Below are 144179 nucleotides of genomic sequence, written 5' to 3'. Positions count from 1 at the left end.
GAATGACTATATTAAGAACAGGCAAAATATCTTTGAGGACAAGGAGTACATCAGAGTTAAAAATTAGTATCTTATAATGATAGAAAGGTAATTCATCAGAGAGACATATCAGTTGTAAATACATATGTACCTAATACCAGAGTTAAAAATATATTAAGCAAAAATTAACAGAAATAATGGGTGAAGTAGAAAATTCAATAATCTTGTTTGGAACCTTCTAATATTATTCTCTCATCAGATGATAGACAAACTAGAAAATAACTTGTAAGAATGTGGAAAATCTGAACAACACTATCAAATGTCAAGATTATGTTACTATAGAATTCCATAATCTTACTTTTCTTTCAAATGAACATAGACTCTTCATCAAGTTAGTACATTAGTTTACCCATTCAATAAGTCTCAACAAATATCAAATAATTGAAATCATACAGAATATGTACTCTAATGTTTGACAAATTTTGGTACCAAAATAAATACTGATAGCAAGAGATAATAGCCAACAAAATAAAATAAAGATCCATAAATTATATACCAAATGTATGAAGGAGATGGAGGGAAAGCTCCTTCTTACACTATTATGCCAATTTATATTACATTGAAGATACAAAATTATCAGTGGATTCCAAAACTAGTGTAAGAGACTTTCATGAAGAACAGGATATTAAGACAGTGGAGTCTCAAACTATATGCCCACATGTTACCTACTAATTATAAGGAGAAAAAAAATAAGTTTATATGAAAAGTCCTAGCATATACTACTTTATTCAAAATGATCATTTAATGCTACCAATATTGGGATAACCTCACCAATGTGTACTTACTTATATGATGCACTAAGAAATATACATCGATTTTGTAACATTCCGGCCAAAAATGTAAGGCCTTAAATCTAACCATGAAGAAACATCAGATAAAGCCAAACTTAAAGACAGTTCCACAAAAAAAAAACTGGTTATAGTCTTTGTAAGGCTCGTGGAATATAGTCTTTAAAATACATGAAAGAAAAACGTTCCAAATTAAAGGAGAAAAAAGACAAATAATCACTAAACATAATATTTTTTCCTAGAGTGAATTTGGGGCAAGAATTTTAAAAATGTAAAAATGTTTTTGTCACAGTTGATAATTGATAGCTCATTTGAATTAGTATTAATAGATAACAGAAATCTATAAATGTTACATTTTAAAATTTTAATATTTTAACATGGTTATATATGAAAATCTGCTTGTGAAATGTGCATGAGGTTTTTAGTGTCTAAGAAAATTAATATTTTTAATGCTCAAGTAGTTCATAATTGATTTCTGTATGTTACAATTATAACAAAATAAAGTGTTACAAAATAGTATAGGGATCATGAAATATGTTATTGAATTACTTTCAGCCCTTAAGTTAAAGGTTTATATTTATATATCCAGAACGTACTTGATCTTAGTGAAGTCTACAAACAAATGAAAATACATTAACATTCGTTTCTACTGACTTAAAGTGTTAGCAGTTTATAAGTTTTTTTGGTATTTTTTGAATCAGGTCAAGTTATATGTGTCAGTCTTTCTCTTATTTGAATCTCTATGTTAACAATCCAGAAACAGTGTGCTTTTAAAGCCAGAAGAATCTAATCTATCATATTTAAAGTTTTTCATTTAATTGCTTAGAGCACTTAAAATTAATTAATTTCATTTTTAATGCAGTGGTATAGGTCTTCTATTTTTAGATTCTTCTATATTTTTCCCCCTATGTTTTACTAGCTGTCTGGCTTTGGATTGCTCCTTGTCCTCTCACTGTGTCAGTTTCATTGATACAGTAATAGTTTCAGTATTATATGTATATTGTGATTAGCCAGAACATAATCAAGCACATAATAAGTCATCACCAATTGTTATTAAACTGAGGCAGTATATTTGGTTTCCCAGAGACTAAAGCCATACTGCCTAAATTCAAGCCCAGCTTTGTTACTTCTTACTGAGTAACTTAACTTTTCTTTCCAGCAGTTTCCCTACCTGTAAAATGCAAATAGTGATAATATCAACTTCCTGAGGTTACTATGTAAATAAAATCAATTAATGTTTATAAAATACTTAGAGCATTACATGGAAAATAGTATGCAGTTCTTGCATTAAACAATAATTATTATCATTATTATTATTATTATTATTATTAATCTATCACAGTCTAATATATGTTACTTTTGTATTTCTTTCCTTACCTTTGGCTAGCTCAGCTAGCTGTATTAAGTACCTCAGCAGAACCCGTATTATTTTAGAGTAATCTATCTAAGTGTAGTCCTTTTAAATTGACATAAAGCACAAGTAAAGTCCCTTGATGCTATAGAAATCTGTATTACTATGGTTTCACAACCCAAGAAAAAGAACGACTTCATTTGATTCTCTTTACTAGAGACAGTTTCTTACTTTAAACAACTCTTTACAATTGCTAATACATTAATTTGCTGAAAAGCTCCTGTACTGAATTTATATTGAGTGTAAATTTCACCCAATGTATTTACTTTCATTTCAATAACTGTCTCAATAATAAAGTAACATTATTTTAATGTCTATGAAGGATATACAAACGAAGTCTGAAAGAAAATTGACAAATTTAATATGTACTATTGTAGACAGCTTTCAGAGATGGCCCTCAGTGATCCCCATTTCTTGACATGCCCCAACTTGGGAGTTACTTCTAACCAATAGACTACCAGTGTGGTTATAAGCCATAACTTCTATGATTAGGTTAAGAAAGACTATGAGTTTTATATCCTGCTAACAGACTCACTTTATTGCCTTCTTGGCTTTCATACTTTAATGATAAGTTGCCATGTTGGAGAGACCCACCTGGCAGAGAACTGAGAATAGAATCAGTCCAACAAACGTCTAGAAACTGATTTCTGCTAAAAATCCTGTCCAGTTAAGCACTGAAATGACTTTAGCCCAGTGGACACTTTGCAGACGATGAGATACTCTGAAGTAGAGAACCCAGTTAGGGTCCAGAAATACGAAATTATACATGCATGTTAAGACACTAAATTTGGGGGCAATTCATTATGCAGAAGTAGAAAATGACTAGTGTTTTAACCAAAATGCAACTAAAGAGCCATGTTAGGCTGCATTGGACTATTTTAGGATAAAATATCTTTCCAAGATTAATTAATATGTACGCTTGTTTTTGCTAGGAGAAATGATTTCTCAAAAAGAGATCCCTTTAATACAGCACAGCAACTCCTAGGTAATTTTAAATCAGTTTGACTTCTATGTCATTAGATAATCTCCTCTCAGAGAGTCCAAAGTAAAAGAACAAAAATTTAGTTTTATACTGACATTTTTATACTCCATATAAACAAAATCTTAGCTGAAGGGCTCAATTAGTTTTTAATCGTAATCTGTATTTTTCAAGACTATAAATAGAATTTTCTAAATGTATAAGCTAACACCTAAAATAAGTAACTTGGTCTTTCTAAAGAATTAAAAGCCCTTTGAAACTGGATCAGTTATGAACCTGAAACTGCCTTTGGAAGTTGCTGGACCACTGAGTACTAGTGTATTTGTACTTTTTGGGCCATCAAAGTTATAGTGTATTACTAGATAAATCCTGGTTATATAACTATATAACATTGCTTTTAATGTCCTTTCACATTAACCCGATCTATACTGAGTATTAACAAAATTATTCCAAAAAGTGAAGTATGAAACTATAGAGCCCACATTGTGTATATATTATTCCTAATTTTCTAAATTGTTCTTACACATTTTTCACTCTTGTTTCCCTTATATTGCTGCCATTGAGAAGGGAAATTCATTTTGTCAAATTTATTTTGTTTACCTCTTAATGAATTGCTTTCATGCCTACTATATTTCCTGCAAGTTATCCCAACTAAGTCAACCACACAGCTAAACATATTTAATTTGTGCATTATTTTAGAAGAACATTTCTTCCTTGATGCTGAAATATTTTAATGTAAAAATAAAATTTCTCTAATTATTTGTAAATAGAACTTTAAGTTATATTTACAGGTTAAATTAAATGGCATTATGTCATTGATGCTGTATTTCAATGTGAGTTTCAGAGAGAAACTATATTTTGAAATTTTCCTTTAAAGATCTTAATATGAGGAGAAGCTGAGTTATAAGTACATATAAACTCTATAAAGAAATTGAGAATATCATTTTATATTTTAATATTCATTCTGACATTTAACTTTGAGCCTAATCTTTGCTCAGTTATAACATAAAATTATTGTATGCAAGTGTGTATGTGCATGTTTAATGATTTAAGTTAGTTCTTTTATTAGTTCTCTGGTGTAAATAATCAGTAAACACTTGGAGGAGTCATTGTTCTAATGTGAGATAGCAAGTGAGTTCTTAATTGAATACATGACTGTCTTAATTATTACTCCATAGGACCCTTTTTCTTAGTTTGCTCGGGCTACCATAAAATATACCATAGACTTGTGGCTTAAACAACAGAAATCTCACAGTTCTGAAGCCTAGAAGTCAGATATCAGGTGCCATCACGGTGTACTTTCATCCCAAACTCTCATGTATTAGTAAATGCTACTTGGGAAACACTTAAAATGGTTATTATTGATCTAGATTTAGGTAGGCAGCATACAACCCTTAATGTTTCTCTGAGCTCTTCAGTATGATTCAATGCATTTCATTTTAATGACATCTTCAAGTATATTATAAGAATAGAAAGTTTCTACTGACACTTTTCTAGGTAAATGAATGTATAACAAAGACTGTTCTGCCCTAACTCAAGATGGCTTCTTGACAAGAATGTGATTAAGGGAGAAATTGATTATGGAATACAAGGATAATAATAAAATTATCAACAGCGGAAAAGAGCTGCCCTGCTTTTCATTCCAGGAAAATTGTGTTTGAAAGTACTACCTTTATGTAATGCAATATTTTAGAACCAATTAATGTGGATTTTTTAATTGAAGTATAGTACTGTGGTAGACAGCATGTAAATACTTAAATTACTGATTTTAATAGTAGTTAATTTAACAGTACTAAATATAGATGTGAAATTACTTTTGTGAAATTATTTAATATATGTTTTTAATAAAAATTGTATTCTTATAAGTTTTCAACTAATATTATAGTAAGGAAATATATTGCTAACTCTGTTCTTACAGCCACATATTATCATATATCTGAAAATTTCTAAGATTAATAAGTAGAATATTTATCTTTTGCTGTATGTGTACATGCATGTACATGTCTATTAATTTGTTGTTATAATAAAAATTAAACTAAACAAAAAATATGCTTCCATTAAAAAAATATGAAGGTTATATGAAAGTTAGATAATTTTCTAATTAAATATATCTCCAGATAGTATATGTAGTTTTAACTTATTTATATGTATTTGTTTATATATGTTTACATATATTTATATATGCATATGTATACTGTATCAGATTGTTTGATATAGATCAAATACTACTTTCAAAAAATTAATACTTCATATTTTATTTTCATAAAAAGTGCTGAATCATAGGCATTAAACAATCTTTATGAAAACTTTCATTATTCTGGGTGTCACTAGTCCAGTTTTCAACACAGTTGCAATTTTTTCCCTGTTTTGGTATGCTCAATGTTAAATAAAATGTATTGAATACAATATGTTCTTTTATACATGAAAGGTGGATATTGAATAATGTTAGTAGACACCTACAAGATTGTTAATGATATTGCAAAATGATATTGTTATCATTGCAAATTGCAGACAGAAGGAAAAGAAAGGAACTAATTGTATGTAGCATGATGTATACCAATGAAAAATAAAAATCCAGTTAAAATATTTTCTGTTAGAGTTTTATATGTGTTGGTTATTGTTTTATAAGGCAATCTCACCACTAAAATAAATTATTTATTAAAAAAATAAGTATTCTTGATATGGAGGCACTGCAACTAATACTTTCGAGAGAGTATTACTATCTATTCAGTCTATAATGGATTTTTGCCTTTAAGGTTTCAAAGAATTAATACCATCCTTCAATTAAAGAGCAGAGAGAGTTTCAGCATCATCAACTTTATCAGAGTATAGTCTGACATTAAATTATTTTTCTTGTTCTTTTGTTGTTATTTGTTTTATTATTGAGCTGCAGGGTCACAATATTTTCTTCTGAATTATCAGAGTACAGCTTCATTTATAGTGAATGAGCAATCAATAACAACTCTTTGAACTGGTACAATACTCAAACAGTTTCACATCTTGTATTTTTTTCTGAATGTATACACTTTAAAAATCTTTATTGAAATTAGATGAAATCACCCTTAAAAAAATAAAGAAAAATTATTAAAGCCATTCTCACACTGTTTCCAAATTCCAATACAGAATTCCACTTTTAGATGTTAGCCCTCTCATGCTCTATACCCCTTTACTTTGTGGAAGTAGTTTGCAAACTGTGCCCTGGCTGTTCCAAAGACCTAGCTCCCCCAGGGTTCCTCCTGGTAGAAAGAGTGTAAGGGAGGGACCAACGAGATGACATTGGATCGCACCATCTTTTTGAATGTGAGCGGCTCTGTTTTCATCTGTTTTAAATATTAGATTACTAAGTAACTTTTCTTTAAATAAAGCAGTCTCTGATTAAAACATTTTAAAAGAGTAGGAAAATAACTCCATTCTGACATATTTTTATACTTATACGAAAAGTGGCTTTTGTCTTATTGTACAGTTACTTGATAGTTTCAAGAATTCTCTTAAAATCACAGGAAGTACAATGTCTTAGATGTTGGGAAATTAGGGTTTGGCCTATAGTTTTATGGTATCACACACACACCAGCTGAGAAAAGAAGTCCGATCATAGAGACACAGTATGAATCTTCCCTGAGAAGGTCAAGGGATCTTCCAACTTCCTTTACAATTTCATTCCCTCAGAGAGCTTATAACTGATACTATCTCCCTTACATAAAAAACTATATTAATATAAACACTCTTTTAAAATATAAATTCAGACATCTCTGCTACATAGCTTAATTTTTCTACAATAATATTCTTAGAAGATTATCTGGGTAATTTTTCTGATTGCCCATTTACTTTATTTTCACAGGATATTTGACATACTTTTATGACTAAATAACTTGTGACATGAGGAAAAAAGAAAAAGAAAAGGAAAATAAAACTGATTAAGCACTAGGGTAAGCTACATATCTCTATTTCATCAAATCCATCAATTGAAAGACACATTATTCGTTTATGTACCCCTAAGAAAGAAAAATAAATACTACCAATTAAACTATGACATGCTATCTATGTAGGACTGATTCCAATTTTATAAATGTCATAATGTTAAGTATATGTACTTAGAAGAAATGAAATGCAGAAATCATTCATTTGATTTTTTTATAAAAACATCACATTGGATGGATTATTAGCCCTGCTTCTAAGATGAAGAAAATTAGTATCAAACTATAAGTAACAAACACAAGAGTACAAAATAATATATAGCACAGTCAGAATTCAGAATCAAAGTTGTCTGTACAGACCATCTTCTCCCTAGAGATTTCTACTCCTTATGCATTCACTGTTGATGTTCCACTGCAGTTTGACTTCTGGAAATGCCTCTCTTGACTCTTATTTAATAGTCTCATATGCTATATGAGAGTTGCATTTTATGATATTTATGCCAAATATAGTGAATTGTACTTAATAGGCTTACGATGCTTTGACCATTTGGACAAACTGTCAAAGGAACTATGGGGCTGAACAACCAAAGCTTTTTTAACCAATAAACCACATAACCCACATGTAATAGGTGTGAATTAGTTATTTTTTCCTTTTGCTATAAGAAATAAATTGAACATGGAATCCCTTTTATGAATTTTAACATTAAGGCATAATGAAATATAATTAATATCTTATATACTTAAACAGGTAATAATGTGTGCAAATAATTATCAGATGCTTATTGTGAACCAAGAACTAAGGTATGTAACCTAAGGGTTCAACAAATAACTCCTTAGAACAGTTAAAACTGGAATGCAGGATTTATACCAGTCCCACACCAGAGGCTTTTAACCCATCTAAATGTTTTCCATCCGAGGAAGAAAGATAAATGGGCTGGAACTCTAGAGACCACCATTAAAGTTCAGGTTACAAAGAAAGTGAGTCCTGGAGCCTAATCAAATCACTTTGCTTGACTCAAAGTGACTTTGTAAAATATCTGTCTTTCCCAGTTTATTCCAAGTTCTCCTATGCCTTAACATGGGTTTTCCTTTCTTTTGTCCAGTTTAGTCCAGTTGGCTTAACTTGCCCTACTGACTCTGCATGAACATGCTTCTTTGAGCTCCCAAATCTCCAAATCCCATTCTTCATACAGAGGGTGCTCTTTCTTCTCTGCTTCCAGAGCACTGTGTGCATGCATCTACTGGTGCATTTAATTCACAATACTCCTCAAAGTCTCTGAACTTGTTTAAAGCAGAAATGGTATCTCATTCTCCATGTGTAAACAGAGGGCCTAGCTCACATGAGGCATTTAGTAAATAAATATTAGACGAAAGAAGGAAGAAATAAGTTAACGGACATCAATTTACTCATTTTATTATAAGGAATTGGGTCTAGCTGAAAGCTAAGACTCTCCCTAGCTCTAAAAACCAGTCACTTCTGTCTCTATTGACATATTAGAGTGCTTAATAAACAACATTAATCTTTTCAACCTCAATCTTCATTACACATTTTTGTTGCTTTCTTACTTGCCAAAACTAGAAGCTATGGCAGTGATGATTATTGAAACTTAGTATGTGCTCCTTTCCATTTGCCAGCTTCTATTGCAAATAATTAGGTTCTGTGACTAAAATCTTGCCAAGAGAATGTTGGGAAAAACATTATTTTACCTCTAGGCCTGGCATCCCAAAGATCCTGAAGAGTCTAATGTGTCTCTTGGGCTCCTCAGTCACCCTGATGGAGGGTATCTTCCAGGATATTCCATGGAGCCCCTAGGGGATAATGGAACAAACAAATGAAAGACCTCTAGGTTGGTGAGTCATTGTGTACATGAGAGTGACCCAGAGAAGCCATATGACCTGTGTCAGCTATATAAGACTAGGTATGTGTAAGCCACTGAATTTTTTTTCATGGAAATGAACTTTAACACAGAAGAAAAAAAATCTTCAATTCTGAGAAGACTAATTTTATTTATTATTTATTTATTTATTTTTGTTTTAGCCTGAAAATAACAATCTACAATAAATTAATGGAATCTTCATCTGAGTTTTCCTATCAGACTTTCTGAGTCTGAGTTATAAATTTGTTTAGTCTTTGATACATGGAGCCATTATTAATGGGAGAGTAGAAACAGTCAATAAAGTTTCAAACTGACAACAAATCCTTTAATAATCAATCCATGCCCAAATATATGGTAGCCATTTTGTAGATATATCAAATAAGCAAAAACTTTAGAATTTAGGATGTTTATCTCTTGTTGAGTGGTATATAAATGTATATCCAAATGTTTTTCTTCTCTCCCTGCTACTTCAGTTTTGCTTTGTTAAGAATAGGTGATGTAAAACCAAGAATATAGAATATGTGGGAAGGATATCACACTATAAGAACTTCATTTATGATAATTTATTACCTCCAAGATCAAATATTCTACAAAGCTTGAAATACTTTATCATCTTGTAGCTTAACATTTAACCTTATGAAATCTAATAAGAGATATCTTATACATAGAGAAAAAAATATATGGTTGATTATTATAACTCCTCAAAAATCTCTCTAAAACCAGGGTTACTTTAGGTCACTTATTTTTTAAATCATTTGCTAAAGTACTTAATGTTGACTCTCAAGTATTTAAAATATTAGATTGAATAGCTTTACAGGAATGTTCCTTTCAAAGGTTTCTTTCAAATGGAACTTATGACAAAGAAGTTATCCCATATTATAATCTCAATAAGTAATGATATTAACATCTAATTTCTTGTCTTAAACGTTTTTATTCCCTTTTCTGCCTTCTAACATTTCAGAGGCCTCTTGATTGTCCATTAGAATGTATACAGATGGTCCTCAAGTTAGTGATTTTATTTATGAATTTTTGACTTTGTGATGGTGTGAAAGTGATATTTATTCAGTAGAAACTGTGCTTCAAATGTTAAATGATGATCTTCTCCCAGGCTAGCAATACACAGTACAATACTCTCTCCCTATGATGCTGGACAGCAGCAGTAAGCTGCAGCTCTCAGTCAGTCACACCATGACAAGCATAAACAACAGATATACTCACAGTCATTCTGTACCAACACACCTATTCTGCTTTTCATTTTCAGTATAGTATTCAATATATTACATGAGATATTCAACATTTTATTATAAAATTGGTTTTGTGTTAAGATGATTTTCCCCAGCTGTAGGCTAGTCTAAGTATTCTGAGTATGTTCAAGGTAGGCTAGGCTAAGCCATGATGTTTGGTAGTTTAGGTGTATTAAATGCATTTTCAACTGATATTTTCAACTTACAATGGGTTTCTGGGGACTTAATCCCATTTTAAATTGAGGAAGATTATGTAGAGACAGAGAAAAGAAAGACAAGAAAGAGAGAGTAAGGGAGAGAAGGAGGGAGGGAAAAGAAAGAGTAAAGAGAAAGAGAGAGAGAGAAACAAGAGTGGGAGGGAGGGAGAGAAAGGGGGTGAGAGGAAGGTAGGAAAGAAGAATGGAGGAAGGGAGAGAAAATCTATTATTTTTTTGACGTGTGTATGGAAAAGATCTGGAAACTCAAGTTTTCCATTCAGAAAAAGAATGAGAGAGAAAAACCCATAGGTTTCATGAGTGGTTAAATTTGAAAATATGCCAAATCTTGGGGGAAAAAATCAGAATGACAGAGAGTTAGACATATGTTGTACGATGAGACATTTTTGGTCAGCCCTAGAGATCACCGTCTGAGTAAAAACTGATTCAGTTACACATTTAAAACATTAGATTCAGAAAATGGGTAATAAATGAGACACAGTTCAAAGAGAAAAAAATCTTTATTACTCTAGGGAAAAAGGGAAAAACCTGAAACAACATTATTTTACTTTGTGTTTATTTCGTTTGTTTAAAAAATTTCAACCACAGGCTTCCCTGGTGGTGTAGTGTTTGAGAATCTGCCTGCTAATGCAGGGGACATGGGTTCGAGCCCTGGTCTGGGAGGATCCCACATGCCGCGGAGCAACTAGGCCTGTGAGCCACAACTACTGAGCCTGCGCGTCTGGAACCTGTGCTCTGCAACAAGAGAGGCTGCAATAGTGAGAGGCCCGTGCACTGCAATGAAGAGTGGCCCCCTCTTGCCACAACTAGAGGAAGCCCTCACACAGAAATGAAGACCCAACACAGCAAAAATACATAAAATAAATTAATAAACTCCTACCCCCAACATCTTCTTTAAAAAAAAATATTGCAACCACTAATTTTATTATTCAGAAATCTTTGGAAACTAGGAAAAATTACATTAATAATCTTTGAAAACAATTACCAGCGGTGTAAACAGCCTGTCTCAAGGGAGACATTTAAGTAATTCCCTAATATTAAGACATTTTTTCCAGTAGATAATACACAAAAATGTCTGTGCTCTAATAAGAAAGCACCTCCCCCAAAGTTTCTAAGTCACTTTTTTTTTTTTTTTTTTTTTTTTTGCTGTACGCGGGCCTCTCACTGCTGTGGCCTCTCCCGTTGCGGAGCACAGTCTCCGGACACACAGGCTCCGCGGCCATGGCTCGCGGGCCCAGCCGCTCCACGGCACGTGGGATCCTCCGGGATCGGGGCACGAACCCGTGTCCCCTGCATCGGCAGGCGGACTCTCAACCACTGCGCCACCAGGGAGGCCCTCTAAATCACTTTTAATGGCATTCATTTATACTATAGAAAAATCTGATTATCATTACATGAATCAGCACAAATCTGCTAATTAGTTATAGAATTTTGACTAAAACATATTCTGAATCCCAATCTCAACACCATCATGGCTCTTCACTGCTCTGATATTTAGGATATATATCTTTGTCTTAATCTCAGCTTGTTTATTATTAAACAAAAAGGATCATCCTTTTAAATTTTGTGACATCTTAGGAGGGGGAGTGGGAAGCATTGAGTTGAGAGTTTGGGACTAGCAGATGCAAACTATTATGTATAGAATGGATAAACAACAAGGTCTTACTGTATAGCACAGGGAACTATATTCAATATCCTGTAATCAACCATAATGGAAAAGAAACTCAACCAGAAACTATCACAATATTGTAAATCAAATATATGTCAATAAAAAAAAATAAAAACAATTATAAATAAATGAATGTATAAATAAATGAATAAGTAAATAATTAAATATCCCAACATCTTAAATCCATTTTGTTACATCCTTTCATGGAATGAATTGTGTCCCCCCTCCACATTGATGTGTTGAGTGAAATCCTAACCCCCAATACCTCCGAATGTAATTATATTTAGAAATAGGTCTTTAAAGAGGCGATTAAGTTCAAATGAATTTTTTTTTGTTTTAGGGTGGACTCCAATCCAATATGACTGGTATCTTTATAAAAAGAGGCAGTTTGGACACACACACAGACACCAGTAACGTGCACTCAGAGAGATAACCATCTGCAAGTCAAAGACAGAGGCCTCAGAAGAAACCAACTCTGCCAACTCTTTAGTCTTGGACTTTCAACCTCTAGAACTGTAAGAAAACAAATATTTTTTGGTTAAGCCACCTAGTCTATTGTATTTTTACATGGCAGCCTGAGCAGACTAATATAGATCCTATGTTTTCTTTCCCAATATTTATTAAATATTATAAAGAAAAAGTATACAACTTTACCTCACTTTCCTGGAAGGACTGATGTAAACATGTATGAGATAATGATTGTAAAAAATTAGGGATCCATAAAGATTCAAGTAATAGTATTAGTTACACACACATTTTTTAAATGTTCAAAATTTTATGGATCTATTATATAGTTTTTAAATTAAGAGAGTATAGTAGATTAGAACATTGTTCAAAGATATTAACTGCCCTCCTTAGCTTCATAAAAGTGTAGTTCCCTGCCCCCTTATATTGGGCTTGTCAACATGCTTGCTTTAGCCGGTGGGATATTAACAAATGTGATACAAACAAAAGTTTGAGATGTGTTTGTTCAGTGAGGCACTTGTGACTGTTTGGCCCCTTTCATCTTGGGCCACAGAATATATTCACATTGAGCAGGCCTAAGACCAACTTACAGTGAAGAGCCATGGCCAGTTGACACCCAGCATAAAGCAGGGCTGCCCAGATGAATCCAAGTAAGATGAGCTGATGCACAGGTGAACAGCAGGTGAGAGAGAATAAATGACAGCTGTTTTAAGTCACTCAATTTTGAGGAGTTATGCTGTGCAGCATTATTGAGGCCATAGTTGATAACAGACAGCAGGGTTACAATCAATAAAATAAAGAAGATTGATTACAATGTAGGTAGAACTTTTCAGTAATTTCCAACAGACTATTTAGGAAATTAGTATTCTTGTTGAAAATTTAAAGTATTGTCATATATTTTCAATACCAGAAATGACAGAAGCTAATGCTAAAATCTACTATTTCTTGAGCACTTATGTTCTGCACACAGTGATAACCTCTGATAATTTTGTTTCATCTCAACAAAAACCCTAAGGTTAAATATAATGATTATCACATTTTACAGGTATTTGGTGATTTTTGCAGGATTATAAAGTTAATATGTTGTGGAGCTGGAATTTAAACTAAGGCAATCTGGCTCCTATGTCTGGGTTCTTAATTTTAAAGCACATTCAAATATCACAGATTATTTATTTATTTATTTATTTATTTATTTATTTATTTATTTATTTATTTATTTTTGGCTGTGTTGTGTCTTCGTTTCTGTGCGAGGGCTTTCTCCAGCTGTGGCAAGCGGGGGCCACTCTCATTGCGGTGCACGAGCCTCTCACTGTCATGGCCTCTCTTGTTGCAGAGCACAGGCTCCAGACGTGCAGGCTCAGTAGCTGTGGCTCACGGGCCCAGCCGCTACGCGGCATGTGGGAACTTCCCGGACTGGGGCACGAACACGTGTCCCCTGCATTGGCAGGTGGACTCTCAACCACTGCACCACCAGGGAAGCCCCGATTATATATATATATATATATTTTTTTGTGGTACGCGGGCCTCTCACTGTTGTGGCCTCCCCCGTTGCGGAGCACAGGCTCCGGAAGCACAGGCTCAGCGGCCATGGCTCACGGGCCCAGCCGCTCCGCGGCATGTGGGATCTTCCCAGACCGGGGCACGAACCCGTTTCCCCTGCATCGGCAGGCGGACTCTCAACCACTGCGCCACCAGGGAAGCCCCGATTATATATTTTTTGAAGGTGATTTTATACATTTAATTTCTACTCTAATAATGTTTTGTATATAAAGATGTCTTCTCCACACTATACACTCTAAAGATTATCTTTTAATGTATATTCTATCATATATGAAGAATCTTACCTATTTAAAAATATCTCATTTTATGCCTAAGTAGAAAAAATATTATAAATATACTCTCAGACTGTTATCCTTAAACATATTCCTTGTATCTTAACATAATAGGAAACAGAACTAATAGGGAATTGCCAGGATAAACAGCTGTACTAAAACCAATTGGATTACCAGAGTTTTGCTTTTATGCTGATACCAAACTGATGAAAATTGAGTAAAAATATTATTCTCTGTAACCTCCATATCTCTCAGGTAGCCTATTAAGAGGTATTACTGGACAAAGAAAGATGTGAGGCATTCATGTTAATGGGAATTATCAGAGCACTGAAGTTACTTTCAGAAAAACTGGGTGCTTAAAGAATATTTAAAACATTTGAGAGGTCTTTGTAACTGGTCTAAAAGAATTCCAAATCCTCTCAGATCATCAGAAAGCATTCTAGGAAGCCCTGAAATAGAATAGTCCTTTTGGAATCTAAAAATTCCTCCTAACATCCTATCCCTACTTCCCACCACCTCCAAATGTCCAGGTCCAGGTCAACAAAATGCAGTTTCTAGAGAATTTGCAGCGTGAACCATGACATACATAGAGACCTGAAAACATGAACATGAGAAAAAAGTTCTCATACAGAATGCCAACCAAACATTAGCCAATCCCAAGGCAGTCCTGAAGTCAAAGTTGATGCTAAAAGCAGCCAAATCAAATTAGCTACCCTAACAGACCAGACGTGTATATTCAAAATGAAAGAATTTTATTTATTTTTATTGATCAGGAGTATGCACTGGAATCTGGAAATCAAATATTGGTTTGGTGTGGATATTAAGGCACCATCGAGTTGAGGGAGTTCAATAATTTTCATTTCACTCTATCACTTAACTTGCATTATACAAATTCATGTTATCTTTAAGATACTGCTCAAAGGAATATAATTTTTTTACAGTTGTATTTTTCAACTATGTAACATTATTGTCTCTCAGGAATAATTGATTTCTAGAAGTATTCAGATAAACTGGATGGTTTGAGGCTGTCTCCAAAGCTCCTTACAAAACATGTCCATACAAATATCGAGTCTAGTCATTTACTTTCATATTGGTCAGCTGGCGGTCTTCTCAGATCATTTAGAATTCCTATACTATTAACTTTAAATGACTATTGATTTCAAACTCCTATAGACAAGATGACTTTTTAACTCAGTGACACTAAAGCAGTGTCAGTACACATAGTAGGTATATAAGTAAGGAACTGCCTAAGGCTAAAAATAATATGCAACATTAAACAGGATTCATTGATATTAAAATTGATAAGGTTTTGTATTTGATTTTAATGGAGTAAACAGCAACACCTTATATGATAAGTGTAGTTATTACCACATTATGGAACAATCTATCTTTTTACTTTTTAATTTGACTCTCTTGAAATAATTACATATTAAACCCCTTAACACTATACCATTTAGGATTATGTAAAAGAAAAAAGAAACAACATGCATTATTTTGCCACATTAAAGGAACAGAGATACTACTTGGATGCCTGGAATTTCTCCAAAACATATAGCTTAACATTAGAAGCAGCAACAGTTAAAGCATATCTAAAAGGTGCATTTTCTGCTAATCATCTGACATCCTCTCAAGCTGGCACAAACTGCCCCTGTGGATGTTGAGTCAACAGCTACCCTTGTGTGTCAGAGTTCAACAGGCCACTCTTCCCTTCTTTTCACATGAACACCAGCACATTCATGCATATTCATTGGCTCTAATGCACTTCTCATTCTCTTTACCATTCCTGGTGTCTGGGATTATTATTTTTTTTTTTAATATCTAAAAGGAATAGCATGACCCCATCTTAAAAACTGAAATATTCACTGATCTATGGTTATTCCTGTAATATCACTAGTGTTGGTGAATAATTGAAATTAAATAGTTTCCTATATATTCCATTTTAAAGGAACTTCATTTACTTTCTTTCAATGGTTTCCTCCTGTACTATTCTCACCCTGCATTATTCATATGCAACCTCACAAATTGCTTTGAGATCGAGCGGTACTGATATAAATCATAGGGCTATTTTCTCTGGAGGACTTTAGCCCTAAGCTCTACAACTTGCTTTAAAATGAAAACTGTGTTCAATTAAAGTGATTTGTTTGCTTCAAAAATTAACTATCTTATATTCCCATTTGTAGGGAGAGAAGACTAAAGTTACATTCCAAGCTGTTGAATAACTTTAGAAGTAATTTACTTTCACACTTTCTGGCTGTATCCTTGAATTTGGCTTATCCTGTACATTTATCTGTGCCTAGGTCATATTCCTCAAAATATAAATACAGCTCTCAAAGATTTCTTTCCCAATTGTTTTACATTTTGACTTTTGAATAGTTCCTTTGTAAATGAACTAAAATAATGTGTTATTTGCTTTCTAGATCCATAACTGAATGAAAGAAACAGAGAGAAGGAGAGAGAGGGAGAGGGAGAGAGAGGGGAGACAAGTCAGTGGAAATCAAGCAAACTGAGAACTTAGATTCAATATTGAGAACTGCTATAAAAGTAGCATTTTAAGAGTGATGTCACTGAAAACAGCAGAGGAGCAAATCCCACTCCTCCCTCCCCAAATGCAACTAATGAGATGAAAAGGCAACTTTTGAAATGGGATAAAATATTTGCAAATCATATATCTGATGAGGGGTTAATAGCCAAGATATATAAGGAACTCCTCATACAACTCAATAACCAAAATAAATAAATAAATAAATATATAAATAAACTGATTAAAAATGGGTTAAAGACCTGAATAGACATTTTTCCAAAGAAGACATACATAGAGATGGCTAATAGGTATGAAGAGGTGCTCAACATCACTAACCATCAGGAATATGCAAACCAAAACCACAATGAGAAATCACACATGTTATAGAATGACTATCATCAAAAAGGCAAGAGATAACAAGTGTTGGCAAAGATGTAGAAAAAAGGGAACTCTTATGTACTGTTGGTAAACTGGTAAGGCCCCTATGGAAAACAATATGGAGGTTCCTCAAAACTTAAACATCAGCAGCTGCACTTCAAATGCAGATTTGGTAGAACCAGAGAAAGCAGTATGAACCTTATTCTCAGAGGAATGTTGTTGTGGGTCTCCATACATCTGGCATCTCCCTCAAGGACAAGTATATAACATTTATTTCACCTGACTTGAATCACTCCCTGGGCTGGGATAACTTCCCCTGTGGCTTTTGCCAGAAGCATTTAAACTTAACAGATATTAATTACAGCAGTCTTAGGCAAGGAGTAACACTTCGAACAAGCTTGGGATACACCTGGTTCACAATCTTAAACAGCCAATGGGTCAAAGAAGAAATTACAAGGGAGATTAGAAAATACATTAGTACAAATAAAAATAAAAATGCAACACAAAAACTTTTAGGATGCAGTGAAAGCAGAGTTCATTTTGAATTTAGAGCTATAAATGCTTATATTTAAAAAAAACTAGGAGGAGCTTCAAGATGGCAGAAGAGTAAGACGTGGAGATCACCTTCCTCCCCACAAACACATCAGAAATACATCTACATGTGGAACAACTCCTACAGAACACCTACTGAACGCTGGCAGAAGACCTCAGACCTCCCAAAAGGCAAGAAACTCCCCGCGTACCTGGGTAGGGCAAAAGAGAACAGGAAAAACAGAGACAAAAGAATAGGGAGGGGACCTGCACCAGTGGGAGGGAATCGTGAAGGAGGAAAGGTTTCCACACACTAGGAAGCCCCTTCACCGGAGGAGCCCATGGGTGGCAGAGGGGGGAAGCTTTGGAGCCACGGAGGAGAGTGCAGCAACAGGGGTGCAGAAGGAAAAGAGGAGACATTCCCGCACAGAGGATCAGTGCCAAGCAGGACTCGCCAGATGGAGAGGCTTGTCTGCTCACCTGCCAGGACAGGTCGGGGCTGAGGGCTGAGGCTCGGGCTTCGGTCAGATCCCAGGGAGAGGACTGGTGGTGTGAACACAGCCTGAAGGGGCTAGTGAGCCACAGCTAGCCGGGAGGGAGTCCAGGAAAAGGTCTGGAGCTGCTGAAGAGGCAAGAGACTTTTTCTTGCCTCTTTGTTTCCTGGTGCATGAGGAGAAGGGTTTAAGAAAGCTGCTTAAAGGAGCTCCAGAGATGGGCGCGAGCTGCGGCTAAGAGCGCACACACCAGAGACGCGCATGAGACGCTAAGGCTGCTGCCACTGCCACCAAGAAGCCTGTGTGCAAGCAGAGGTCACTTTCCACACCCCTCTTCCGGGGAGCCTGTGCAGCCCGCCACTACCAGGGTCCCGGGATCCAGGGACAACTTCCCCGGGAGAACGCACGGCGCGCCTCAGGCTGGTTCAACGTCACGCTGACATCTGTTGCGCAGGCTCACTCCACACTCCGCGCCTCTCCCTCCCACTGGCCTTAGTGAGCCAGAGCCCCCGAATCAGTGGCTCCTTTAACCCCACCCTGTCTGAACGAAGAACAGACGCCCTCAGGCGACCTACAAGCAAAGGCGGCACCAAATCCAAAGCTGATCCCCGGCAGCTGTGTGAACAAAGAAGAGAAAGGGAAATCTCTCCCAGCAGCCTCAGGAGCAGTGGATTAAATCTCCACAATCAACATGATGTACCCTGCATCTGTGGAATACATGAATACACAACGAATCATCCCAAATTGAGGGGGTGAAATTTGGGAGCAATTATATATATTTTTTTGCCCCTTTTTCTATTTTTGTGAGTGTGTATGTGTATGCTTCTGTGTGTGACTTTGTCTGTATAGCTTTGCTTTTACCATTTGCCATAGGGTTCTGTCTGTCCATTTTTTGTTGTTGTTGTTTTTTGGGGTTTTTTTTACTTTAAAAAATTTTGCTTAATACTTTTTATTTTAGTAAATTTAATTTATTTTATTTTATTTTATCTTCTCCTTTCTTTCCTTCATTATTTCTCCCTTTTATTCTGAGCCGTGTGGATGACAGGCACTTGATGCTCCAGCGAGGCATCAGGGCTGTGCCTCTGAGGTGGGAGAGCCAAGTTCAGGACACTGCTCCACAAGAGACCGCCCAGCTCCACATACTATCAAATGGCAAAAATCCCCCAGAAGTCTCCATCTCAACACCAAGAACCAGCTCCACTCAACGAACAGCAAGCTACAGTTCTGGATACCCTTTGCCAAACAACTAGCAAGGCAGGAACACAATCCCATCCATTAGCACAGAGGCTGCCTAAAATCATAAGTTCACAGACACCCCAAAACACACCACCAGACGTAGATCTGCCCACCAGAAAGACAAGGTCCAGCCTCATCCCACAGAACACAGGCACTAGTCCCCTCCACCAGGAAGCCTACACAATGCACTGAACCAACCTTAGCCACTGAGGACAGACACCAAAAACAATGGAAACTAGGAACCTGCAGCCTGTGAAAACGAGACCCCAAACACAATAAGATAAGCAAAATGAGAAGACAGAGAAGCACACAGCAGATGAAGGAGTGAGGCAAAAACCCATCAGACCTAACAAATGAAAAGGAAATAGGCAAGATACCTGAAAATGAATTCAGAATAATGATAGTAAAGATGATCCAAAATCTTGGAAAAAGAATGGAGAAAATACAAGAAACGTTTAACAAAAATCTAGAAGAATGAAAGAGCAAACAAACAAGATGAACAACACAATAAATGAAATTAAAAATTCTCGAGAAGGGATCAATAGCAGAATAATTGAGTCAGTAGAAGAGATAAGTGACCTGGAAGATAAAAAATTGGAAATAACTACTGTAGAGCAGAATAAAGAAAAAAGAGTGAAAAGAAATGAGGACACTCTCAGAGACATCTGAGACACATTAAATGCACCAACATTCGAATTATAGGGGTTCCAGAAGAAGAAGAGAAAAAGAAAGGTACTGAGAAAATATTTGAAGAGATTATAGTTGAAAACTTCCCTAATATGGGAAAAGAAATAGTTAATCAAGTCCAGGAAACACGGACAGCCCCATACAGCATAAACCCAAGGAGAAACATGTAAAGACACATATTAATCAAACTATCAGAAATTAAATACAAAGAAAAAACATTGAATGCAACAAGGGAAAAACAACAAATAACACACAACGGAATCCACATAAGGTTAACTGCTGAACTTTCAGCAGAAACTCTGCAAGGCAGAAGAGTGTACAGGACATACTTAAAGTGATGAAGGAGAAAAATCTACAACCAAGACTACTCTACTCAGGTAGGATCTCATTCAGATTTGACAGAGAAATTAAAACCTTTACAGACAAGCAAAATCTAAGAGAATTCAGCAGCACAAAACCAGCTTTACAGCAAATGCTAAAGGAACTTCTCTTGGCAGGAAGCAGAAGAGAAGGAAAAGACCTACAATAACAAACCCCAAACAATTAAGAAAATGGTAATAGGAACATACATATCAATAATTAAGTTAAATGTAAATAGATTAAATGCTCCAACAAAAGACATAGATTGGCTCAGTGGATGCAAAAACAAGATCCATATATATGCTGTCTACAAGAGACCCACTTCACATGTGGGGACACATACAAACTGAAAGTGAGGGGATGGAAAAAGATATTCCATGCAAATGGAAAGCCAAAGAAAGCTGCAGTAACAATTCTCATATCAGAAAAAAGTAGACTTTAAAATAAAGTCTACTACAAGAGACAAAGAAGGAAACTACATAATGATCAAGGGAACAATCCAAGAATATATAACAATTGTAAATATTTATAGACCCAACATAAGAGCACCTCAATACATAAGGCAAATACTAACAGCCATAAAAGGGGAAATAGGCAGTAACACAATCATAGTAGGGGACTTTAACACCCCACTTTCACCAATGGAGAGATCTCCCAAAATGAAAATAAATAAGGAAACACAGGCTTTAAATAATACATTAAACAAGATGGACATAATTCATATTTATAGGACATTCCATCCAAAAACAAAGGAATACATATTCTTCTCAAGTGCTCATGGAACATTCTCCAGGATAGATCATATCTTGGGTCACAAATCAAGCCTTGGTGAATTTAAGAAAACTGAAATCGTATCAAGTATCTTTTCCAAGCACACACTATGAGACTACCTATCAATTACAGGAAAAAAATTTGTAAAAAATACAAACACATGGAGGCTAAACAACTCATTACTAAATAACCAAGAGATCACTGGAGAAATCAAAGAGGAAATAAAAAAATACCTAGAAACAAATGACAATGAAAGACGATGACCCAAAACCTATGAAATGCAGCAAAAGCAGTTTTAAGAAGCAAGTTTATAGCAATACAATCCTACCTAAAGAAACAAGAAACATCTCAAATAAACAACCTAACCTTACACCTAAAACAATTAGAGAAAGAGAACAACAACAGCAAAAAAAAAAACCCAAAGTTAGCAGAAGGAAAGAAATCATAAAGATCAGATCAGAAATAAATGAAAAAGAAATGAAGGAAACAATAGCAAAGATCAATAAAATGAAAAGCTGATTCTTTGAAAAGATAAACAAAATTGATGAACCATTAGCCAGACTAATCAAGAAAAAAAGGGAGAAGTCTCAAATCAATAGAAATAGAAGTCAAAAAGGAGAAGTAGCAACTGACACTGCAGAAATACAAAGGATTATGAGAGATTACTACAAGCAAGTATATGCCAAAAAATTGGACAACCTGGAAGAAATGGACAAATTCTTAGAAATGCACAACCTTCCAAGACTGAACCATGAAGAAATAGAAAATATGAAAAGGCCAATCACAAGCACGGAAATTGAAACTGTGATAAAAAATCTTCCAACAAACAAAAGCCCAGGACCAGATGGCTTCACAGGTGAATTCTATCAAACATTTAGAGAAGAGCTAACACCTATCCTTCTCAAACTCTTCCAAAATATAGCAGAGGGAGGAACACTCCCAAACTCATTCTACGAGGCCACAATCACCCTGATACCAAAACCAGACCAAGATGTCACAAAGAAAGAACATTACAGTCCAATATCACTAATGAAAATAGATGCAAAAATCCTCAACATAATCCTAGCAAACAGAATCCAACAGCACATTAAAAGGATCATACAACATGATCAAGTGAGGTTTATCCCAGGAATGCAAGGATTCTTCAATATATGCAAATTGATCAACATGATACATCATATTAACAAATTGAAGAAGAAAAACCATATGATCATCTCAATAGATGCAGAGAAAGCTTTCCACAAAATTCAGCACCCATTTATGATAAAAAAAAAAGCCTCCAGAAAGTAGGCATAGAGGGAAATTTCCTCAACATAATAAAAGATATATATGACAAACCCACAGCCAACATCATCCTCAATGGTTAAAACCTGAAACCATTTCCACTAAGATCTGGATCAAGGCAAGGTTGTCCATGCTCACCAGTATTATTCAACATAGTTTTGGAAGTTTTAGCCATAGCAATCAGAGAAGAAAAATAAATTAAAAAATCCAAATTGGAAAAGAAGAAGTAAAGCTGTCACTGTTTGCAGATGACATGATACTATACATAGAGAATCCTAAAGATGCTACCAGAAAACTACTAGAGTTAATCAACGAATTTGGTAAAGTAGCAGGATACAAAATTAATGTACAAAAATCTCTTGCATTCCTATGCACTCATGATGAAAAATCAGAAAGTGAAATGAAGAAAACACTCCCATTTACCACTGCAACAAAAAGAATAAAATATCTAGGAATAAACCTACCTAAGGAGACAAAAGACCTGTATGCAGAAAGTTATAAGACACTGTTGAAAGAAATTAAAGATGATACAAACTGACAGAGACATATACTATGTTCCCTGGAATACTCAACATTGTGAAAATGACTGTACTACCCAAGGCAATCTACAGATTCAATGCAATCCCTGTCAAACTACCACCAGCAGTTTTCACAGAACTAGAACAAAAAATTGCACAATTTGTATGGCAACACAATAGACCCTGAATAGCCGAAGCAATCTTGAGAAAGAAAAACGGAGCTGGAGGAATCAGGCTCCCTGACTTCAGATTATACTACAAAGATACAGTAATCAAGACAGTATGGTACTGACACAAAAACAGAAACATAGATCAATGGAACAGGATAGAAAGCCCAGAGATAAACCCATGCACATATGGTCACCTTATCTTTGCTAAAGGAGACAAGAATATACAGTGGAGAAAAGACAGTCTCTTCAATAAGTGATGCTGGGAAAACTGGACAGCTACACGTAAGTGAATGAAATTAGAACACTCCCTAAGTCCATACAGAAAAATAACTCAAAATGGATTAAAGACCTAAATGTAAGGCCAGACACAATCAAACTCTTAGAGGAAAACATAGGCAGAACACTATGACATAAATCACAGTAAGATCCTTTTTGATCCATCTCCTAGAGAATTGGAAATAAAACCAAAATAAACATATGGGACCTAATGAATCTTAAAAGATTTTGCACAGCAAAGGAATCCATAAGCAAAATGAAAACACAACCCACAGAATGGGAGATAATATTTGCAAATGAAGCAACTGACAAAGGATAATCTCCAAAAATTTACAAGCAGCTCAATATCAAAAAAACAAACAACCCAATCCAAAAGTTGGCAGAAGAAATAAATAGACATTTCTCCAAAGAAGATATACAGATTTCCAACAAACACATGAAACGATGCTCAACATCATTAATCATTAGCTAAATGCACATCAAAACTACAGTGAGATATCTTCTCACACCGATCAGAATGGCCATCATCAAAAAATCTACAAACCATAAATGCTGGAGAGGGTGTTGAGAAAAGGGAACCCTCTTGCAGTGTTGGTGGGAATGTAAATTGATACTGCCACTATGGAGAACAGTATGGAGGTTCCTTAAAAAAACTAAAAATAGAAGTACCATACGACCCAGCAATCCCACTACTGGACATATACCCTGAGAAAACCATAATTCAAAAAGAGTCATGTACCAAAATGTTCATTGCAGCTCTATTTACAATAGCCAAGACATGGAAGCAACCTAAGTGTCCATCAACAGATGAATGGATAAAGAAGATGTGGCACATATATACAATGGAATATTACTCAGCCATAAAAAGGAGCGAAATTGAGTTATTTGTAGTGAGGTGGATGGACCTAGAGTCTGTCATACAGAGTGAAGTAAGTCAGAAAGAGAAAACTAAATACTGTATGCTAACACATATATAAATGGAATCTAAAAAAAAAAAGAAAAAGAAAAGAAAAAAGAAATGGTCATGAAGAACCTAGGGGCAAGATGGGAATAAAGACACAGACCTACTAGAAAATGGACTTGAGGATATGGAGAGGGGGAAGTGTAAGCTGGGACAAAGTGAGAGTGTGACATGGATATATATACCCTACCAAACGTAAAATAGATAGTTAGTGGGAAGCAGCCACATAGCACAGGGAGATATGCTCAGTGCTTTGTGACCAACTAGAGTGGTGGGATAGGGAGGGTGGGAGGGAGGAAGACACAAGAGAGAAGAGATATGGGGACATATGTATATGTATAACTGATTCACTTTTTTATAAAGCAGAAAGTAACACACCATTGTAAAGCAATTATACTCCAATAAAGATGTTAAAAAATAAAAAAAAAACCAAATAAACCTAAATCAATAACTAAATGTACACCGTAAGGAACTATAAAAAGTAAAGCAAGTTAAATCCGAAACTTAAAAAGAATAGAGTCAGTCCCCTACCTTATACTGCACACAAAAATTAATTAAAAATTGATCAAAGACATAAATGTGAGAACTAAAAAACAGTAAAGTCCTTAATGGAAAGGTGTATCTTCATGATCTAGAATTTAGCAAAATATTCTTAGACAAAACACCAAAGTGCACACAGCAAGAGAAAAAATAGACAAATTGGACTTCGTAAAAATGGAAAGTAAAGTTGTGTTTTAAATGACACTGTTAAGAAAGTAAAAAGACAACCAAAAGAATGAAAATATCAGCCAGTCACAAATCTGATAATAATCTAATACACAAAACATATCAATAACTCTTATCACAGCAAAACAAACAACCCAGTTAAAAACAGGTATAGGACTTGAATCGACAGCACCCCAAAGAAGATGTATAAGGTGCAAACGGGCACATGAAAGATGTTCAACACCATTAGCGCTTAGGAAAATGCAACCAAATCCTCACTGACATTCCATTTCACACTGGCTAGGATGGCTATAATTTTTTTTTTTTTTTTTTTTTTTTTTTTTTTTTTTTGCGGTATGCGGGCCTTTCACTGATGTGGCCTCTCCCATTGCGGAACACAGGCTCTGGACGCGCAGGCCTAGTGGCCATGACTCACAGGCCTATCCACTTCGTGGCATGTGGGATCTTCCCGGACCAGGGCACAAACCCGTGTCCCCTGCATCAGCAAGCAGACTCTCAATCACTGCGCCACCAGGGAAGCCCAGATGGCTATAATTTAAAAACAAAACAAAAATGGAAAATAAATATTAGGATGTAGAGAAATTGGAACCTTTGTACACTGCTCTTGGGTATATAAAATGGTGTAATTACAGTAGAAAACATTTTGGCAGCTTTTCAAAAAGTTAAACATAGAATTACCATAGGAGTCAACAATTCTACTCCTGTTTATATACAAGGGGATTGAAAACACTTATTCAAACTAATATCATACACAAGTGTTTATAGCAGCACTATTTACAATAGACAAAAAGTGTAAAAAACATAAATGTCCATCAACAGATGAATAGATAAACAAAATGTTGTATATCCATGCAATGGAATATTATTCAGCCATAAAATAGAATTAAATACAGACATATGCTGCAATTTCAGCAAACCCTGAAAACCTTAAAGTCAGTGAAAGAAGCAAGACACAAAAGTTCACATATTGTATGGTTTTATTTATATAAGATATCTAGAATAGGTAAATTGATGGAGATAGAAAGCCAACTAGTGGTTACCAGAGGCTGAAGGGAGAGAACAATGGCAATTGCTGCTCAACAGATACAGGGTTTCCTCATGGAGTGATAAAAATATCTTGGAGCTCTAAAGAGGTAGGGGTTACAAACATTGTGACTGTACTAAACAACACTGAAACATATACTTTAAAATGTTTAGTGACTAATTTTGTTATATTAATTTTACTCAGTAAAAGATAAATAAGTAAAAGCTGCATTTTATCAATACCAAACTAAACTTTTGTCCTGGAAGATGGATGCACTAGATGTTTGGTGAGTTCAAATTATGTTTGGGTAGAGGAAATTTGAACACTCTTTACCAATTTATTATTATAAGGCTAGATGCAGAAAAAGGCAATAAAGTTGGATGTGAAGAGAAGGCTCATTTTTCCAGTAGGCAAGGGAGATTTTTAAGCAGAATGCTTAGGATATGTTGACTTGGATTCTGGAAATAAAATGAATAAGATAATAAAATTGATCTAAACTCTAACAGAAAATTGAAAGTAAAATCAAATAGTCTCACACACTTGTTTGACTGAATCAGTAAAGAGAGAGCCAGCTTGAGAGAGCAAATTTTTATATTTTTCAAGCAATTTAATAGGTGGTAGTTATAACAGAATCACTATTAAGAATCCAATCTTGTAAACTTACAGTTAAGTAAATTACATTAAAAACAAATATTACTCAAAACTTCTCATTTACATATTTTATTAATATGTATGTTCTTGAGATTATTTACATCTATTGTAATAGTGTGCTTTAAACGTTATACAATGCTGTGTAACCACTCATACCTTCCCAGTTCTGCATTGAAGGCTGTCTCTTTGGCCATGGCTGGGTGTATTTAAACCATGTAAATAAGCAAATATTACAAATTTTAAATTTCAACTTACTATTTTGTTAATTGTTTAGACTAAGAAATGAGGGAAAATGTTAATAATGTAGAATAAACCTAAAGTATGCTGTCTGCAGTTATTACTTTATTAATAGCCTCCCAAAAAGAAAAGAGAGATACTTCCGGTATTCAAAAACAATTATCTAATTAATCAAAGCACTCAATGGAAAATGAGAGAAGTTCCAACATATGTATGCTTTTTTGTTTCACTTTTGTCATTTTTGTTAATGTAAACAAAAATATCAACAAACAAAAAATATCAGAACTGCACTTATTCATCAAATGCAACCATAGATTGGCTATGGATAGAAGAATATTTCAAAAATCAACAAAAGCATCTTATGATATCCTTCTATATATATCCATTGGCTATATGGAATTTACAATGAAGAGTGTTGCATATTTTAGCTTTATTTGTCAATTTTATTTTTACATATACTGATATTAATAAAATTTATAATAAACTTGTACAATTCTTTTCCTTTGAGGAGACATTTGTAAAGCATTTACAGGGAAAATACTAGAATGATCTTTCTTTCTTTCTTAAATTTGGAATGTTCTGACTTTCATATTAGGACTGGTCTCTGTGGGGAATTAGAAGCTTAGAGCTTTCAGTGATCCCTGAAGTTTTCCTCTGTTAAGTCAGAAATTGGAACTTGTTCTTATGTGGCAGTTCTTAGGAATTTTCTTGTCTAAATTTGCTTCTGTACCTGGCACCCCACACAATTCTCTTAAGGAGACTAAACTTCATAGAGAAGTCATATTATCCAACTTGAGGGCAGAATAGCCACATAAGTTTTTTGGAATTTTCCTGCGTGAGAGATTTATTTTGCCCTATTTATGTTTTAAATTATTCAATAATTTATATCAGGGAACTCTGTTCAGTACTCTGTAATAAACTAAATGGGAAAATAATCTGAAAAAAGAATAGATAAATGTAAAAAAATATTTTTTAAATTAAATAAAATGGTTAGACAGTTGTCACCTTCTTCCAAATTGGGATATCCCCAGAACCTAATTTATTTAAAATTTCTATACATTAAGGTTCACATTTTTATGGTCTAAAGTTGTATAACTTTTGACAATAAATAGTGCCACTTGACCATTAATCAGTACCATTAATTTTGTTACCCTTAAAACTCTCCTGTGTTTCACATATTTAAACCTTACCTCTTTCCACTGGCAACCAGTATTCTTTTTACCAACTCTCTAGCTTTGCCATTACCAGAATGTCATGTAAATGGGATTTTTTTATCCATTCACTTATTGAAGGACTTATTGGTTGCTTCCAGTTTTTGGTAATTGTGAATAAAGCTGATATTGATATTCATGTATAGATTTTCATGTGTATATAAATTTTCAAATGGTCGAAATAAATATATATGAGAGTGATTACTGAATCATGTAGTAAGACTGTTTAGTTTTATAAGAAACCATTAATGTATTTCAAAAATGGCTTTACCATTTAGAATTACCACTAATAAGTGAAAGTTTCTGTTACTCTGCATTCTCACCAGCAATTGGTATTATCAGTTTGTTTGATATTAGCCATCGTATTGGTATGTCATGTTGCTTTAATTTGTGATTCTCTAATTATAAATAATATTGAGTAGGTTTTTATATGTTTATTTACCACCTGCATATCTTCTTTGGTTATACGTCTGTTTAGATTTTTTCCAATTTTTAAATTGTGTCATTTGTTTTTGTATGCCGCAGAGCACAGGGAGATCAGCTCAGTGCTTTGTGACCGCCTGGAGGGGTGGGATGGGGAGGGTGGGAGGGAGGGAGATGCATGAGGGAAGGGATGTGGGAACAGATGTATATGTATGACTGATTCACTTTGTTATAAAGCAGAAACTAATAAAAAAAAAAGAGTTCTCTGTATACTGTGGAGACAAGTATTAAATGTATGTTTTCAAATACTTTCTTCCATTCTATGCCTTGTCTTGTAATTCTTTTAACAGCATTGCACATAGTAGAATTTTTAAATTTTAATAAGAACAACTTTTCATTTTTTCTTTTCAGATAGTGCTTTGGTGTTGTATCTGAAAGTGCATTGCAAAACACAAGGTCACCTACAGATGAACAAAAATAAGAATTATAGTAGACTTCTCATCACAAACCATGCAAGCAAGAAGAAAATGGACTGAAATACTGAAAGTGTTGAAAAAACTGTTGACCTAGAATCCTATTTACAATAAGATTTTTCTTCAATGCTGAAGGAGAAATAAAGACTTTCTCAGAAAAACAAAAGCTGAGGTATTCTTCACAGGCAGATCTTCCCTACAATCAATGATCAAAGATGTTTTAAAGGAGAAGGAAATCATATCATCAGAAAATTTGATTTTCATTAAGAAAGGAATAGTATCAGAGAAGGAACAACTGAAGGTAAAATAAAGTCTATTTGATTTATTAATTGATCTAAAATGTAATGGTTCATTCAAAGTAATGATAACTTTGTTGTCAGTTACCTGTACTCAAGTGAAGCAGTATAGTGTTATTTAAAGGTGAAATTAGATTATTTTAAATATATATTTTAAACTCCAGAGCAACCACTAAAATATTTTTGAAGAATAATTTATATCTATATAGGGAAGGAAATATAAACATATGTTTGTTATGGGCTGAATTGTGACCCCCAAAATGCATATATTGAAGTCCAAACCCCAATAACTCAGAATGTGACTGTATTTAGAGGTAGGGCCTTTAAAGAGATGATTAAGTTAAAATGACACTGTTAGGATAGGTCCTCTTCCAATCTGACTGCTGTCCTTATAAGAAGAGAAAATTTGGACACAGAAAAAGACACCAGGGATGCCAGTGCACAGAGGAAAGACCATGTGAGGACAATAGCATGAAGGTGACCATCTGCAGACCAAGGAAAGAGACCCCAGGAGAAACCAACCATGCCCACATCTTAATCTTGGTACTTCTAGCCTCCAGAACTGTGAGAAGATAAATTTCTGTAGTTTAAGCCACACAGACTTTGATATTCTATTATAGTAGCCCTAGCAAACTAACATAATGATCAATTAAAACCAGAATGGGGAGAAAAAACAGGAGAAGAAAAAAATGGTCCACATATACAAAGAAAGACAGATTGTCATAGTGGATTTAAAAAAATAAGAAAACTGAATGTTGTCTACAAGAAATCCAGTTTAATTATTAAGATTCAGATATTTTAAAGGTAAAGGGATAACGGAAACTATATCAGGCTAACAATCAAAAATAACCTAGAGTTATTATATATTATATAACTACCTAGAGTAGTTATATTAGTTTTAGATAAAGTAGACTTAAGAGGAAGAAAAATTTTCAGGGATAAAAAGGGGGATTACAAAATGATAAAGACATCAATTCTCCGAAAAGAATAACAATCCTAAACGTGTATGCACCTAACACCAGAGTGTTAAAATATGTGAGACAAAACTAAAAAAATCTTCAAGGAGCAATAAATGAATCCATTATTATAGATGGAAACTTCAACACCCTTCTTTCAGTTATTGACAGATGAAGTAGGAAGAATATTAATAAGGATATATTTGACCTAAACAGCACTATCAATAACCATGACTATTTATTCTAAACTTCTCCCCAAAGTTTTGATTTCCTTCTCAAAATATACATTTTAATATATCAGAAGACTCACATACCCTAATTCCTTTAATGTATTACTTATTTGTACTTCCAGATTGTTGTTCATTAAGCTCATGAGATATTTATAATTTCTTCTGAAATCATTCTTGAAAAAGCTCCCTGATATACTGTTCTAATTTCATTTTATTGCTTTCTAAGTCCTATATTTCTAATTTACTATTCTTTGCATATTTTACAAGATATGTCTGATTAACTTAAATTTGAAAAAAAAATGGAAATGCTTTTAGGTAAAGCTGGCAAGTCTGAAATTTTATTTTCCTTTATTCTTAAAAAAGAGTGAGATTGGCTCTATATTCTAGGTTCAAATCATTCAACAGAACTTGATAAAGATTGCTTTATGGTCTTTTAGCATCTAGTGTTGATGATTTGTGATTCATATTAGTTTCCTTTTTTACCTCTATTCATTTTTAGGATTTTCTTTTGATTTTTATAACATTAAGATTTTATTTGATTTTCTACAACTTTCATTACTTAGTATTTCACAAAGTCCTTCAAAGTAAAGTACAAAACCTTTATCCAAGCCAGAAGATTGTTTTCTATTATTGTTTTGATTTGATCTTACTTCCCATGATCTCAGTTGAGTCCTCTTTGAATTCCTGTTAATATCTATTGGACCTTGCTCATCTTATCCTTGCTTGTGTTAAAGGCTGAAAGTTTGAAATATTTTGTTTTCTTCTACAGTAGTGCAGGCTTGTTTCCCCTCTAAATATTTTTCCTGGATTTGGCTATTCAGAAAATTAACAGGACATCTCAACACATAGTCTTCCCTCTAAAAAGAGCTCTAAGGCAATGAGGCAGAGTTGGCCAACATAGTGGTAAAGGTAGCTAACAGTTTCTGAGTGAAACCGAGTATTCCCTTTTCTCTCCTTTTCCTTCTCCTTCACTCCCCCTGCACCACCTCCCCTTCTATCTTCTTTTTTTTTCTCCATATCTATTCTCTTAATATTTTCTTTGCTTTCATTGTTATTTTTCAAGAGGACCATTAAACATGTGCTCTAATGCCTATCTTGAATCAGAAGTCCTTACCATATTATTTTAAGGAGTGTATTTGAGGACCTCATGAGAGAATTTGAAGGTATTTTTCATATCTACTTCACATTTTCACTGAGGAAGTTTTCCTGGGTCAATCCTTTAGATTCTAAAAATGAATCAACGTGTTCTAGGATAATGTCTTGCACTTGACTGATTATGGTAATATAAAACCAGCAATTGAACTGGACACAATATGGAAGGTCTCATAATCTTAGTACCATAACATACCAACTATAACTTTTAGGGTAGTTGTTGTTTTTGCCAGTTATGGTCATACATCTTGCTTTTGATTTTATTCACTGGGATTAGTCTTCATAATCTCTGTTTCATACTATAAAATTTCATATTTTATCCAATTTAGTTCATTAACAATGACAGGTAATAATATTTTTATTCTGGAGAAGGCAAATAAGAAAACTGGTCTACTAAACATGAGTCCAAACTTCATATCTTACCAATACAGCACTCTATTCCCTCTTCATATTTGAGTCATTACAATGAAGCCAAAATTCATTCAAGACCACTGGTGGAAGGGGTTAATGGGTTAATCTAATAAAATATTACAGTTTTTATATGTTTTTAATAACTAAAGAAATAACCATGACATTACTTCTCAAAAATCTGTGCAAAAGTCATCTACTTTTATTGAGTGAAATGTCAAGCTATTTAGAAAAGCATCCGAAAAGTTGCTACATAAGGAAGCTACTTTAATCTAAAGAAAATAAAAAAAACAGAAAAGAAAGATAGAGCTGGTCCCTGAACAATGTAGAGATTAAGGGCACTGACTCCCACACAGTCAAGAATCCAGTCATAATTTAACAGTCGACCCTCCCTATCCATGGTTCCCACATCTGCAATTCAACCAACCTCAGATCGTGTAGTACTATAGAATGCATTGATCGAAAATAATTCACATATGCATGGACCCTCTCAGTTCAAACCAGTGTTGTTCAAGGGCTAACGGTTTTATTTGTTAGGTAAGACCTACTTACTTGAGTCAATTCCACCTAGCCCTTTTCCTATAAGGCTACCAGGAAGTAATTCACAAGGTAAATATTCCCTACAGCTGTGTAGTATAAAGAATATTTATGAGAGGTTGGACTCATCCTTCCAGCATGCATGTGTATACCAGCAACATGCCAAAAGGGAAAGAAGTACAGGGAAAGCAAGGAGCACAGAAGTTGTAGTAAGAAGAAAAAGGTAATAGTTCCATTTCTAGTTGGAAATCAAAACCCTAAAATTAGTAACATATGCTATGTTTAAATGGATCCACAGCTTTTTATAACACATATACTGGCTCTACAACCCAAATGGTAATTTTAGTGATGAATGTTAAGAGTGCCTTAACTTCTTAATTAAATAAAACATAACTGGAATGACACTGGAATTGATTGATATTTTTAAAAAAGAGAAAGAATCATGTATCATTAAAGCACACTATTTTAGCATTTGATATTTTGCATTATTTACAAGTGTTAATATAGATAAAACTACTCAAAAATTATTTAGGTAGAAGAAAAAAGTCTTCTCTTTATGTTCTCACTGTGTGTGTATGTGTGTGTGTGTGTGTGTGTGTGTGTTTGATGAATTGTAAAACCTCTTCTCTTCTTTCACAGAATAGACATAGTTTTAAATTGTAATGCTTTCTTCCCTCTCATTACCCAATTGTGAAAATATGCATTTGTTTGTCTTATCCATATAATGTAGCATGGGGAAACTTTGTTTAATATATAGTAATTATATAGTAAAACATTCTGCCTCTACCTAAACAAAAGAGTAAAGTTGCCAAGTCATTTCCCCAAGACGACCAGTCATTAAATTAGAAACAGCTGGGGCAGACATATAATCATCATATGCCACTACTAGAAAAGCAGGAGACAAATGAGGAGATTAGTTTGGAAAAGTGGTTGATCCAAAACAGAAAGTGAATTCCAGAAAAGATAGTTTACTTTTAAATATAGAAAGGACAGTTGTTAATGAAAACAAGAAAGCATAGGACCAAGTGCATTTCAAGTTCCTTTCTTAGGAAAGAGATTTCCCAAGCAGTAATGAAGCTGTTTCAACAAAGGAATTTGTATTACTTTTGTTCTAAACCAGAAGCTATAATAGATATTTTAAGCTTACAAAAATCTGAAAAAAAACTAAAAATATGTACTAAAATAAAAATATATACTAAAATAGTAACATGTTTAGTACATGTAAGACTTTACACTTATTTTGATTATTTGCCTTGTTTTATATTAGGGAATTTATAAAAATTAAAAGTGAATTTGTTACTATTTTAGTTATAATAAATATAAGGTTATATTTCCTTACATAATTGCTAGTGAAACATAATGTGGTATATCCTTTGGGTGTTAATTTTCCATGCTCCATGGAGTTATGGTTTAAACCAAATTATACCATCTATTATATCACAACCTAACACTACTATCAAATGCTTCATAACAGAAACTAGCTGGCAATTGAGTTGTATACAAAATATTCTTTGAGATGCACTTTAGGACCTCAGTCTTTTAAAGGAACATCACATTTCCATCATCTCTTTGAGATTATTCTAACTCTGAACAATTGCAGATTTCTTCAAGTTAATCTATATTCTTTGCTTCCTCAAATATTTATTGCATACTTAAGAATGTGCCAGGTACTATGTTCTATCTGTACTTCTCATTTCTCTTGAACTGTAACAGTTCATGAAGAGAGGCTGGCAATATCCAATAGGAAATCTGAGAGCACTCGTGAATATATTAAGATACATTAATACAAGAGGATAATAGCAATAGCTAACATTTTTGTTAAGTGCTTACTATGTCCCCAGCATGATTATAAGTACTTAACATACTTAATATCTATTAACATATTTAATTCTCACAATAGCTGTATTAGTTAACTGAAACATAGAGAGGTTACATAACTTGTCCACTTATCTAGAAAGTGGCAGAACTGGGATTCAAAAGCAGTCAGTTTGTCTTCAGATGTTGAGATCATAAACTATGCTGCATTCTACTCATTCCTCAGAAATCAGTCAAAAGCCTTGGTCTACTACTTTGAAGTTAACACCAATCCACTGCAGTGAGCCTATAGCTGAACCCACACAAAAAAACAAAGAACTGGCCAAAGCTTAAGTCACAACCTTGAAGATATAGTTCAGTACTAAAAAAATTAAGGATCTGGTTTACTGTATAAAATTAAAAAAAAAAAATTGGGAGGGATGGAGTTAGTTAAGAATGTGACTTCTATCAAGTATATAAATTAGCTATATTCCATGGTTTCTATCACATTTCTGATGTCAAAGAATAAAAAGAGATGACAAGGAAAAAATACAAAGCAAGTTTATTAACTCACTTCTAGCGAAGCAATTCATTGAGTAGTCCATTTATAGGAAAAGGTAAGATTTTTTTTTTCTTAAGTGTTAGAAAGGGCCATGGTAGTCAAGGTGGTAATGCTAATTAAGGATTGGAAACTAGCATTCGGACAGGACAAAATGGGTGCACAGATCTGTATCCAACTGATAAAAACAAATCCTATTGTTTATTGATCAGGAAAATGTCTCCAGACATGCCCAGTAACAGTCGGGCATATTGAGATAATTCATAGTTTAGTTCTGTAAAAGCTTCAATTAGTTAGATTCAGGTATAATGAAACAATATTCATTTTTATATCACTTAGGCAAATTCTGTTGTAATCATAAAATTTCCTTGTATGCTCTTATGGTGTTACAGAGAACTGACATAAGCTTAATTTGAGGTAAATGTCTTTCCTTGCTGGAAGGTTTTAAAGACAGATGTTTATTTATACAAGCAAATCATTTCTACTTCTATGTTCTCCTGAGGACCAGGATTGCTGGTATTTCCTCAGATTGTGTCATCAAGTATTTACCGCTAATCTTACTAATTCAATAGACATTCAGCTTTTCTTTCATTCAATACTTGAAAAACATGGTGTTAAGAACTAGTGGAGGGCTTCACTGGTGGTGCAGTGGTTGAGAGTCTGCCTGCTAATGCAGGGGACACGGGTTCGAGCCCTGGTCTGGGAGGATCCCGCATGCCGCGGAGCAACTAGGCCCGTGAGCCACAACTACTGAGCCTGCTCGTCTGGAGCCTGTGCTCCGCAACAGGAGAGGCTGCGATAGTGAGAGGCCCGTGCACCACAATGAAGAGTGGCCCCCACTTGCCACAACTAGAGAGAGCCCTCGCACAGAAATGAAGACCAACACACAGCCCTAAATAACTAAATTAAAAAAAAATAAAGAATATAGATTTCTCTAATAGATATTCTTTGGTTAATAAAAAAAAAAACTAGTGGAACTTACTATGCATGATCTTGTTTTTTCCTTTTAATTTCATTATTTTAGTCAACCCTTCTTTCATCTAATATTTAAAGAGCAGGGTATTAAGACTTGGAAGGAAAAAGGCATATGACATACTACCCTGCCTCTAGGGAATGTATCTTTTAGGAAGTGAGACAGAGGAAAATTATCATTCAGAGGCTACTGTTATATTATAACATAGATAGGATGAGGATAAAATGGACTATAGAGGAAGAGTAGTAAATGAGGCTTGGATGAGAAGTCAGAGGAAGCTTCCTTGAAGAGATAACAGCTTAGTATTCTCTTCCATGAGGAGTTATATGAAGAGAGGGAGGAAAAGAGTATGTAAAAGGATGAAACCCACTAAATAAGGGAAATAACTTAGTATGTGTCCTATTATTCTTGAAGCTGATGAGAGTTTTTTTTTAACAAAAGAATTTTATCTAATAAATGCATAAGGAATAATAGAATTAGAAGTCGACCATTTTGCAATCACTAATGGAATAATGGGTCTGGCATTAATGGCTGCACAAATCATTAGGTGAAAGACTGTAAGAGAACAATCAAGGTGACTATACTCAAACATATTGGTCAAAATGAACATCAATAAGAAAGAGACAACAAGTCATTTTATGCCTCCCAATATGTTGCAAAAAAGAAAAGAAAAAAGGATAGAGCATCACCTATGGGAACTTCTTTTTAAAAAAAAGAAGGGAGGACTTAATCCAGTCCAGCTCACAGTCTCTATATTTTATTGTCATTTTATAAGAAATATAGGGACTCTGATGCCCAACCTAAATTTGAATAGTGACTCTACTACTTTTATGTATGTGTTTGAAAAAAATGACTTTTCTTTTTGTACTTTGGTCTTCTGACATGTAATATGGAATAATAATTAGCAACTGAAGTGTACAGCATCTTCTAGGGTTGTCATGAAAAGGTCAACGAGATAATTCAAGTATGGGTCTTACAGAAACTGTTGTCCAAAAGTAAATCATTTAATCAATAATTATCTATTATTACTAATGCTTTTTTGCTTTTAAAAGTCAAATAACCTTACAGAATTTAGGATCTAACTGGAGGAGGAGTACACTGGCAATTTTAATAGAATAAGAAAGCTCCTATGAGAACAATAAAAGAATAAAAAGTACACATAGTGTATTCTCATTACCTATTCATTCTGAATCCGCATAGTTATGAGGTTGAAAAGATAAACAAAATTTGCTATAGTGCAAAACTAATCACTAAGGAACTGACAGTTTATAAAATTATTCTCTAATAAAATATTTCCCTCTCCCTTTTCAGTCACTTAACATTACTGAATATCCCTTCTCCTCTCCTCAAGTTCTTTATCAATAACTCTGTTCACTAACGATAGTGTCCTGTAATCATTAGTCAATGAAATGCAAATATAATGCAATTAATTAGAAAGTGAAAGTGTGTATCTTGCAAGAATCTCATTTTCAGTATGTCAATAAAATAATGTTCATGGACTATTCCAGTCACATACAAAGCCACTGCCAAGTGAATACCTTAAGAGGTTTAACAACAAATGAAGAAGAAAATATTAATAAAAGTTATGTCAATTACTTAAAAAAATAATGTCTTAGAAATCAAGATTTAAGGTAGTCTTTTGGGGAAACTAATAAAAACATATATTTCAATAAACATGACATTCTTTATGATCCTTTTGTAAAACCCAAACTGTGATAATGTAATTTCACAATATTACAAAATATCAGAAAAATTCCATGCAAAGAAGTAACACTTTGACAATGTATTTGAGAATGAGAATATAGTGTCTTTATGTGTTAAAACTTGTTGAAATATAATAGAAAATATGCTGTTTTTATTTCTTACTTTCATTGTAATTCTTCTATTAGCCATGCCCCATCCCAATCCATTACTGCCTCTACCACTATTTTCTATGAAATTTTGATTCCAGTTTTAAATAGATCTATTTTAATAGATCTATTTAAATTCATAGAATGTACTAATCATTCTTTGATAATGAGGAGCTCCCATGTACGTCTATTCCAGAGACTGTAGCAAGCACAGGATCACTTAAAAAGAGACTTGACTCAGATTTGGAGGGATATATACAGCTTCCCAGAGAATTCTTGTGTGATAAGGATCTTAAATTTTTTGAAGCCATGCTGATTTTTAAGCATGGACACTGCATACTCAGATTCATTTCATGGAATGAGCACTTAACCCAAAAACTTACATGAGCACTTACTGTTTGCATCTGCTGCTCAACTCACCTCCAGCCATTGCTGCAGTAAACAGCTTTGCACAAGTATACTGGACAGTACCTTGCTCAGTTTCACTATGGTACTTGCTTGCTACCCCAGGGTCTTTCTGAAGCCAGGCCTCTGGACACCTGAAAAACTACTCAGTACTCATGCACACATAAACCTGGGAGTTCTAAAGAGTGAACCCTCCATGGACTACCATTTGACCAAAGAGAACAGGAACCAGTGGATAACTGCTCTCCTTTTCTATCTTTCCAGCAGACAATTCTGAGGCCCTCGGGCTGGTGGTGACCAGTTGGATAACTCACTAGTGCCTTGGCTTTTCTTCCTTTCCCTTTTCATTCTTTTCACTTGAGATCATGTTGGCAAATTAGCTGAACACAGAATGGGGGTATTTACAAGGAGGTGCCCCTCCAATGAAATTCTCACACACCCCAAAAATTGGTGCAGAAAAATGGAGAGAGTTTACAAAACTAAGAAATTTGGATTCATATCATAGATGATTTGAATAAGTCCACCTGGAAAAATATAGATTTGTTTTGTGAGCAAATCATATTTGGGCATTTTACATAAGATATACTGTTATATTAAATTTTGTCAGGAATACTGATTGGTGAAATACTTTATTTGATAATTCTGTCATGAGTCATGATAGTATAATATCTTATTGATATGAGTTTATTAAACAGTTGGGTCATTTTGTTGGGGTTTAAAAGGGCTTAATGAGAATAAAGGTGAATTATGTAATTATGATCAGGAGAAAGCCACAGGATAATTATAATCATCAGCGAAACCAACCTTCATGTTTGATTTCCATTTGTAATGCACTAGAACAAGTATTTTAATTCATCCTGAAACAATACAATGGAAAAACCACCCTTGCTATTAGACAGCAGTTATTCTGTAAGAAAATTATCATTACAAAAGGAGTTTTGAAATTGGACTATATAATTTTATTTTAATCTCTATAACTGCTTGAGCATAACTTTTAAAGTATAATACTGCATTGTTTTATGATTCTAAACTTATTATGCATATTTATTGAATATTTTGATAGCTCCAACTGGGAAAATTATTATTGAGGTATAGAAAAAAGAGAAAAATAAGTAAAGGTTTTGATCATGATATATTGCCTTTTTCTGAGTAATCTGTTTTTGTCTGATATCAAAAATGCATCAAAGCTTTTATGGTAATCTACCTCTTCTTTTTAATTTGATATTTAATACTAGTACTAACAGACTAATTGCTGAAATCCATTTTGTGGTTTTATATCTTTAAGCTTCATAGTTTGGGTCATAGTCAGGAACATATAATTTATCTGCAAAAATAAATCTTTTTTTAATTCAGAATTTTTAATATTAAAAAACCACCAGATGATATCCCTACTTTGGAAAAATGTGAAGTTAAACACTCAAATTTGTGTCACTTCTGTATATAATATTAAGAAACACTACTTACTTAAAAATACAGCTCAACTGTTATATCTAGAATGTTCTAACAACTTTCAAATTTATTCTATACACTCAACTTCATCAATAATACCTAAAATATTACTATTCAGTGTTTTATATTTTATGAAGTTAAAGTCCCTGGTTTCCAGTTATCACGAACTTTCAACAGTCTCATAAAATAAAATATGAATATGTTTTGAAAACTTGAAGACTAAAGTTTCCTTACTTCATAGAAATAAAAATAAATGAGTCCTATCCATCTCTATATTCAGAGCCATGCTTTGAACATAGCAAATGACTTGCAATTTTTCTACTGAATATATGAAGAAAACTCTGAATTAAAAGAAATCAGACGGTGTAACAGGGTTAAGTAAGCACCAACACTATATATTCAATGAAAAACATGCATACAACCTGCTATAAACATATTTTCCGAACCTAGTTGACACTGACTGTAAATTTGTTCCTTATGTGTGTGAGGTTAACAATGGAAAATTTCATAAAACACTCTAATAGGCTTTTAGCTCTGTTCCATTTTCTGAATTTCTGTCCAAATGATTTGTTCCAGGGAGCTCGTGATGACTCTGCAGCTTCTGGTGTGTCACTAAAGGGTACCTTCATGGAAGGTAGCCATTCTCTGGGTTGTCCTCTGTCTCTAGAGTAAAAACTGCCTTATTTTAAGTTGATTTTACTTAGGACTTTGAACTTTCTCGATAAGGTTAATCTAATAAACTAATATATTCTAAAATTAATTGCAATCTTCTTCTCTACCCAGGAACAGATGTTTTAACAGGTGCTTTCTAGAGGCAATATCTTAATCCAAGAAGTATTTCTAAACAGGAAACATTTCAAGTAAACAACCTGACCCTGCACCTAAAGCAATTAGAGAAAGAAGAACAAAAAAAAACCCAAAGTTAGCAGAAGGAAAGAAATCATAAAGATCAGATCAGAAATAAATGAAAAAGAAATGAAGGAAACAATAGCAAAGATCAATAAAACTAAAAGCTGGTTCTTTGAGAAGATAAACAAAATTGATAAACCCTTAGGCAGACTCATCAAGAAAAAAAGGGAGAAGACTCAAATCAATAGAATTAGAAATGAAAAAGGAGAAGTAACAACTGACACTGCAGAAATACAAAACATCATGAGAGATTACTACAAGAAACTCTATGCCAATAAAATGGACAACCTGGAAGAAATGGACAAATTCTTAGAAATGCACAACCTGCCAAGACTGAATCAGGAAGAAATAGAAAATATGAACAAACGAATCACAAGCACTGATATTGAAACTGTGATAAAAAATCTTCCAACAGGGCTTCCCTGGTGGCGCAGTGGTTGAGAGTCCGCCTGCCGATGCAGGAGACACAGGTTCGTGCCCTGGTCCGGGAAGATCCCACATGCCATGGAGCGGCTAGGCCCGTGAGCTATGGCCGCTGAGCCTGCGTGTCCGGAGCCTGTGCTCCGCAACGGGAGAGGCCACAACAGTGAAAAGCCCGTGTACCGCAAAAAAAAAAAAAAAAAAAAAAAAAAATCTTCCAACAAACAAAAGCCCAGGACCAGATGGCTTCACAGGTGAATTCTATCAAACATTTAGAGAAGAGCTAACACCTATCCTTCTCACACTCTTCCAAAATATAGCAGAGGGAGGAGCACCCCTAAACTCCTTTTATGAGGCCACCATCACCTTGATACCAAAACCAGGCAAGGATGTCACAAAGAAAGAAAACTACAGGCCAATATCACTGATGAACATAGATGCAAAAATGCTCAACAAAATACTAGCAAACAGAATCCAACAGCACATTAAAAGGATCACACACCACGATCAAGTGGGGTTTATTCCAGGAATGCAAGGATTCTTCAATATATGCAAATCGATCAATGTGATACACCCACAGCCAACATCATCCTCAATGGGGAAAAACTGAAACCATTTCACTAAGATCAGGAACAAGACAAGGCTGCCCACTCTCACCAATCTTATTCAACTTAGTTTTGGAAGTTTTAGCCACAGCAATCAGAGAAGAAAGGGAAATAAAAGGAATCCAAAATGGAAAAGAAGAAGTAAAGCTGTCACTGTTTGCAGATGACATGATACTATACATAGAGAATCCTAAAGATGCCACCAGAAAACTACTAGAGCTAATCAATGAATTTGGTAAAGTAGCAGGATACAAAATTAATGCACAGAAATCTCTGGCATTCCTGTACACTAATGATGAAAAATCTGAAAATGAAATCAACAAAACACTCCCATTGACCATTGCAACAAAAAGAATAAAATATCTAGGAATAAACCTACCTAAGGAGACAAAAGACCTGTATGCAGAAAATTATAAGACACTGATGAAAGAAATTAAAGATGATACAAATAGATGGAGAGATATACCATGCTCCTGGATTGGAAGAATCAATATTGTGAAAATGACTCTACTACCAGAAGCAATCTACAGATTCAATGCAATCCCTATCAAACTACCACTGGCATTTTTCACAGAACTAGAACAAAAATTTTCAAAATTTCTTTGGAAAAACAAAAGACCCTGAATAGCCAAAGCAATCTTGAGAAAGAAAAACGGAGCTGGAGGAATCAGGCTCCCTGACTTCAGGCTATACTACAAAGCTACAGTAATCAAGACAGTGTGGTACTGGCACAAAAACAGAAAGATAGATCAATGGAACAGGATAGAAAGCCCAGAGAAAAACCCATGCACATATGGTCAACTTATCTTTGATAAAGGAGGCAGGAATGTACAGTGGAGAAAGGACAGCCTCTTCAATAAGTGGTGCTGGGAAAACTGGACAGGGACATGTAAAAGTATGAGATTAGATCACTCCCTAACACCATACACAAAAATAAGCTCAAAATGGATTAAAGACCTAAATGTAAGGCCAGAAACTATCAAACTCTTAGAGGAAAACATAGGCAGAACACTCTATGACATAAATCACAGCAAGATCCTTTTGGACCCACCTCCTAGAGAAATGGAAATAAAAACAAAGTTAAACAAATGGGACCTAATGAAACTTCAAAGCTTTTGCACTGCAAAGGAAAACATAAACAAGACCAAAAGACAACTCTCAGAATGGGAGAAAATATTTGCAAATGAAGCAACTGACAAAGGATTAATCTCCAAAATTTATAAGCAGCTCGTGCAGCTCAATAGCAAAAAAACAAACAACCCAATCCAAAAATGCGCAGAAGACTTAAATAGGCATTTCTCCAAAGAAGATATACAGACTGCCAACAAACACATGAAAGAATGCTCAAAATCATTAATCATTAGAGAAATGCAAATCAAAACTACAATGAGATATCATCTCACACCAGTCAGAATGGCCATCATCAAGAAATCTAGAAACAATAAATGCTGGAGAGGGTGTGGAGAAAAGGGAACACTCTTGCACTGCTGGTGGGAATGTGAATTGGTACAGCCACTATGGAGAACAGTATGGAGGTTCCTTAAAAAACGAAAAATAGAACTACCATATGACCCAGCAATCCCACTACTAGGCATATACCCTGAGAAAACCATAATTCAAAAAGAGACATGTACCAAAATATTCATTGCAGCTCTATTCACAATAGCCCAGAGCTGGAAACAACCTAAGTGTCCATCATCGGATGAATGGATAAAGAAGATGTGGCACATATATACAATGGAATATTACTCAGCCATAAAAAGAAATGAAACTGAGCTATTTGTAATGAAGTGGATAGACCTAGAGTCTGTCATACAGAGTGAAGTAAGTCAGAAAGAGAAAGGCAAATACCGTATGCTAACACATATATATGGAATTTAAGAAAAAAAATTGTCATGAAGAACCTAGCGGTAAAACAGGAATAAAGACACAGACCTACTTGAGAATGGACTTGAGGATATGGGGAGGGGGAAGTGTAAGCTGTGATAAAGCAAAAGAGAGGCATGGACATATATACAGTACCAAACGTAAGGTAGATAGCTAGTGGGAAGCAGCCGCATAGCACAGGGAGATCAGTTCGGTGCTTTGTGACTGCCTGGAGGGGTGGGATAGGGAGGGTGGGAGGGAGGGAGACACAGGAGGGAAGGGATGTGGGAACAGATGTATATGTATGACTGATTCACTTTGTTATAAAGCAGAAACTAATAAAAAAAGAAAAGTATTTCTGATGGTGCTAATATTTAATATTCATGTTATAATAATGGGGGAATCTCCTGAAAAGGAATTGCCTAAGTAACATATCATGGCTATCTTTAAATATTAAAAGAATCTTCATTAGAAGAATATAAATATATTTGTTTTAAATTGCTATAAAGATATAATTATTGGCTATATTTATGTGGAAAAAGTATCAAGAGTTTTCTTTCAATTAGACCTCTCCACAAATGGTGTGATTGCCTTAAATGAAGGCTGTCTCCTTAATGTTACTTTGTTTCTCAAGATCTCATTCATGATCTTTTCTTATACATGAATTCTCCAAGGACGATGACTTGTCTAATAAGTCATTAAACAATCTATATTTTACTGCAGAATTCTTTGTTTTGTTTTTCAGTTTTATATATTGAATTTCCTATCATTTACATCTCATTAAATGTTCTGAAGACTTCTCAAACTCAACAAATCTTAAATTGAAGTATCTCTCATTGCCATTTCTTTAAAAAAGCATTTTTTACTCTAATAAATGACACTTTCACTTACCTCAATGCCCAACCAAAATTCTAGAATAGGTTTGCAGCATAATAGAGCGGTAAAGGGGCCAACATTTGAGGGCAGACTACCTGAATTTGAAGGTTTACTGATTGGGTGACTTGGACAAGTTAGTGAAGCACTCTGAGTCTTTTCCCCCATGTACAAAATTAGAATAATGCTGCTCGTACAGATATTTTAAGAATTAAAGGAGATAATCCACATAAAGCTCTTAGCATATATTATTACCATTTAAACAATTTATCATATCTATTCTTTTAGTCACCTCTTTTATCTAATCAGTTATAATTTATGGAATTTTTTAAATGATGATTCTGTCTTTCACTGTATTATCCTTTGCTATCTAGCCTCTGCCTAAATTTTTATTTGGTCTTCTCCTTGTTGTCCAACATATCTTTTGTGAGTCATCACACCAAATCACTTTTACTCACTTGAATGTGCTTTTTCACATCTCTGTAGTTTGCACATACTATTCCCTTTTTATGGTATTCTCTTTGCCTTATTTCTTCTAAATGAAAGAAAGAAAGAAAAAGAAAAAACAAATAAACAAAACCTGTAAACTTCCAAAAACTGTTCTCTTGTCTCTAAGCCGGATGAGATCCCTTTTCTCTCTGTTCTCATAACTTTGTGGGGAATATCTTATATTGTATTTATAGTGCCCTGGTGTTGTTATTTATAATGTGTTATTATGTGTTATAATGTGTTGTTATTTGGTGGTTCCTCCATCCAACTGGGAAGACCATAAGGGCAAACACTAGATGCTCTAAGTGTCCATCACAGTGCCTAGCACTTCGTAATGGTGTAATAAATATTTGTCGAGGGGATTTTGTATTGGGTGGGCCAAAAAGTGCCTTCTGTTTTTTAAGTAAAAATAAAAGATACATTTTTCACTTTCATGAAGAACTTTATTGAACAACGTATTCACCCTTTTGTTTTACTACCTTCTGCCATTTTTCAGGCAACTTCATAATTCTATCTTCCCAAAACTTTTTATCCTTTTGAGAAAAGAACTGTTCCAGGTGCCTATTACACTCTTCCAGGGAATTGAAATTTTTTCCATTAAGAGAATTTTGTAAAGACCAGAATAAATGGAAATATGAAGGTGCAATGTCTGCTGCATATGATGGATGAATCAGAACTTTCCAGTCAAGCTATAACAGTTTTTACCTGGTCATCAAAGAAACATGTGGTCTTGCATTATCCTGATGGAAGATTATGCGTTTTCTGTTCACTAACTCTGGATGCTTTTCGTCAAATGGCATTTTCAGTTGTTCTAATTGGGAGCAGTACTTGTGGAATTAATCGTTTGGTTTTCTGGAAGGAGCTCATAATAGAGGACTCCCTTCCAATCCCACCATATACACAACATCACCTTCTTTGGATGAAGACCAGCCTTTGGTGTGGTTAGTGATGTTTCATTTCCCTTGTCCCATGATATTTTCTGTTCCACATTGTTGTACAGTATCCACTTTTCATCACCTGTCACAATTTGTTTTAAATATGGAATGTTCTCATTAAGTTTCAGTAGAGAATTGCATGTGGAAACATGGTCAAGAAGGTTTTTTGGGGGACTTCCCTGGTGGTGAAGTGGTTAAGAATCTGCCTGACAATGCAGGGAACACAGGTTCGAGCCCTGGTCCAGGAAGATCCCACATGCCATGGAGCAACAAAGTCCGTGTGCCACAACCACTGAGCCTGCACTCTAGAGCCCACAAGCCACAACTACTGAGCCTGCGTGCCACAACTACTGAAGCCCATACACCTAGAGCCCATGCTCTGCAACAAGAGAAGCCACCACAATGAGAAGCACATGCACTGCAACAAAGTAGCCCCCACTCACCGCAACTAGAGAAAGCTCTCACACAGCAACAAAGACCCAACACAGCCATAAATAAGTAAATAAATAAATAAATAAATAAAAGGTTTTTTCATTTAACTTATGTGGATCTCAAACATCAAATTGATTCACATAACCAAGCTAGTGCAAATGATTTTCAGCACTTGATTTGGATATTTTGAGTATGTTGGCTACCTCCTGCATGGTATAACATTGACTGTTCTCAATTAATGTATTGATTTGATGGCTGTCAGCTTCAACTGGTCTACCTGACTATGGAACATCATCCAGAAAGAAATCTCCAGCACGAAACTTCACAAACCACTTTTGACACGTTCAATCAGCCACAGCACCTTCTCCATACACTGCACAAATCTTTTTGTGTGTTTCAGTTGCGTTTTTACCTTTCTTGAAATAATAAAGCATAATATGCAGAAAATGTTGCCTTTTTTCCTTGTCATCAATATTAAAATGGCTACACAAAAATAACCAATTTTGATGTATTTTTTAAATGCACGCTGATATGACAGCTGTCACATACAATCTAACAAAATTGTTTTGAATGAAGTTAAAGACAACTAAGTGCTACTAGAGCCATCTTATGGAAGAAACTGAATGAAGCTTTGGGTTACCCAATATTTATTCTCTCTACTTATTCAGCCCAACATTACTGAGTTATAAAGAAAGATACCTCACTGCTGGACTGTTTTCTGAGATGCACAAAACTGTTATTTTTCACTCTGCTGTACCCTATGATGTTTAGTTCACTGGTGATATTGTGATAAAACTGCTAAAAAGAAACTGACTGTAAAGACCAATCTTTTTCTCACCTCATGTGGACATCACAGCCTCTCTGCTGACCCCCCAAAAGGTGTGCCAGATGACGGATCTGTTACCAATATCTCTGTCACAATCTCTTAACAATACATTTCAGAAGCTGCAGATATCATCATAGTTTTCACCTCTTTTTAGATTTTCACAGATGAGAGTGCTATGTGTCTGTAATATTCTTCAGCTATATATATATATATATATATATATACACACACACATACATATATTTTTCTTTGCCTGAAGTGTGATAAAATGCCTAGTGGCCCATAATTCGTTGAATTGATCTTGTGAGTAGATATAGAAAATCGTAAGTAGAAATATATGTATTTATTCTCTCATTTCCAAATCAAGAAATTTAAAACTTTGTTCTGTATATCTGTTCTATTGATATATCCAATAGAAAAATTTAGACTGTAAATCTGGTATAAAATCTGAAGAACAATTAAAGTTTCAAACTCAAAGGAGATATTTATTCTCATAATTTTCCTAAACAATACTAGGATGATAATCTGATCTATTAAAAAATAACAGTTAATGTGGTATCTACATTTATTCAGAGATAAAATTATTTTAAATTCATCTGATTAATTTAAATTTTAAAAAACCTTATTAAAATTTATTCTTTTTTAAAAATTTTATTGGAGTATAGTTGATTTACAATGTTGTGTTAATTTCAGGTGTAAAACAATGTGATTCAATTATATATATATATATATATATATATATATATATATATATATATATATATATTCATATTTTCAGACTCTTTTTCCATATAGGTTATTACAGAATATTGAGGAGAGGGCCCTGTGTACACAGTAGGTCCTTGTTGGTTATCTATTTATATATAGTAGTGTGTGTATGTTAATCCCAACCTCCTAATTTATCACTCTCCCCCATGTTTCCCCTTTGGTAACCAGAAGTTTGTTTTCAAAATCTGTGAGTTTCTTTCTGTTTTAAGCACATGAAAAATGCTCAACATCACTAATTATCAGAGAAATGCAAACCAAAACTGCAGTGAGGTACCTCACACTAGTCAGAATGGCCATCATCAAAAAATCTACAAACAATAAATGCTGGAAGGTGTGTTGAGAGAAGGGAACCCTCGTACACTGTTGCTGGGAATGTAAATTGGTACAACCACTATAGAGAACAGTACAGAAGTTCCTTAAAAAACTAAAAATAAAACTACCATATGATACAGCAATCCCACTCCTGTGCATATATCTGGAGAAAACCATGGTTCAAAAGGACACAAACACCCTAATGTTCACTGCAGCACTGTATACAATAGCCAAGACATGGAAGCAACCTAAATGTCCATCGACAGGTGAATGGATAAGGAAGATGTGGTACATATATACAATGGAATATAACTCAGCCATAAAAAAGAATGAAATAATGCCATTTGCAGCAACATGGATGGACCTAGAGGTAATCGTACTAAGTGAAGTAAGCCAGCAGAGAAAGAAAAATATCATATGATATCACTCATATATAGAATCTAATTTTACAAAATTATATAAATGAACTAAAATGAGCTTCAATCTATATAACTATAACATTTCTTTACATATTTCGAATCAGTGTGGTAAAGGCTTTGGTTATTTTCAAAATTATTTTTTATAATTTCTGATTTTTTCACTCTACTGGAAAAAATTATTATTTCTGCTTTTCCTTTTTCAAATAATTTCTACTTCTCAGATTAGAACATCTAACAGCTGAAAGATAGTCTACTTAGTTTTTAAGTATCAAGTTTTTTTGACCTCTTTCATTTCTAAGGAGATACTGGGACTGTCTGAATATCTTTTTATAACTGAAAATACTTCCAATTAAAGGATAGGAAGGTTCTATAACAATGAGTAGATAGAATCATTTTAAATGAAAGTCTTTCTACCTTGGTATAGAATATGAGAAATAGGCCATAAACAAAATGAACTGAAAATAACGTAAGGATAAAAGAAACAACACTTGAATTAAGATATTATAATCCCTAATTAGAATACATTAATGATGAGCTGTTTTTCTTTTATATAATCACAACAATTGATTCTAGCCATACTTTTCATGGTAAAAACATCATTGTGCTAACATATGGGTCTTGTAAAGCTTAAAGTATAATCTTATTATCTGATTTTTAAAATATTTGTTCCTTTATATTTTTATTTACTCTAAATATAATTTACTCTAAATAAATTTCAATTTACTCTAGATTTACTCTATTCAAATTAACCATTCCTGCCTTCCAAATAAAATGGTAGATTAGCTCAGTTTATTCATCCATTCAACAAATAAGGACTTTCATACCTACCATGTTTTTGACACATTAGAAAAGTCCTAAGGATAGTAAATCAGACATGTTTCTGCTGTCACAGAGCTTAGAGTTTAACAAAAAGAAATAGATGATTATATTAAAACACACACTAAAGTAAAACACTAATGTAAAAAACACCAATATATATAAAATTCCAACTCGTAAGAATTGTAAAAAGTGGATTTGATGTGATACTATGAAAATCAGGGCATGTGAGTTACTCATAGAAAGTAGTTTTCCTCCAGGAAAGTTAGGAACTTAATTGATATCTGAATAATAATTAGGGAGAACAATAAGTCATGGTGACAATTTCTATAAAACAATATAAAAAAGGAAAAATAATATGAAGAATAACATCAAATAATTAGATGAATTATTTAGCAAATATTTTTGGTTTAAATATAAATTTAAAAAATAATTAGAAAGGTAAAAAAATTACAAAAGGTAAAAATAAAATTCAACTATATAAAAGTTATACAGATTTCTATTTTAATTAGACTATTTTCAAATGTATGAGTGCTAAATACTCATATAGAATTTTTTTTATTTTTAAATTCAGTTTAATAAGAGTACATTGTTCTTTTGTCATTTTCAAATATATCTTTTCCTTGAATATTAGTTACAAGTTTTCCTTTGGCTGAAGTATAGATGCAACATATTGTATCAGGTGACCATATTAATATTTAATTTTGACCTCAAATGATTTCTTTTCCCAAGATCTCTAACTATAAAACAGAATTAGTAATTGCCACCTCTTTCTCCACTTCTATCTTTCAGTATGCAAAATAGCATTTGATTCTTTTATTATTTACAAATGTTTGTCATAAGAAATACATGTGGCTAAAAGAGAATTAAGAGATTGGGATTTCCTGCCAAGATTCATTGAGAAAGACAGAAAGAATGTTTCACAGTTAATCCAGTTATGCAAGCTTTGTAGCTGAGTTAGAAATTATACTTTTGTTAGTTCAGAAAGTAATTATGTTACTATGTAAAACATAAGAATTTTAATTAATAACATAAAAATACTCTAATTAAATTTTCATATGTACTTCTGTTATTCCAATACTTATTTTTCTCATCAAATTGTTGTATGGTCTTCCCTGCCTATTTGCAGATACAGAGGGCCGACTGTACAAAGTTTTGTTTCACACTTATTGGCTGTGAAAAAGTTGAATATACAGAATCCTCTACAATTCTTAGAGAATTCATAAATTAAATTATATCCATACTTGCCAATGTGCTTAAATGGGAAGATAAGTTAGGCGTGGTTCACAACAAATATTTATCACTAAAACATTGATGGTGTGCCTCCCCTTAGTTATATGTCTAGACATAATTTTAATGAACTCCTAAATAGTCAATATTATTCTATTGGTTTAACCTTATTCTAACAACAATAAAATCCAGTTATTAACAATTGCACTATGAATTTATTTTTTCCAAGTAACATGGTCTTTACTTAGGTCAGGTACATAAAATACTTCTAATTTAAATTATCTCCTTAATACATAAGTTCTTTGTGTGTTCTCACTCAGGCTGCTGTAACAAAATATCATAAACTAGGTAGCTTAAACAACAGACATTCGTTTTCTAACAGCTCTGGAGTATGGAAATCCTGAGAGATCAGGGTTGCAGCAGGGTAGAGTTTTGGTGAGGAGCCTTTTCCTGGCTTGTTCTCATATGGTAGAGAGAAAGAGAGCAAGCTCTCTGATGTCTCTTTAACGGGCACTAATCCCATCATGAGGGTCCCACCCTAATGTACTCATCTAAATCTAAATCCCAAAGGACCTATCTCCATCACATTGGGATAGAGATTCAATATAGGAATTTTAGGGGGACACAATTCAGTCCATAGGATATGGTATTATTCCTTTGTTCATTAAGCAATATTTTAAATTGAAGTATAATTGATATACAATATTATACTAGTTTTAGGCGTAAATTCAGTGATTTTAATCTAGTATCTATGTTCTAAGCACTCTTCTATGCTTAATTTAAGCCAACTCTTTTCCCTGAAACTTCCTATTTTGAAGCACTCAAGATCTTGTTATACTTGACTAAATTGCAGCCTTGCACAGACAGTGTTAAGCAAATAGAAACTTCAAATTTCTTCTTCACATTAAAAAATAGAAAACATGACATGTATGGTTATCCACACTTATTTAGTATATATTATAAGTGGGGCATTATACTAGAAATTTGAAAATGTGTACATACTTGCATTTGTATAACTCACTAAAAAATGTTGATTTGAGTATATTCAACTCAACTATGAAGAATTACTGAACTTGTATTTGAATATGATCATATGTAAGCTATGCTAGGACTGAAATGTAATTATTCTTATTTGCACTGAAGTATGATTAGTATACTAAAATTGAAAAAAAAAATTCTTTGAGTAAAACAAAAGGTCCATAAATATGCTATACATATTCTATAATTTCTTTTATTATAAATTTTATTTGTGAAAAATGAACTTACAAATTACAGTTTAGAACTTAATTAGCCACTATTTTTAACTTCTTTGAAGTAAAACTGTTTATTTGATATTTGAATATGTTATTTCACTATAATTAATGATAATTTAATAACTATGAAGGAAAGGCTGGGTTATGCACAATAGGAGCACCTTAATACATAAGGCAAATGCTAACATCCATAAAAGGGGAAATTGACAGTAACACAATCATAGTAAGGGTCTTTAATGCCCCACTTTCACCAAAGTACAGATCTTCCAAAATGAAAATAAATAAGGAAACACAAGCTTTAAATGACACATTAAACAAGACGGACTTAATTGATATTTATAGGGTATTCCATCCAAAAACAACAGAATACACTTTCTTCTCAAGTGCTCATGGAACTTTCACCAGGATAGATCATATCTTGGTTCACAAATCAAGCCTTGGTAAATTTAGGAAAATTGAAATCATGGCAAGTATCTTTTCTGACCACAACACTATGAGACTAGATATCAATTACAGGGGAAAAAAATGTAAAAAATACAAACACATGGAGTCTACACAATACATTACTAAATAACCAAGAGATCACTAAAGAAATAAAAGAGAAAATCAAAAAATACCCGGAAACAAATGACAATGAAAACAGGATGATCCAAAACGTATGGGATGCAGCAAAACAGTTCTAAGAGGGAAGTTTATAGCAATATAATCCTACCTCAAGAAACATCTCAAATAAACAACCTAAATTTACACCTAAAGCAATTACAGAAAGAAGAACAGAAAAACCCCAAAGTTAGCAGAAGGAAAGAAATCATAAAGATCAGAGCAGAAATAAATGAAAAAGAAATGAAGGAAATGATACCAAAGATCAATAAACCTAAAAGCTGGTTCTTTGAGAAGATAAACAACATTGATAAACCATTAGCCAGACTCATCAAGAAAAAAACAGAGAAGACTCAAATCAATAGAATTAGAAATGAAAAAGGAGAATTAACAACTGACACTGCAGAAATACAAAGGATCATGAGAGATTACTACAAGAAACTATATGACAATAAAATGGACAAAGTAGAAGAAAGGGAAAAATTCTTAGAAAAGCACAACCTTCCAAGACTGAACCAGTAAGAAGTAGAAAATATAAATAGACCAATCACAAGCACTGAAATTGAAACTGCGATTAAAAATCTTCCGAAAAACAAAAGTCAGGCCCAGATGGTATCACAGGCGAATTCTATCAAACATTTAGAGAAGAGCTAACACCTATCTTTCTCAAACTCTTCCAAAATATAACAGAGGGAGGAACACTCCCAAACTCATTCTATGAGGCCACCATCACCCTGATACCAAAACCAGTCAAATATGTCACAAAAAAAGAAAACTACAAGACTATATCACTGATAAACATATACGCAAAAATCCTCAACAAAATACCAGCAAAGAGAATCCAACGGCACATTAAAAGGATGATACACCATGATCAAGTGGGGTTTACCTCAGGAATGCAAGGATTCTTCAATGTACGCAAATCAATCCATGTGATACACCACATTAATTAATTGAAGGATAAAAAAACATATGATAATCTCAATACATGCAGAAAAAGCTTTTTAAAAAATTCAACACCCATTTCTGATAAAAACCCTGCAGAAAGTAGGCATAGAGGGAACCTACCTCAACATAATTACAGCCATATATGGCAAACACACAGCCAACATCACAGTTTCAATGGTGAAAAATTGAAAACATTTCCACTAAGATCAGGAACAACAAAAGGTTGCCCACTCTCACCAATATTATTCAAAACGTTTTTGAAGTTTTAGCCACAGAAATCACAGAAGAAAAAGAAGTAAAAGGAATCTAAATCAGAAAAGAAGAAGAAATGCTGTCACTGTTTTCAGATGACATGATATTATACATAGAGGAACCGAAAAATGCTACCAGCAAATTACCAGAGCTAATCAATGAATCTGGTAATGTAGCAGAATACAAAATTAATGCACAGAAATCTCTTGCATTCCTATACAATAATGATGAGAAATCTGAAAGAGAAATTAAGGAAACACTCCCAAATACCACTGCAAATAAAAGAATAAAATACCTAGGAATAAACCTACCTAAGGAGACAAAAGACCTGTATGCAGAAAACTCTAAGGCACTGATGAAAGGAATCAAAGATGACACAAACAAATGTAGAGATATACCATGTTCTTGGAGTGGAAGACTCAACATTGTGAAAATGACTATATGACCCAAAGCAATCTACAGATTGAATGCAATCCCTATCAAACTACCAATGACATTTTTCACAGAACTAGAACAAAAAATTTCACAGTTTGTATGGGAACACAAAAGTCCCCGCATAGCCAAAAGAATCTTGAGAGAGAAAAAAGGAGCTGGAGGAATCAGGCTCCCTTACTTCAGACTATACTACGAAGCTACAGTAATCAAGACAGTATGGTACAGGCACAAAAACAGAAATATAGATCAATGGAACAGGATAGAAAGCCCAGAGATAAACCCATGCACATATGGTCACCTTATCTTTGATAAAGGAGGCAAGAATATACAATGGAGAAAGGACAGCCTCTTCAATAAGTGGTGCTGGGAAAACCTGACAGCTACATGTAAAAGAATAAAATTAGAACACTTCCTAACAACATACATAAAAATAAACTCAAAATGGATTAAAGACCCAAATATAAGGCCAGACACTATCAAAATCTTAGAGGAAAACATAGGCAGAACACTCTATGACATAATTCACAGCAAGATCCTTTTTGACCCACCTCCTAGAGGAATAGAAATAAAAACAAAAATAAACAAATGGGACCTAATGAAACTTCAAAGCTTTTGCACAGCAAAGGAAACCATAAACAAGACAAAAGACAACCCTCAGAATGGGAGAAAATATTTGCAAATGAAGCAACTGACAAAGAATTAATCTCCAAAACATACAAGGAGCACATGCAGCTCAATATCAAAAATCAAACAACCCAATTCAAAAATGAGTGGAAGACCTAAATAGATATTTCTCCAGAGAAGACGTATGGATTGCCAACAAACACATGAAAAGATCCTCCATGTCATTGATCATTAGAGAAATGTAAATCAAAACCACAATGAGGTATCACCTCACACCAGTCAGAATGGCCATCATCAGAAAATCTACAAACAATAAATGCTGGAGAGGTTGTGGAGAAAATGGAACCCTCTTGCAGTGTTTGTGAGAATGTAAATTGATACAGCCAGTATGGAGGTTCCTTAAAAAACTAAAAATAGAACTACCATATGAGTGAGCAATCCCACTACTGGGCATATACCCTGAGAAAACCATAATTCAAAAAGAATCATGTACCACAATATTCATTGCAACTCTATTTACAATAGCCAGGACATGGAAGCAACCTAAGTGTCCATCAACAGATGAATGGATAAAGAAGATGTGGCAAATATATACAATGTAATATTACTCAGCCATAAAAAGAAAGGGAATTTAGTTATTTGTAGTGAAGTGGAGTACCTAGAGTCTGTCATACAGAGTGAAGTAAGTCAGAAAGAGAAAAACAAATACTGTATGTTAACACACATATATGGAACCTCAAAAAAAAAAAGTTTCTGAAGGACCTAGGGGCAGGACAGGAATAAAGACACACATGTAGAGAATGGACTTGAGGACATGGGCAGGGGGAATGGTAAGAAGGGATGAAGTGAGAGGGTGGTGTTGACATATATACAGTAACACATGTAAAATATATAGCTAGTGTGAAGGAACTACATGACACAGTGAGATCAGCTAAGTGCTTTGTGACCACCTAGATGGATGGGATAGGCAGGGTTGGAGGGAGACACAAGAGGTAGGGGAATTGGGCATATATGTATATGTATAGCTGCTTCACTTTGTTATACAGCAGAAACTAACACAACATTGTAAAGCAATTATACTCCAATAAAGATGTTAAAAAAAAAACCCACATATCCTACAAAATGCAAATATATTTCTTATGTTGTTTCATACAATCTGTATTTCAGCTATATTTCATAAAAATTTCAGTTTTTACCATGTTGAGATACAGTTGCAGTTTAAGGAAGCAAATAAATATTTCCCAGAAATTTGCACATTTAATCAAATACCAACACTACATCTCTCCAGCTAAATAAGCAAAAACAAAGAAACAAACAAAACAACCCTAGCAAAAGGAACGACTCTTTATATGAGGAAAAAAGGGATTATCTAAAATCCAAAATCTAATTCATAATTCAGTTGACTTTTGAACAACACTGGCTTGAACTCTGTGGGCCCACTTACATGCAGAATTTTTTCAATACATAGACTATAGGACTACATGATCTGCTTAAATTCATGGATGCAGAACCGCAGATATGAAGGGCCGACTATAAACTTAAATGTGTATCGTGGACTGTGTGGGGTCAGCCCCCTAAGCCCCCAGATATTCAAGGGTCAACTGTGGTTCCTTCTGCTGCTTTTCTATAGGCCCCACCCTTTATGTCTCTATGCTATAAATAGCAGTATCACTTTTTCTTGAAAATTAATTTCCCTTTGTATTGTAATGTCTTACATTTAAAAAGTAATATTTGTTAGTCTCACTGGAACTTTGCAAAACGGCTTTTCATTATATCAGCTTAGTTTGGTGATCTCGGCCTAATTTTGGAATTTCAATTAAGATCAGAAAAATCAGGACCCGGTATTTATTTTCTGTAAAACACTTCATTAATTCTGTTTATTAATACTTTGTGACCTGTTTCTTGCTTAGTAAGGATTCTTATTTTGCAAATTTTAATTCTGTTTGCAGTGTGCATTACCCTCCTGCAGAGCATTTAATAGATTATCAATGAGAACAAATTTTGTGTCCTTGTAGTGGTTCATTGTGGCTCCCTTCCACGAGCTATTTAACAATATATTACAAAGTCATATATTATGCTACATAAGCTAAAGTTAGCACAGGTTTTTCATTTCCATGACATTACCAAATAAAGGAAAATAAGAATCAATAGCAAAAAGTTCCCTCTCTAAAAAACAAGGAACCACAAGTAAATGATAAAATCTTTAAGAAAAACAATAACTTCTTATTAGTTAACTATACATTAGAAATCATCATTGATATTTATGGAGCATTATTATATGCTTAGAGGTACAAAAAAACAAAGAAAATGATTTGTTAATTTTCTTATTTGATTTTGGTTTTAGAAAAGTTTCTGTCCCCTAGGATTTTCTGTTTGCAAAGTTAATCTTTTTGAGATGTGGCATAAGACAAAACATCCTGAAATGCCTAACTATATTGAACCATCTCTCAAAGTACTCTTTTTTTTTAATCTGCTCTATCAAAAACAGTATTTTTTGAGGATGAAACTGCATAATGTCTATAAAAGTGCTGTCTAAATTTTACCATTCGATATTTATATGCTGTTAATCTCCATTTAGTTGCTAAATAAATTTAGAAAGTTTAAAAATTTCAAATACAAAACCACTAAAGTGCAATAAAATTCCATCTATCTCCCTAAATATATTAAACACTTTATTGTTGTTACTTACAGAGGAAGTTCTTTGGGACGAGGATCTATTAACGTTCTTGACCCTAACTTCTTCAATAAAGTTTTGTTTTGTTTGTTTTTTACCTTCAGTGGCATTCGCTGAATACCACCCCTGGTCAAAAAGAGACAGCCTTCATGTTCATTATTTTCTGAGCATGAAGGGAAACTATAAAGGAATAAATAAATGGAAGCTGATTCCCTGTAACATACTGGAGCTGATCTACATCTGAGTCATGCAAAATGTTTTCTGGTGAAAGGCTGATGTTAAGAAAAGTGAAGTAGTCCCTGAGACTGATATAAATTCAGCAAGTCAGACTTTTACATTATACTTTAGTAACTTGTATTATTCATCCATGATGGGAATAACCCCCATCCTGACTCCAGAATGGTTTCAAGGCTCCTCACATGAGGGGCACACTATTATGACACCCCTCACTAAGGAAGCTCTGTTTTAGCAATTACTCAAATTCAAATCTTGGCATGAGGAGGAATAGGAGGGTGGGGGAAGGAAGAGAGAGAGAGAAAGAGATAGAGATTTTTTCTGCTTAAGACAAGTTCCATCCACAGAGTGCAAGCCTATTGTCTGAGGATGAGCCTGTATCTATGGCGAATTCTAGCTTTAACTTAGCCTGTACTTAAACTCCGTTCCCTGCATGGCTATGGCCCTATTCTTCTTTAACCTTTTGTAAACTACTTCTTTGAACTCACTCTAATACATTGAAGTCTGAATCATTTTTCCTAGGCTATTCATGCAGCTCAAATGAATTAGGCCACCTCTTGAATAAGAAATTTTTAAGAAGTAAAAGATCTCAAATAATTGGATTTAAAAAAAATTTTTTGAAGTGGTACCCCTCACCTGGCCCACCTTTCACTAACAACAACCTAAAATGAGAACAAAATATTCATATTGCTCTAGCTCAAAGTCTTTATTCATGCCACTCAACTTGCCCCGTAAAATGGATATGAAGTTGTAAGTCTCAGATATTTACGATTTACCCCTAAATGATGTAGTAAAAACAATAATAGACTATAAGGTTGAAATTAGACTCTTTATCCTGATGTGATCCATTTCTGAAACATAAAAGCCGCTTCTGTGGAACAAAGTAGAAAATCAGGTCAGTCTTCATAATTTATTCAATATCAGAACTGTTGGCTTCCACCATGCCTAAACTGTTTAACTCTTTTTCTCTTCAAACACAAGAACTAGTTAACTAGAGCTTTTAAACTTCATTTAATTGTTAACATTATTTGGATTTAAATCCCTAACCTTTTCTCTATGAGACAATCTTCTCTCAATAATAAACTTTGTAAACACTCTACTTTGTCCCCAGATGTCATGCACTCTGGGTCTTTTTGACAAATCCTTTTCAGGTTTGACTAGAATTGGACATATTGGTCAAAGATGAACCTTTTCTGAATTGCATCAAGTATAACAACTCCCCAAAATTCTTACTTAGAGACTCCCAATTCATAAGTCTCTTCTGAATTTCCCCACTTTGATCCAAGTATTTTTCCCAAGATTAAACATCTATATCTGTATCCATATTAAATACAGAATATTTGCAAGTATATTCAGCTTTCTCTCATCCATGTGAACAATCTTATTAGATTCTGTATTAAGATGGTGGTACAAGCTAATCTTTTCAAATTGATAAGGACTTGTTTTGGATTATAAGTATTTCAACATTATCAATTACCTTGTTTGAACAAAGGTAAGTTAAATTAAGCTTAAAACAAAATCACTTACAGTCTTTCTCAAACAAATCGTATATTTATAAAGCTTTCTCTATAGGTATCAATGTTGCTAGTGCCTCTTTTAAAAATTATTTTTAATGTTTATGTATTTGTGCATTTTGTTATTTGAGAAGATATACTTTCTTGCTGGGGGTTGGTTACTCAATTCAAGAAAGATAAATGTATAAACAGAGGAAGAATGTAGGGAGATGTGCTCACTTCACTGAATTTCTGTAAAATATTAGTGAAAAAAATGATGCTTCTAAGGATTTTTATTCATGTAAAAATAGAGTAAGTTCCCAAGTATATATTTCTGTGGACATGTAGAAAAAAAGGGAAGGCATTGGAAATATGTCTAATTTGTCCCATTTCATTGTTTTTCTATGAAGAAAAGTATATCTTTCACTTATTCTCTGTTTACTGGCACTTACATTTGGCTGAAACACTGCCTTATGGCCATAGAGACACCACTTGCCACTAGACACTGTCTTAGATTTTTTCTCTTTAATGTCTGCTATTTTCAAAATTCTCATAGCAGCTAGAAAATGATGATCTCTTTCGAAGTCTAATGGTCTTATTTTTCCACTGTTGGATTTCTGTGTCACTTTTGTTTGCTTGGTTGTGATTTTGTTAAACAGGAGATCAGGTGTCTTGGCAAATGTGTGAGTGATTGTTAGAAAAAGACATCTAAGGCGATTAATGAATTCTATTCCAGGCTATGGATTTACTTGCTGATATCTTGAGAAACTGTAGGCCTCTTTATGGGGGGGAAAGAAAAAAAAATTGACCACGGAGTGACATGAGTGTAGGTTGATTTACTTTGGCTTTTAAAAATATAGTTTAAAATGTGTGTTTATATATTTTGGTCAAAGTAAGGATGGATTTGTGTCCTTTCTCAGCGATCAGTAATAGTGCTGTAGAGATTCCATTATTTAATGTCACCTGAGGAATGTGGATATTTTCTGAATAGGAATAGTTTTACTTGTCAAGAAGAAACAACAGAGTTTTGAAAAATTAAAGACATGCCAGTTCAAGTTATAATGTTTTTATGGTAGGTCAAAGTATTAAAGCAAACCAGTAAAAGGAATCACTTTTAAGATTAATTCTACTTGGAAGAATGGATGTCACCTCAGAGACGGCAGTGGAGAAAGAAGGCAGTCTCCTTACTAAAGATAGATCTCAGCTGGGAGTGTTAAGAGTCCTGCAATGACTCGACCATCCTGGGCATATTTAAATAAAGTATTCATCAAATCTCAATCCTAAAGGAACTCAGTTCCAATCAAAGTACTGTGATCATATCATCAAGCACTTTTCATTTTTCCAGTTTTATTTACTCAGATATAACTTTCTAATGATATAAAATATAATTCATAGATTTAAAGCTATTTACTAAACCAAATGAGTGATTGCTTCTCTGTTTATTGATATAGCAATTACCTTAAAAATGTATCATAGGTAAAATAAGACATTTTGAGGATTTTGGACAAATACCTAACATTTTTTCATATCTTAAAATAATCTAGTAAGAAAATAGCTTTGTACTTCCCCTCCAGATATTAGGTTAAGAGAAGGTTGTTGCTGTTTGCCTTCACTGCGTTGGTAGGTGGGGGAGTTACATTATACATGAGGAGAAAGCATAATTTTCAATGATTTATATAAATAAAATTCACCAATAATGATTTTAATGAAACTCATATCCAGCTAAATAACAGTAGCAATGAAGTGAACTCAGCCTTTCCTAAACTTTGTCAGTTTAATGAGGTGTTAATATTATGGTCAATGGGAGCACAGCTATATTAGATGCAAGCAACTTTTTTCTTTAGTTCTGCTTTTTGAAATAGTAACATTCAGTGATGCATTTACCTGTAAAGCCTTTCATGTCAAATTTTAATTTAATGAAATCAGCACTTTTCTGCAGTCACAGGATGCAATGTAATTGCCATTGGGAAGAAGGTGAGAAGATAGTTCTGACTATAATGGAAACAAATGTTTCCTTTTTCTCCCTTGCATCAGGCTTTTCAAAATTTTACTTTTCATTTCACATCCAACCTGAGAGAATTTAGCTCCAAGTGATTTCAAAATTGTTGAAAACAAATATGATTTTCCTCCACTCAACTTTTGTGTTCTGTAACAATATATCAAAAAGTAACATTAAACACTAGAAACAATAGACAAAACGAGAGTCTTGTTCAGTAGGGCCAATATAATCATCTAAATACCTGTATTAGGCAGCACTAATAAGTCCAACTAAAATAATTTGCTTAGTCAAATTTTTCATACAAATGAAACATGAGGCTAATACGCTAAAACTTTCAGATTCGGTAAACTGTTCAAGCATTTCATCCACAAATGCACAGTAAACACTAACTGCCAATTACCAAAATGCTTTTTAATGTGTAGATTCCAGGTCAACACATCAAAAATCAAGCTTATAATCTTTCTTCTCAACTCACTCATCACTCATCCTCCTATATTTCCATTTTCAATAAACCATTTATTTTATTTAACCCATGATTTCAGAAGACCCCTAAACCTCCATCCCTTCTCCTACCACATCTCATGGGGCATTGAATCCTATATGATTTTACTATGTTAGTATCTCTAAATATCAACCCCTTCCAACTACCAATGATTTAATTTAGATTTTCATCATCTCCCACCTAAAGCACAGTAAGCTCCACTCTTGTCCTTATCCACAGTCTCATAATCTATTATCTTCAACAAAGATTGAATCAAAATAGAAATATGACCTTGATACTCCTGATTGGTTTTTAATGTTCTCAGTGGGACCACTGATTGAGGACTTATTAGAACATCATAAGATACACTCCAAAATGTCTCCTTTGCCTAATTTGCCTTTGCTACATAAATATTGTCTACATTTTAGTCAAGACCAAAACTCCGCAGTCCCCTTGGCTGTCTAACATACTTCTACTTTGGCACATGCAGATCTGCCTGCTGAAATACACTTCTTTGCTCACCAATCTCCCAATCTCATTTTGCTCCCATTTGGAAAAAACTTACTCCAATTTTATGCTCCATGTAAAACATCTTTTCTTTGAAAATATACCTTTGCATTCAAGTTGATCACTTGTAATTTGTTTCAATATTCTATTTTGAAAATACTGGCAAAATTGTACTCATCACATTTTGTCCCAATGATTTACTTACATCACTCTCTTTAACCCTTGACTGTGTGCCCTTGAGAGCAAACAGCATTCCATATTTATATTTTTATCCCAAGCATTTCCCACAGTGTCTGACACATATTATAACTCAAAAATGTTTGTTGAATTTAATTGGCATAATGTGAATCAAAGACAATGTACGTATGTGAAGATCTACCACCTGTACAAAATTTTGTTAGGCTGTGAATCATATCAGCAAAAATACAAGCTTTGAGATGTCTGTTAATGCAATTAGTACTGCTGACTAAAAGGAGGTTATATAGGTTGTGAATAGAGTATTAAGAAAGATGTTGGAGTCATATATAATGAACCAAAGCTGATAAGGAGAGTCAGGTATTATTTTTCATCTTTTTTGAAGACTCAAATTCTTAGTCTTAGTTTTCACTCTTGTTAAAAGTATAGCAATGTTTACCTTCTTCGTAAGAATTATGACTTGTTCAGTGAGTCAATTTTTAAAATTACTTTGAAGTGCAGACTGGTAATAAATTATTTCTTAAACAAAAGTAATGTTGCCTTTATGTGGAGTTCAGCCTGCTTCTGATGTTTAATTTTTTTTTTATGTTCACTCCATGGATTAGAAGGAACTTATGAATCATCAGAACTCACAAAAGCTGATGGAAACTGGCCAGAAAGATGAGGCATTCTAATGAAAAATAATTCACATTGAAGTAAATTTGCAAATATGGGAGGAATGGCACAACTTGCTTCTGTGATGTTGTATATCTAATATAAATAGAAATCCCTTTAAAAGATATTTTGGAAAAGATTTTCTCTCCTAACAAGCTAGACATTCTATTCTAATTGAAAATATAGGACATCCTAACTGAAAAAGTCTTCCACAAAACAGTAAATTATTACTTTAATTTGGGAAACTCAATTTTCTTCTTCTTTTACATATTTATATAACATATATATATATATATATAATATTTCATATATATATGACATTTTTTACCATGTTAGCATGTAGTATGTGTCCTAGTCTGTATGTGTGGATATACCTCAGCATAACTAGTAATTCTTATAATATTATAATAAAGAAAAAATAAAGCTAAACCTTATGAGTATTTCAAAAGTGAAATCAGTTCAGTATTATATAAATGATTACATAAAACTTGAGAGTTTTCACATATAGATTACACTGTCTTCTAAATCACTCATTGCAGAGATAAACTTTTTGTATGATCTATTATGTATTATACATATAAAGTCATATATACATATTAACATATACATAAATCATAAAGAAGACATAGCTGTCAACACTTGAGACTTACAATTTTTGGAATGAAATATAAATAATGAGTTAATAATAAGCATATTGGATAATTTTTTTAAAAAAGCATACCATTTATTGGGAATATTTTTAAAGTGGGACACAGATACCAAAGATATAAGCAAATGTAGAAGATGCCCTTAGTACTAGAGGCAAGAGTAGTGGAGAGGCACAAGTAAAGAAGCAGACTCAGAGAGAACTTGATTAATAAATGAGACCAAGTCACTGGAGTCTGAAATAATGGATAGCAACTTCTGAAGGGAGAGCAACTCGACTGGATTGTAGGAACTTCTATTCTGACACTTAACTATGTTTCCACCTAAAACAGCAATAAACACTATTTTACTGTAGGAAGCTTTCCTGAGAAGCTGCTGAAATAGTCTCCTGTGTTTCCTATGTTTCCTATGGAAACTAAAAATATCTATTAGTGAGAAAGAAAGAACACATCTACATCCTCTGGAAATTATAAAAATACAATTTACATTGCTGCAAAGATGAGTGATAAATCTAGAGATTTTCTTATGTGATCTTTTGCAATTGATCATAGCCCTTGAAGGTGGCATTATGTCTTTATAAATAGTACCAAATTTCTTAAAGATATGGGACACCTGATACATGATATCAATTTTATTTGGATATAATTGACACAGAAAAATGCAAACATGTTGTTTATAATTTTTTTATACAAATTTTTTTCTTTTTGGTTGCTCCATAGGGCATGTGGGATCTTAGTTCCCTGACCAGGGATTGAACCCACACTCCCTGCATTGGAAGCACAGAGTCTTAACCACTGGACCAAGAGGGAAGTTCAATTAAGTTTATAATTTGATATGTTTTGTCAAATGTACATTCTAATGTTACACCATTATAATTAAGATATAAAATATTCACATTACATTATTTTTTTCTGTTCTAGAATTGCATAGAAATAGAATTCTACAATAATAATAAATATCTTTGTATCTGGCTTCTTTCACTCAACAAAATGATTTTTGAGTTATAATTATGTTGTTTTGTGCATTATTAGTTTCTGCCTCTTTATTACTAAGTAGTATTCCATTGTATGAATACACATTTATTGTATGTTATATCCATTTATGAGTAGTCCATTTATCCAGTCATCTGTTAATGAACACTAGTTGCATTTCCAGTTTGGGACTATTATGGACAAGCTATTAGCATTGGCAGCAAAATGTGTTTATAAACATAATCTTTCATTTGCCTGGATACGTATCTAGGACTGAAATTGCTGGGTTATTTAAATGTGTAAGAGCTTGCCAAACTGTTTTCCAAAATGGCTGTAACATTTTATGTTCTCACCAGAAATACTTGGGTGCCCCAGTTCCTCCATTTGCTCTCATTTAGTAGCGTCATTTGTTTTAATTTTACCATTCTGTTTAGAAGACATCCTTAAACTTTTAAATTTGGATTAGTTTTTTTTTTAATTTTGATTAAGTACAATTTAGCTATTTTTTCCTTTTTAATGCTTATTTTTATGTCCTGAATCAGAAATCCTTGTTTTTCAAAAGGTCAAAAAGATTTTCCTTTGTGTTTTTTCTTTAAAAGTTTTCTAGTTTTATCTTTTACATTTAGGTTTATGATCCATTTGAGATAATCAGTGTGTGGTATTAGGCAAGGTTGAAATTCATTTTTTCTCATAAAGCCATCCAATTTTCGTAGTATTGTTTATTAAAAATACTGCAGTTGACCGTTGAACAACATGAGTTTGAATTGCATGGGTTCATTTATATGCAGCTTTTTTTCAATGAATACATAGTACAGTACTACATGATCCACAGTTGGTTGAATTTACAGATGTAGAACCATGGACACGAAGGGCCAACTGTAAAGTTATACATGGATATTCCACTAGGTGAGGGTCAGTTCCCCTAGCCCCAGAGGTTGTTCAAGGGTCAACTGTATTTTTTCCCCTATTCAATTTTCTTAGAACTCTTGCCAAAAATCATTTAATTATACATGTGAAAGTTAAATTTTGAACTCTATTGTGTTCCATTGATATCCATGTCTATCTTAACATCAGTACCATATTGTTTTTATTAATTTAACTTTGTAATAAGTTTTGAAACCAGGTAGAGTGTGTGTTATGATTTTGTTCTTTTTCAAAATTAGGTTGGCATTCAAAATCCTTTGCATTTCAACATGAATTTTAGCATCAGCTTCTCCATTTCCTAAGAAAAACACTTGCTGAGAGTTTGTTTGGAATTATGTTGAAGTGATAGATCAATTTGGGTAGAACTATGTTCATATATTGCCACGTGTTTTGCTGCATTTATTTAGTGATTATATAAATTTCTCTTTATTCAATGAATATGGTGAATTACATGCATTATTTTTGGAATGTTAAATTGACTTTGAATTCATGAGTAAGGCTTACTTTGTTACAGTATATTACATGCTATTATATATTACTGGATTCTACTTTCTAATATTTTTAAAAGTAGGCTCACAAAGGGTATTAGTCTGCTAATTAGTTTTGTTTCCTTATAAGGTACATATTTTAATAACAAGCTTACCTCGCAAAATGACTTGATAACTGTTTTCGCCTCCTGTTGTTTGAAAGTTTGTCTAGAATTTACAATATTTATTCTTTAAATATTTGACAAATTCACCAGTGATTTTGTTTGGTGGTAATTTAAAAAATTACAAATTGAGGGCTTCCCTGGTGGTGCAGTGGTTGAGAATCTGCCTGCCAATGCAGGGGACATGGGTTCGAGCCCTGGTCTGGGAAGATCCCACATGCCACAGAGCAACTAGGCCCCTGAGCCATAACTACTGAGCCTGCACGTCTGGAGTCTGTGCTCCACAACAGGAGAGGCCTCGATAGTGAGAGGCCCGTGCACAGTGATGAAGAGTGGCCCCCACTTGCCACAACTAGAGAAAGCCCTCACACAGAAACGAAGACCCAACACAGCCAAAAAATTAAAAAAATAAAAAATAAAAAAAAAAATTACAAATTAACTTTCATATATGTGGCAATTATATGTATATACACACATGCACACATATATGAATAGACACTCCTATATGGCATTTGTATATGCATATATATGTGTATATGTATATGACATACAGTATAATATATAGTTTTTATATTTCTATCTGTGTTGGTTTTTCTACAGTGTGATTTCTAGGAATTTGTCCCTTTTTTGTTGTTGTTTTAATGTATATTAAGATGTATTTTTTTTTTTTTTTTTTTTTTGCTGTACGCGGGCCTCTCACTGCTGTGGCCTCTCCCGTTGCGGAGCACAGGCTCCGGACACACAGGCTCCGCGGCCATGGCTCGCGGGCCCAGCCGCTCCGCGGCATGTGGGATCTTCCGGGATCGGGGCACGAACCCGTGTCCCCTGCATCGGCAGGCGGACTCTCAACCACTGCGCCACCAGGGAAGCCCTATTAAGATGTATTTTAAAACTACAGTAACTGTACAGCACAGTACTGGCTCTAGAACCAGACAGCATCAATGTCTCATAACTAATAACTCTAAAACCAACCTTACTATGAGCATAAAAGCAACATGAAATTAAAAAAGAAAAGCATTGCAAATCAATGAGAAAGAATTAAGAACAAAGGGTACTGAGAAAATTGACAACTTGTGAAAGTATCATTTTAGATTTTAGATCTTTATCTATCTTTACCTTTTTCTGAGGTAAATTTCAAATAAAGTATAGTGTTAAATACAAGAAACCACATAGAAGAACATAAATTATTTTTTTTTTAGTTTTTGATTATACTTCATTTATTTTATTTTTTAAATAAAAATAATGCATGTGAAAAATAACACAGGCACATGGTTTGTAAAAATGAAACAGTGCAAAAAGGAATGAAAAATGAAAACCTCTTCTTCCTACCCTCTGATCCCCAAATCTCTAAATTCTCACCAAAGGTGGCAACAGTTAATAGTTTCCTATATACGGGTCCAGTGGAAAACAAACAATAGATACACATACTTTCAAAAATTTTACACAACTGTTTCACACCTTTCTGCACTTTGCTTGTTCCACTAAATGGTGTATCTAGGAGATTGTTCTGTATTTTAATGGCTGAAGATTTTGGACATATGATTACTTTCTAGCTTCTATTTTTTCACTTAGCATAATGCCCTCAAGGTTCATCAATGTTGTTGCAAATAGCAGGATTTCCTTCTTTTCATATTTGACTATATAGTTTATCTGCAATGATGCAATGAAAATGAGGGTGGCGGTCTTTTTGTTACAGGGATTTCATTTATTTAGGATAAACACCTAGAAGTGGAATTGCTGGATTATGTGGCAGCTCTATTTTTAATTTTTTTTGAGGAACTTCCACACTGTTTTCAACGTGGCTGTGCTAGTTTACATTCCCATGCCCATTTCTTCTAAGCAAAGTCAGTAGCAAGAAATTGTTCCCAATATCTCTGTATCTGCAGGACACATAGGATGATTTCTTCTTGACATTGTTAGTTTGACGTTTTGCTCTTTTCTGCCATTAATTTAAATCAGACTGTCTCAAATGTAGTTTTGTAAGAAAATCAAGGCCTACAAAAATTATTTGAGGATTTCTTCCAAACATAATATATAGTTAGCAAAGTCAGATATATAATAAGATCAGTTACATTAAAAACCTTTAAAAATAGAGTTTAAATCTTTCAAAAATTTTGTGTGAGAGGGACTGGTCTAGCTAGAAATTTATCCATTTTAATGACATTTTCAAAAATCTATCATTGATTTAATAAGTTCTCTATTTTAATTCATATTCTGCTCTTACTTTTATTATTTCTTTCCTTTTACATACTTTGTGTTTGATTTGTTCTTTTTGTTCTGCCTTTCTAAGGTTAAAGCTTAGATCACTGATTCTAGATAATTCTTTTTTACAAATGTAGGCATTTACTTATATGTAATTAATTTTAAAATTTATATTCATGTAGCACTGCTTTAGGGAATCCAACAAATTTTTATAAGTTGTTTATTCCATTCAATTAAAAATATTTTATAATTATTATTTTGATTTCTTCTTTGGCTCATGGGCTATACATAAGTATTATTTAAGTGATCATTATTTTAATATTTTAGGCTACTTAATTCTTTAGTGGTCTGAAAGTATAAACTGTTTGACTTTAATTCTTTGAAATTTATTGGGATACTTTTATGGCCCATATATATTGTCTATGTAGATTAATATTCCATGTGCACTCACAGTCTATTTGAGATAGGAGTTGAAATAGGAGTTGCAACTTTCACTTATAATTATGGATATATCTAGGTCTCCTTTCAGTTTTGTCAGTAATTTGTCTTAAAGGAGAGCAGAATATGACACCCCAAAATATGCCACTTTGACACACTGATTATTTTGAATTAAAGCTACTAAGAAACAACCATGTAAAAAGGACACTCTGATCCTCCTTTATACCCCTGAACGTAGGAAATAAATCTCCCATGTGAAACAACCTTCCCTATATCAGGAAGGTAGAAGGTATCCTTATAGCTAAAGATAGGGAATTCAAGGCTGAAAAGTCTGCATAAACAAACCTGTTACTTTTTTCACTAATTTACTACCCAAAGCCCAAATCCCTTTGCTTTGTCAATTTCTCACAAATTATTGTTTCCTTGTCTAAAAGGTATAAAAGATGCCTGCTTTGGTTAGCTTGGGGAGTCTCATCTTTATGGGCTCCCATTTGTACAAAATTAAATTTGCTTTTCTCCTGTTAATCTGTCTTATGTCAATTTAATTATTAGACCAGCCAAAGAACCTAGAAGCAAAGAGGAAAATTTTCCATTTCTACCATTTATATGTTTTGAAACTCTTAAGAGGAACATACATATTTAAGTGTATTTCATCTTATTGATGAATTATCACTTTTATAATCATGAATGTCCCTCTTTAGAAATATGGTTTGTCCAAAAGAATACATGGTCTAATATTAATATAGTTCTTCCAGTCTTCTTAGGATTATTTTTAACATCTTATAGTTTTTTCATCTTTTTACTTTTTACCTAGTTATGTATTTATACTCAATGCAGGTTTCCTCTAGATAGCATGTTGCTAGGTCATGCTTTTTATCCAATTTGACAATCTGCCTTTTATTTAGAGTATTTAGACCATTTAAATTATCTCTATGTTTGGGTTAAAGTCCACCATCTTGCTATATATGTTTTCCATTTGCACCATCTAGTCTTTGTTCTTTTTTTTTCCTTTTCCTTTTCCTAACATCATTTGGATTAACTGAGCAATTTTAGCATTCCATTTTAGAGCTACTTATTATCCATATCTCTTTTTAAAATAATTTCCTTCTAGGAATCTGCAAGATGCATCCTTAAATTAACAAAATATATTTTAATATTGCTATACCATATACATCTTAATTTTCTCCTCCTATCCGGTGTTGCCACGTCTACCTATGTCACAGATCACATTGTTTTAATTATTCTTTTAATAATATATTACCATTTGAAAATAGTAAACATTATAAAAATGTCATATATCTTTCTTCATATATTTATCTTATTTAGTACTCTTTGTTACTTTGTGTAGATTCAATTTTCCACTTGTATGATTTTCTATTCACTTGAAGAACTATGTTTAATATTTCTAATAGTGCAAGTTGGCTGACAAATTTTATTAGCTTTTTAATTCTGAAATATTTTTATTTTACCTCATTTTTCAAAAGATTATTTAGCTGGATATAGAATTATAGTTAACTATTGTTTTTTGGTTTACATGTTTGTTCCTGTCCTTTAAAGATACAATTCTGTTTTCTTCTGTCTTACATCATTTCTGAGGAAAAGTCTACGTAATTTCTTACCTTTTATCTCTGGGAACATAAATCTCTAATTGCTTTAGGATTATTTCTAGCATTGGTTTGCACAATTCAAATATGTTGTGCCTTGTTGATTGTCCCATTTCTGCTTCAGTGAGTTTCTTGGGTTTTTAGTTTACTGATTTCATTAAACTTACAAAACTCTAAGCCATTATTTAAGTTGCTTTTGATGCTCTTTTCTACATTCCCTTTTATTTTATCTTCTAGGTCTCCAATTACTCCATTTACTGCTTGATTTTTTTCCCCATGAGAGTGAGGATCTTTCATTTTCTCATATTATAGTTTTTACCTTTGAGCCTCAATTTGGATACTTTCTTTTGCTATATTTTCAAGTTCACATATCTTGTCATATGCATGATTGAATTTTTATTTTATATATATGAAAGAACCCACCAGATCCCACAAAACATACTTGTATGAGGCTTTTATTTAAAGGCAAAGGATATGGTGCAGCAAAAGAGAGGACTGGAAAGCACTGGAGAACTAAGCGACATCAACATGCATGTATACCAGGGGTTGGGCTGGAGCAGAGTAGACTATCTCCAGCTTGAGGTATTACATATGTCAATATCTAGGACCAGGATCTTGGCTTTGGGAGAACTCAAAGGAAAAAACTTTCAGTAGTTATATTTAAGTCCCTTTGGCCATCTGATCAAGCCAGAGTTTTCTAGTTGTTTGGACTGTATTAATCATGTTTTTTTTATTTTCCATATCTTATGGTACTTTGATATTTGTGGTGGGGGGGTGTTAGCTGGTTGGGGAGAGACTGCCCCTCCCAAAGCTAGCTAATTTCCAAGATACCAGTTTCACTGTGAGCACACTTTTCATATGCAAAAAAACCAACTCCAAGTTATAGTCCCAGCCACTTCCTTTATCTCTCACACACCAAGCCAGTATTTCCCCTACCCTAAATCATCCCAGGGCCTGGTATCAGACCACAAGAGATGACTACTATAGCCTAGAGCCCGAAGACATTATTCACACTGGCCAATTCTAAGCTGTTTCCATTCCCTGCCTTACCTTTCCCACAGAAAACATAATAATAAAGATCTAGGTCATGCTTTCTTTGTTCCTTCTGCTTCATAATCAAGCCTGGTGCTTCTCCATGTGGACCTGCATGGCAAGGCATGCTTTCTCCTCTTGAGAACTGTAAGTGATAAGTTCGTTTTTCAATAGCACTGACCTCTCAGTGTTGGCACTCAATCAACTCCAGAAATTAAAATTCCAGAGATACAATTGGGACACAGACCATTTGCAAGTCATCAGTAAAGAAACTGAACTCTGGGGCTGCCAGCAGAGCTTAAGTCCTTAAGCAGCATATAAATTCTATTGTCCTTACCTTGGACAAGAATTAATAACCAGACATCTACACGTGCCCAGAGATAAAGATAGAGCTTCTTGTACTCAGATAATCTACAGTATCTCTACAATTCAAGCTCTAACTCTTGGTCAAGGTTTTGTCATTATAATTTGCTCACAATAATTTCTTTTCTGGTATCTTTTGCACAAGTTATAGAACATAAAAACAAAAGGATACTGATGAAGATAAGAATTATTTGTGTCAAATGAGATGCATATATTGCTTTAAAGAAGTATTTCAGGGCTGCCCTGGTGGCACAGTGGTTGAGAGTCCACCTGCTGAGGCAGGGGACATGGGTTCGTGCCCCGGTCAGGGAAGATCCCACATGCCGCGGAGCAGCTAGGCCCATGAGCCATGGCTGCTTACCCTGCGCATCCAGAGCCTGTGCTCCACAATGGGAGAGGCCACAACAGTGAGAAGCCCATGTACCGCAAAAAAAAAAAAAAGTATTTCAGTTTACCAGTATAAAGTTTTTAATAATCTTGTAAAAGCTTGACAATTCTTTTATTTTGATTTTTGAACTTTATGTACGGTATCAATAGATTAATTCAAAATAACAATTAATTGGTTATTAACTAATCAATAGTTAATAGTTCTTCTACTGGCCAATAAGCTTCTATTAAAAGAACTTCATTTGTAGGTTTTAATTCAATTCTCCAATATATTTGATCATCGATATCAGTGTTGTTGTTGTTTATCAACATTAAATTTATACTATCAAACAGTATTATTCCAAATAGCAATTAGAATATTAATTAGACTGAGAACATTACAAAATAAGTCAGAAGAGTTTGAGTGCCTTTTTTTTTTCCTATCTGAGTCTTCCCTACTTGAATCAACATCTTCACTTCAAGGTCTCTCTGAATTTCTCATTTTAGTACCCCATCAGAAATAATCTTTGCAATTTCCGACAAAGCTTATATTTTGTTCCCACTTGCCCAGGTTGTCCATGGAATTACATGTCCCATTTCACTAGACATGATTTGAGGTAATATTAAATAACCAATGGGAATATTTTACCATAGGAGTAACCTATGATTAAATGGCTCCTGGAATGTATTTCCTTTCCTTTCTGGTAATATACAGTTGTTAAATATGTTTACCTTAGAGAAAGTGCCCTGAAATATTTTAAGTCACTTTTTAAGATCTATTTGTTCTGTTAGTCACCGAGAAATGAATGTTAAAATTTTAACTTTCCATATGAATCTTTTTTCCATTCCTCACTATACTGTTTTACATAAGACAAAATCATGTTTTTGCTGATTATTCCAGTAAAATTTTAATTTTCAATTTTTTTCTAGAATCTAAGATTCTTCATTTTGCTTGCATTAAAGGTAAATTTCTTGAACTAATTTAATGGTTTCTAGAGAAAACTAACTCTTAATATGCAGTTATATTCATAGCACAGTTGAAGTATTTTACTTTCTATAATAATATTATTTAGGAACTCTTAGCTTACTGTAATGTATTCCTCATTTTGAGATAGAGGAATAGAAATATATTTTCTAATAGCTCAATCAGTTCATTATTTTATTCAATCAACATTTATTAAGGGTATACTATGTAACAATTCTTCAGTAAACATGAATACTCAAAGATTAAAGATTTGGTCTCTATTCATTTAGCTCACAGAGTAATCTGGATCCTTTCATATAAGTTAATACCCTGATTCATTTTTCTTGTACTTCAACAAAGTTAATGATAAATGCCTGAAGAAAACTTATTTCTACTCTCAAGGAATAAATTAATGAAAAATTCTTATGAACTTGTTATAGTAAGGTAAGATTTCAAGAACAACATATACTATCTTATTGATAGCTATAATTTATAAACTTTTTTAAACCAAAATCTATTCACCTGTGTAGTCTTTCTGCTTTTTACAAGAGGTCTTTTATTGGGTCTTTACTAATTAGTAAAATTTCCAACCCATGCAATTATTTGCATAAAGTTTATAACACAAGGTTAGAACATCCAAATACAATTTCAATATAAAAAATGTAAATATCAGCAGTGTATTTCTAAATATTCTTCACAGTACTTCTACATGGCATAAAATTTGTAAAAGCAATTATAATACTGAAATGGCATTGACAACATAAATACAAGGTATTAAAAGTCATAAACCACAGGGCATAAACTGGATACCCACTGCTGTCACAAATAGATCCCTTGAATTAAAAAGAGATTGAGGTTAATTTATTCATCCATTTTGGGTAGCAAAATGGATACTGTTACTAGCTGGTCTTCTTAAAAGAATCAAAGTTTCTTTAAATTCAGTTATTAAAGATTACCATATAGGTAATTATTTTTAATGTTCAAATGTAAATAATCTAATAAAAAACACCTAACCCAACTTATTAATGCAAAAGACATTTTTGAAAATTTGAATAAATTATATTTTAATAGGTTAAAATATTTTCAATACTAGTAATACTCTTTTTTCTCTTCATGAAAAGAATATCAGGGCTTTTTTTTTAAAATTTCAACACTGGATTTCTGATTTCAGCTGTAATATGCAAAGAGCTCTGAAATTATCAAAACTATCCTTACAATAAAAAAAAATTAAACTGAAATTGAACAATTTTGGACTCCTCAAAGAACTATGATCACAGAACCAACAACCATCGTAAATTCTGAAGGGAAAATATAAAGAATTGCAGGAGAGATCTGCTTAACTGAAGCAGAAACCCTAGAGCCACAACCTGGGAAGAAGACTTAAATCGTAATTTTAACAACTTGATGGAGTCTAAGCATGTACTAGTGTAAGAGTGAGAAACTCCTGGGAGATGTAGTCCCCCACACATTTGTGGGTTTCACCTCCCACAGACTCAGTTTTACTTTCATGGGTTTGACTTCCAGTAACTGCACAAGCATATTATGATAAAAAGCAAAGAAAGATTCCTGTTCCCCCCTCCCTCATAGCTCTGGCTGAAAAAGGAGAAAGGTAATTATTATAAAATAAGCAGAACATTCTTGAAAGCAAAAGCTTATCTCCAGGAGAAAAGACTTCATACTTTTCCCACCTGGGAAAGTCCACTCCTCCTACTCCAGACAGGTCAAAACTTCCTCTTTCAAATAAAAAGAAAACTCTTAAAAATCAAAAATAAGACCAAAAAAAAAAGTTTAAAATGGGAAAGAAACCCCCAAAACTCAAGATACCTCACTAAAGAGGATATATGGTTAGCAAACATGAATATGTGAAGATGCTTATTATTTTTCCCTAAAGATGCTAATTACACTTCCCTAATATCATTTTTCATTAAGGAAATATAAATTGAAACAGTGAGATACCACTGTAAACCTAGAATAGCTAAGATAAAATTTTAAAATTATATTATCAATTCCTGGCTAAATTGTGGAGGAAAAGGGACTCATTATTTTCTGATGTGAATGCAAAAATGGTATAGCCACCTTGTAAAACAATTTGACAACTTCTTACAAAAATAAATATATTCTTACCCTACAATTTAGCATCCATGTTCCTGAGTATATACCCAATGGATTTGAAGCTTTGGATGTAAAAATTGGCATGTGGCTATCTATAGCTGCTTTATTCATAATCACCCAAAATTGAAGTTACCAAGACACCCTTCAATAGTTAAAAAAATAAATAATATTTCGTTGTATAGGATGTACATCTAATTGATCGAATATTTTTAAAAGTCAGTGATTTTTAAAAATGAGTTATCAAGTCACAAAGAGACATGGATGAATGTTAAGTGCATACTGCTAACAGAAAAGATTAAGTTGCAAAATGCTACATATTGCAGGATTTCCATTACGTGAGATTCTGAAATAATCAGAAACTGTAATCAAATAAGAAATCACAAGGGGTTTGAGGGAGGAGGGATGGTTGTATTGGTAAAACAGGGGAATTTTATTTTTTGGTAGTGAATCTATTCTATATGACAATGTAATGTTTGAGATATTTCATTATGTATATGTCAAAGCCCATATAATTCTATAGCACAAAGAACAAACCTTTAGGCATACAAAAATTTTTTTAATAATTGAGGAGGTTGGGAATCCCAGTATACAATGCAGTATGTTACAAAATAATCTAACTATTACAGATATATGAAACATCCTCACTGAATGGGGTGGTGAAAAAGATGCAGACCTAAGTCTAAGTCATTTGGAATGAGTTGAATCTGTAAGACTAAAGGCTATATACAAGTTAATTAAAAGAGTTGCTCATAACCACTGTACTCTAGCTGGTAAAACTATTTCCCATGAGGGTACAAGTTAACAATTCTAATACTGCTATAAATGTACAGATCTACCTCAACTTACAATAGGAAAAATCCCTATAAACCCATTGTAAGTTGAAAACACATTTAATACAACTAACCCACAAACTTCATAGTAGAGGCTAGCCTACCTTAAACATGCTCAGAACACTTAGATTTAGCATACAGTTGAGCAAAATCACCTAACACAAAACATTTTATAATAAAGTGTCAAATAATTTATTGAGTAGTATACTGAAACTGAAAAACACAATGTTTGTATTGGTATATAATGGTTGCAAATCTATCAGTTGTTTATGCTGTGATCTCATGGCTGGCTGGGAGGTGTGGCTGGCACTGCTTAGCATCACTGAAGAGTATCTACCACATATTGCTAGCCCAGGAAAAGATCAAAGTTCAAAGTACATTTTCTACTAAATGAATATCATTTTCACACCATCATAAGACTGAAAAATTGTAAACTGAACCATTGTTAAGTTGGGGGCTGTCTGTATTCTGTAATTGATTGTAAATGAAAGATGGATGATGGGGGTCACTTTTCTCACTATTGGAGTGGTAGTTACTTGTAAGTAAGAAATAAAAAAGGGTTTGAATAATCCATGTGGAAATTAGTTGGACTTGGAGACACCAATATGAATACATTTTTAGTTGAATATAGAAAAAGATGGTGATGAATATATTTAGACGTGCGTGCACGTGCACAGGTTAGTATACACACATATATTTCCTTGCTCTAGAGGGCCTGGAAGTAATGACAACCACTCACAGAGTTCAGATCTTTGTTTCTAAATGCAGTCTCCAATTAAAGGGAGCAGGGCTCCTTTAGAAGAATGGTCCTGGGACTGAGGCAGGAAATATTCAAGATGAGCCTGGAATATCTCGTAGTGACAGAAAGTAAGATAGTATTCAATAAACAAGAACAAAAGAGACAAAAACCCTACATGGGTTTTTGGGTACGTCAAAGGGACACAGAAGCCAAATGAACAACAAAATGAATAAAGTAGTATTGGATTATAACCCAAGGTGTAAAATAAGTATACGTGAGTCCATACTGATGAGTCATAATTGAATGAATGAATGAGGCAGAAGAAACAAACCTCACAAGCACAAAAAGAATTTCAAATAATTTGTGTGGATATGCTGTTCCCAAGGTGAAGGAGCATAGTTATCCACTCCTCAAACTTGTGCACTGTGACTTCCTTTCAAAGTGTACAGTATGAAAGGCAAGAGGGTGTTGAGGGTAGGGGAGTAACTTTGCAGTGGAGAAATCTGAAAAATGCTATCTCAGCCAGGTGATCAAATTTAACACCTTCAGTAATATATCATCTTGACAGCATTTACTCTTGGTACATGATAAAACGGAATTTTAGCCTGTGATCTTCCTTTTAAAAACACATAACCCCGAACTAATAAGAAAAACATCAGAGCAATTCCAATGGAGGGAGAGTCTACAAAATATGTAATCAGTACTACTTGCAACTTCAGACACAATGAAAGTCTAAGGAACTATCACAGGAAGAAAGCCTAAGGAGACATAGAGACTAAATGTAATGTAGTGTCCTGAATGAAATCTTGGAACAAAAAAAGGAAATTAGGTAAACTTAAAGAAGTCTGAATAAAGCATGGACTTTGCTTACTATCTCAATATTGGGGCATTAGTTTTAAGAAGCATAAATTAGTAACATAAGTTACATTTCTTATACAACATTACAATATACAACATTGCATATATTGATTGTTGATATATAGGGTACAATCATATATACAACATCAATAACAGGGAACATTGGGTATGGGTTATATGATAACTCTATGTTACATTCACAACTTCTTCATGAATTGAAAGCTCTTCTAAAATAAAACATTTATGTTGAAAAGTTCCAACACTACATTATGGATTCTTTTGAATAACGTCAATACTTCATATGCAATAGAAAGTTGCTTAGCTAACAATATGTTTACATAATGTATACTGTTAACTATCCTTTACATTTCTCTGATATATTTCAACTGTTCTGGCCCTGAAAAAAGTGACATAGTAGAAAGCCATTTAAGTTGAATTCACTTATATTTTTATTGTAAAATGTGTTTGTTATAAAGTGTTACATTATATGTGTTTATTATTATTGATCCATATCCATGCCAGAGTAAATAAGTAAACACTTTGCTGAAAACATAAATTTTTATTCAGCTCTCTGCTGTGTCACTGTGATTTAGAAAAGATAAACATAATTTTCTGCTTAAAAAGTATAGACTTTAAAAATCATATCAAAATAAAGTTAATGAAAGTCAAGCTTCTCTTGAGTCTATTAATCTATTGCTATGTATCACATTATCCTAAAATTTAGTGGTTTACACAACAATGAAAATGTTTCTCATGAATTCTGTTGCATTGGCTGAGTGACTGTAGTCAGCTGGAGAGTGGGCTGGAATAGAACATATAAGATGGACACAGTCACAGTGACAGATGGAACTGGCTCTTAGTTGCTGTACCACTTGGCCTCTCATTTTCCATTAAGCTCCTCGTTGCCTTCCATACATGGCCATCTCAGGGAAATGTTAAAGATGGCAAATGTGCAGGTGCCAAGGGGTCTTTTGTGGCCTAGACTGCAGAAATCACACAGTATTAGTTCCATCAGATTTAGCTGATTGAAGAAAATCAGAAGGCCTGCCGGCTGGATGGATCAGCAATGCCAAGTTACAAAGTGCCATGCATACTGGGCTGAAAGGAATTTGTGACCATTAAGCAATCTATCACAAACATATACATTGGCATCAAGTATACTGATACAGTACGTGAGCAGGAGGATTTCTGTTGTGATGGGACTGTTTCTCATAGTTGTCACCATTTTGATCATCATCAATATCATCATTACCTCCATCAACTCTAATGTGTACTGAGATTTTCCTATGAGCAGGGCATTCTTCTGGGCATGCCCTAATTAATTCATTTGAGCTTAACAAAAACTCTGCAACATATTGGCAATGTTACCGCACTGTAAACTGGTGCAATAGTATGCATGTTAGGAAAATGGTTTTATTTTAATTAATTGATTGATTGATTGCATTTTCTACCATATACTCGAGACATGACAAGGGCAATTTAATTTCTCTGAGCTTTGGCATTTTAAACTGGTAAAATTAGATGGTTGCAATAAAAATTAAGGTCACTTCCAGTTCTGAATATTTATGAATGTGTTTCTATTGATCAAGTATCATGGATCATATTTGTAAATATACTTATAACAACTGATGTTCTTATATTCACGGCCCTTCCCTTTTTTGTTCTCATTATCAAAAAATATTTAAAATAATTTCATGAAATACTTCATATGTTTGGGTTTCATATTGGGAGAAGCTGACCTGTAAGCAGAAAGTTTTCATGTGTATCATTTTTATATTAAAGAATTTCCAAATCAAATAACTTATGAAAAACTGGAAAATATTAGCCCTGTTAATAGAAGTTTGATCAGTTTCAACAGTGCTGTCTTCTCCACCCTCTTTTTTTCATTCAGTCTTGCATGTTTTAACACATCAACCCCAATTTATTATTAGTATTTACATAATAAATGAATTATTATTTATATTTTAATGGACTCAGCTATTTAACTCAACTATATTTTTGAAATAAATTGTGTTTCTTATAAACTGCTTTCAGTTAGATACTTTTCTAGATTCTCCAATATTCTTAGTTCTACAGACATTCCAACAAGGTAAACATAGTACTCCTCAATTAGAAGACTAGCCCAAGTCTCAGACTATATACGATTTTTCCAGGACTCCATGACTAATCAATTAGGTCTCTGACCTAATCAATTTAGGTCTCTCTGATTCAAAATAACCATTTTACATATAAGAAAGATGAAGTATTTTATATTAAGTTTTCAAATAAATGTTTACAAATACATTTCAAGCAATCACGTGTTTAAGCTGTAATTGTTACCTCTTAAATGTAAATAACATCTAATAATTTGGCAACACTTATTTATTCTAGATATTAGAATCCATTAAAAAATGAGATATAAAGAACAAGTAAATATTAATGTTGTTTGTTGTATCTTTCCAGTTTAAATGTTTCATGATCAGAAATCAGAGTAGATATCATTATATGAAGACTACAGTGAAATATTATATAGAATACATATCAGCTATGTCTGTTTCTAACCTTGTTCAATACTGAGTATTTAATAACCATATTTAAACATTTTAAAATTCCCTGAAGGTAAAAATCTTACCACTCTTATAGGTCAAATTATATAATTTATGTAATGTTTGTGGGTGAAGTAATGTTATGACTAACTTTTAAGAAAACTGTCCAGTGATGTTGAAGTAAGAAAGAGATATGGGGCAGAGATAAAACATGATTTGCTATGAATTGTTAAAAGTTGAAGCCGAGAGCTGAGTACAATAGGGGAATTATGCTCTAGCTCTACTTTTGTAAGTACTTGAATACTTTAATAATAAAAGAGGATGTGTTTAGTCCTTGTGCACAGCATGTCTATTTAATATCTTTACTACAGATCAATAAAAAGTTAATTTAATTCCTTAATTGGAACTTGAGTTATACACACTGATTTATGACCAAATATTGATATTTAACTTAATCTCCTGAAGTCATATAAAAAATGAAAATCAAGACAGTCTTAGCTATCTTGTCATTGCCTCCTGGAATGTCTCCTCCTCCTGATCATCTAATTCTGATATCACTGATTACTATTTTCTTAATGGATAAAAAATGCAAACTTGGGAAAAGATTCTAGTGACCATTTGAATCATGAAAAAACCCACACCTGAAGCTATATCCACCTCTATACTATTATATGAGGCAATAAATTATTTTTTATGCCTATGCTCATTTGGATAAGGAATCATTTCCCTTGCAATAGAACAAGTCCCAACTAATAATGTACACATAAAATAATGTGCTATGAAAGGATAACTTTTCAATTGTCATGAAGACCAGGACTTGAGAAAACATCAAATTTAATCGTGAACAAATATTAGGTGAAAATGTTTTATAATACATTAAAATTTTTCAGGACCTGAGACATAAATTTGTTTATTCAAGATCTGTAGATGTATATTTGTTGGCCTTTAAGTCACATATATTGTATATTTCTGTATAAAAGTGAATTTATAAAGTGAAAATTAATCTTATTTTTTGTCCAAAGAAACCTTTGCATTATTAATGAAATGAGAATACCACAAATAATAAAGAAAAAAATTGTTAAATATATTTATAAGTGACTTGGCAAAATGAGTTAATCAATTTTTCTGATTATTTATTGTTACTTCCATTCTTATTTGATGGACAGATAACAGTATGCATTTGATTTAAAAAAGTAAATAAGGATTTTAGGTTTTCTACAGTATGCTTGATAGTTATATAGCAAGTATTTCAGAGTTAAAAGTACAGAATAACCAATACTATAAAGATTTTCTCATTCTTATAATTTTTGGAGTGTTAATAGTGATAAAAAATATTTTGAAAATATTCATTGGTCAAAATTAACACTGGATTTGGAAGAGTTTCAAAAATATCTATAAAATATATTATTTTTCTATGAATGTTATCTCTATATTTTATCTAATCCTGTCTATACATAAATTCCTTTGGAAGTAAAACTAATTTAAGCAAATGTTTATATTAATATTATACTTAAATGAAACTATATACAGTGCTTAGATCCAAAAGCACATTCACAACTAAAATTGGTAATGGGAATTAAAGTTATTTTAACTGAACTTTGAAGAAACAATTTTACCTCAATTTACTTATAGAAACAATTTTTTGAATAATTTTTCAGTTGTCTCTTTTGGTATGTCACTTCTAAGACTGTATAATTTTTACAAAACATTCAAAAATTTAGAGTTAAATTAAACCAAAATTATCTTAAAATTAGCTAAAAATGAGTAAGGAAATAGAGAAATTCAAGATAGAAGTGTAATTTAATAAAAGTAAGAACTGAATTTCTAAAATATATCAAAGTCTTCTTCAAAACACATTTTTACTCAATACTATAGAAGTATAATATTTAACTTGGTTAACAGTTACCTATTAAATTATTGTGTTTATATTAAGACCAAGTCAGATTTGTCATTCTTAATTTCCCATAAATTGTTGAATTCCCCAAGGTTGTTGTGACATATTTGTTGAAAGGTTAAATGAATGATACCATGTTATAACAAAACTTTGACAACTGAATTAGTTTAACAGCAACATAAAAAGATGACTACTGAAAGGTTAAGTTAGTAGCTTTAAGAGGAATAATAATAACCCCCAAAAATATAGACGTACTTCTGATCATTTACTATAAGGAGGATCGAAACTCTGATGATTGTACTTTTTCCTATTGTGTTGTTCCTTTGGAATAGGATAAATACTGTCTTCCAAGTATGTATTTTAAAATAACCAGTATGGTGACCATTCTGTTCTCCTGATATGATGGGGTAATTCTTTAGATTGTGAACATACATGTGTGTATGTATTTATGTATATATATTTGTATATATGTGTGTATATATTTATATATATTTAGGAAAAAATATAGTTATGAAGAAACCATATATTTTCATATTATATTTAGTCAGCTTAGTGAGTCCAGAAAAGTATCTCCTAATGATTGCTGCCATAAGTTTATAAGATTTTGGAAAAGGTATATAACCATGAGCAGGTCAGGTTTTTGCATTCAACAATACTCTTTATCATATTTTAGGTATAAAGTGAAAAATCAGTAAAATTCCCTTTTTGTTTTATTTCAGTCTGTTAAGGCCTAAAAAGATGTATAAGGGCCATGTGCTTGTGTGTGTGTGTTTGTGTATGAGTATGTGTAGTTAATATCATGTAACAAAAACTTGAATGTTTGCCCATGTAGATTCCCTGATATCAAAATTCAAACCTGTAAAATTCAATCCAGTTGGTATGGTTTTATGTAATCAGATACTACTTCATTTCTTCATTCCTTCCTAATTACTATAGTTTTCAATATTAAATTTATATTAAGTGAGGATGTATTTATGGAGCATATTTAGGGACAGTACGAATTTAAAGATAATTTTAAGACAATTGATCATCACAAGTTTAAGACTATTTTTCTAACTTTACATAATAGCATTGATTAAAGAAAAGGAAACCAAGAGGTATAACCAATCTAAAAGCAACAAAATCAATAAAGACTGATGGGATTGTTTCATTTAACAAAATGGGATTTCATGCACAATAGACCCATTAATTCATTTCCTATATAAAGCCTCTGGTCTACTACCTTATGAAACAGATGCAAGCATTATCATTTTTACATATATGGATGGGATATGTGAAAACATATTCTACATACAAATCTATGTTTTAAACACTAAATATTTTCGATTTTTTTTATATATTACAAATATATATATATTTTTAAACATTTTCATAATTTGTCTTAATTCCTGTCAGCTTTCAATATCCCTGTAAAATATCATGTATTTAATATCATTATAATTTAATAGAATTAAATATATAATAAATCAAGAAGTTAACAGGCCAAGAAATACTAATATGTTTGGATTATTAAAAACAAAAGTGTTTTAGTACTATGATGGAATCTTTATACTGATACCATGTAATACAATCAGCCCATGACAGACAAAAGAATAGAACAGTGGTGATTCTTAAATGATTAAACAGTATTACCCCCACCTCCTGCAGGACAGGTAGGATAAAAATTTAAAACACTGCCTAGGAAAATATTATGACAGTCAACATATTCCTTAGTTATTCATCACCTACTCCAAGAAGTCCAAGGGAGTTTTAACTATCCATGTATTCTCATAATATCAAAAAGAATGATAAGTGGACAGAAATAACAATCAGTTCAGGGAATTCAGACCCATAGCACACAAGGTAAAAAAAAGAATTCACAATGAGGAAAATAAAAATCCCCTATGATCTGATCCTTCCTTTCTCCATTCACTTCATCCCCTCCCTTCTTCCTTTCTGGTTATCATTTAAATTATGTACTGTATCTACTTCCAACTAACTGCTGGGAATAACATAACAAACAAGAGGCATGATCCTACCCTTATGGAGAGTATATTATACTGGTACATAGAAAAGTAATGGGTAAGTATACAATCTTTAGTAAGTCCTATGACCAACCTATTATAATAAGGAAACTTATGTAGACAGTTTAATTTATATTTTTGAGACGAGAGAACACTTCTTGAATAAAAACTAGACAAAAGATGAGAACTGAATAACTTGGTAAATAGAGGAAATAGTATTCCAGATGCAGAAAATAGTATGAACAAAGCCTAACTTCAAGGGGTAATTATCTTAATATGTGATAGACTTCTAAATATATATTATAATGCTAACAAACTTCACTTAAAATTTTACCTGAACACTTCCCCATTTTATAAACTTGCCCCTTCCATATTTAATAACTGTTTAATGATAATAATTACAGTAGTGATTCACACTGAGTTCTTAATATGTGCCCAGAATTGTTCTATATGCTTAATACCCAAATCTTTGACATAAGTTTGAGTATCATCTCATTTTATAAATGTATTTTTATTAAGAAAATAGTTAATATTAATAAAAACTTAACTGTGTGTATTGATGGTCCATTACCTATTTATGAATACTGTTTATTTTTACTTTAGAAGTATCAAATTTTTGTAAAATATTTTACAAATTTGTTCAGTTTTTTTCATTTTGTCACTGAAATTACCAAAATTCAGTGAACTCTGAAAGTAATTGCCTGAAGTACAAGTGGAAAACTAGAGAAAATTTCCAGAAAAAGAGATATAAATATAGAATTAGCATCAATATGTGAATAATAAGAGGGAAAAATTAAAATGGGTAGGCTGAGCTGTTTTTTAAAAAGGGATTTAGATATATAAGTGACATTAGACTGAAATCACCCCTGGCTTGACAAAAAAATGAAACTAAGAACACCTCATTCCTCAAAACATCATAGTGTCATAAAAAAATCAATAAAAGAAAATTATGAGCATTTTCAGAAATAAATAATAGGCTGTTAAGAAATAAGAATAAGGTGACATTAAATTTCTCAATTATAATCCTAGATAAAACACAATAAGTTGTTTTTGCAGCATTAACCAATAAGAACTTTCAAATTAGAAACAAATACATTGGGATTCGACTGAATCAACAACAAAAATAATCTCAGAAACACAAGACCTTCAGGATATGTCCCAAAGTCCCACTTGAAAAAAAAATTTTTTTGAATAAAGAACTTGAATACAAAAAACAAATCCAGAAAGTTCTGTAAAAAAAAAATGTATAAAACAAGGGTGGTCAAATACTTTTGTAAATCTCTCTTTAAAAAAACAAACAAAGCATCTTTTGTTTTTTTAAAGAGAGATTTACAAAAAGCACATGAAATGTTGCTCAACATCACTAATTTATTAGAGCAATTCAAAGCAAAACTACAATGAGGTATCACCTCACACCAGTCAGAATGGCCATCATCAAAAGAACTACAAATAAATGCTAGAGAAGGTGTGGAGAAAAGGGAAGCTTCCTACACTGTTGTTGGGAATGTAAATAGGTAAAGCCACTATGGAGAACAGTATGGAGAGCAGTATAGCTGTATATTAAAAAAACTAAAAATAGAGCTACCATATGATCCAGCAATCCCACTCCTGGGCATATACCCTGAGAAAACCACAATTCAGAAAGACTCATGTACCACAATGTTCATTGCAACACTATTTACAATAGCTAGGACATGGAAGCAACCTAAATGTCCATTGACATATGAATGGATAAGGAAGATGTGGTACATATATATAATAGAATATTACTCAGCCATAAAAAAGAATGAAATAATGCCATTTTTAGCAACATGGATGGACCTAGAGATTGTCATACTGAGTGAAGTTAGACAGAGAAATACAAATATCATATGATATTGCTTATATGTGGAATCTAAAAAATGATACAAATGAACTTATTTACAAAACAGAAACAGTCATAGATGGAGAAAATAAACTTATGGTTACCAAGGGGGAAAGGGTGGGGGAAGGATAAATTGGGAGACCAGGACTGACATATATACACTACTATATATAAAATAGATAACTAATAAACATCTACTGTATAGCACAGGAAACTCTACTTAATACTCTGTAATGACCTATATGGGAAAATAATCTAAAAAAGAGTGGATATGTTTATATGTATAAATGAGTCACTTTACTGTACAGCAGAAACTAACACAATATTGTAAATCAACTATACTCCAATAAAAATTCATTAACTTTAAAAAAAAGTAAAATAAAAATAAACAAAAATCCCTAATAACAAAAATTTACAAAAGAGAAAAATAGAATTAAAAAAAGAAAGTATAGCCATAAATTTTAATAAAATTCTACACAATATGAACATGATGAGTTTGGGTTGGTAGAATATATACGCTCTAGGTATTGCAAGGGAAGGCAGGGGTTTTGCAGTCATACAGAAATGTATGCACATATATGTATATATTTACTACCATTAGCTGCATGACCTTAAGTAAGCCAAACAGGGATTCAAAAGTGATGAATCTTCTTTAGCTGTTGCTCAGTTCCAGCCCATACTTGTTTTGAGTGATGAAGCTAGACCTTCCACTTTTTCAATCATACCAAAAATTCAGGGTTTTTTGGTGTAAAATCTCCTCATTTTTACATCTGGATAAGTAATATATTTGATTAATACTGAATAAGCCAAAAGAAACATAGTTGTGGGCTAGATCCAATAGTTTTAAGGTTCTACTTAGATTGTTTCCTATCTCTAACCATTACATGGAATAAGGAGAACTCATAGGCTATACCCATAAAGCAATATTATTATTCCCTTTCCACACCTGCTCAAATTCATTTAGGAGGCTAGTACTTCCTCTAAACTTGAATAAAGCCCTAGAATTGGGTCTTAACTTTTCCTGTCATTCTCTGATAATAAAAGCATTACAGCCTTTTTAGTCCCTAGAAAAGTAGTCTTGCAAAAAATAATCAACGCTATATATTTTATGTAGAGTTGAGTATTTTTATCCTTCTCACATTTTGGCTTGCTTAACTAAACTGCTTCTAAAATCTCCATGTGTTATAATGTTTGCAAAGTGTGCCGCAGTATTTTCCCTCTGTCTCCATACTCCTCATAGACCATAGGTTACACTTGTGAACTGCTTTGGGCAATAGGATAGTATGCTATGCAAATAAAGAGTTAAAAGTAGTTGTGCATTGAGGCTTACCCTCTTTTGGCTGCTTTTGGAAACACTGTAACCATCTCCATGTGAATGTGTCAGGAATAACCTGCTGGATAATGAGAGATATTATGGCAAAATCATTGTTTGTCTTGGCTGACTTCAAGCCAACTGCCAACCATGTAAGACTGGCTATCCTAGATTATCCAGTCTTAGCCAAGCTACCAACTAAACTCTAATATTAGCCATGCCAGCTCACACAAGGAAAACTACCAAGCTTACACTTCAGTTCATGAGAAATCAATGTTTATTGTTTTAACCCACTAAGTTGTAGGGTGGTTATACACAAATAGCCTACTGATGCTCTCCAAAGTTAAGATCATAGTCAAGTGCAAATATAAAAAGCACAAAAGTTCTTACTTAGGCAAATGTTGAAGGCTCACCCTTTTCCTCCTTCTTCCTTTAGTGGGCTCCCTGATAGATTCCTCCTACTGCAACTCTCATGATGTTAGACAGTATTTCTCCTTACAACGACTGTTTAATACCTCTACCCCTACTGCCATCTCCTTAATTTTTCTGCATCTGAGAGGCCATTTCCATACTCATTCTGCCAATCTGTTTTGCCTCTGGCACAGACTTCTTGTCCAGGATCTTTTAAAAACAATCTTCAGCCATTAGTCTAACCATAGATTCCAGGACTAGTCCCTGAAAATAATGCACCTTTGGAGTAAGTGTATGGGGGTATGTAATTATTTCCCAAACATGACCAAAGCCAGGCAGCCTCAAGCCACTTCAGCCTACCTTGGATACTTTTTTTACAATTGACAGTTTAAAACCAATTCAATTGTGTCCCAAAATTACAAGGGATAAATATAACATCTCTAAGTAGTTTCTTCTTCTTAGATCAAAGTTAGAGGAAAGAAATATATAATTCAAGATGGGAGAATGGAGCACAGTAGAAACTCTCAAAATAAATTCTGCCACAATGTTACCACTGCCCTTTCTATTTTCAACCATGCTATACCCTTGATGTGAGGGTAGGATTACCCTCATAACCAGATTTTGAATATGTTCTTTTCCTCTCCTGTTTAGAAAATCTAGCACCTCAATTTATTATCATGTGCTCTCCAAACCTGAGAAAGAAAGAACTGTATTTTAAAATTCTGTTATATCCTGAAAGCTTATCCACTAATTGGCAAAACTCATATCTTTTGAATTAAACATGTGTACAAATCATCTACCTCAAATCAAAATACTATATTGAAAAAAAAATCAATGAGTGTATAATTGTCAGAGTCCAATGCATGGTTCATGATTATCACTTTAAGATTTCCCATATGTTTTGCTATAACGTTTTTGGAAAGTTTGACATAATTAAACTTTCAAAAACAACTACTATATTTACAAATTAATAAACATCAGTTTATGTGTGAGATTATGAATTGTAACCACAAGTAAAATATACTAAGTTTTTTTCAGTCATCTGCAATTGACCTGAAAATGCAATTACCCTCTTGGAGACTATGTTATCAGGGAGAAAGGGCCTGATCATTGAGGCCAGGAAAGCCTATCTCGCATTCTGTTTCTGTCAGTCATTAACTGTGCCATTTTAGCCGAGTCACTTTAAGGGATTATCATAAATATTACAGATAACATATAGATTATGTTACACAATTTTCCTCCACCTCTGTTATCCAGAAGTAAAATATGGAATATGAATGATCAGCTTCCCAGTTCAAACTTAGAAGCAGTATTCTCTGAACTGTGCAAAAATCCCCACTGTAACAAGTGCTCTGCTGTCTCTCTGGGATGGAAAGCATATAGAACACAGATCCTACCCAAGCCCTTATGATGGGGCCCCCAAGGTAAGCTATACTGTGCTTCGAAGAGAATGAGCTTTTGACTACCAATGGCTGGGGGAGTTGGAAAAAGACTTACCTGTCCCAAGAACTCCATATCAAAGCCATAATCTTAGTCTCATCATGATACAACAAACCTACAAGACCCATACTTGAGAATAAGCCATAAAATCCCCTTCAGGATTAAATAACTCATTGACTTCTTTGTCATTACACCACTAATCTCCATATTACAGAAAGTACCAACCATAGAAGGCATTCAGCACAAGGCATTTCTTAAACTACTATTTGTAGATTACTCCAAGAAACATTACTACTTAAATGCAAAAAAACTTGCAAACATAGTTTATAACTATATTGATAAAGTAATGACTATGAAAGTTAGGATTTTAAGTAAATTGAACTGGAAACAATATGAATAAATTTTGTTTTATGAGCTCTTTGATTGAAAGAGTCAGGTATAAGTGTAATCTTATTTAGCAGGTTGTTACAGCTGTTAGTGTGGAAATAGGTTTCTGGCCAAATGGATAGCTTTATTATTGATAAATTTGTTTAACTCTTATTTACTTTAAGGTGCCCAGATGCTCTAGCACTACGTGGTAAAATATATTTTAGATGGATAAATACATGAAACCTAATGCAATAAGCTGCATACACAAGAAATAATTAAACCAGAACAAGTGCTATAGCAGATAAATCAATGCAGGTACAGCACTTAATTTGTGAGACAAATGGTTGTGGTCAACAGAGTCAAAAAGTGCAGAAAGCTACCATAATAACAACAGGGAACAATTCCCCTGCCATATATCCACACAGCAGCAGACCAGCCACAAGAAAGTGCTTTAAAGAATTTCTGCCTAAAGTGAAATTGGGCATTTGAATATTTAGATGTAACCTCATCTGAATTTCAACGTATAAAATTGTTAGTTGTTCAAAGAATAAGAATGAGCTCCTTAGACACACCTAGGTTCATTGCTACATTCTACATTGTGATAGTACTTTTCTAAATTTCGTTTTAGTCATCTCTAAGACAGGAAGAATCTTGGACTGAAACAAATCTATTAAATAATGATAATCTAATGATAAACAAATGAATAATACAGAATTTAAATAATATTTGAATTTTTTAAAAAGAATAACTATTTAAAAATAAATGAGGAAAGCACTGGATCATTTTTAGTAACATACATGAAAAGCTTGTACTTCAGATATTTAAATAATTTTGCATCATTATGTACACGATGCAAATGCTTAGAGCAGATATTCTTCAATAAAAGTTTGATTTTTAAAATACATATTACTTTTAAAATACTTCATCTGATAAATTACTGTGCTTGTTAGAACTGTGGCTATAAAGATTTTAATACATTTTTAAGCCTGAACTTTATTTTCCAACCACAATGGATAACTATTGTTTTTCTTTAGAACTATGTTATTGGTATTTTATGTAAGCAAATATTTTATCCAGTGAAGAGTTAGTAAAGGAACACTCCACTTTCATGTCTGTTTTAAGTTGTATTTTTTAATAAAAAATACTGTATCATACTATAATCCTAAAGGACAATGACTAGTTTTCCACATAGAATTAAAAAAAAAAACCATAATTTTCATTTTAGGCTGAGATGCACTAGCATAAATGGGAAACTCCTGGGACCACAGCCTTAGGGACCCCAACACTTTCATGGATTTTATTTTGAGGAACTGTATCAGGTTTTCAGAGTAAAGAGTTGACAAAGATCACCTATGGCTCTGATGGGAGAGAGGAACAATAATCATTGTGAAATGGAACCAGAGCACATTTCATAAGAAAAGTTCTTCTCTCTAAGGGTGAAGGCTTTAGCAGAGTCTTATCCCACCTGGGTAAAAGGCAATCCTCCTACCGCTCCACTTCCTGTATCACCTAAAGCGGGGAAAGGGGGCTAAAAAAGTCTTGTAAAGGTCACATGCCAGGTCCCCTGAAATAATTAGATTTAGTTATGATTATAGAATGCTTACCCTCCTCTCCACTATCAAATAAACAATGCTCTAACATAGTAATAGTGGATCACAGCTAAAAGAACTTTATTCATAATTTTGGAAACAAGCACTTAGAAAAACCCAAAGTCAATAGGGGAAAACAAATGAAAATTACACTAGAGGAATGTGAAGTCTTTGGTATATATAACTACAGCAAACATTAAACACAGGTCAAATTCTAGCCAGATTAACTTAAAATTTTAACTAAAGCCCAGTTCCTATTATCCAATATATCATGCCCAGATTTCAACAAAACACTACAAGGCATGCTAAAGGACAAGCAAAATCATGGTCTGAAGAGACCAGGCAAGCATCAGACCAGATTCATGAGACAAATGGTGTAATTTTCAGACATGAAATTTAAAATAACTCTGATTAACATGTTGAGGGCTCAAATGGAAAAAGTAGACAACATACAACAACATATGGGCTGAACAGAGAAAGATGAAAATTCTAAGAATTTAAAGGAAATATTAGAGAAAAAAGTATCAGAAACCAAAGAACACCTTTGATGGGCTCATCAGTTCACTAGAAACTAATGGGGAAATAATCAGTGAGCTTGAATACAGACTCATAGAAACTTACCAAACTAATGAAATTCAAAGTGCTAAAAAATGATAAAGAAGGTGGACGAAGAGGAAGAAGAAGAAAGAGGAACAGAAGGGAACATCCAAACATCCAAGAACTACAGAACATCAAGAACTACTATTTACAGGGCAAATTTTAATGTGTAATATATATGAAACTGGAATATTAGGGAAGAAGACAGAAATGAGAAGATATATTTGAATGATGGCCCAGAAACTTCCAAAATTGACAGAAAACAAACCAGAGATCCAGGAAGCTCAGAGAACATCAAGCAGGATAAATACCAAAAGGCACACCCAGGCATATCATATTCAAACTGATGACTACCAGAATACCAAAGACAAAGATGATTTTTTAAAAAATGAAATACCTTAACTTTAGGACAATAAGAACAAGAATTATATTGAACTTCTTATCAGAAACCATGCAAACAAGAAGAAAGTAAAGGTTTCCCTGGTGGCGCAGTGGTTGAGGGTCTGCCTGCCGCTGCAGGGGACAGGCGTTCATGCCCCGGTCCGGGAGGATCTCACATGCTGCGGAGCGGCTGGGCCCGTGAGCCATGGCCGCTGAGCCTGCACGTCCGGAGCCTGTGCTCCGCAACGGGAGAGGCCACAACAGTGAGAGGCCCATGTACCACAAAAAAAAAAAAAAAAAGAAAAAAGTAAAAATTTTAAAGAAAAATGTTTTAATTTTTTCCCCTACATCTTATTTAAACTCTTATCCTTGGCAAAAACAATTCTTTCATGATTTAAGAGAAAACAGACATATGAACTGAAAACAGAAATACAAATATGTGAGAGTAAAGTTAATTTTTCTCTATTCATTGTTTTTCCCTTTTTAATCTGTCCTTTGTTAAATTTCTGTCTCTTTTTTCTGCTAAGAAGAGGTACACTGGCAATCTACTCAAGGAAGAAGAATCTTTTTTTTTTTTTTTTTTTTTTTTTGCGTTACGCGGGTCGCTCACTCTTGTGGCCTCTCCCATTGCAGAGCGCAGGCTCCAGACGCAGGCTCAGTGGCCATGGCTCATGGGCCCAGCCGCTCCGCAGCATGTGGGATCTTTCCAGACCGGGGAACGAACCCGTGTGCCCTGCGTCGGCAGGTGGACTCTCAACCACTGCACCACCAGGGAAGCCCGGAAGAAGAATCTTAATACAGCTTTTGGTACATATTCTTTCAAAACTTCATTGAAGAAATATCAACACAAAAAAGAAAAAAAAAAACTGGCCTCTTTATGCTTTGGATAAAGGAGCTATTCCAGATTTTAGCATCCTGTCCTCCCTCCAAAGAATTGTTGATTTGAACTTTAGCAGTAAATGGCATTCTAATCTTGTTGCCATAGATATATTAGAGCTTTTGGCAGGTTACTGCTTTGTGTTAGGTTCTGTCACTGAGGAAAATATTCTTGTCTGGGGAAGAAAATACCTGCCAGGAGCAGACAGGGGCTTAACATGGTGTCAGCATTGTGAAAACGTCAACATTTCTCTGTAGTTCACTGCAAGACTAACGAAAATGGAAGGCAAGTCTAATAGAGTTATAGCTAAGGACAAAGTAATGGAGGCAAAAGGAGGGCTGGGTTCATGAAATAAATTAATTCTCTTGTGTATTATATTTGTTAGGGCTGCCATAACAAAGTACCACAGATTGGGTGGTATAAATGATAGTAGTTTATTGTCTAACAGCTCTGGAGTCCAAGATCAAGGTGTCACATGGGATTGTTCCTTCTTAGATCTGTCAAAGAATCTGTTCCAAGCCTCTCTCCTTGGCCTGTAGATGGCCACCTTTTCCTTATGTCTTCCAGTTATCTTCCCTCTATACTTTTCTCTGTGTCCAAATTTCCCCTCCATAAGGACACTAGTCATATTGTATGAGGGCCCACCCTAACAACCTCACTTTAGATTAATTACCTCTGTAAAACCCCTATCTCCAAATAAGGTCACATTTTGAGGTACTAGGGTTTATGCATTCAACATATGAATTGGTGGGAACATGACTCAATTCCCAGCACTCTGAAACATGGATAGTTATTTTACCCAGAGTTTCCTCAGGCTGGTCACTCTTACCAATATATTCAAGTTATGTATGAGATTTAAGTAATTAGCCAAGAAAATTACAGTCAATAATTTATTAAACATCTGTGAAAAGAAAAATATTGGTCAAAATTGTAACCCTACTTTGGTTAATGGAACATCTGGAAGCACTTATAATTTTGAAGTTAAAGGCAAATCTTATGGGATGGCTTGTTTTATCTTTTGCCCTAAATCTGCAGTTCAGTCCACTCTCAATCAGGATAATATTTTTGCTATGGATTGGGCTACAAGGAGTATATACAGCTGTTAGGCTTGTTTTGAAACAATTACAAAAAGTAATGTAATTCCAACTGACCTCTGTGAATCACTAAAATCATTTTGTTTAATATTGCAATAAAAGACTCTCACTTTTGGACAAAAAGAACTGGGTTTTTCCCTCCTTCCTGAAATAACTAAAATATCAGCTATGGAAAAAATGGAAAATATTTCTCAGGACATTGAAGCAATGTAGAATATTTTTCCCTTGAGAAATGGATCACATGAAAAGATATTCAACATTATTACTCATTAGGGAAATAAAAATCAAAACCACAATAAAATACCACTTTACGTCCACTAGGATGGCATAAATCAAAAAGACAGAAAATAACAAGTATTGACAAGGATATGGAAAATTTAAAACCCTTAAGCACTGATGATGGAAATGTAAAATGCTACAGCCACTTTGGAAAATAGTTTGTCAGTTCCTCAAATGTTAAACATAGAGTGATTATATTACCCAGCAATTCTGCTGCTAGGTGTCTACCAAGAAATGAAAACATATGTCCACATACAAACTTATACCAAATAATCATAACACCATTGTTTATAAACTCAAAATTAGACTACCCAAATTTATTCTACTGATGAAACAGAAAAAGTTGTATATCCCTATAGTGAAATATTGAGTAATTAAAAACAATGAATTACTGATACATTTACAGCATAGATGAATCGTGAAAACATTATGCTAAATGAAGTAAGCTAGTAATAAAATATCACCTATTTTATGAATCCAGTTAAATGAAATGTCCAGAACAGGTCAATCTAAGAGGCAATGTAGATTAGTAGTTTCCTAGGGCTAAGGATGGAGTTGGTAAACAACTTATATATACGTAGAATTTTTTTAGAGAGAGGAAAAATGTTTTAACGTTAGATTGCATTGATAATTCTTTGAATATAAAAACCATTCACATAACTCTGAATATACTTAACCCCACTGAACTGTATGTTTTGAATTGATACATTTCATGATAATTATATCTCAATAAACCTGTTATAAAAGAGTGGAAAATTAAACTTGAAATATAGAAATTAGTAGAAAAATAAATCAATAATTATAATTATATTCTGTTTGTTCAAGAATATAAAATGATTTAGCATGTTAAGAAGAGACATCAAAATTATAGAAAAATAAATACCTAAAATGAAGCCTAGAAAAGAAAATACATTGTCTAACATCAAAAATACACTGGATGAAATTAACAGCAGATTAGACATTACAGAATATTATCGTACTTGAAGATTTAACAATAGAAATAAAAAATAGAAAAACGTCTAGGGTAAAAAATAACAGCATCAGTGAACTCTGGGAGAACATCAAGCATCTAAAGATGTGTGTGTTGAAGTCACTGAATTAAAGGGGTGATGAAAAGTATTTAAATAAAGGCCAAATTTCTTCTAAATTTTATGAAAAATATGTATATATACACACAGATATAAGAAGTTAAAGAAACTTAGGCATAAGAAACATGAAGAAACTACACCTAGGCATATCACAAGTAAACTGCTTCAAACCAATTATAATGATAATTTATAATACAATTTATAATCTAATACACCTATTACAACAGCTAAGATAAAACAGAGGCAACATTAAATGCAGACAAGGATGAAGATAAAAATGTATCTCTCAGGGATGCAGATAAAATTGTATCTCTCCAGCCCAGCTACTCTGGAAGTTAGTTTAGAAGCATCTTTAAAAATTAAACCTACATTTAACATATAACTCAGCAATTGCACTCCTGGACATTTATTCCAGAGAAATGAAAACTTGTATCACCACAAAACTCTCTACACAATTGTTCATAGTACCTTTATATGTTAATAGCCAAAAACTGGAAACAACCACATCCTTCAGTAAGGGAATTGTTAAACCAACTATTGTACATCCATAGTGTAGATAATACTTAGCAATAAACAGAATTGAATTATTGATACACACAAAATTAGATGGATCTGAAGGGCATTATGAGTGAAAAAAAGACAATCTCAAAAGGTCACATACAGTGTGATTCCACTTATACAATATTCTTAAAATGACAAAATTATGTAAATGGAAAGCAGATTTGTGGTTGGCAAGGGTGGCCAATGGTGGGAGTGGGGGGTGGGTGTGACCATAAAGGAGTATGGAGAGAAATCTTTGTGGTGAAATAGTTCTGTATCTTGATTGTGGTAGTGGTTACATGAATCTACACATATGATAAAATGACACAGAACTATACACACAGATTAGACCAATGTCAGATTCTTTTTGATATTGTACTATATACCTTTCACCTAGTTTCTCCCAGTAGTTACACAGGACCTCTTTGTACTATCTTTGCAATTTCCTGTGAACATATAATTATTTCAAAATTAAAAAAAAAAAAGGGTTTCCCTGGTGGCACAGTGGCTGGGAGTCCACCTGCCAGTGCAGGGGACACAGGTTCGTGCTCCGGTCCAGGAGGATCCCACATGCCACGGAGTGGCTGGGCCCGTGAGCCATGGCCACTGAGCCTGTGCGTCCGGAGCCTGTGCTCCACTCAGCAGTGAGAGGCCTGCATACCACAAAGAAAAAAAAAAAAAGACATTTTCATTTCAGTGGGAACATTCCCCAGGTAGATGCTGACCCTTCTGCCTGGGCAAAATGGTCATATGAAGCCAAACTGAATCCAGCCCACAGTGAGGAGCTAAGTCCAGACCAGCTCCTCCTGGATCAGTTGACCCATAGAAGCATAAGGGAAAATAAATGGTTGTTGTTTAAAGCCACTGAGCTTTGGAGTGGTTTGTTTTGCAGCACTAGTTTGAAAATAGCTAACTAATATATGCCCACTTGCCTCGCCTACTCTTTATAGCCCTAAAAAGGATGGATGTCTGTCATTGTTGACTGGCAGAAACAGCTAGATGTTGTCCTTCAACATCTGTTATACCCTTCTGTCATGCCAGAGTAATGGTATTTTTGATTTTTATCTGGCCATATGGCTATCTGAATTAAGACTACATTTCCAACCTCTCTTGTAATTAGGTGTGGCCATACAACTAAATTCTGACCAATGGTATGTAAGAGAAAAGGGCCACAGGACATATCTGGGAAATTTCTCTAAGAAAGAACTGACTTTCTTGCTTCTTCACCTTTCTCACAGATTGGAATACAGAAGTAATGGCTGAAGCTCAAGCAATCTTGTTGGATATGCGGTAAAAGCTACATTTTGAGAATGGCAAGGCAACAGAATAGAGAAATTAGATTTCCTGTTGATCATGGAGATGCCATACCAGTCCAAGGCTGCTTATTTCTGAATTTCCTTTATCTGAATGATGTATGTTTTCTGTCATTCACAACAGAACTCAGTCTTTATTGCATGGTTTCTTATTTGGGCTACCCTTTCTCATGAGCTTAACCTGTCAAAGCAACCATGCTAAGCACCATATGTTTTATAATCATTAAATAATTATTTATTAGTCAGTGTGATAATGCTTAGGAATGAGTAAGAAGCAAGACAGCCCTGCCCTCGAGGGCTTTGGGAGAAAAAAAAAAAACAGAGAGAGAGAGAGAGAGAAAATCTTTAAAGCAGCTAGAGCAACATAAACACAACCCCTACAGAAAAGCAAAAAGAAAGATGACAGCAGATTTCTTGTTTTAAAAAGAAGCAAGCTGGAAGACAGTGGAGAAACATCTTTAAAATACTTCAGAAATAAAACCCCCCAACCAAGAATCCTTTAGCCAGCAAAAATATCTTTCAAAAATAAAGGTTTTTAAAGATATACAAAATGCCAAATATGGCAAATGAGTTAGAAGCCAGCACACATATACTATAAAAATATTAAAGGAAGTCTTTGAAGCAAGAACATAACCATACTAATAGAAACCAAGATGTACACAAGGTAATAAGGAGCAGTGAAACTGGTAACTACGTGGATAAGTATAATTTTTTATAATCTCTTCAAAATATAATTTTTTAAACAAAAACAACAATGCATTGTGGGTTTTAAAACAGAGAGAGAAGCAAAATCTGTAACAACAACAGCATACAATCCATGAGGGGAAAAATAGAAGCATACTGTTGCAATAATGTCCTTAAAATTTATATGAGATAGCACAATATTAATTGAAGGTAGACTGTGATAATTTTCGTTTTTTCTTTTTTTCTATTTATTGTCTTTTTTTTGCTGTAAAATATACATAAAATTTACCATCTTAATTTCTTTTAATTTAACCTCTTTATTGGAGTGTAATTTCTTTACAATGCTTGGTTAGTTTCTGCAGCATAACATTGTGAATCAGCTGTATGTATACATATAGTCCCATATCCCCTCCCTCTTGTGTCTCCCTCCCACCTTCCCTATTCCAACCCTCTAGGTGGACACAAAGCACCGAGCTGATCTCCCTGTGCTATGAAGCTGCTTCCCACTAGCTATCTATTTTACATCAGTAATGTATATATGTCAATGCTACTCTCTCCCTTCATCCCAGCTTACCCTTCCCTCCCCGTGTCCTCAAGTCCATTCTCTATGTCTGTGTCTTTATTCCTGTAGTGCTCTGAGGTTCATCACAACAACTTTTTATTTATTTTAAGATTCCATATATATGTGTTAGCATACGGTATTTGTTTTTCTCTTTCTGACTTACTTCACTCTGTATGACAGACTCTAGGTCCATCCACCTCAGTACAAGTAGTTCGATTTTGTTTCTTTTTATGGCTGAGTAATATTCCACTGTATATGTATGTGCCACATCATTTTCCATTCATCTGTTAATGGACACTTAGGTTGCTTCCATGTCCTGGCTATTGTAAATAGTGCTGCAATGAACATTGTGGTACATGACTGTTTGAATTATGGTTTTCTCAGGATATATGCCCAGTAGTGGGATTGCTGGGTCATATGGTAGTTCTATTTTTAGATTTTTAAGGAACCTCGATACTGTTCTCCATAGTGGCTGTATAAATTTACATTCCCACCAACAGTGTAAGAAGTTTCCCTTTTCTCCACACCCTCTCCAGCACTTATTGTTTGTAGATTTTTTGATGATGGTCATTCTGACCAGTGTGAGGTGATACTTCATTGTAGTTTTGATTTGCATTTCTCTAATGATTAGTGATGTTGAGCATCCTTTCATGTGTTTGTTGGCAATCTGTATATCTTCTTTGGAGAAATGCCTCTTTAGGTCTTCTGCCCAATTTTGGATTGGGTTGTTTGTTTTTTTGATTTGAGCTGCATGTGCTGCTTGTGTATTTTGGAGATTAATCCTTTGTCAGTTGCTTCATTTGCAAATATTTTCTCCCATTCTGAGGGTTGTCTTTTTGTCTTGTTTATGGTTTCCTTTGCTGTGCAAAAGCCTGTAAGATTCATTAGGTCCCATTTGTTTATTTTTGTTTTAATTTCCATTTCTCCAGGAGGTGGGTCAAAAAGGATTTTCTCTAATGGGTAGGGTTGTGTTCCTGTCTTGCTAGTTGTTTGGCATGGGGCATCCAGCACTGGAGCTTGCTGGCTGTTGGGTGGAGCTGGGTCTTATGGTTGAGACAGAGATCTCTGGGAGAGCTCTCACCAACTGATATTACATGGGGCCTGGAAGTCTCTGGTGGTCCAATATCCTTAACTTGGCTCTCCTACCTCAGAGGCTCAGACCTGACACCGGGTCGGAACACCAAGACCCTTTCAGCCACATGGCTCAGAAGAAATACTAAAAACTATAGTAAGATGAACATAAAAATCAGAAACAAATCAGTCACAGACAGCAAACCCCAAGTCTACAGTTATTCCCAAAGTCCACCTCCTCAGTTTGGGATGATTCATTGTCTATTCAGGTATTCCACAGATGCAGGGTACATCAAGTTGATTGTAGGGATTTAATACCCTGCTTCTGAGGTTGCACAAAGTAATTTCCCTTTCTCTTCTTTGTTTGCACAGCGCCTGGGGTTCAGCTGTGGTTTTGGCCCCATCTCTGCATGTATGTTACCCTCAGGTATCTGGTCTCTGCCCTTACAGGAGGGGGTTAAAACAGCGGCTGATTAAGGGGCTCTTGCTCACTCATGCCGGGGAGAGGGAGGGTTACAGTAGTTATAATTGTAATGCGGGGTGAGCCTATGCTGGCAGAGGCCGGCGTGACATTGCAAAAGCCTGAGGTGCACCATGTGTTCTCCCAGGGAAGTTGTCATCCCTGGATCATGGGACCCTGGCAGTGGCAGGCTACACAGGCTCCCAGGGGAGGGAGGTATGGATAGTGACCTGTGCTTGCACACAGGCTTCTTGGTGGCTGCAATAGCAGCCTTAGCATTTCATGCCCATCTCTGGTGTCTGCGCTGATAGCCGCGGCTTGCTCCCACCTCTGGATCTCATTTAGGCAGTGCTCCGAATCCCCTCTCCTCGTGCACCCAGAAACAATGGTCTCTTGCCTCTTAGGCAGTTCCAGACAATTTCCCGGACTGCCTCCCAGCTAGCTGTGGCTCACTAGCCCCCTTCAGGCTGTGTCTACATAGCCAACCCCAGTTCTCTCCCTGGGATCTGACCTCTGAAGCTGGAGCCTCAGCTCCCAGCCCTGACCCTCCCTGGCGGGTGAGCAGAGAAGCCTCTCAGGCTGGTGAGTTCTGGTCAGCACTGATCCTCTGTGTGGGAATCTCTACACTTTGCCCTCTGCACCCCTGTTGCTGTGCTCTCCTCCATGGCTCTGAAGCTTCCTCCCTGTCCCTCCCCCACCCCACCCCCATCTCTGCCAGTGAAGGGGCTTCCTAGTGTGTGGAAACTTTTCCCATGTCACAGCTCCCTCCCAGAGGTGCAAGTCCCATCTCTATTCTTTTGTCTCTGTTTTTTCTTTTTTCTTTTGCCCTACCCAGGTACATGGGGAGTTTTTTGCCTTTTGGGAAGTCTGAGGTCTTCTGCCAGCGTTCAATAGGTGTTCTCTAGGAGTTGTTCCACATGTAGATGTATTTTTGAGGTATTTGTGGGGAGAAAGGTGTTCCCGACATCTTACTCCTCTGCCATCTTGAAGGTCCCTGACTGTGATAATTTTAAAATTTATATTATAAACCTTAAGTCAACATAAACAGTTATAACCCTAAAGCCGTGTATCTAGTAATCAGAGAAAATGGAATCATAAATAATATTCAATTAATCCAAAAAAAGGCAGAAAGAGGAAAATGTAACAATAAGAATAGATGGTACACATGAAAAACAACTAGCAACATAGTATATTTAAATCCAACTATATCAATAATCACGTTATATGTAAATGGTTAAACTCAAGTAAAAACACACACACACACATTGCCACAAACTAAGGGCAAGCCTCAACTATATGCTACCTACAAGAAACCTACTTCAAATATAATGACACAAACAGATTAAAAGCAAAATGATGGAGAAAAATACACCAGGCTGAGAAAAATACAATTAATCAAAATAAAATTTGTTCAGTTCAGAGTTGTAGAGAGACACATAAATATCCCTCCCATCATTACAACAAGGCAAAAACTGAACATAATTCAAATTAACAGCTCCTCTTGAACCCACCAGAGAACAGAAATTGCAGGACAAACAAGTGACCCAAAATCTGTAGAAACACAAACACTTGAAATAAGAAACAATACTCCAGCCTTTGCTTACCAGGAAAAGATGTTGTAGAATGAAGTATCAACTGGTAAGAATTTACAACTATAACATTTTAAAGAATATCTAAAAGTCAAGTGTAGACAAAACAGAAGCATGAAACCCTTAGAAGTGACAGATATAGGGAAGCAAGTTCATACCTTTTGCAGACTTTTCCTCCACAAAGCCTACTCAGTGCTCACAGAAGACTAAGGAAAATCCAGAAGAAACTTTTCTTGTTGTGGAAGAGGGGAAAACCAGCTGCTGGGGAAATTTGCAGAGAAGGGTCTCCCCCGTCTTCCCTTCAGATAACAATCCTTAATCTGAAGGGGAACAGCAATAAAAACTGTTAGTGCAGGCTGTAGATTGAGGGAAATCCAATGCAACTTAGAAAAGAACAAAAACAAAGACCAGCACTGCTCCTAGGAAAAGATGCAGGAATACATACTAGGCCCAGTATTCCAGCTCCAAAAGGACAAGTAGGATTTGTGAAGTCTACACTATGGAGTTCAGGCCAAGATTGAGGTTAAATCAGAGCAAAGAATGCACCCTTCCCCCAACACCTGCCCCCCGGGCTAATAAGCATTGAGTGAAGGCAATGATGGAATACAGCTGGGAGAACTGCAAGAGTATGAGCCTCTCTAGGCCGCAGCACAAAAGGGAAATTCAAGGCCAAGAAGGGAGCAGATATTGAGGAAACTGACAAAAAATTTCTGCAAATTAACCCACATTTCAAAGAAAGTTTAGCCAGAAGAATTTAATGGCTAGAGTGTAATGAGAGTAATCACAGCAACAAGGGCCTAGAACCCAGTTCAATTACTCACTATACTTTCAGAAGCCTATGCATCACAGGCCTGGCAGAAGGAAAGGAGTTCAATTTTACCAGCAAAACAAAATATTTAACTCATATCTACTGTCCTACACAACAACATTTCAGGCTTCTGATAAAAATGTATGAGGTATTCAAAGGGGCGAGGAAAAACAAATTATGAGGAGACAAAAAGTAATCATCAGAGCCAGACTCTGATATGAGACAGATGTTAAAAACAATCAAGCAGCTTGTCCCAGTTGACATTTATAGAACATTCTGATCTACAAAAGCAAAACACACTGTGAGCCCATTGTGAGCCCATGAAAAGGTGTTTGACATCACTAATCATTAGGGAAATAAAAAATAAAACTATAACGAACTACCATTACCTACTCTCCTGTATGATAAATTAAACTGACTGATATCATCAAAATTGGCAAGAATGTAGATTACCCATAACTCTCAACTTGTAGGCTCACTCTGGATAAAGTTCTGTCAATATCACATATAAGTAAACATCATTTACTCAATGATCCTGTAATTTCATTACTAGGTATTTAACCTCCAAATAAAAGCATATGTACAGAAGAAACTTGTACTAAAATGTTGCACTGCAGTTTTATACATAATAATTAAAAACAGGAAACAGCTGAGTGCACTAGCCGGTGAATGTATTAAATGAATTGATGTTTATCCATACAAAGTAATGCTGCTCAACAGTAAAAAGAGATAATACTATTTGATTTAATTAATTTCAAGTTCTGAAACAGACACAAGTAATATATGTTCTAAAAATACCAGAACAATAGTTGCCTCTTGTGAGAGGCATGAGTTGAGTGGGAAGGGCATGTCCGAACTTTTGGGGATGATGGTGATATTCTATATCTTGATTTGGTTTACAAGAGTGTGTGAATTTGACAAAACTCAGAAAGCATACACTAAAATTTGTGAAATGCATTACACACAAATTGTGTGTAAATTTGACATCAGAAAAAAGACCTGTATATAAGTATTGAATTCTATTTAAGATCTGCACACTGAAATATTTAGAAATGTTCTGATGTCTCTGATTTATTCTGAAATCGACCCAAAAATAAGATGGATAGTTGGAAGAATAGAGGATGGGTAAAGGAATGGACTTCTGATGAAGCAAGAACACCAGAAGATTTGTGGTATAATATAGGGGAGTGAATATGAGTGTTCACTTTACATTTTTTCAACTTTGGTACATGTTTTAAAGTTTTCATAATGAAAATTGAAAAAAAAAAAACAGTATACGTGGAAAAGACTGAACACTTTCTCAAACCACTGCAGGTCTCTAACTGAAATATGGCAAAATGGAGGAAGTATAAAATTTTTAGAAGTTTACAGTTCTCACTATTACATGAGAATGGATATTCTAATAACCCAGGGAGGAAAAAAATATTCTCTTCTACCCTTCTAGGTTCTTGCTGGGGGTCTGTAACAAAAGAGGTTACCAAGAAAAAAAATATACAGATTTATGTACTATGCCATGTGGGAGTTTTCCTGAGAAAATGAAGATGGGAAGAAGCTGTTAAACCTGATTATTCTAATGCTAGGCTTGATGAAGTGTGCCATGGAAAAATGTGATAGGACAAAAGGATATGAGCTAAGTGTGATAAACTGGGGGAACTCAACAAGGTTTGTTCATTTCCATTCCTCCCTGCTTTCTTCAGTCTTCAGAAATAAGGGCTGCCCTTTCCTTTGGGTCTGGGCAAGCACCTCTCATATGAGGGTCTTATGACCAAACTTGGGGAGATGGGGAAAATGTCAGAGAGTCCTTCTTGCACCTGCCATTTCTCAAATTTCTTCAGCTTAAAATATTCAGTATGCCAAGGCACCGTATTTTGGAGTATTATGTCCTGAACTGTGTCATATGAAAATAAAACTTAATTGTGACTAAAGTAATCATGGAACATTTTATTACCTCAGAGAGTGAGCAGAAAAATCACAGATCCTGCCCGAGATACCATCCAAGGGACAGGGAGGAACTAGCCAAACATAACAGGTTTAAAAGGACAGTTATAGGAGGAATATAGTTATTTTATCATTACATTCTCTTGTAGTTTCCTTTTCAATATAACTGTTCCATACAGATTTTCCTGGCAAGGTTAAATGCCCAGTTTTAATTACATATTATAGTTATAGTGTTTCCAGTCTCTGCAGAAGCATGATTTTTTTTCACCAGTGGGACAAATTATTTTGTAGTGGTTAAGAAAATAGACATTGCAACCAGACTGCCTAGAATTTTATGCTGGCTCTAAAACAGGCTGGGACCTGGGACCCTTTGCTGCAGTGCTTGCACCTGGGCAAATGTCTCCTCAGAGCAACGGAATACAAAGAAACTGTAAGGAACTAAAAGTAACTTCACTCATGTAGAGTTGGGGCAAATGATGAATAACAAGATACAAAAAGACCAAAAACCCAACTGCCGCTTCTGAGGAACAAAAGCAGGGTACTGCACATGAACCATACACACAACATCATCAAGGATGTGGATTAACCACCTAAACCCCCTTCAGAGAACAAGGAAGGCCACCCTTACTGCCCTCACCCCATTTAAGGGACCAGCTCGCCCCCCTTCAGAGAATAAGTAAGGACACCTCCCTCATGTGGCAGCATGAGTCCCAGTAAAGTCTTGTCTGAATTTCTCATCTGTCCTTTTATCAATTTCTAGTGATTAAGGAGTCCAAGAACCCTGGTCGGAAACAGCCCTACATTATTGACTGTTGAACAAAATTACTTATCCTCACAGGGCAAGTATCCTTGTCTGTAAAATGGAGATAATAATAGTACACATCACATAGGGCTTGTTGATTCATAAATTTGCCCCAGTACACGAGGGCAAGGTGAGACCAAAGAGAGAGGCAGACCACTTCAGACTGGTAGGTGGTGGGTTTAATAAGCAAGGGAACTTACATAGGAGGCTTGCCTTGGGCAGCTGCAAGACGAGTACATCTCGGTACCCACACGCCAGAATCTTAAAAGTACATACAGAGACCTTAACTGGATTCAGTCACATATCCAGTCCAGATGGTTTCAATAACTCATTGCTCTTTCAAGGCTGCATCCTTGAAAATAGCTACAGCTTGGGTACAGTGGGCAGAACGTACATTCCAAGGACAGGAGAGGGGGGTGAGGAGCCTCCACTGTCTCGGTCCAGCTTGTGGGTTAACAGGTGGTCACATCCTCTTGAGGACCTCATCTAATGAGGTTATAGTTAGAATTAAGTGAATTGATGACTAAACCCTCTAGGGCAGTGCAATATAAATATTGGCAATTATAATTTTGAATTATTGTTTGCACTTTCATAAAAGCATTTGACATAATAAGTAAAAGACTCTCTTTTGCCTTTATAGTATATATTAACTTTGCCACTATTACCAAAGGCATAAACCAATCAAGCAAAACTATTTCAGTGGACTTTTAAAAGTGTAAATTGAACAAAAGGAAAAATGACTAATGTTATAAAATATCTTCCTTATGATTACAAGAAATTTGTGCTTTTCTTCCAAGGAGTTTGAAAATCTTTCACATATAGTTTATCACATCAAATGATTGTGTATTTAGCACTGGATTATTATTTTAAGTACACAGTTTTAAGTACACACACACGCACACACACTCATACACACATATGACTGCCATACATTTCCTAATGTTTAAAATGTTAGTTTTATATTTTTATAGTATATGTATAATTTTCTTAATATGCAGCATGTGCCACATCTATACAGATTCTTATTTAGCATGTGTAGTATTGTTGTGCAATAGATTAGTAAAAAGAATATACTCCAGATTACACATTCTCAATTAATTTAGCCAAAGATATAGAAATTTAGCATCCATATGGTGGCCTCACAGAGCAGGAGTTGATACAGCATACCTCGTCACAACCTCTTTAGAACCAACCCCCAGATTCCCTAGCAAAGCTTGTGTAATTCTCAATGATGTCATCACACAAGTCAGGGTCTTGCCTTGTTGAAGAAGTTTTAATTTTGCAGGGAGTTATTGATTTCTACCCCTTCCCTCATAATTCACAATATTATTCAATGGTTTACATAGACAATTTCTTCAACCTCTTTCTGTTAAAGAGAATATTTACAGACCCTGGACTCTCCATTTGTTGGCTTTACCTGGATTCAGCATGGCTGCTTTCTTATGAATGAGCAGGAAACCAGAGCATGTGTCCAGTTTTTCTTTCAGTGATTTGTGACTCTCCATCTTAATTTCTGGCTTCCAAGAAAGAGCTCTTCTATGCAACATTCTAGAGTTCTAGATGAAACTGAACAACATTGGAGCAAACACTGCTTAAAACAACAACACAAGGCTGAGTGGTTTCTTTCCTTCATGATAGTTGCAAGCCCCTCAAGCTCCTCTCTTAATTCAATTAGCTTCTTAACCCATATTCAGTAGCATAAAGGAAGTAACTGTGCTGCTGTCACATGTTTGCCAGGTCACAATTTTCATTTTTATTTATCTGGTTTTAGTTCATTATTTTATGTTGTTTCTGTTGTTGTTATTGTTTTAGTTATGTTTTCTAAGCCCCTGAACAATGTTGTAGATTCTACACATTTTAATTTCCATGGCCAGAGAATCCAGTGATGCCACAGAATCTGTTCCACAAAAGATAATTTTTTTATGAGTATCATTGTGTGTGTGCACTTTCAGGGGAAATAATAGAGGTATATCAATTTTTTTCTTGGTTTTCTCTCATTTTGTCTTAATAGATACTAGTATTTTCAAACAGTGAAATAAAGACCCCCTTAGTTAGAATGGTATGTCTCATTAAATTTCTAAATTGTAGAAAACATTATTGTGATATAAGGGTAAGATAATTGTGTATTCCTCACATAGACACTCAGCAATCTACTTAATCACTCTGAGTTTTAGTTCCCCTTTCTATGAAATAGAAAGTAGTAGCTATTATTAAGTTATTTGTTTTTCTAGTTCAAATATTAGATCTCAATTCAATGCAAAACATACAAATAAATAATTTTAAAATAGATAAATAGATGTGTACACTATATTTATAAATTGAACCCAGTTTGAGCAGGGCAATGCACTTAAGGGAATTCAATTAAAGTTCAAATAGTTTGATGAATTTAAAAGATAGATATAATTATGAATAGTGTTTAGGTAAATATTTCAACAACTGAATCATCTGATAGTGTTTCAAGAGAAGACTAGCACTGAAATGTTGCCTAGAATTATTCATGTAATTCTCCATGTCAATAATAAACAGCCTTTGGTTAAAACAGAGCATTCAGGAGACAATCAATAGTGTTCGGAATTTCCCCACATCACAAATATAGGAGTTTAAATAGCAAGACTATAAGAAAAGTTTAATAGACACATTTACCTTTATTCTGGTAATAGACATCACATCTTCAAGATGTTATATACGAGAAAGTTCAATCCATTTTCAATGAGAAGTAGCAAATAGTAATTTGGCTAAACCTTGCACAGATGCTTGGAAGAACTTTCTGGCTGAGATGATGAAGAGATATGAGACTTGGGTTCCAAGTAAGGTTGCAGATTCTCATTACTTAAAGATAAAAAGGGCCTCCCTGGTGGCACAGTGGTTGAGAGTCCGCCTGCCGATGCAGGGGATACGGGTTCGTGCCCCGATCTGGGAGGATCCCATATGCCGCGGAGCGGCTGGGCCCGTGAGCCATGGCCGCTGGGCCTGCGCATCCGGAGCCTGTGCTCCGCAACGGGAGAGGCCACAACAGTGAGAGGCCCGCATACCGCAAAAAGAAAAAAAAAAAAAAAAGATAAAAATAAGATGTCTATCTTCTTGGTATCACTTTACTGCCAATCTAGGATTAAGGCAGGGAGATGAATGAAGTAGGCATTAAAGTTTCATTCTAGGCCTGTAACCCAATGAATTTCTTGAATTTACCATTTTTATCTTGTAACAGATTCAGCAATGAGGCAAAATTACTAGGCAACCCAATTTCTTAGGGTTGCAGCAATGTCACAGATAATTAAATAGAAACTGGGGTTTTGTCCTGGTTTCAATAAATTGGCCAGCTGGACCTCAAGCAACATCTCCCCATGCTGTTACAGAGATCTAACAGTGTGTTAATAAAAGCCTCAGGGAGGTCCTATGAACTATTGGCCATTTTCTACATGAGATGTAACTGGGCAATTTCAAAATGTCTATCTAGTACTCCTCTTCCAAAAACATAAGAGTATAAGAGTACTCTTATGTATGTATGTATATGTGTATGTGTGTTATGTGGCCTAAAAAGAATCGAAAATTAAGGAAACATGGAAAAATGGCTACCTTCTCTCCCCATTCCCCCATATACAGCTTTGCTAATCCAACAACTCACCAGCTGTTAATACTTAATACTCAAAGGAAAAACACATTTGCAATTTAATTAAAGCACAAGCTGGTAGGTTCTATTTAGAAATTCTATGGTAAAGGCAATTTTTTCTCCCCACACCATTTTTCTAAACCAACCTTTCTAATACCTGACATTTGACTTGCTAAAGCTGTTAACATTGAAATTAGTCTAACGGAAATAACGAGATATTTAAAAATAAGAATAAAAATCGATGTACAATTAAATTCACTTAGATATTTAAGCATAATATAAATAATATCATTCAACATTTTTGAATAATTCAATTAGGTGAAAATTGACTATGGAGGAAAACAAGATGAGGGGATAAGTACGTACTTTCTTTTACATTTTGCTCATGAGCTAAGAAAAGATTATACTTCTGCTCATTTAATAATCAAAATCAACAATACTAATGAGTTTTAATAGAATTGCCACAAAAAGTTAAATATCATTACATTTTCCAAATTTATGGAAACAATAATTTAAAAAAAATGTTCTAATAGGGTTATTTCTTGCTCAGCTTGTTAAAGAGAAAAAAAAACTGTAATTACAAGATCCTCTCTCTAGTGAACCAATTCTTGACTATAAATTTCAATGGTAATTTTCCCACTTATCAGAACAATTTGAAAATTACACACAATCCATTTTTAGGTTTTTTTATTTTTCAAATTCAGACATCACAACGCTTATATTTTAAAATAAATGTTAAATTGACATGTTACTAACTTACAAAGTAAAGTTTAAAATATTTCCATTACCCAAATTTTCTTTTAGTTTGATTCTCCTTTTCTTATCTGTTATAAATATTACCCACAAAAACAACCAAGTATAGATTCTGACAAAGAGCCTTATATAAACAGCCTCTATGATATTTATGGCACTTTTGTCTATAACTTTTTTAAAAACCTAAGAAATTTCTAAATCACAGCATACTTTTGTAACATAATGTGAAATCTTAAGAAAGGCGACAATATTTTGGTGATATGTAGTCCAAGACAATCAACAAATTATTACTAATTTATCAATAAAGAGGCATGTATATACACACATGGAAGAAGACAGAAGGCACAAATAAAGAGAGAGATCAGTAAGACTCATTAATGCAATGTTAATAATGGCAATGTATTGTGGTAGGATTATATTTCAATTCTATTTTCTTTTATATATTTTTCAGTTTTTAAAATTTTCTATAGTAAGCATATATTACTTTTATTGTCATAAACATAAACATTACTTTTAAAGACTTGTTTCATGATTAAATAGAAGAGGTTATATGCTTAAATAGTAAAGACATTAGTATGTCTGAGGAAAGAGAAAAAATAAAATAGTCTTATGACAATTTAATCTCTGTACATTCAACAGATACCATTGAAAACAAAATTTTTTCATAGCTATAATATACTCTATAAAAATAAAATTTCTACCACTAATTATTTCTGCTTTCTATGCCTTGTAGATTTAGAAACTAAATGTCATATGTAAATTTAGCCTTTATTTAATTTTTAATTTAACAGCATCCATAGCAATTTTTTACTTGATAGTTTAAATAATTTCACTTAGACTTTTTCAGTAATTTGCTTATTTTCATTTATTCTTACCTCCATCCCTCCTGAGAGAGGTCTAAACAAGTGCATTACAATGTGATTTGAATAACAGAAGCATCTATAAAGTATAGACACAACCCAGAAGAAGGAGAAATTAAATTGTTTGTAAATACTGTGAAGTCATCCAAATTTCTTCATAGGTGGTATGTGAGATTAGAAGAATACATAGTTTTCCAGGACCAGATGTCAGAAAAACTGACCTATTTCGTGTTATCTTTGATTCCTTCTTTTTCACACATCAGTCTTCCCCATCAACAAGCCATCATATTTTGCTTTTTCTGCTTTCCAAATATGTTCTCCTTGTATTAACTATTGCCAGTGCTTCCAGTCAGTCTTTCTCTACCTTTGGGCTAAATAACAGTGACTGACTCCTAGCTATTTTCCTTGATATTAGTCTCTCTGCCCAATATTGCATCACACTCCTATCCCACAAGAGTTAATTTCTAAACAAGCATTTATTCATTTCACACTACTTAAAAAGGTAGCACTACACTCTATTATTCATGCAATAAGCTCCAAAATATTTATATGACCCCAAATCCTATTCAAATATGAACTCAAATAAATTTCCAACTTCTCTCTAGTAACAAACTCTGCCCCACCAACACATTTCCATCTATAATACACTCTATGCATCTCTCAGTTTCTATCTCTGTATTTCCACTCTTTTTCTGTCCCTGCTCATGCTTAACCTCTGCCAATATGGCCCAATAGTTCCTCCTCCTCTTCTAAGTTCCAGTATACCAGTTTTTACTGATTGACATTTTCTTCACTATGATATGAACTTCATATCATAGTGAGATGATGATGAGAATTACATTGTCTTTCTTTGTATCCTCAACATCTAATATATAAAAGAAGGAATGAACGAATATTCTGAAATCTAAAGCTCCCAAATAGTTCCTTTACTCTATATCATATCTAAGATCAAAACTAGCATATTCATTTTTTATTTTGTAATACATTTCTCACAATGAATTCTTTTTGTGTGACTCCACATTTCAAGTGCACACAACTTTAAAAAAAACACTGATTTTTCCCTGTAATATATTCTATTTCTTACCCAAAATGATCTAACCTCCCATTAGATAAATTTCTGAATATCCTTGAATAAATTCCATTTTTGAATAGAATAAAATTAGAATGGAGTTCACTTGGGATTTTTTTAATTGACAATTTTTAAGACAGGCAGAGATGCAATTTTAAATACTTCTGCTGGACATAATATATATCTAATAGTTCCTTGTTTCTTAAAGCTAGCATCTCCACCCCTCTCTAATAGACAATAAAACAAAAGAAAAAAATAAAAAGTACTTGAGTTTTATAAGAGAAAAAAATGCTTCTGTGAATTTCGAGAGTGCTTTAGAGGTGCCTATTTTTATCTGGGGAATATTTTTACAAGATAGAAGAGTTAAACACAATCATTTAGAGATGCTTGGTTTCAGTGTTTAAAAAAATCGAACTTACACATTTTCTGAAAATGACATTTTTACCAACCTGAACTCATTTCATTTCCTACTTACAATTTATCAATAAGATAAAAGCTTATTTATTTCTCCCCTTTAAAAGCAACTATTTTTATGGTGGATAACTGAAAGAAAAATCAGAATCCTTGAAATTCAAATTTTCTATGAGGGAAGACTTTTCTAAAGAATAACATCTGTTTGAGTTTTCTTTTTTTTGCAAATTAAACATGAAAATGATAATTATTAAAAATTGGTATGGAAATTTCCGATGTATATTTTCATGAGTTTTATTTCCACAGTATCACCAAAAAAAGTGTGTCCAACTTGCTGTGAAGTTACTTGGATTGACGACATGAGAGGATTTAAAAGTAAATCTAAGAGAAATTGGGCAGTAGTGTCAATAAAAATCAAGCAGTGTGATGTAAGAAAAACCTGGGTTCTATTTTTGCAGCCAGTGGAATGTTTTTATTCTTAATAAGAAAGCACTGTTCTTCAGATTGACAAAATAATTGATTTTTCTTTGTCATAAAAATACTATAAAATTAAAAATAGAAACATTGATATTTAAGTGATATGTTTCTCATGCCAGCATCTTGAAGTCAAAAAAGATAAAGAAAAAAATGTATTCCCTACTTTTCCTATTCCAGTTAATATCACCAAAAAATTTGTTCATATTGGTTTTTCCCTCTGGCTCAAAGTTTGCCAGGGGGAATTCCCCGTGTCTCTAAACCCGTCATCTTTTTCTCTTTATTTTGTGACATTCTGGCTATTAAATAGATGGAATATTTCCAATGCACACATGCCTCTCCACATTTGTTTGCAGCTTGGCACCCACACTGATCTCAGGGAGCCTGAAAATGAAAGGAAGTGCATCTTCCTCAGCTACTCTGCCCCAGTGGGATAACTCCAGGTTCCAGTGCCAAAACAGATGGGAATAAAACTGTACTAAATATTCTTACAGTATGTTAAACAAAGCAGTAATAGTAGCAGAAACGACAATGAAACCGAACATCTATTGAACACTTAAAGTAGCAAATGGACTAAACTTTAGATCTCAAAAAAGCCCAACCTGTTGTCTCAGAAACTTCAGTGGTATTACAGTGGTTATTGTGCCTTTCTTGATTACATTTCACTTTCCCTCAGAGGCAGGCACTTGTCCTAAGGGAACAAGGCTTGACACTTGAGTGTCCTAGTATAAGTCTGGGGGAACAGCATGTTAAAATGCTGGAAACCAGACAGTGAAGACAGAAGATGGATGTTCAAAGAATGGAAAGTACCTGTACTTCAGTAGGGCTGAAGCTTAGTATGAGAAAGGAAAAGAATGACAGAAGAAAGTGAATAAATCGGGAATCAAATCATGAAGAATCTTGTAAGTCTTTTCAGACATTATCCTCAGTAACAATGCACATCTTAAGTGCAAAATACAGGCTCATATTAAGTTATAGAGAGGCCATTTTAATTGCAGTGTTAAAAATGATGTGGATAAGAGCAAGACTGATGGAGAAAGATCAATTAACAGATTGTTGCAGTTACCTAGATGACAGTTAATAATGGCTTGATCTAAGGCAGAGTTTCTCAACCTCAGCACTATTGATATCCTGGACTGGGTAACTCTTTGCTGTGGGGGGCTGTTCCATGCATTGAAGGATGTTTGGCAGAATCCATGGCTACTACTCACTAGATGCCAGTATCATCCTCACCCCAAGTTTTGACAACCAAAAGTGTCTCCAGTCTTTGTTAAATATCCCCTGGGGGCAAACACCTCCCTTCACCCCATTGCATCTCCCTTCTTCTTCTTCCCTTTAAGAACACTGATCTAAGATAGTGGTAAAGGGGATACACTAAAGAGGGGGACTGGAGTAATAGTTAAAGGATACTATCAACCTCAACCATAAAATGGTGATCTATTGGTTACAGAGTTTCAGGGAGAGGGGTAAGATATTATAATTAGAATGAAAGGGTGTATTTTACTCTCTACTAGGAATAATATAGGCTTTTACATAGGGGGGTGATGATATCAGATTTACATGCTTGAAAAATAAATGGTGGAGATATATAGACTCATATATATATAGACACATATACATGCATAGAGTATTTCAATGTGAAATGAGCATCTCAGCTAAAGACATGACAGTGGAAATAGAAGGAAACCAAATGGTAAAGGTTTTGATGACCTTCTGAGTTAGACTTAGACTTTTATCAAGGGTCACTCCAACTATTCTGGAAAACATAAAAGAAGCAGCAGATTTGGAGAATTAGGAGTCAGAACACATATTAATTTTAGCTACCCATCACTAACAATGTTTGGAAATATAATCAGTTTCTTTTATGGAGGTTATATACAAATTTAAGCACATAATATGGAAAATCAAGGACAAAATATACTTTAATATTTTTTATAGAGAAAATATGCTCCATTTTTGATATTATGGTACCATGGATTTATTTGCCCAGTTAGGTTAAATGAAAATAATCAACAAAAAAATGTGTGGACAGTTGGAGAGGAAAAAGTTTGCAGTTAGAGCAGAGTGAAAGCATATGATTATTCTTGAGAGCGTATTGGGAGAGCCTGTCCTCATGCTCTCACACAGGATGTTTCTGCTATAATAAAATACTCTTCTATCAAGTCCTTATTAGGCACTTGATCTTCACGTTTCCTCCTTCTAATGGTAAATGCAGGACTTTTTTTGTCAAAAACCAACAATTTTTGCATGCCAATTCATTATTTTCCTTGTAAGCATATAAAAGGAAACTAAAGCTTTTTTAAAAACTATTTTTATTATCATTAGGCTAACAAGAACCAAAACAGCATCTTTTATACAGCATAAGAAAATTTGAAGTTTTTACATTTTCTTTAAGAGAAAGTAATTTTGGCAAGGATTATTTAACCTGTAAAGGATACTTTCATATTCTGTCTGAAATCTTCAAACAATCATTTGAATAAAATAAGGAATACTTGAAATATAGGTTTCACTATTTAAACTGTTGGAAATTAAATTTTAGCTTAAATTTTAGCAAGATTAGAGAATCTAGTGTTATTTCAGTCTACTGTCACACTTCTAACAGAATATTTTTTGTATACATATTTCACTTATTTATGTTTAAGGAATAAACAGATGTTCAATATAAAATAGTCAGAAAAGTATTATCCAGTATTAATTATGGTTACCATTTGGTATATAGGCTTTCATATCTATACTGATACATAAATATTTTCAAAACGGTGATCAACACGTTTTGATAACTTCATTACTTCCTTATATTTATTGGCCAATTTCCAGTAAAGAGATTGAAATCATAAATTTGAATCAGTAAATTTTATTCCACTTAAAGGATATATAAAAATGTAACCCATCTCTTTAAGAATGACATATAGAAGTTGTGGACAATATTTGAATAAAATAGACAACACCAATATGACTGCCATCATATATAAATTGTGGTTTATTTGTTCAAATCTTTATTATATATTTCTGGAAGGAGATTCACAGGTTAAAAGGTGTTCTTACTTTGGAAATTTCTTTTTAAGTTGCAAAATTGTGTTGATTCGCTCTTGTATTAGTTGTGCATGATTTTGCCCATATTCCTACATCTTTTACAACACAAGCATGTTTCAATTGTTTAAATTGTGGAAACAATATAGACACAGTCCTGAATCCATTAGGAAAATTATGTACATTATGTCCCACAGCCAGAAAGCAAAATGAAACAAAACACTTTGCACTGAGAGATAAACCATAAATAATCGGGTCTCTTTGTTTAGTTCTAGGCTCCAAACTCAATAAAGTCCATGGCATTTTGTATAATTTGCTAGTTCCCTAATGAAAAAATTCTATCCTTGATTTTTACACAGCTTTCATCTAAGGATAAGACCTTATCTTTGTGGATAAAATGATAACAACATAAGAAAATTGTTTTTTCACCATAAACAGGCTAACTGTAAACTCAGTAAATTTGATAATTCTGCTGTGCTTAAAAAAAAAAATCAGGGGGGCTTCCCTGGTGGTGCAGTGGTTGAGAGTCCGCCTGCCGATTCAGGGGACACGGGTTCGTGCCCCGGTCCGGGAAGATCCCACGTGCCGCAGAGCGGCTACGCCCGTGAGCCATGGTCACTGAGCCTGCGCGTCCGCAGCCTGTGCTCCGCAATGGGAGAGGCCACAACAGTGAGAGGCCTGCGTAATGCAAAGAAAAAAGAAATCAATAACTATTTTTGGTTTTGTGTTTTAAATTTGATAATCAGTTGTTTGAAAGCCTGTACTTTTTTCCAGTTCTTTGAAAGAAAACTTCTTTTATAAATGTTTTGGTCTCTGTATCTTTCTTTCAGAGATGTTTACCCAACCCATAGGTTATAAAATGATTTTTAAATTTTAAAGCAGCTTACATATTTAATTACTAGGTATGTCAACATCCTTTTATAGATTAATGCTCCATTTGTAGCTCTTCTTTTGTAAATGTCTTATACATATCTCTGACTTTATTTCTATTGTGTGTTTTTTTAATTGATTACTTTGGTTTCTTTTACATTTAATATGTTGCTATTCATCATATATGACACTAATTTTCTTTGCAGTTTACAGATTTGTTTTTTGCCAAGTCATTTAACATTATTTTTGTAGTCAAATCTATTATTGCATTTCCTTGCAACGTTTCATTCTTTAGAAAGCCATCTTAAACCTAAAATTTAAAAGTATTCATCTATATTCTAATACAGTTATGATGTTATTTTTAACACTTAAATCATTAACTCATTGGCTTTCAGCCTAAGGAAAACTGGGTTCAAATACCAGACTCGTCCATTGTTAGTTCAAAGTTTGGACAACTTCAGTGGTCTTTGAGTCTCACTTTCTCACTTCTAAAAGGAGGTTGATAGTATTTAGCTCATTAGGTGCTTGTAGCGATTGAATTAGATAATGCATATAAATTGTTCAACAGACTTTCTGCTGATAGTAAATAATGAATAATGATGAGGATGACTTATGGATTCATACTTAAAAAGAATGTATGTAGGTATACATAATATATATATATATAGACCAAAACACCTATAATTTACCAAAGATTTATTTAGATATAGAAATTTAATTACTTGGATAGTCAAGAGATAGTTACTGTCAAAATATATATGAATATGGGCTTGAAATTAATTTCATCAAAATGTTTTTAGTTCCATTTGGAAGAGAATGTCAAATTAAGCAGTGCTCATTAATACTGGATACATAGAGAAACTTCCTGTGCATAGAAGCTACTTTGGACTCTGGTGTTTTAAGTCTTTGTTCTACTCTTTTTAATGGAATGATTCAATAAATAATGAAAGGTTAACAGTGATGGCAGATCAACAAGTAAAGATAAACACAAAAATGATGCAAGACAGAGTGTTCCTGTTCAATATCCTTCAAGTAGTTTCAGATTTAGATTACTTCTAGGCATCCAGGCATCTGAGCTATCACCAGGAATATCTAAATTGCTTTCTCACAGGTTCTACAAAGCACTCTCTTTACTTTATCTACACATTTTAGATGGCACCTCATTGAATTTCTCCTAGCCAATTTACTTTCTGCAAAGCTCACATTTCTCTTACAGTAGAGAAATTTCTTCAGCTCTACTCTTTTAACTTTAACCTAATAGCACTGGGGGCTTTCCTTAAGTTTCACTGTCAGCAGAACAGCACAAATTTAACATTTATGTGATCCATTTTTACTAAATAGCAAGAGGAAGTATAATGCTAAGGGCAATGTGGGTATTAATTTTCTCTATGGTTTATACAACTACCTGAATGCATCCCCAAAGAAAACTACTATATTGATCAAACCGAAAAATTAGCTTTAATTTACATAAAACCCTAGCATGAGTTACCTGTATGCTGTAGAAAAATAGAAGGTTTCAGCAAAAATAAACCATAAGAATTTACAATTCAGACTCATCTGGCACACAAGACATCAAAAGTATGAAAGTAATATGAAACAAAAATTCCAATCTTATAATAAAATTATTTGAATTAGAAAAAATTAAATTTAATTTTGTTTTAAAATTTGCTATTATATAACAAATTTTATATAGGTATATAATATGAAGGTTTTTTAAAAGAAAAATGAAATAAATTTGCCAATAATACCATCACTCAAAGGTAAAAATGTAAGAATAATATTCACTGAATCTTCTTCCAGACTTTCTACACACACACACACACACACACACACAGAAACACAATATCATTCCACACATTCAGTTTTGTTGTCTCCTTGTTTCATTTAACATTAACTTATCAAGATGTTTTCTTGTCATTTTTTTAAATTCAACAAATACTTATTAAGCAAATACCACTTGCTACAACAGTATGCTACTTATGCTGTAAACAAAAAATTATACAACAGTAATTGCTATTCCCTTGTGGAATTTATATTCCTATTGAGAAGACAGACCATGAACAATGAGCAATTGGACAAAGAACTAAAATATATATTTTTATTTATATGTATGACATAATTATAAATAATTAAGAAAATTATGAATAAAAGATAAACAAGAACTGAATGGGATAGCTGCTAAAATAAAGTGGTCAAAGATGGCATTCTACAGGTGACATTTTTTCTGGGTATTGAAAAATAAGGAAAAAACCTTTATGTAGGTACCACACAGGAGCAACGTAAACAAAAGGGAAAAAGTATGAGTGTGTTAGATGACAAAAGCTTTATTTTGGAGGAACAATAAAAAGGTGCCTATCCCAGAGTCTAGTGGGAAAGGAGAAGGAAGAAGAGGAGGTAGTCAGGGGGAAATCAAATCATTTCTAATAAGATTGAAGCACTTGAATCTGGGCTAACTTTTGACCCCTTTTGGCCAAGAGAATACAGCATAAGTGATATTTTGCCTAGTCTAGGCTTTTAAGAGCCCTGGACTACCATTTTCATTCATGAATTCAGTTGTCATAATAAGAAGTTCAATTGCCTGGAGGGTATCACGCTGTGAGGAGGCCCAAGCTAACCACATAGAGAGACCATATGAAAGAACACTGCATGAAACATCAGATGTGAGAGTAAAGCCATCAGGATGTTCCATCCCAGCTCAACCACCAGCTGATTGCAGCTGACTGAGGAGCCCCAGCTAATAACATGGGAAGCATAACCAGCCAGCCAATCCCTGCTCAAATTCCTGACAAACCAGATTATGAAAAATAATAAGATCATTGTTTTATACAACTTAATTTGGGGGTGGTTAGTTACGCAGAAATAATTCAAAGAAATAATGAACCTATATTATAATATGATGTTATAGAACAGCATAAAATACAATATTATATAATATACTGTAATATAATTTCAGGTAGTGAGATTATTTGTTCACCTTTCCTTAACAAATATGATTTGATGGCATTTCCAAAGTTGTTAACAACATAATATTGAATCATAAATGAATACACTGACCATTAATTGAGTGAAGTTAACCATGCTGCCCTATTCCCACTGCTGAGAAAGGAAATATTATTGCTGATTTTCCCATTAATAACCATCTTCAGTTGTATTTTAACATTTGCTATTACACTGTCAAATTCAAAATCTTAGAGGAAGTTTTGAAGATTTTGTAAAATTATTCTTGTTAACTCATAAAGAAGAACTAAAAAAGTGTGTCTTTGAACGTGGGCCAGTAATTTTTAATATTATATTCTCATTTGGAATACAGCCTAATATTCTTTTTTTTTTTTGGTAACATTGTTCTTTGAGGATAAAATGGAAACTAACTGTAACTCTGTCTTATTCTTCAGTTTTATATTCTTAGTACTTGATAAACATAAAGTACATGTAAATTGATTTTTTTTCAAATATCTGTGTTCCCCTAAGTACCCTCTTTGAGCTATCCATTTTAGAAACACAACACAGAAAATCAGTAACCCTTAGAAAAGTAATTACAAGAGTATATTGGTATTTTTCCACTACTATTTTTAATATTCTACATTTTGTTCTTAATAAATGTTGGCATATACACAGAGATAAATGACTCAAATTAAATGTATCCTGAATTTACATAGTAATGATTTTTATTAAACTCTGTTTTTATTAAATTTTACACTATTATCTATTAGTCAATTAATTTATTTGTTTTAAATAAAGACACAATATACAAATAATTCTTAAAGCTTCATAACAGAAAAATTACTTAAAATAAATTAGGGTCAAAATTATCAATAATAAGAACAGAGAACTTATGTAATTAAAACAAATTTGTAACTGAAATTTTATGCAATATGAGGAATACTACTTTCCACTTAATTTATGTTGTATTAATACCTTACTTGAATACTATTGATTATATTAGTTTCATTAAATTATCTGCTACTTCCTCTTATTTGTATTCAGCTCTGTCTAGTACTATCCCAGAAATCATCACAAATATAGTAGGCTTCATCTCATCTGCACTCATGAGTAAAATTTACTGACACCAGAAATACAAATTACTAATCTCTTGTAAGCATACTCAAGGGATCCATACCTCCTTTAGCTGACAAGAATCTTTGTCACAATAAACATTGAAATTGTTGAAATCATTCTATGCAAGCTTATTTTCCTAGAAGAAGACCCATTTCTCCTATGATTCCATTTATCTTCTCAACCTGTAGAATCTATGTACAGTCTCAGGGGATCCTCAAATATTTGACCAAGTATCATTTCTGCCACAGGTCCTTTGGTTGTTCCATGTAAAGTTATTCTATTTATTATGCATGGTTCTTCCATAATAATATAATTATACACTTAGGAAATTTATATTAACACAAAATGGCTATTAGCAAGAGAGGATTAGGACATAGATGCTTCCTTAACTTAAAAAAATTAAGTTTTCTACAAAATGTTCCTAAGATTCTGTTAAAATGAATTTAGAGCACCTAAAAGATAAGTTAAACTGAGTAGCAAGGCAACTTAAATATATTCGTTGTTTGAGAAGACTTAGTTTTGCATAAAGAAGTGGCCTTTAATTTTCTTTCAATAGCAGTATTATTTTAAGTTCAGACACTTACATATTCATATTTACCTTTATGGTCTTTTTCAGTGATTGTCTCCATATCAACAAGTGAAATAGCTGGAAACAGTTTATCTTTTCCTACATATTTAGCATTAATTTCCATTCATGATTATATGTAATGCAAACTTGTTCCAAGAGGATTGTGAAAGTTAAATTCAATTAATCTCATAAAAACTCAGCAATAAGGGAATTTTATATGCTAACTGACAATGTGGTCTCCTAGTGACACTAATTTGACAGGTGATACAACAGCTCTGTGGCAGACAAACACTACACTAACCAGCAGTTCATGCTTCCTGGTGTTCATGCTTTTGTGTGATCCTTTCTTCTTGAGTGTGACTGGGTTCTATGACTTATTCCTAAACCATAGGATATGGCAATGGTGAGGGGATGGCTCTCCCATGTTTAGGTTCTATTTTACAGCAAAAAGTGGAGGAATGTCTCTCCTGTCATTATGTTACATCAATCTCCATCTCACAAAAGTTGCTCTTTCTCTCTGCTGGCCTTGAAGAATCAAGCAGACATTTTGTGAATTACCTATGGAGAGGCCTCCAGGGCAAAGAACTGTGGGCTCCCTATAGGAGCTGAAAATCCAAGTCTTACAGCCATAAGGAAATGAATTCTGATAACAACCAGGTAGAGCTGGGAAGAGGATTTTTTCCCCATTTAGACTCCAGATGAAACTGTAGCTTGGCTGTTGTCTCTACTATGAGAACCTGAGCAGGGAGGACACAGCTAATTTGTGTTCAGACTCCTGACCCACTGGAGAGATAATAAATGTTACAGTTTTAAGCCACTAAAATTTTAAAAGCCACTTTTAAGCCACTAAGTAGAAATAAAATGTTAAATAGTAGAAATAAAATATAATAATAATAGTAGAAATAAAATGTTAACCACATATTATTTTTAAAACAGTAAAAAGAAAAAGGGAAAATTAATTTTAGTAATATATTTTATTTATATATTACCTACATATTTATGTTATTTATTATATATGTTATATATAATATATATAATATTACATATTATATATAGTTAATATAAATAATTAGAATAGTAAATATATACTCTATATTTATTAATGTTTATGTATTATACATTTATATTTTATTTATCCAATATATCCAGAATATTGTCTTTTTTTTAATAGATTTATTTATCTATTTATTTATTTATTTATTTTTGACTGCATTGGGTCTTCATTGCTGTGCACGGGCTTTCTCTAGTTGCAGCGAGCCGGGGCTACTCTTCGCACCGGTGCATGGTATTCTCATTGTGATGCCTTCTCTTGTTACAGAGCATAGGCTCTAGGTGTGCAAGCTTCAGTAGTTGTGGCTCACGGGCTCTAGAGCACAGGCTCAGTAGTTGTGGCACACAGACTTAGTCGCTCCATGGCATGTGGGATCCTCCAGGACCAGGGCTTGAACCTGTGTCCCCTGCATTGGCAGGCAGATTCTTAACCACGTGCTACCAGTGAAGTCCCAGAATATTGTTATTTTAATATGTAATCAATATAAAGATAATTAATAATATATGAAGATTTTTTTCACATCGAATCTTCAAAATTCAGTGTGTACTCACACAGTGCTGAATCAATCAATTCAGATGCTAGGTTTTTATCAGAAATATTTAATCTTTTTTTTAATTTTATGAAATTTACAGTTGAAAAGATGGGTTCACATAACCAAGTTGTTCCAAATATATCTAAACATTTTACAATATATATATATATGCTTTTAAATTTAAATTTTTAATTAAAAAATTCATATAGATATAATTTAATTATATCTAATTAATTTAAGTTAATTACAATTAAATAAAATTACAAATTCTGTTCTCGACACACCAGAAATAGTTTTAGTACTCAGTAGCTATGTATAGCTAGTGGTTACTGGCTACCATATTAAATGAGGGAGGTTTAGACCATGGAATTCATGGCCTTGTTCCTTGGGATTATGTTTGTATTTCATATGTAAATCAACTGTCTAAATTTTATGAAACATAATAATCACAAAGGGTACTTGTTTTCAATGCAGTTTACCAGGACCCCACTCACTTACTTTATTCTGATTCAGTAGATTGTAATTGAATTAGTGAATTATGATGCAAGTTTTCCACAAATCACACTTTGAGAAAGTAATGGTGATGGAAGTCAATGGGGATAGAAGTGGGGGTAGGGAGCATAATCTGGCTTGGCTTAATGTCTAGAGTTCCTCTGGGTATCATATACCCCAAACCCTTCTGGCTAAAGGTAACATTTTGGTCCTAAGACCTTATTCCTGGAAAGTAAAAGGAAAAATAAAGAAACAAATCTCAAAAAGGAGACCATGTCTGCATCCCATGCAGAAAAATAGCATTGCCCTTTAAGTTGACCCATCCTTGATGGAAACATATTAGTAAAGAGGAACTCTGGGGCTTCTCTGGTGGCGCAGTGGTTGGGAGTCTGCCTGCCGATGCAGGGGACAGGGGTTCATGCCCTGGTCTGGGAGGATCCCGCATGCCGTGGAGCGGGTGGGCCCGTGAGCCATGGCCACTGTGCCTGCACGTCTGGAGCCTGTGCTCCGCAACGGGAGAGGCCAAGGCAGTGAGAGTCCCGTGTACAGCAAAAAAAAAAAAAAAAAAAAAAAAAAAGAGGAACTCTGAGCTCCACTTAGTGTTTGGAGTGTTCTCATACCTCTTCTGGCTTGCTTTTACCCCTATTTCAATTACTTCACTATTTCATTTTCAAGTTACCATTTCTCAGCTTGTCCCTTAAAAGTAAATGTAAAGCAGAGCTTCAACCTCAGGCTTAGGTTCTTCTATATTTATGTACAAATCCTAGGAGGTCGCATCTACATTCAGAACTTCTTGCTACCATTTATACAATGATAATTTCCAAAGTTTGTTTCTCTAGATCCTGGAGAAATTTCTAAATTCTACTCACATGTTATCATCATTTGAATGAGACACAGATACCTCAGACTCAGTGCCTACAATGGAACATTTTTACATCCAGTTTTTCTTAGTTCTTCTTTATTTTCCCTCTTTCTAAATGCACTACAATCTACATAGCTAAAGCCAGACATGAAGGATTCATCCTTGATGGTTTTTCTTTCTTATTTTTTCCTTCAGTTATCAAAGCCTACTATTTTATTTTTTAATATTTCTTTGTCCCTTTCCTTTCTCTCCACTTCCACTGTCATTGCCTTGGCAAGTGCACATGACTACTTTATAAACTTCCATGTTAATTCTCTGATTGCTAATCCCACTTATTTTCTTGCTTTTAATATCATCCTGCAGGTGTCTGACTAATCTATGTAAAATGCAATGCTGGCCCTAATTATTGCTTCTATTGTACATAAAATGGCACCTCATGGTTTTCTGAAAAAATTTAATATCCCTAATGTAATTCATAAAATCACTCATAGGGCCTCCCTGGTGGCGCAAGTGGTTAAGAGTCCGCCTGCCGATGCAGGGGATACGGGTTCGTGCCCCGGTCTGGGAGGATCCCATATGCCGCGGAGCGGCTGGGCCCGTGAGCCATGGCCGCTGGGTCTGCGCATCCGGAGCCTGTGCTCCGCAACGGGAGAGGCCACAACAGTGAGAGGCCCACATACCGCAAAAAAAGAAAAAAAAAAAAAAAAAAATCACTCATAATGTAAAACTCAGTTATCTCTCTGCCTTGATTTTTCTGTGCCTTGTACAGTTCCTACTTCATATTATGTGCTCAGTAAATGCTGAAAGGATACTTGTTTTCTTTTTCAGGAATCAGAAAACATACATTTTCACACTTTTTTATTTTACTTTTGATGGCATTTCAAATATTCAGTTAAAATTAACCAGAAAATTTGCTTGAAAATGGCAAGTATCTTATTCTACTCCCTGAATGAATCTACAAATCTCTAATATTATATAAATAAAATCATCCTTACTATTGTCTAAATATAATAAGCTTAAAATGTTTTATTAGTAGATATTTTTAGATTAATTTTTTTATTATTACATAGGCAGTCCAGAATGACATAGTAGACAGAGTAGTGGATTGGGAGTCAGAAAATTTAGGTTTTGGATGTAATTTTGCCAATAACTAGCTATATAAGTTTTTTTCAGATAAACTAGCCTCTGTAAGTCTCAGCTCACAGCCTTCTCTGTAAAATAAGTTGGCTAAACTAGATATTCTTTATGTCTCTTTCTACCTTATTATATCCAGGTGAGAAATGTTAAACAGAATAATGCCTCTGCCTCAGGAGACTTTATCAATTACACTCTTATGACTATTAATTCCACTGAAATCCCTTGTTAAGTGTCTTCCATATATTAAAGCTAAAACTATTTTATTTTCTTGATATGAGATAGAGATAAAATAAAATTCATTTATGAACAGTAGATTGACACATTCTATTTGTTATGAATAAAATTATGAGCACTTAAAAATAACATACAAAGAATTTAGCCCTCGGCCCTCATAACTTTTCCAGATAGCATCATTAAAAACCATTAATTCTCACTCAGCCTTGCTTTGGTTTTTTCCTAATAGGAAAATTTATATATTTCATAAGTACCCTTATTTTATGGTGAAATTACTGGTCAAAATAATTGTCATCCAGAACTGAATATTCTTAAAATAGAGCAGCAAATTTAAATAAAAATTTCAAGTATTCTATATAATAATAGTAATAATGCAAAATTTTTTAAATCTACATTACAATTTTTTAAGGAAAATATCCCCTAGCTAATATATAAAAAGCACATTTTGTTTGAAATAGCAAATTCTGCAAGAAATTTCAGACCAGATTTCTAATTTTAAAAATATAATGGTCCCAGCCAGGTGGCGTGCCTTCTGCCAACTCACCACCCATGGAATCCACTGCTCTCGGCTGCCCGGCTTGGAGTGCATAGCCTTCGCCACAAGGCCCAGGAGAAGAGTGAGACACCAAGGCGTTTCACAGATTCCGCGCACTCGGGACTGCTGAGGTCTCCTGCGCCAGCAGCGTCCATACCCAGGGGCACAAATCACATCTGCACATCTTGACCTCTTCATTAGGTGTGGATTACATGAGGTTTTACATCTTTTCAACTAATAGGACACCTATGAAAGGCTCTTGGTGCTGCAGCCAGGAGTCAGTTCTGTGCCTCTGAAGTGGGAGAGACAACTTCCAGACATGGGACAACAAGAGACCTCCCAGCTCCACATAATATCAAGTGGCGAAAATATCCCAGAGATCTCCATCTCAACACCAGCACCAACCTTCAGTCAATGACCAGCAAGCTACAGTGCTGGTCACCCTATGCCAAGCAACTAGCAAGACAGGAGCACAACCCCACCCATTAGCAGACAGGCTCCCTAAAAACAAAATAAGGCCACAGGAACCCCAAAACACACCACCAGACGTGGACCTGTCTACCAGAAAGACAAGATTGAGACTCAACCAACAGAACACAGGCACTAGTACCACCCACCAGGAAGCCTACACAACCTACTGAAACAACCTTAGCCACGGGGGACAGACACCAAAAACAACGGGAACTACGAATCTGCAGCCTGCAAAAAGGAGACCCCAAACACAGTAACATAAGCAAAATGAGAAGACAGAAAAACACACAGCAGGTGAAGGAGCAAGATAAAAACCTACCAGACCTAACAAATGAAGAGGTAATAGGCAGACTACCTGAAAAAGAATTCAGAATAATGATAGTAAAGATGATCCAAGATTCTACTTCCAAGATCTAAAATCTAGGAAACAGAATAGACAAAATGCAAGAAACAGTTAACAAGGAGCTAGAAGAACTAAAGATGAATCAAGCATCAATTAAAAACACAATAAATGAAATGAAAAATACTCTAATAGGATCAATAGCAGAATAACTGAGGCAGAAGAACGGATAAGTGAGGTGGAAGATACAATAGTGGAAATAACTGATGCAGAGCAAAATAAAGAAAAAAGAATGAAAAGAACAGAGGACAGTCTCAGAGACCTCTGGGACAACATTGAACGCAACAACATTTGAATTATAGGGGTTCTAGAAGAAGAAGAGAAAAGGAGAGGCACTGAGAAAATATTTGAAGAGATTATAGTTGAAAATTTCCCTAATATAGGAAAGGAAATAGTTAATTAAGTCCAGGAGGCACAGAGAGTCTCATACAGAATAAATCCAAGGAGAAATACGCCAAGACACATACTAATCAAACTGTCAAAAACTAAACACAAAGAAATCATATTAAAAGCAGCAAGGGAAAACCAACAAATAACACACAAGGGAATCCCCATCAGGTTAACAGCTGATCTCTCAGCAGAAACTCTACAAGCCAGAAGGGAGTGGCAGGACATAATTAAAGTGATGAAGGACAAAAACCTGCAACCAAGACTACTCTACCCAGCAAGGATCTCATTCAGATTTGATGGAGAAATTAAAACGTTTACAGACAAGCAAAGCTGAGAGAGTTCAGCATCACCAAACCAGCTTTACAACAAATGCTAAAGGAACTTCTCTAGGCAAGAAACACAACAGAAGGAAAATACCTACAATAAGGAACCCAAAACAATTAAGGAAATGGGAATAGGAACATACATATCAATAATTACCTTAAATGTAAATGGACTAAATGCTCCCACCAAAAGACACAGATTGGCTGAATGGAAACAAAAACAAGACCCATATATATGCTGTCTACAAGAGACCCACTGCAGACCTAGAGACACATACAGATTGAAAGTAAGGTGATGGAAAAAGATATTCCATGCAAATGGAAATCAAAAGAAAGCTGGAGTAGCAATTCTTATATCAGAAAAAATACACTTTAAAATAAAGACTATTACAAGAGACAAAGAAGGACACTACATAATGATAAAGGGATTGATTCAAGAAGAAGATATAACAATTCTAAATATTTATGCACCCAACATAGGAACACATCAATACATAAGGCAAATACTAACAGCCATAAAAGGGGAAATCGACAGTAACACACTCATAGTAGGGGACTTTAACTCCCCACTGTCACCAATGGACAGATCATCCAAAATGAAAATAAATAAGGAAACACAAGCTTTAAATGATACATTAAACAAGATGGACTTAATTGATATTTATAGGACATTCCATCCAAAAACAACAGAATACACATTTTTCTCAAGTTCTCATGGAATATTCTCCAGGATAGATCATATCTTGGGTCACAAATCAGGCCTTGGTAAATTTAAGAAAATTGAAGTTGTATCATGTATCTTTTCTGACCACCATGCTATGAGACTAGACATCAATTACAGGAAAAGATCCGTAAAAAATACAAGCACATGGAGGCTAAACAATACACTACTCAATAACGAAGTGAACACGGAAGAAATCAAAGAGGAAATAAAAAAATACCTAGAAACAAATGACAATGGAGACACGACAACCCAAAACGTATGGGACGCAACAAAAGCAGTTCTAAGGGGGAAGTTTACAGCAATACAATCCCACCTTAAGAAACAGGAAACATCTTGAGTAAACAACCTGACCCTGCACCTTAAGCAATTAGAGAAAGAAGAACAAAAACCCCTCAAAGTTAGCAGAAGGAAAGAAATCATAAAGATCAGATCAGAAATAAATGAAAAAGAAATGAAGGAAATGACAGCAAAGATCAATAAAACGAAAAGCTGGTTCTTTGAGAAGATAAACAAAATTGACAAACCATTAGCCAGACTCATTAAGAAAAAAGGAGAAGACTCAAATAAAAAGAATTAGAAATGAAAAAGGAGAAGTAACAACTGACACTGCAGAAATACAAAAGATCATGAGAGATTACTACAAGCAACTCTATGCCAATAAAATGGACAACCTGGAAGAAATGGACAAATTCTAAGAAATGCACAACCTGCCAAGACTGAATCAGGAAGAAATAGAAAATATGAATAGACCAATCACAAGCACTGAAATTGAAACTGTGATTAAAAATCTTCCAACAAACAAAAGCCAAGACCAGATGGCTTCACAGGCGAAATCTATCAAACATTTAGAGAAGAGCTAACACCTATCCTTCTCAAACTCTTCCAAAATATAGCACAGGGAGGAGCACTCCCAAACTCATTCTATGAGGCCAACATCACCTTGATACCAAAACCAGGCAAGGATGTCACAAAGAAAGAAAACTACAGGCCAATACCACTGATGAACATAGATGCAAAAGTCCTCAATAAAATACTAGCAAACAGAACCCAACAGCACATTAAAAGGATCATACACCATGATCAAGTGGGGTTTATTCCAGGAATGCAAGGATTCTTCAGTATACGCAAATCAATCAATGTGATACACCATATTAACAAACTGAAGAAGAAAAACCATATGATCATCTCAATAGATGCAGAGAAAGCTTTTTAAAAAATTCAACACCCATTTCTGATAAAAACCCTGCAGAAAGTAGGCATAGAGGGAACATTCCTCAACATAATAAAGGCCATATATGACAAACCCACAGCCAACATCATCCTCAATTGTGAAAAACTGAAACCATTTCCACTAAGATCAGGAACAAGACAAGGCTGCCCACTCTCACCACTCTTATTCAACATAGTTTTGGAAATTTTAGCCACAGCAGTTAGAGAAGAAAAGGAAATAAAAGGAATCCAAATTGGAAAAAAAGAAGTAAAGCTGTCACTGTTTGCAGATGACATGATACTATACATAGATAATCCTAAAGATGCCACCAGAAAACTACTAGAGCTAATCAATGAATTTGGTAAAGTAGCAGGATACAAAATTAATGCACAGAAATCTCTGGCATTCCTATACACTAATGATGAAAAATCTGAAAGTGAAATCAATAAAACACTCCCATTTACCACTGCAACAAAAAGAATAAAATACCTAGGAATAAACCTACCTAAGGAGACAAAAGACCTGTATGCAGAAAATTATAAGACACTGATGAAAGAAATTAAAGATGATACAAATAGATGGAGAGATATACCATGCTCCTGGATTGGAAGAATCAATATTGTGAAAATGACTCTCCTACCGAAAGCAATCTACAGATTCAATGCAATCCCTATCAAACTACCACTGGCATTTTTCACAGACCTAGAACAAAAAATTTCAAAATTTGTTTGGAAAAACAAAAGACCCCAAATAGCCAAAGCAATCCAAAAAACGGAGCTGGAGGAACCAGGCTCCCTGACTTCAGAGTATACTACAAAGCTACAGTAATCAAGACAGTGTGGTACTGGCACAAAAACAGAAAGATAGATCAATGGAACAGGATAGAAAGCCCAGAGATAAACCCACACACATATGGTCAACTTATCTTTGATAAAGGAGGCAGGAATGTACAGTGGAGAAAGGACAGCCTCTTCAATAAGTGGTGCTGGAAACACTGGACAGCTACATGTAAAATTATGAGATGAGATCATTCCCTAACACCATACACAAAAATAAGCTCAAAATGGATTAAAGACCTAAATGTAAGGCCAGAAACTATCAAACTCTTAGAGGAAAACATAGGCAGAACACCCTATGACATAAATCACAGCAAGAACCTTTTGGACCCACCTCTTTGAGAAATGGAAATAAAAACAAAGATAAACAAATAGGACCAATGAAACTTCAAAGCTTTTGCACAGCGAAGGAAACCCTAAACAAGACCAAAAGACAACCCTCAGAATTGGAGATAATATTTGCAAATGAAGCAACTGACAAAGGATTAATCTCCAAAATTTATAAGCAGCTCGTGCAACTCAATAGCAAAAAAACAAACAACCCAATCCAAAATTGGGCAGAAGTCCTAAACAGACTTTTCTCCACAGAAGATATACAGACTGCCAACAAACACATGAAAGAATGCTCAACATCATTAATCATTAGAGAAATGCAAATCAAAACTACAATGAGATACCATCTCACACCTGTCAGAATGGCCATCATCAAGAAATCTAGAAACAATAAATGCTGGAGAGGGTGTGGAGAAAAGGGAACACTCTTGCACTGCTGGTGGGAATGTGAATTGGTACAGCCACTATGGAGAACAGTATGGAGGTTCCTTAAAAAACTAAAAATAGAACTACCATATGACCCAGCAATCCCACTACTAGGCATGTACCCTGAGAAAAGCATATTTCAAAAAGAGACATGTACCAAAATGTTCATTGCAGCTCTATTCACAATAGCCCGGAAATGGAAACAACCTAAGTGTCCATCATCGGATGAATGGATAAAGAAGATGTGGCACATATATACAATGGAATATTACTCAGCCATAAAAAGAAATGAAACTGAGCTATTTGCAATGAGGTGGATAGACCTAGAGTCTGTCATACAGAGTGAAGTAAGTCAGAAAGTGAAAGACAAATACCGTATGCTAACACATATATATGGAATTTAAGAAAAAAAAATTGTCATGAAGTACCTAGGGGTAAAACAGGAATAAAGACACAGACCTACTTGAGAATGGACTTGAGGATATGGGGAGGGGGAAGGGTAAGCTGTGACAAAGCGAAATAGAGGCATGGACATATATACAGTACCAAACATAAGGTAGATTGATAGTGCGAAGCAGCCGCATAGCACAGGGAGATCAGTTCGTTGCTCTGTGACTGCCTGGAGGGGTGAGATAGGGAGGGTGGGAGGGAGGGAGACACAGGAGGGAAGGGATGTGGGAACAGATGTATATGTATGACTGATTCACTTTGTTATAAAGCAGAAACTAATACAAAAAATAAAAAAATAAAAAATAAAAAAAATTTGAAATTAAAAACAAAAATTAATAATGGTGTTTCATATTGTTCCTTTATTATTCTTGATAGAAAAATCACTGAGAGGTAATAAAAAGGGGAGTCTATAGATGTTAATGTGTTTCTAATGAATTAGAAAAAGAATTTGGAGGTGTTACTAGAAGCAATACTAATAAGAAGTTTCCAATGTTAGACTGTTTTGTTACATTAATTTAATCAACTCATGAGCTATTTCTTAACTGTTATGTTTTACAATTTGAAATTTCAGCAAGAAAGGAGTATTCCAAATCATTAAGCAAGAGAAACAAGAGAAGTACTTATTACAAAAAACTAAGTAGATAATAAATGCTATCAAAAAATATATGCCATAAATTGTGCACTCAACTCACTTCCCTGGGATTTTACTGTTTGCTCTCAGGGTACATTTTAAAATATTAGAGAGATAATTTCTCAGGATTAAAAAATATACTTTACTCTTGTCCCCAATAAAAAAATGTACATTACATAGCATTGGTTTCCTGCCTGGAGAATTTTTCAGGTGATTTCTGAAACTGTCCCCGTACACAGAGGGCAGGCAAGGAGAAACAGAGCAAAAAGGCAGACCACTCCAGATTGGTAGATTGGCAGTTTAATGAGCAGGGAATCTTCCATACCAGACTTATCTTGGGCGGCCTCAAGGCAAGTAGATCTCCACACCTGCCCGCAGAATTTTAAGGGTTTACATAGAGGCCTTCACTGGGTTCAGTCACATATATAGTTCAGATGGTCTCAATAACACATTACATTCTCAAGTCTGTGTCCTTGAAGTGGCTACTAGTACAGGAACAGTGGGTGGAACGTACATTCCAAGAACAGGGGGAGGCAGCAGAGAGCCTCTAATTGCCCAGGTCCAGCTCACAGGTCAGTTGTTCACATCCTCATGATGACCTCCAACACTCCACTCCTCATGGTTGGCTCTTACAATCTTACATATCCCCTTCTTCTGAAATGTGCCCTGAGGTTTCATTAGCATGGAGGTGGCTCATTTGGCAGCTATCTTGTTACACTTATTGCCAAATCCTTAGATGCTAATGTGACTGCAGTTTTAGAAATTTGACCTGGTTGTGCATACCATTCAGGTTAGCCAGGGTGAGGTGCACTGTCAGGTACAAGGAGATGGACTAGAAGGGAGTGTAAAATATGCCAGAACAGGACCTCCTCGCCACTTTCAATAGTATGTGTTCCATTCCAGGTATAGTGCATTTCAACAGGTCCAGCTTGTAAAAGAACAACTGGATCCCAGTGGAGATTGAGTAGTTCTCCCTCACTCATGGGTGAAAAGCAACTCACCCACCCTGGTGGGAAATTCCACTGCAAATTCCAGTAGATAATGTCTTTCCAAACCATGATGGCCTTGGTGTTCTCAGCAGCATAACACTTTGATCCACAGTGAGAGACGGGGCAGTGGCCACCTCTCATGACTTCCATACCTTTACAGTGTTTTGGGTATCTCAACAGGGGTCCCCAGTCTGGCATATGAGGCAACAGGCTCTACTGGCTAAGCATTCAAATGTATTAAAGCCTGGAATAGTACATTAGTCCAACCAGCCAAGGTGGTTTTACCTGTTGGTAAAAGCCTCCCTGTAGGATAGAATAATTCAGTCTATAAGGAGTGAGTCCCTTGAACCATGCAGGCAATTCCAGAGGGCAGTGTGTGGTGATGTTGCTCATTTTCTCTACCCCTTGCCCAGTCAGAGAAATGTCATCACCTCCCGCCACCCCTATATCCCACAGCCACAATAACCATGTCTGAATATTTTCCCCTGCCTTTGTTGGAATTTGGCGGTTGTATCAATAAGCTCAGTGGGCATTTCCTGAATTGGGGGCTGTCCTGCTGGCTGGGGCTGTTGTTGCCATGTTTGTGCTTTCCTTTGTATTAGGGATTGAACTACATGGGGCCAGGTGGTTCTGAGATATTTTGTCCCTTTCACTCAATCACCACAACATCCTCCCCTTGGTTATCCTCACTTTCCCAGGGATTCCACTTAGTGTCCTAATCAAGGTCTGTCACAAGTGCTTGGACCTTAATTCCTGGCAGGCTATACCCACCTAACTTTGTAAAATAGTGTGCTATGGTCTCCAACCTAATTATCCTGTTCTCCCACCTTGTCTCCTAGCCTGGAAGCTAACAAAAGTAGTGTACAACTGCACATCTTTGTTTAGCCTCAGTTCTTATTCCCACATTCTAACTGGAGCTTTATCCTCTAGTTGGGCATTGGTGACCACCCAATCTTCCCACAGTAGAGGGCAGCCCCCCTGCACAGCCATTCATTGCCCTTCTTTGCTGCAGTGCACTCTGTGGAGTTTCTCAAACAAATGCATTAAACCAACCAGAGTTTGGGGGCTATCCCTGTACCCATGTGGTGGTTCACAAACATCTAATATATGGACCACTCTCCCACACATAGAGGTCAATGGCCAACCTGAGATTTCCTTCTCAGATAAAGTTTTAATAAGCAAGAGAACTTCCATGTGAGGCTTGTCTTGGCAGCTGCAAGATGACTGGATCTCTGCACCCACCCTCTAGAATCCTGAGTTTATATAGAGGCTTTAATGGGGTTCAGTCACGTGTGCATTCTGATGGCCTCAATAACAAATTACTCTCTCAAGACTGCATCCTTAAAGGGGCTCTTGGTGTGGGGACAGTGGGTGGAACATGCATTCCAAGGACAGAGGAGAGCATAAGGAGCCTCGGATTGCCCATGTCTGACTTGCTGGTCAACTGGTGGTCATGTCTTCTTGATGACCTCCTTCAACACATAGGTTATAAAAGGAAGGTCTAATGTGTGGTTGTGTTTAATGATTATCTGGTCTACTTTCCCAAATTTCACCTTGCCCAATTCCTTATTTGAGTTACTAATTTTTCCTGCTTCCAATATAGAGAGCAAATTTCACTGCTGTGAAATCTGGCTAATCCTTTCCTATATCACTATTTTATAGGGAGAGTGGTGTGGGGGAAATAATGGGGCTTTGAAATCAGAAGAACTATACTTTAAAATTGCAGAGGCTCAAAAGCTGAAGAGTAATTTTGAAAAAATTTTGGAACTTATAGAGCGTAAATGTCAGAAGCATTGGTCAGAATACTGTAAGTTGTCAGCAGAGAGCTCTCTTTTGATTTACACTGAAGTTAGAGATTCTCCTTCCCTTAAAAAAAAAAAATCAGTGGAGAATGGTGATCTTTTCCCCCTTCATGTAGTTGTGCTATTCTCATTAGTCCTTCAGATACCAGAAGAAAATAAATACATAAAATCAGAAAATATTCTAGACTTTATACATCAGTTAGATAGAAGTGGAACAGGTAAATGAAAAAGGAAACTCTTGCATATTTATCCATTTGTTTCTGCATCATGACGAGTATTGAGAGAGAAAAGATTATAGGTATAATGTTTTGTCTCTATGACAAGGTATGTCCTCCAACTTGAGAAGAAAATTTTGTCATAGTGTATGATAATTTTTGTCACAGTATTTGTCACAGTATACAATATTTGTCACCTTTAAAAATTTTATAATTAAAGGCAAGTATTAATATTTAAAAATATTTAGTAAATAAACTTTATTTCTCAAATTATTAAGTGTAAGTATTAAGTTCTTTAATATTTATTTGAAACATTGAAGTTTTATAAACTTAGGTTGAAAATTGCTATAAGTATTGTTTCAGATGTCTAAAATCATAATTAGGTAAACTCTAGAATTTATTTAGTAACATGTCATGTCTTAGGATTCTTCTATATATATATTTTTAAAAACCAAAATATTTATTGGATTTAAAATCTAATGTAAGTCCCTCCAAACTCACCATGCTTTAGGTATCCTTTTTTTTCCTATGAAAGCAAAATAAGTCTCATAAAAATAATGAACAGATGTATAGTGAATTTCAACTGGGTCATGGAAGCAGGCTGAATGTAAATAGCTTGAATATAGGAAGTATTGAATTTAGAAGGTAAATTTAGATTAGGCAATAGAGAACAAACAGAAGAGATTGTAGGTGTTAGCAGGGAAAGGTTCAAGTTAGGCAGTCATTAAAGCTTTAAACACATGTGACCATACACTATGTCAAATATTAAGGGTATGTATGTTGGTGAAGAAACAGCAACCAATATTTTAAAAGTATTGTAGATTTGGTCTACTGGTAGTGAAACAAGGAGTAAGCCATATGATTTGTTAGTATAAGATGTTACTGGTTACATAGAAATGGCATTCAGAGTTGGGTGTCCAAGGAAGAATTCCAGGAAAAAGGAACATTTAAAATGAAGCCTGAACATAAAGCAGGAGCTATCCAGGGGAAGGGAAAGGGAGGGGAAATCAGATGAATATGTAAAGTAAAATGAATATGCAGGTAAAATTAAGAGGTGAAGCAGAGCACAACACAGGCAAGAAGCTGTACCAAATGATAGGAATCTAGGACAAACTCAAGAGATTGTTGAAAGATGAAGAGGAATTTCCAGGTATCTATTTATAATGTTTTTTTTTTATGTTAGCTTAAGGAGTTTAGAGTTTATTCTGAGAGAAAAGTGAGCTACTAATATTTTTAAGCAGGAAATGACTTGTAATATTACTTTGAGATAGTAAGTAATGAAGTATACATTTTCAAAGAGTTAAAACAATAACATACAAATGTAAAATAAGTATATATCAAACATATTTTGACTTATTAACCACTGAGGGTAACAGTAATATGCCATAAGTGATTCTAGCAAATTTATTTTGGCATTCTTGATCATTTAGTTGGATGGCCCCCTATTCCTGCCTTTGGCCAAGCCATAGAGTACCATTTCTCTTCCTACATTAGGATGATTCATGCCAAAATTCATTTCCTAATAGAGGCAAACTGTTAATTATCTCTTAAGGCAAAAAGCTTATATACAGGGTTATCTTTTTCTTAAAAAAAATAAACTGTATTAATAATACATATTTCTATGGTCAAAAATTTTTTGCACTGTTATTAATTTCAACAAGGTAACTTCACCTTTATATTGTAGAACTATAAAATAGATTAGTCAAAAGAAAGTCAGTCGAAGACCAAAGACTCATACCATATAGAATCAGTTAATCCTGAGAGGTTCTGCAAAAACACACTCAGTAATATTTTTTGCCCATTTCCAAGTTTTTGATAATTTTTCTGGACATAATCCAAGTAAGAAATGATGGTGGCCTGAGTTAATGTGGTTAAAAAACAAAAAACAAACAGATTGACTTGAGAATGTCCAAAGGTATATTTAGCAAAACTAATTAGATGGGGGAGTAAGTGTGTTAAGTTTTCTATAGCTGCTGTAAAAAGTATATATATATATATATATATATATATATACCACAAATTTGGTGCCTTAAAACAAAACAAATTAATTATCTTACAGTTCTGTAAACAAGAAGTTCAGCACTAATCTCACTGGACTAAAATCAATGTGTCTGTAGACTGCATTCCTTTCTGGAAGCTGTAAGGGAAACTTTGTTTCCTGCTCATTTGCGTTTTGCAGAATTCAGTTTCATGGGGTTGTAGGATTGAGGTCTGGTTTCTTTATTTCAATTGGAAGCCAACCTCAGATCCTAGAAGCCTCTCTCCAGTCCATGCAATTAGCCCTTACATCTCAGAACCAACAACAGTGTGTAAACAGATTCTTCTCATATTTCATCATTCTCTAACCATGGCCTGGAAAGGTCCTCCACTTTTAAGGTCTCCTGCTTAGAGTGGGTCCACCCAGTTAATCCAGGATGATCTTCTCATCTCAAGATCTTAATAATGCCTGCAAAGTTCCTTTTGCTGTATAAGCTAATATAGTCAAAGTTTATGAAAATTAGAGTATGAAAAGCTTTGTGCTCCATTATTCCACCTAACTGTTTAGAAGAAATCAAATAAAAGGAAAGTGAAAGGTAATTCTATTTATTAAGCTACAGGAAACAAGAAAAAAAACAAAAATTGTTCAAAATAAAATAAGTTTGATTATGAAGACTTTGAGAAGTCTGTGGAAAACTAAAATACAATATGCAAATGTAATAATATATGGATCACTAAGAACTCAGTATACTTATTTAGATATGTTTGAGATATAAATGTTTGAAAATTAAAAGTATGTAAACAGTAAATTAATTAATGAGATTAATTGAATCATCCATTTATGATTTGTTGGAAGGGTGGATGAGAAAACAGATACCATGGAAAATAACATGAGAAATTGCAAAGAATAATTGGATAAAATTGTTTCAAGGGTTTTGGCAATAAAGGAGGGACACATAAGATGATCTTCAAGGGAAAACCAAAAATGTTACTGTTTTTGGTAATGGTGATTTTGTTTAAATATGATAGTCGTTCTAGACTGTTAAAATGCTGATGAAAGTAATGACTGATAATAGGAAAGAATAAACATAGGAGGGAGACGGTTTACTTATCACAGTGAGATCTTTGAGGAAATGAGACAGAAGCAATCCAGAGATCAAAGTAGGAGACTGACCTTATAGATTTACTTGTATAACATGAATAAAGGGAAAGAGAAAAATATGAATGACAAAGTAGGTTCATGAAACTGTAGTAATTTAAGTAGTATTTTGAACATTTACTATTTTGTTAAAGAGGAAGGAAGTCATCATCTTGGAAAGTGGAGAGATATATCAGGAAGATAAAATAGTTCAGGAATAACAGAGAATTTAGGTAATCAGACAAACGTAGGTGATGACCCACACCTACTAAGAACCAAAATAGACTATTTAAGAGTGCCCTCAAGAGGGCTGACAGCGGGAGCAAGAAGAACTACAATTCTGCAGCCTGTGGAAAGAGAACCACATTCACAGAAAGATAGACAAAATGAAAAGGCAGTAGACTTTGTACCAGATGAAGGAACAAGACAAAATCCCCGAAAAATGACTAAATGAAGTGGAGATAGGCCATCTTCCAGAAAAAGAATTCAGAATAATTATAGTGAAGATGATCCAGGACCTCAGAAAAAGAATGGAAGCAAAGATCGAGAAAATGCAAGAAATGTTTAACAAAGACCTAGAAGAATTAAAGAACAAACGCCTAGAAGAATTAAAGAACAAACAGAGATGAACAATACAATAACTGAAATGAAAAATACAATAGAAGGAATCGATAGCAGCATAACCGAGGCAGCAGAACACATAAGTGACCTGGAAGACAAAATGGTGGAATTCACTGCCACAGAACAGAATAAAGAAAAAAGAATGAAAAGAAATTAAGACAGCCTAAGAGACTTCTGGGACAACATTAAACACAACAATATTCACATTATAGGCGTCCCAGAAGAGAGAGAGAAAGGATCCAAGAAAATATTTGAAGAGATTGTAGTCGAAAGCTTCCCTAACATGGAAAAGGAAATAGCTACCCAAGTGCAGGAAGAACAGAGACTTCCAGGCACAAAAAACCCAAGGAGAAACATGCCAAGACACATAGTAATCAAATTAACAAAAATTAAAGACAAAGAAAAATTACTGAAAGCAACAAGGGGAAAACAACAAATAATATATAAGGGAACTCCCATAAGGTTAACAGCTGATTTCTCAGCAGAAATTCTACAAGCCAGAGGGAGTGGCATGATATATTTAAAGTGGAGAAAGGGAAGAACCTACAACCAAGATTACTCCACCTGACAAGGATCTAATTCAGATTTGATGGAGAAATCAAAAGTTTTACAGATAAGCAAAAGCTAAGAAAATTAAGCACCACCAAACCATCTCTACAGCAAATGCTAAAGGAACTTCTCTAAGTGAGAAACACAAGAGAAGGAAAGACCTACAAAAACAATTGAGAAAATGGTAATAGGAACATACATATCAATAATGACCTTAAATATGTATGGATTAAATGTTCCAACCAAAAGACACAGGCTCACTGAATGGATACAAAAGCAAGACCCATATATATGCTGTCTACAAGAGACACACTTCAGGCCTAGGGACACATACAGACTAAAAGTGAAAGGATGGAAAAAGATATTCCATGTAAATGGAAATCAAAAGAAAGCTGGACAAGCCATACTCCTATCAGATAAAACAGACATTAAAATAAAGAATGTTACAAGAGACAAGGAAAGACACTACATAATGATCAAGGGATCAATCCAAGAAGAAGATATAACAATTATGAATATATATGCACCCAACATAGGAGCACCTCAATATATAAGACAACTGTTAACAGCTATAAAAGAGGAAATCAACAGTAACACATTAATAGTGAAGGACTTTAACACCTCACTTACACCAGTAGACAGATCATCCAAACAGAAAATTAATAAGGAAACACGAGCTTTAAATGACACAATAGACCACATAGATTTAATTGATATTTATAGGACTTTCCATCCAAAAACAGCAGATTACACTTTCTTCTCAGGTGTGCACAGAACATTCTCCAGGATAGATCACATCTTGGGTCACAAATCAAGCCTCAGTAATTTAAGAAAACTGAAGTCATATCAAGCATCATTTCCAACAACAAGGCTATGAGATTAGAAATCAATTACAGGGAAAAAAACGTAAAAACACAAAAACATGGAGGCTAAACAATACATTACTAAATAACCAAGAGATCACTGAAGAAATCAAAGAGGAAATCAAAAAACACCTAGAGACAAATTATAAGGAAAAAAAAAACAATCCAAAACCTATGGGATGCAGCAAAGCAGTTCTAAGAGGGAAGTTTATAGCAATACAAGCCTATCTCAAGAAACAAGAAAAATCTCAAACAAACAATCTAACCCTACACCTAAAGGAACTAGAGAAAGAAGAACAAACAAAACCCAAAATTAGTAGAAAAGAAATCATAAACATCAGAGCAGAAATAAATGAAATAGAAACAAAGAAAACAGTAGCAAAGCTCAATAAAACTAAAAGCCGGTTCTTTGAATAGATAAACAAAATTGATAAACGTTTAGTCAGACTCATCAAGAAAAGAGGAAGAGGGCTTCCCTGGTGGCACAGTGGTTGAGAGTCTGCCTGCCGATGCAGGGGACACGAGTTCATGCCCCGGTCTGGGAGGATCCCACATGCTGTGGAGTAGCTGGGCCCGTGGGCCATGGCCGCTGAGCCTGCATGTCCGGAGCCTCTGCTCCACAACGGGAGAGGCCACAACAGTGAGAGGCCCGTGTACCGCAAAAAAAAAAAAAAAAAAAAAAAGAAAAGAAAAGAAAAGAGGAAGAGGACTCAAATAAATAAAATTAGAAATGAAAAAGGAGAAGTTACAATGGACACTGCAGTAATACAAAACATCACAAGAGACTACTACAAGCAACTCTATGCCAATAAAAGGGACAACCTGGATGAAATGGACAAATTCTTAGAAAAGTATAACCTTCCAAGACTGAACCTGGAAGAAATAGAAAATATGAACAGACCAATCACAAGTAATGAAATTGAAACTGTGATTAAAAATCTTCCAACAAACAAAAGCCTAGGACCAGATGGCTTCACAGGTGAATTCTATCAAACATTTAGAGAAGAGCTAACATCCATCCTTCTCAAACTCTTCCAAAAAACTGCAGAGGAAGGAACACTCCCAAACTCATTCTATGAGGCCACCATCACCCTGATACCAAAAGCAGACAAAGATACTACAAAAAAAGAAAATTACAGACCAGTATTACTGAGGACTATAGATGAAAATATCCTCAACAAAATACTAGCAAACAAAATCCAACAGCATGTTAAAAGGATCATACACCATGACCAGGTGGGGTTTATCCCAGGGATGCAAGGATTCTTCAATATATGCAAATCAATCAATGTGATACACCATATTAACAAATTGAAGAATAAAAACCATATGATCATCTCAATAGATGAAGAAAAAGCACTTGCCAAAATTCAACACTCATTTATGATAAAAACTCTCTGGAAAGTGGGCATAGAGGGAAACTACCTCAACATAATAAAGGCCAGATATGACAAACCCACAGCAAACATCATTCCCAATGGTGAAAAACTGAAAGCATTTCCTCTAAGATCAGGAACAAGACAAGGATGTCCACTCTCACCACTATTATTCAACATAGCTTTGGAACTCCTAGCCATGGCAATCAGAGAAGAAAAAGAAATAAAAGGAATACAAATCGGAAAAGAAGAAGTAAAATTGTCACTGTTTGCAGTTGACATGATACTATACATAGAGAATACTAAAGATGCCACCAGAAAACTACTAGAGCTAATCAATGAATTTGGTAAAGTGGCAGGATACAAAATTAATGCACAGAAATCCCTTGCATTCCTATAAACTAACAATGAAAGATCACAAAGAGAAATTAAGGAAACAATCTCATTCACCAGTGCCACAAAAAGAATAAAATATGTAGGAATAAACCCACCTAAGGGGAAATAACCTGTACTCAGAAAACTATAAGACACTGATGAAAAAAATCAAAGATGACAAAAAAGATGGAGAGATATACCATGTTCTTGGATTGGAAGAATCAATATTGTGAAAATGACTATACTACCCAAAGCAATCTACAGATTCAATGCAATCCCTGTCAAATGGCCAGTGGCATTTTTTACAGAACTAGAACAAAAAAATCTTAAAACTTGTATGGAGACAGAAAAGACACTGAATATCCAAAGCAGTCTTGAGGCAAAAAAAAAAAAAAAAAAAAGAGTTGGAGGAATCAGACTCCCTGACTTCAGACTATACTACAAAGCTACAGTAATCAAGACAATATGGTACTGGCACAAAAACAGAAAGATAGATCAATGGAACAGGATAGAAAGCCCAGAGATAAACCCATGCACATATGGTCAACTAGTCTATGACAAAGGATGCAAAGATATACAATGGAGAAAAGACAGTCTCCTCAATAAGTGGTGCTGGGAAAATTGGACAGCTGCATGTAAAAGAATGAAATTAGACACTCCCTAACACTATACACAAAAATAAACCCAAAATGGATTAGAGACCTAAAGGTAAGACCAGACATTTAAAACTCTTAGAGGAAAACATAGGAAGAACACTCTTTGACATAAATCACAATAAGATCTTTTTTGATCCACCTCCTAGAGTAATGGAAATAAAAACAAAAATAAACAAATGGGACTTAATGAAACTTAAAAGCTTTTACAAAGCAAAGGAAACTACAAACAAGACAAAAAGACAACCCTCAAAATGGGAGAAAATATTTGCAAATGAATCAATGGACAAACGATTAATCTCCAATATATATAAACAGTTCTTGCAGCTCAATATTAAAAAAACCCAAAAAACCCAATCCAAAAATGGGCAGAAGAACTAAACAGACGTTTCTCCTAAGACATACAGATGGCCACAAAGCACGTGAAAAGCTGCTCAACATCACTAATTATTAAAGAAATGCAAATGAAAACTACAATGAGGTATCACCTTACACCAATTAGAATGGGCATCATCAGAAAATCTACAAACAACAAATGCTGGAGAGGGTGTGGAGAAAAGGGAACCCTCTTGCACTTTTGGTTAGAATGTAAATTGATACAGCCACTGTGGAGAACAGTATGGAGGTTCATTAATCAACTAAAAATAAAATTACCATATGATCCAGCAATCCCACTACTTTGCATATACCCAGAGAAATCCATAATTCAAAAAGACACATGCACCCCAATGTTCACTATTTACAATAGTCAGGTCATGGAAGCAACCTAAGTGTCCATTGACTGATGAATGGATAAAGTAAATGTGGTACATATATACAATGGAATATTACTCAGCCATAAAAAGGAATGAAATTGGTTTGTTTGTAGAGATGTGGATGGATCTAGACTGTCATACAGAGTGAAGTAAGTCAGAAAGAGAAAAACCAATATCGTATATTAACACATATACATGGAACCTACAAAATTGGTAAAGATGAACCGGTTTGCAGGGCACAGATGTAGAGAACAAATGTATGGACACCAAGGGGGGAAATTGGCAGGGGGTGGGGTTGTGGTTGTGGTATGAATTGGGAGATTGGGATTGACATATATATACCAATATGTATAAAATAGATAACTAATAAGAACCTACTGCATAAAAAAATAAATAAAATAAAATTTAAAAAAACTCTAAATACATGCAGTGCACTATATGTTAATTACATCTCAGTAAAACCCATTTAAGAAACATAAAACAAAACCAAAAAGAACCTGTTGTATAAAAAATAAATAAAATTATATTTTAAAAAAAGTGCTCTCACACAAGTAACTTAAATATTTTCCTAGGGAAATCACTGAGTAGATTTGGTTTAGAGAGAGATCAAAATCTGGATCAAGGCTTTCTTATCAATTTATAAATCACAGTCTGTTGACAATATGCTACAGAATAATCCTAAATTGTTAAAATAATGCCACACATTTAGATTAAGCCTTGC

This window comes from Mesoplodon densirostris, chromosome 1, assembly GCF_025265405.1.
Source record: "Mesoplodon densirostris isolate mMesDen1 chromosome 1, mMesDen1 primary haplotype, whole genome shotgun sequence".
In the NCBI taxonomy this organism is placed as follows: domain Eukaryota; kingdom Metazoa; phylum Chordata; class Mammalia; order Artiodactyla; family Ziphiidae; genus Mesoplodon; species Mesoplodon densirostris.
Note: the sequence above shows the minus strand (reverse complement) of the source record.